Source organism: Cyanistes caeruleus, unplaced genomic scaffold (assembly GCF_971803275.1).
Source record: "Cyanistes caeruleus unplaced genomic scaffold, bCyaCae1.hap1.1 HAP1_SUPER_30, whole genome shotgun sequence".
Classification (NCBI taxonomy): Eukaryota; Metazoa; Chordata; class Aves; order Passeriformes; family Paridae; genus Cyanistes; species Cyanistes caeruleus.
This window is the reverse complement of record NW_028256295.1, coordinates 1,288,796-1,411,057: the sequence shown is the minus strand read 5'-3', so window position 1 is coordinate 1,411,057 and position 122,262 is coordinate 1,288,796. Positions and strand designations below refer to the sequence as shown.

At 48.0% G+C, this 122,262-nt stretch overlaps 3 protein-coding genes and 2 long non-coding RNA genes across 7 annotated transcripts in view; 3 read left to right on the top strand and 2 right to left on the bottom strand.

The window, feature by feature from the left end:
• Positions 1-9,412: 9,412 nt before the first annotated feature.
• LOC147645258 (uncharacterized) lies at positions 9,413-95,583 on the bottom strand. Its single transcript, XM_086874763.1, has 4 exons — positions 95,547-95,583; positions 92,653-93,457; positions 73,524-74,199; positions 9,413-15,408 (listed from the first exon to the last, which is right to left on the bottom strand). The coding sequence occupies exons 1-4, from the start codon at positions 95,581-95,583 to the stop codon at positions 14,815-14,817; spliced, it is 2,112 nt and encodes a 703-aa protein (XP_086730889.1). The 3' UTR covers positions 9,413-14,814.
• Positions 53,749-58,316, bottom strand: LOC147645260 (uncharacterized). Its single transcript, XM_086874867.1, has 9 exons — positions 58,100-58,316; positions 57,672-57,743; positions 57,512-57,583; positions 57,359-57,424; positions 56,800-56,907; positions 56,444-56,515; positions 55,742-55,819; positions 54,552-54,717; positions 53,749-54,021 (listed from the first exon to the last, which is right to left on the bottom strand). The coding sequence occupies exons 1-9, from the start codon at positions 58,194-58,196 to the stop codon at positions 53,901-53,903; spliced, it is 852 nt and encodes a 283-aa protein (XP_086730993.1). The 5' UTR covers positions 58,197-58,316; the 3' UTR covers positions 53,749-53,900.
• LOC147645259 (uncharacterized) lies at positions 84,175-85,436 on the top strand. Its single transcript, XR_015282422.1, has 2 exons — positions 84,175-84,374; positions 84,902-85,436. It is a non-coding gene; the product is annotated as an uncharacterized LOC147645259 (long non-coding RNA).
• Positions 95,584-98,318: 2,735 nt separating the features above from the next.
• Positions 98,319-102,895, top strand: LOC147645257 (uncharacterized). Of its 3 annotated transcripts, XR_015282418.1 has the most exons (6): positions 98,321-98,543; positions 98,900-98,971; positions 99,060-99,131; positions 99,219-100,901; positions 101,928-102,093; positions 102,624-102,895. It is a non-coding gene; the product is annotated as an uncharacterized LOC147645257 (long non-coding RNA). The 3 variants fall into 3 exon arrangements; XR_015282417.1 differs by having other exon boundaries at positions 98,319-98,543; positions 99,060-100,901; XR_015282416.1 differs by having other exon boundaries at positions 98,900-99,131.
• Positions 102,896-120,600: 17,705 nt separating this feature from the next.
• The window catches only part of LOC147645256 (uncharacterized), a 4,007-nt gene continuing 2,345 nt past the window's right edge, over positions 120,601-122,262 (top strand). Inside the window, exon 1 of the mRNA XM_086874842.1 lies at positions 120,601-120,655. The gene's annotated coding sequence lies outside the window, so the exon portion shown is untranslated. The remainder of the gene's footprint in view (positions 120,656-122,262) is intronic.

The window sequence follows — 122,262 nt, the reverse complement described above, 5'->3', positions numbered from 1 at the left end:
AGCTCGGGGGTCTTTCAACAGTTTTGAGGAAATTTATGAAATTGTGTGGGATTTGTCTGCAGTTTGGTGGGATTTTTCTTGAATTTCATAGGATATTGAAAAGATTTTGTGGGAGTTTTGTGGAATTTTTTTGGGATTTTGAGGAGACATGAAAAATTTTGAGGTATTTTCTTAGATTTTGTGGAAATTTGCGGCGATTTGGTGGGATGTTTCTGGAATTTGGTGGGGTTTTGGTAATATTTCAGAATTGTGTGGGATTTTTCTGCAATTTGGTGGGATTTTTCCTGAATTTCATAGGATATTGTGAAGTTTTTCTGGGTGTTTTGTGGAATTTTGAGAGATTTTGAAGAGACATGAAGAATATTGAGGTATTTTCTTAGATTTTGTGCAAATGCGTGGGGAATCGGAGGGATGTGACTGGAATTTGTTGGGGTTTTGAGAAGATTTCTGCAATATTGTGGTATTTTTTTCTGGAATGTTGTGGGATTTTGAGGAGACATGAAGAATTTTGTGAGATTTTTCTTAGATTTTTGTGGGACATTTCGGGGATTTTTTGAGATGTTTCTGGAATTTGCAGGGTTTTGAGAAAATTTAGCTAATTGTGTGGTACTTTTTTCTGGAATGTTGTGGGATTTTGAGGAGACTTGAAGAATTTTGTGGGATTTTTCATAGATGTTGTGGAAATGTGAGGCGATTTTGAGGGATGTCACTGGAATTTGGTGGGGTTTTAGGAAATTTAGGAAATTACGTGGGATTTGTCTGCAGTTTGGTGGGGTTTTTCTTGAATTTCATAGGATATTAAGAAGATTTTGTGGGAGTTTTGTAGAATTTTGAGGGATTTTTAGGCGACATGAAGAATTTTGAGGTATTTTCCTAGATTTTGTGGAAATGTATAGAGAGTTTTTAAGCAGATGGGGGGCACGATATATTAGTAAAAGCCTGTCTGCACAAACCAGCCTCTGTGTTAAGTCGTAATATTTAGGGCCAAAATCCTTGAAACTTGCCTGTGGAAAGTAAAACAACATTCCTGTGTACCAGGATAAGAATGTAAACTTGTGTGTACTAGCCAATAGTAGCTTGCTCTGCCCGTAAACCCTGTAGAACCCTATAAACGGTGTGTTAATAATAGAAATAAACGGCATTCACAATTACTTCTGTGAAGACTGGTGAACAGCTCGGGGGTCTTTCAACATCTGGCGCTCCGACCAGAGACACCCCTGCGGGCAGAGGGGCTTTGGAGTCAGCGGAGTGGATCTGGGCATTAGACGTCGCGGGCTTGGATCGGCACCGGATAGGCAGCCTGAGCGCGGTGAAACGCTGAGCGGTAGGACGTGGAAAGTCAGGCTGCTGGGGGGGCCCAGGAAGGCAAGGGCGTGGTAGAAGGGTCGCAACCTTCCCCCTTGCGGGTGGCCGTCAGCATGGAGGCAGAGTTTGCGGCGGCAGATAAACTGCTTCTCTGCATCCTCGTTAAACGAGGCAATGCAGCCCAGGAAAAGGACCTGGATAAGCTCATTATATGGGCGAAAAATCGTGGGCATTTTGCAGTGCCCTCACTGCTTTTTGCAGTGGAAGAATGGATGGATGTTGGGAATCTGATGTGGGATACGGCAATCACGGGAAAGAGTAAAGACCTAGTAGCCCTTGGTTCAGTTTGGAAACTTGTGTTAAATGCCCTACGGGATATGAAGGCAGAGTCCTCAGTAGCAGCAGCTGCCATAGATGCTATGACGCTGCCCGAGATGGACGCGCCGCAGCCAGCCCCTGCCGAGTCCTCTAGCCATTTGAGTGCATTTTTCGGGGTTGGGCATGTCCGGCCAGCGAAGGGGCTTACCGGGAAGCAGTGTAGCACCGTGTCAGAACTTTTAAAATCCCAGGGGTGCGCCGATGCGGCTCCAGCCGCGCCGGAAGAGGACTCCGCGGACCCGGCCGCGCCGGCAGAGCACTCCACGGCTCCGGCCGCGCTGGCAGAGCCTAAGCCGGAAGTTACTCTGCCGAATGCGGATGTAGAAATGACGGCTCCCCCGGAAGGAGCGGGCGCCAGCTCCAGCCAGGCGGAGCCTGATACGTCAGCAGAAACAAGAGCCGCGAAGTGCAAACCGAAGGTCTACCCTTCGATGCCATCTACCGTTCACTGGGGAGGACCGCAGAATGTCCCTCTCCCCCCCGATGACGACATTTCTATGCATTCTGATGATGGACGGCTTGCAGCGGGAGCAGAGCCAATTGATGACAGCGCAGCGGCAAAAAAGGAGCTACTGGGGTGGCACCATCAAATGGAGCAGCTCGTGCAGCAGCTCCAAGCTCGAATTGAACAAACCCTATGTGTGAATAAGGCACAGCCTCAACAAGAGAAAGCAGCCCTGCAGCAAACACCGAAACAACGAGCAGAGTCAGTTCAACAATTACAGGATATGCTGCGTCCTGAACCATCTGCTCCACCTTTGGAAATACTGTCAACACCGCAACATTGTTCTAGCTCTATCACCATGGAGGAAGAGAACAGAAAACACAGAGCACAGCAGAGGTGGTCCGGCATCATTCGAGATGCAGTTCTGGAGGGAGAATGGCAAGCAGCAGGGACAGTTGCTTCTCCCATTTTGTATGATCAGCAGAATCCACGTTATGAACAGCATGACTGGAAGATCTTGCAGCAAGCCAAAAAGACAGTCACTGAGAATGGCATCAAATCCAAAGCTGCAAACGCTGCATTGGATTGGCTGTTCACCTCTGATGTCAACAGTCCCATAGATAGCCAGAATCTCGCACGTCTGCTTTTAACTCCATCACAGCTTATGGTATGGGAGAAGGAATGGAAGAGGTTAGCAGTTTTAGAAGCCAATCGACCTCGAGATCAAAATGATGTATTGTATGGACTTAACCCTGACATGCTCACCAGTTCAGGAGTTTACAGTCATATGACTGTACAACTAAACTACCCTCTTGCAATGCATCATTTGTCTGCACAGCTCGCTCGTCAAGCCTTTAATGCTGTGCCTGACTCCAAACCTCATCCTTCCTTCACAACAATACGGCAAGGCCTCACAGAACCGTATTCCCATTTTATCGATCGTCTGTCAGCAGCCCTTAAAGCTCAGAATGACATGACTGAAGAGGCAAAACAGAACATGTTCAAACTGTTAGCTTTTGAGAATGCCAACTCGAAGATAAAGCCTGTTCTTGCCACACTCCCAAAGCAAGCAGACGTAGGAGACATGCTAGATATTGCCTTGCGAGTAAATCAAACGCAACAAGGACAGCTAGTAGCCAATGCTGTTGCAGAAGCCATCAAGCCAACCACAAGTCTGATTGCTGCTGCTGTCAGCAAGATGGGAAATAGATGCAAACCCTCCCCCACACCTCCAGGCATCTGTTTTCGATGTGGCGACAGAGGGCACTATTGAAAATTCTGCCTAGCTACTGTGTGGTGTGATCACTGCCAGACAAGCAGGCATGCTACTTCTCTATGTCGCTTTACAAAAAACATGATCAAGTGCCCGAGGAGCCGCCACACGAAGACACAAGTTGCCGGCCCAACTCTATTCAGCAGCTCAAACCACCAGCAACACGGGGAAGCCTGGGAATCGATTTGGCAGCATCAGTAGATGTCACACTCATCGACACCAGTGTCCGCAAAATCCCAACTGGAGTTACAGGACCTGTTTATTCTGCTACCAGTGCACTTGGTGCTTTGTTGATTGGGAGGTCATCTGCTGGAATTGCAGGACTTATTGTTCTCCCAGGAGTCATCGATGCTGATTACATTGGTGAAATCCAAGTGTGTGCCTACACTCTAGCTCCTCCACTTACAATCAAAAAGGGAACAAGAATCGCTCAATTAGTGTTGCTTCAGAAGGTGGCAACCGAGAAAGACATTTTTTGAAGTGCTCCTGAGCGCGGAGCCAAAGGATTTGGGTCAACAGGAGACACAGTGGTGAATCTCATTCAACAAATGAGTCATCGGCCAATAACTGAAATCACCCTGTGCCATGGATCAAAGCAGCAAAAAGTCAAGATGATGCTAGACACAGGAGCTGATGTCACCATCGTCAGCCGAGTCTGGTGGCCAAGAAAATGGCCTCTCCACAGAGTCTTGAGCTCGGTACAAGGTGTAGGAGGATACTCCACGCCGCTGAGAAGTGTACACCCGGTCCAGTTTCAATTTCCTGAAGGACAGACTACCACCTTATGTCCATACGTCATGCCTTTGCCTGGAACCCTTGGAGGGCTCGTTGGCCGAGACGTTCTCAGCCAGCTCGGAGCAACACTAACTCTCCCCAATCAATCGCCTTTTCAGTAGTCGCCACTGCTGACAGGCCGCCAACCCCAAGGATTCAGTGGAGATCTAATGAGCCTGTGTGGGTTGAGCAGTGGCCTCTATCCCAAGAGCGGCTAGCAATTGCGCATGAGCTTGGCAAGGAACAGCTACAAGCAGAGCATATCCAACCATCACTCAGCCCATGGAATACTCCAATTTTTGTCATCCCAAAGAAGTCTGGAAAATGGCGATTGCTGCATGACCTACGCAAGGTAAATGACCAAATGTGGGCAATGGGGGCGTTACAACCAGGGATGCCCTCTCCCACAATGCTGCCACAAGAATGGCATCTTCTAGTCATAGATCTGAAAGATTGTTTCTTCACGATACCCCTGCAGAAAGAAGACACAGTGAGATTTGCCTTCACTTTGCCATCAATCAATAAAGAAAGTCCGTCTCAGAGATTCGAGTGGGTGGTCCTTCCACAAGGGATGAAAAATTCTCCAACAATGAGAAATGCACAACTGTTTGTGCACCGGGCACTGACACCTGTGCGTGCCAAGCTCTCCCAGACAATTATTTATCACTACATGGATGACATCTTGTTTTGTCAACGTGATCCATTCCAAGATGAAGATCTCACATTTATCACCGCCCAGCTCGCAGAAAAAGGCTTGGTGGTTGCCCCAGAAAAAATTCAAAGACAAGCCCCATGGAAGTACCTAGGGTGGATTTTGACATCTTCATCAGTCCACCCACAAAAATTGGAATTAATCACTGAGATCCATACCCTTAATGATGCGCAAAGGCTTGTTGGAGATCTGCAATGGGTACGATCCATTGCTGGTATCCGAAATGATGAGATAGCACCCTTAATGAGCCTTTTGAAAGGTACAGACCCGCAAGCTCCGATTACCCTTTCGGCAGATCAAAAGAGCTGTCTCATTTATCTAGGGAAGAAACTGCTTTCAACACTAGCAGACAGAAGATTGCCAGATGTGCCTTTGGGACTTCTGATTTGTAACCACTCTGTTGCACCATGTGCCATCATATTTCAGTGGCCTGCTTGGCAAAAAGAGAAAGGGGGAGAAGGTCCACCTAAGAGCCGTCGAGGTGCCAAGCAGCCTGCCAAGAAGCCAATGTTAGTGCAATTAGCGAAGAAAGGTGCTGAGCCTTTAGCGATCCTTGAGTGGATTTTCACACCATATACGCCACCAATGAGTATCTGGCAGAGGACAGAAGCAATTGCTTATCTTATCAAGAAGGCAAGAACACGAACTGTGGAAATTAGTGGTGCTGAGCCGGAACATATTAGTCTGCCAATAACAATAGAAAATTTTGAGTGGATGCTGAGACACTCAGAGCCAATTCAATTAGCGTTGCTCAGCTATCCAGGGACTGTACACAACAGACAACCTAGCGACCCACGCCTGCAAATTATCTTAAAACAGAGGTGGTTGCAACAGCCCAAAGTTGTGAAGCAGCCAGTAAAAGGCCTTACAGTGTACATGGACACAGGAAGTCGGCGGAAAAAGGCAGCCTGTACCTGGCAACAAGACTCGAGTTGGAGAAGTAAAACTATAGATGGAGATGCACACGACTCACTGCAGACATTAGAACTTACAGCCGTCGCATGGGCACTGTTTCATTGGCGAGACAGCAAGCTGAACATTGTATCAGATTCACTGTACGTGGTAGGAGTGGTACAACGTATTGAGGACGCTCTCATTAAACCACCAGATAATAAGCGATTGTGTCAACTATTTTTTTCAAATCAAAAGAGCTATAGAGGACAGGAACGAGCCCTGCTGCATCATTCACATCCGCAGTCATCAAACAGAATTAGGTCTCGGAGAAGGTAATGCAAAAGCTGACACGCTTGTCAGTCCTGTTGTAGCAGCACCAAGAGGCTCCTTCGCAGCTGCAAGAGAGAGTCATGCTCTCTTTCATCAAGCCGCAAAAGCCTTGCAGAGACAATTTAACATCAGCTTAACAGATGCACAAGGCATTGTGAAATCCTGTCCACAATGCAGTCAATATGGAACCACTCTAGGCTTAGGCGTTAACCCTAGGGGTCTTCAAGCCTGTGAGATTTGGCAAATGGACATAACACATGTGCCTGAATTTGGTGTACATGTTACAATAGATACCTTTTCGAAAATGGTTTGGGCCACTGCACAAGTAGGAGAAAAAGGCATACATGTAATTCGACATTTGGTAGCATGCTTCGCCATAATGGGGGTTCCGAAGGAAATAAAAACAGACAATGGGCCTGCATATGTAGGAACACGAGTTTCCCAATTCCTACAAAAATGGGGAGTCAAACATGTAACTGGAATTCCCCATGTGTCATCTGGACAAGCCATTGTAGAGAGAGCCCATAGGACCCTAAAAGAGTATTTGGATAAGCAAAAAACACCAGAACAATTAGACCCTACCATTCGATTGCAGCAAGTGTTGTTCACTCTAAATTTCCTCAGTTTAGTTGGGGATTTAGAGCAACCCCCGGTGGTCATTCACAATAGTCAAGTAAAGATGCAAGCTACCCCAGAGCTTAAGTTATATTACAAAAACCCAAAAACAGGTATCTGGGAGGGACCGAGTCCATTGCTATTTAACGGGCGTGGTTACAGTTGTGTTTCCACAGATACTGGACCGTTGTGGGTGCCTGGCCGATGGACCAAACCAGCCACGAAAGACCTGAGGAACAATCAGAATGTTAATGCCCTCAGTCAACCTTTGATCGGCTGTCAGCTGACACCACGAGAACAACAAATGTTTCAGGACTGAACTGTGTCAAACCATAGTCTGTTCGTGAGAAATTCCTGTGAAGACCTGAGAAGAGTGCAGAGACTCTATCTAATTGTGCATGAAAGAAATTTTAGTTGTGTGTTTACCCTTTTTGCAAATTGCTTTCACGCTTAGACTATATATATATCAAAGCACGTGTGTTAGAGTAGATAGATAAGAGTTAAGATAAGAAGTTTTAGTGTGTGTAGCGATTATTATATTAGTATAAGGTATAAGTATTCCCCCCTCAAGAGCTAGCATAAGCATCTTTGAAAGTTCACTTAACGATCAGAGTTTTAGCCGTGAGTTTGCAAACATGACGCCACTTGCATGGGACAAACTGCTTGTGGTAATTATGCTGTGTGTAACCCCAACCAGCTGTCTGCTGACTGATATCCAAAAGCGACAGAACATATGGGTCACCTTAGCACACCTGACTGGTCAAAAATCAATGTGTTTGAGCCTAGCCACACCTGGAGATCCTTTTCGCACCTGTCTCGTGGGAGTCCCTGAATGGGATCCTCCAGCCTTTAAAGGTTTAGTTAGCAACGAGACTCGACTAAATCAATCGATAATGCTGCAGGAGTGCAACTGCACCATCGGCTTCACATCTAGGCAACTTGAAGCCTGCTGGCAAGCGAAAATTATTGAGGTTCTCAATGTTACCATGAGACCCCTGGAAGAGTTAGATTTGCTAGGTTCTACCAATACCTCAGGTGGATGGATGATGTTTGAGCCCCCAACAAAAAATCATCTTGACAAAGCAACACAGCACTGGGCTACAGTCAACCCCATAGTTGATCTCGTTACTGCCACTGAGAGTAAAGCTTTTTACTCGCGATGCAATCTCACAGGACAATTGCCAAAGCGCCTACCTAGTTCCATCTTCCTAGTCTGTGGGGATAGGGCATGGAATGGAATTCCTGCCAGTCCACATGGAGGGCCATGTTATCTTGGGAAACTTTGTTCCACCCAAGCTTACATCAATTGCTGAATGTGGCTGACAAAATGAAAATCAATAGACGGTCCAAGCAAAGCCTAAATGAGTTATAGTGTAATGATGTTAGAAACCCAGACTTTTGGAATCGCGGTATAATCTGGGCAACCTCCTTCTTTATTCCAGGAGCAGCTGCCGCCAAAAGTCTAGCCACCTTAAAAAGGCTCGCTTGCTGGACTAGGAAAGAATTAAATTTAACATCCACAATGCTAAGTGAACTTTCAGCTGATGTGAGTAGTGTACGTCATGCAGTATTACAAAACCGAGCTGCAATTGACTTTTTACTCTTAGCGCAAGAACATGGTTGTGAGGAGTTTGAAGGCATGTGCTGCTTGAATCTTACTGATCATTCAGTTTCCATCCACAAGCAACTACGCCAGCTACAGGATGGGTTGCATGCCCTGAAGGAAGTTAGTAACCCCACTGAGAGTTGGTTCGCCAACTGGGGCATCACTGGGTGGTTGAAGTCTCTTGTGCTAGAGGGGGGACGAATACTATTTATAATGATAATGGTGATAATGCTTGTAGGTTGTATGCTATCTTGTGTTCGTAAAAGTGTAGAACAAGCCGCATCCAAGGCCTGGTTTGTGCAAAAAGGAAACGGGGGAATTATAGAGAGTTCTTTAGCAGATGGGGGGCACGATATATTAGTAAAAGCCTGTCTGCATAAACCAGCCTCTGTGTTAAGTCGTAATATTTAGGGCCAAAATCCTTGAAACTTGCCTGTGGAAAGTAAAACAACATTCCTGTGTACCAGGATAAGAATGTAAACTTGTGTGAACTAGCCAATAGTAGATTGCTCTGCCCGTAAACCCTGTAGAACCCTATAAAAGGTGTGTTAATAATAGAAATAAACGGCATTCACAATTACTTCTGTGAAGACTGGTGAACAGCTCGGGGGTCCTTCAACAATCTGTAGTTACTAAGTTCCCTCCTGCATCTAATAGAGAACAAGGGTTGCTCTTACCCTTCCTTTTACCATTAATGTATTCGTAAAATCATTTTTTATTATCCTTTACAAAAGTTGCCAAATTAAGTTTGAACTGGGCTTTGTCCCCCCTAATGTTTTCCCTACATGCCCTAGCAACACCCCTGAAACACATCTTGAGAGACCTGACCTTCCTTTCAAAGATGATACATCCTCTTTTTATTCTTAAGTTCCTTCAAAACTTCATTGCCCATCCAGGCTGGATGTTTGCCTCATCGACTCATCTTTCAGCACACAGGGACAGACTCTTCCTGTGTCCTCAAGATCTCTGGACTCCTTTGTCTTTAAGGGCTTGTCGTGGTTTTAAACCAGTAACTAAAAAAAATTACTTATTTCTTGCTGTGAGATATGGATTAGAGCAAGAGCAAAACAGGCTTAAAACTTAAAAGGAATAAAGAAAGTTTATTAACAAACTAGAAGAATAAGAACACTAGAATAAACTTCCAGAAAACACTTTTTATCCCCCACTACCCACCATTCCTTTGTTCACATGACAACATAGAGACAAAAACTTTGGAACTTTGGTGTTTAAAACAGTCCCAATTCCTGCTAGAGTCTTTTCATCAGTTTTTGTAGAGAAACAGAAGTTTTCTTCTGCTAATCTATGGAGTTTTCCACAAGAAAGCTATGTCTTGCTATAGTTTTCGATTTTCCTAGTGCCAGCTGCCCTGAAATCTGTCACCAGAGTTTACTCCGCCCATTTCACATCACTCTGAGGTGTGTTATGGGCCATGAGTCTAGGGATGTCATTTTAAGGATGAGTTATTCAAAGGCAAAAGTCTTCTTCATCTCTCTTTGTGAGCTTCACTAGAAAACAGTTTTCTCATTGCCCCCCAAGGCTTCAAATTTTCGCTGCACTTTGTTCCAGCACCTCACTGCATCACAATTACTCTACTTTTTACTCAAAATCTACACTTTGAACACTCTATTCCTCCCTATATACTCTGTCATGAATTAAAGGATTTTTTTCAAGACTATTGTCCATTGCCATAGCCTCAACAGAAAGGTATTTCAGCTCATAAAGCATCTCCTTATTCTCTACCTTTTCTGAAGCTTAATTCTTTTCTTTCCTGTCACTGATAGTTTACAAAGTCTCTTTACATGTTTATGACTCCCTTTTTCTCTCTCTGGATAAAAAGATTAATCTGCAAGTGTCATCTGGGTAATGAAAGGGTTAAAATCTTGCCCAGGCTTTTGTAGGTGGTTCTGTGATCTCTGCTGGAGCAGCGGCTGGAGCCGTCTTCGATAGAAAATTCCTCATGGCTGCTCTGGAGAGTGTGGTCACTGTCTCAGCCCGCCGCAGGTCAAGAGCTTTTTTCCTTTCTTTCCTCGGCAGTCTGTGGTGAATTCAGCCATGGCAAAAACTGCAGCCGAGCCAGGAACCGGCCTGGCCCGGCCAGAGCCAGGGGAAAGCCCCGCAGGCCCCATCTCCCGACCAGGAGACATGGCAGCTCAGCCCAGCCCCCGCCCAGCCGCATGGCCTGGGCAGGGAACGGGAGGCCTGGAGCTCTGTTACCTTTCACAGCCAGAAAACAAAGAGAGACAAGAGTACTCTGGCTTTACATCTTAAGGTAGGGTTCACAAGTTGATCTCACTTTTCAATGGTCAAAACTGCTGTCAATTCCCAGTAATGACCGATAATTGGTCAGGAGAAGGGACTCCTTTCAGTCCCCAGCAACTTCAACTTCCTTAGCTCTCACAACTTAAGGTAAAGTCACCTCATGACATTCCACCCCTTCAACTTGTGAACCCCTACCTAAAAATTATCAATTATATTCAATATACAACTTAAAACAATAAATTGACAGAAAAGAAGAAACAAATATTCACTACTTTCCACCCCTAGACTTTTATTATCACTGCTATATAAACTTAAGACAATCATGCTTTGCTCTTAATTAACCTTTTATCTCACAGTAACACTGTTAATGTAGTGGTCCAGATTTGCTAATTTTGTTTGCCTGCATTCTCCACCAATTAAATGTCGTGGTTTTAAACCAGTAACTAAAAAAAATTATTTATTTCTTGCTGTGAGATATGGATTAGAACAAGAGCAAAACAGGCTTAAATCTTAAAAGGAATAAAGGAAGTTTATTAACAAACTACAATAATAAGAACAGCAGAATAAACTTCCAGAAAACCCTTTTTATTCTCTACTACCCACCATTCCCTTGTTCACATGACAACAGAGACAAAAACTTTGGAACTTTGATGGTTAAAACAGTCCCAATTCCTGCTACAGTCTTTTCACCAGTTTTTTGTAGAGAAACAGAAGTCTCTTTCTGTTAATTTATGGAGTTTCTCACAATAAAACTACTTCTGTTATAGTTTTCTATTGCCCTGATGTCAGCTGCCCAGAAATGCTGCTATCAGAGCTCACTCCTCCCATTTCACATCACTCTGAAGTGTGTATGGGCCATGAGTCTAGGGATGGCATTTTAAGGATGAGTTATTCAAAGGCAAAAGTCTTCTTCATCTGTCTTTGTGAGCTTCACTAGAAAACAGTTTTCTCATTGGCTCTCAAGGCTTCAAATTTTTGCTTCACTGTTTCCAGCACTTCACTATATCACAATCACTCTACTTTTTACTCAAAATTTACACTTTGAACACTCTATTCCTCCCTCTATACTGTCATGGATTAAAGTTCTTTCAGGACTTTATTGTCCATCTCCATAGCTTTAACAGAAAAATATTTCATCTTAATTAAAGCATCTTCTTATTCTCTACCTTTTCTGAAGCTTTTCTTTCCTGTCACTGGTAGTTTATAAAGTCTCTTTTCATGTTGATCACTCTCTTTTTCCCTCTCTGGATAAAAAGATTAATCTGCAAGTCTCATCTGGGTAATGAAAGGGTTAAAATCTTGCCCAGGCTTTTGTAAGTGGTTCTGTGATCTCTGCTGGAGCAGCGGCTGGAGTTGTCTTCGATAGAAGATTCTTCATGGCTGCTCTGGAAAGTGTAGTCACCGCCTCAGCTCGCCGCAGGTTCAGAGCCCCTTTCTTTCTTCACTCGGCAGTCTCTAGTAAATTTAGTCACAGCAAAACCTGCAGCTGAGGCAGAGATTGGCTTGGCCTGGTCAGAGCCCGGGGCAAGCCCCGCAGGCCCCATCTCCTGACCGGGAGACATGGCAGCTCAGCCCAGCCCACACCCAGCCGCATGGCCTGGGCAGGGAACGGGAGGCCTGGAGCTCTGTTACCTTTCACAGCCAGGAAACAAAGAGCCTAAGAGTGCTCTGACTTTACATCTTAAGGTAGGGTTCACAAGTTGATCTCCCTTTTCAATGGTTAAAATTGCTGTCAATTCCCAGTAATGACCAATAATTGGTCAGGAGAAGGGACTCCTTTCAGTCCCCAGCAACTTCAACTTCCTTAGCTCTCAAAACAACCTTAAAGGTAAAGTCACCTCATGACAGGGACTTAGAAAGAAAGTTAGGTTTGGCAAGCCTGGGAAAAGTAGGCTCTGGGAAATGTTAAGCCTTGTGCTTGCTAAAGATCAGGTCAAACTGCACCTGTGTAATCAGTAGATGTTCATGATACAATTGTTAGATATGATTAGATATAATTATTGTTTAAAGAACATGAGGAACAATGTTAGGGGGCTGGGGGGGATCACAAGAAATCCATGCTTGGGTAAAAACAATACATACAATAAAACAATGTAAGTTTAATAATTAATACGTAAGTTATAAAATGATAGAGTATAAAAGATGTTCAACTCAAAATCGGGTCGGGTCAGATTTGGGTATGTGTACCCCTGACACCCAGAGCTCTTTAATAAAGCACCTTCATGTAATCCTTCATGATTATGTGTGTTCCTGAACGCTAACATTTATATAATCAATAATCTCACAGTGCAAAAATATTCTGATAATCCTGTCATTTTGAATCATTTTCTTTCACTGCAATCCTCAAGCGAGGTGCACCTGCCTCGAGCGAAAGTTTGGGTGAGACACCTAACCACTAACAAGTGGCAAGGCCTGTGTGAGCTCATCACCTGGGGTCATGGGTATGCATGCATTTCCACAGATACTGGGATACAGTGGATACCTGCAAGGTGCATTGGCTCTGATGTGCAACACCAAGGGCAGAAAGCAGCCAACAGGTGGCCCTTGGATGATGATCAAGATACCAATGATCATTCAGATGGTCCTTCTACAAGCAGAGAGTGAGCATTCTTCCCTATGACTGTCAGTTCTGAGCAGACTGACGACGTTTTGTTTGCTGTGTGTTAACTAGTTGTATTAGAGTCAACCATCAGTTCTTTGCAAGAAAAACAATACTTATCAAGAATTCGGTAACATGCCAGAAAATCTCCCTGATCATTCTAAATCAGTGTCCATTCAATGTTCTGTTGGTAACTGAAAGGAGACCTCTTGTGCTGTGTTTGTTCTCTTTCCTGCAGGGGCCCAGCAGGAGATTACAAACACTGCTTTTTATTTTTAAAACAAAAAGGGGGAATTATGCATGTTAAATATGAGCACAAACAGGGAGCACAGTGCCTGCAGAAAAGCAGGCTGCATAATTTTCTCAGTGTCGCCTGAGAAATCCTAAGAAGGAATTAAAACAATCCTCAGAGATAGAAGACAGCCTTGCAGGTGCTGTTTGTCAGTTTCTTGCTTTCTTGCGAAAGAAGATCGATGGGTGGTGAACCCCAATGACCAATGATGGTGATGTGTTAGTTCCAATAAGACCAGTAAGAGTTTTACCTTTCTGTACTTTCATGTATCAGTCTATTAAAGAAGATCTGAGGTAATACACCTTAGGCTTTCCTGTACAACTCACAAGAGAGTCTGTGCTGTGCTTCTCGCCGTTCCCAGTAGCGCAACATTTGGCTTTACAAACAAGCTGTGGGTCTGCTGATAAAATGAAACTATCACTGAGAGAGAACAGAAACAATGGGATGGATTCAACTGAAAGATGAAAGAAACACTGGGGAAACACCATCAAATTCCACAATGGTTAAGAATTAAGAAGAGGATTATGCATTGGCGGGGTGGGGGGGGTGGTGCTATCCCAGGCATCAGACGTTCCGGGAAGTCTGTACCTCTCAAGTCCCTCAGCCTATGGGGAAACAGAGAAGGGACATATGGCCGGGAATTAGGATAACAGGGAGGCTGCGCCCTCCAAAAATTGGAGAGACCCCAGGGGAATGCCCCATGGCCTCTCTCTTTATTTGAATGAAGTAAAAGGACTCCCCAGTCTCCTTTTTGGACATAAACCTCCGGTGTTCATGGATTAATTTTCCTGACACTAACAATTAATATGAAGTTCAAAACTCCTAACCTAGGTAATTCAGAATATGAAAAATATGAAAGCTAAAACTTAAGGCATCACACCCTGAGGGACTGTGGAATTGAATAATTCTGGGGTGGGATTGAGTAGCATTCAGTGGCACTGAGTGGTTTTGAGGTGACATTGAAGCCTCTCATCTCTATGAGTGCTAAGAAATGGAGACAACTACACCAAATACCCCCACAAACCCCAAATCCTCCCAAGTATATCCTTGAACCCCAGTTTCCCTTGAAGCTCTAGTAAAAAGAAAGGCTTTAAAGGTCTTGGATGAATTTGTTCATTTTTACCCCGATTTTGTCTATTTTAAAGGGATGAAGATGAATTAAAAGAAAATTAGGACTGAAACAAAAGCACCACCAGCCCAGTGTCTTCCCAATGCAGATCAGTGGAAACAGAGGTCATCAGGGCTCTGCCCAACGTGGGTCCTCTGATGGGGAATGGAGCTGGAGCACCACACGAAGCTCTTTCTGCACTTGGGGCACTCGCAGGGCTTCCCTTACTGGTGCTTCTGTTGGTGTCTGGTCAAGTGAGAGCTCCTGGAGAAGCTCTTCCCACACTGGGGACACTCGTAGGGCCTCTCCCCAGTGTGGATGCGTTTGTGGGTGTTGAGGCTGGAGCTGTGGCTGAAGCTCTTCCCACATTCCCCACACTCATAGGGCCTCTCCCCAGTGTGGATCATCTGGTGGATGGTCAATTGGAACCTCCGGTTGAAGGTCATTGCACACTCCCCACAGTGATAGGGCCGTTTCCCAGTGTGGGTCCTCTGGTGGCAGATGAGGCTGGAGCTGTGGCTGAAGCTCTTCCCACATTCCCCACACTCGTAGGGCCTCTCCCCAGTGTGGATGCGCCGGTGGGTGATGAGGGTGAAGTTTCGCTTGAATCCCTCCCCACAGTCAGGGCAGTGGAAGGGCCTCTCCTCACTGTGAATCCGCTGGTGCTTGAGGAGATGGGAGCTGGTCTGAAATTTCTTCTCACACTCAGGACACTCGTAGGGCCTCTCCCCCGTGTGGATGCGCTGGTGGATGACAAGTTGGGAGTTGAAGCTGAAGCTCTTCCCACACTCCAAGCACTTGTAGCGCTTCTCCCCATCCTGAAGCTGCTCATGGACCACCAGCTCAGAGCCCTGGCTGGATCTCCGGCCGCCTACCCGGCACAGGGTGGGTCTTTCCTCCTCAGAGCACCCTGGGATGAGTTTGGAGCCTCTCCTCCTGTGGGAACTCCATGGCTTTTCCTCCCCGTTGGATTCCTGTGCCGTGGAGCCACTCAAAACAGCCGCTTCCATGAGGTTCTGCTGTGGGGATTTGTCCTCCCTGGTCTCCATCCTCAGCTCCTTGTCTGGGGGAGGAAGGACAAGGAGAGGATGGGATTTGCCTCCGTGCCAGAGGGAAGGGGAAGGAGATCCCCCCAGTGCGTCCCCGGCAGGACGGCGTCGGCAGCGGGGTTGTCCTGCAGCCGGGGGCCATGCTGGGCTGGGAGATGGAGCAGGAGAGAGGGGGAAAGGGGCACTGACTTCCTGCTCACCTGCCTGGGTGTCCTGGAGCATCTTCCTCTTCCTCACAGCCTCCTTCTCCATCCAGCCAAGGTTTGGGAATGGGAAATCCTGGTTTGGGGAAATACAAGGGATGAGGACATTGGATTAAGGGGTTTCCTCTCTCCAAGTCCACCTTTAGAAGTCACTAGGCAGCTGGTGCCCATATAAATCCCCCAAACACCAAAATTCAGTCCTGAAAATGTCTCCCAGGAGTTCCCCAACTCTGGTCTCTCCCCTTTGCTGTTCAGGGGTTCCTCCCTGTCCCAGCTGCTTGGGGTCACGCTTGTACAAGAGGTCCCCCTGTCTGCTCAGTCCCTGCCCTCCCCAGGCTGCTGGGAGTGCCAGGAATCTGAAAAGTTCCCCCTGTTTCCATCTCCCCACTTAGGGATGCTGGACGCCCTTAAGTGCCCCCAAGAGGCATTTTCCACTCAGCTTTGGAGTTCTTCATTCTCCAAACATCTTCCAGGAAAAAACCCAACCCAGGGATCCCCCAGGATATCTGGGCCGAGCTCCCACTCCCCAGGCACCTACAGGATGGGGGTGATGATCTCACAGGTGGGGGCTGTGAATTCAGGAAGTGCTCGACCTCGTGGTTCCTTCTCCTTTCCTTGATCTTCCTTTGTTCCTCCTCTTCCTCCCGTTCCTCCTCCCTATCCCCACCTTCTTCTCCTACTGCCATTTCTTCTTGCTCTCCTTCTTCATCCCTCCTCTTCCATCCCTCCTCCTCCTCCCCCAGGAGCAGTGACACCCTCGGTGCCCCGTTCCCAAACCCCTCACAGCCCACGGCAGGAGCGGGGATGGAGCCGGGACAGGTCGGGATGGGCAGCGCGGGGCTCTCCGCTGCTCCCACCCGCTGGGGACGGGGGGAACCCGGCCCGGGGAAAAGGAGAGGGAAACTGGGAAAACTGGGGGCTGCAGATCCAACCTGGGGCTGGCTGGGAACCCTGGCTGGGGACTGCCAGCCCTTGGGGCTCCTCTGGGGAGATGTGGGACCAGGGAACATAGAGAGGGCTGGGGGATCCCAGGAGTTGCAGCACTGGCAGGGACTGGTTTGTACTGGAATGATACTGGAACCTTACTGGGGCAACTGTGAATCCTTGGGAATGAGCACAAGACGCATGCTGATGGTAGCTGAGATATACTGGGAGTGTCTGTGACCATACTGGGGGGATTGAAATAACACTGGGAACAACGGGAACCATGCTGGGGACAGCTGGGATCCTACTGGGATCACAGTGGGAGCAACTGGGCCGTGCTGGGTAAGACTGGGACCATACTGGCAGCAACTGGGACTGCACTCAGGGTGACTGGGAGTGACTAGGAGCAACTGGGATAGACTGGGCGAGAGACAACAAGTGCAGGTAAATGGCAGCAATGGGAACTACACTGGATAATCCTGGGAACAGCTGTGCCCATGCTGGGGTCATACTGGGATCCTACTGGAACTAGCTGGGATCATACTGGGGGTGACTGCAAAGGGGCTGGCTGGGACTGGAACCATACTGGAGGTGACTGGGAGCAATTGGGCCCATCCTGGGAGTGACAGGGAGTCACTCTGGCCATGACTGGAACCATACTGGGATGATCTGGAAGTGACTGGAACTATACTGGAAGTGTCTGGTACAACAGCTCATACTGGGAGGGACTTCAGTTGTAGTGGGAGTGACTGGGATTATCCTGGAAGTGACTGGAACCATACTGGGAGTGACAATGGCTCCTACAGGGATAGCACTGGGAACCACTGGGATTACAGTGGGTGCGAATGGAACCCGACTGGGGGTTACTGGGAGCTACTGGGCCCATGCTGGGAGGAAAATGTGGACACATTGGGAGCAACTGGAACCATGCTGAGGGGACTGTGACCACAACTGGGATCACAGTGGGAGAAACAGGGAGCCACTGGGAAAGACAGGGATCATTCTGAAGTAACTAAAACCTTACAGGGGCAACTGGGATATACTGGAAGGTCTGCAATCATAGTGGGGTTAATGGATCCACATTGGGAAGAGCTGGGACCACCTTGGGAGAAACTGGGAGTGAGTGGAACCATGCTGAGATGGACTGGGACTATTCTAGGGACAACTGGGATCACACTGGTAGGAATTGGGAAGAATTGCAACTATTCTGGGATCACACTCAACTGGGATCATACTGGGATCACAGTGGGAGCAGCTGGGTCCCTGCTGGCTGAGACTGGGATCCCACTGAGGGTGACTGGAATCATACTGGGATTGACTGGGAGTGGCTGGGAACAACTGGAATCATGCTGAGAGCAACTGGGAGGAGCTGGGAATGACTGGGAGCGTGCTGGGGCTGACTGGGATATACTGGGAGAGACAGGGAGTCCCAGGGATCACACTGGAGGCTACTGGGGTCACACTGGCACTGCCAGGGAGCAACTGGGGGCCACTGGCCTCATACTGGGAGTGACTGGGATTAGACTGGGAGTGACTGGGAGTTCCTGGGATTAGACTGCGAGTATGAAGGAAACTGGAAAATTGGGGAAAAAATGGGGGAAAAAAACAGGATAAATTAAAGGAAAACATCAGGGAAAAACCAGGGAAAAAAACAGAAAAAAAAAATCACGGTGAAATCAAAATAATGGGATAAAAATCATGAAAAAATTGGGAAAAATTTGGGGAAAAACGGAAAAATTTGACAAAAAAATTGAGAAAACCAGGAAAAATTTGGGGAAAAACAAAGAGTAAACTCAAGGAAAAGAAAGTGGAAAAAATTGGGAAAAATCAGGAAAAATGGGGAAAAAATCAGGAAAAAATAGGAAAAGAAGGAAAAATCAGGAAAAAAGGGGAAAAAAATCAGGAAAAAAGCCCGAGAAAATCAGAAGAAAAACTGGGAAAGAACTTGGAAAAATCAGGGAAAAACAGGAAAAAAAAGATAAATAAAATCTAAAAAAAATGGGAAAAAATTGTGAAAAAATTGTGGGAAAATCAGGCAAACAATTAGGGACATTTGAGAAGAAGTTGGGAAAAAGCTAGAAAAAATTTGGGAAAGGAAGAGAGAAAAATCAGAAAAAAATGGGATAGGCATTAAAAAAATTGTGAAAAATCGGGAAAAATCAGGAAAAAATTGGGAAGAAAATTGTAAAAATCAAGGAAAAACCAGAAATGTTTGAGAAAGCTTGCAAAAAAAATCAGGAAAAGCATTGGGAAAAAATTAGAAAAAAATGTGAAAAAAAAGAAAGATCAGGGGAAATCATGGAAAAAGATAAAAAAGTCTGGAAAATATCAGAAAAAAATAATGAAAAAATCAGGAAAAAAAAAGGGGAAAACCAGAAAAAATTTGGAATGAAAAAGGGTAAAATCAGGAAAAAATTTGGGAAAAAATTGGAAAAATTTAAGCAAAGAGAGAGGAAAGAAACCTGGAAAAAATCAGGAAAAATCAGTAAAAAAAATTAGGAAATACATGTAAAAATCAGGGGAAAATTATGAAACAATTGGGGAATAAACAGGAAAAGATTGTGAAAAGAAGAGTGAAATATCAGGAAAAAATGGGGGAAATCAGGAAAAAAAATGGAGGAAAAAATTGGGAAAAAAAAGGTAAAACAAGGGAAAAATGATGAAAATAAACTGGGGGAAAAAACCTTGAAAAATGGAAAAAAATTGGGAAAAAGCCAGAAAATATTTAGGAAATGAACAGGCAAAAATCAGGAAAAATTAGGAAAAAAAATGGGGAAAAATTGGGGCAAATCAGGAAAAAAAATGTGAAAAATATGCGAAAAAAATGGTGAACAATGAGGGAAAAACCAGGAAAAGAAAAAAAGAATAAAACTGGGAAAAAATCAGAAAAATATCAGAAAAAAGAAAAAGAATTGGGGGAAAATCAGGGAAAAAATTGGGAAAAATCAGGGGAAAAATGGGAAAAATCAGGGAAAAATGTGAGAAAAAGTTGGGAAAAAGACAGAAAATTTTGGGAAAAGAAGAGGGAAAAATCAGGAAAATGTGGGAAAAATCCTGGGAAAGTCAGGGAATTTTGAGCAAAAACTGGGAAAAAAAAAAAAGAAAAAATTGGCAAAAGAAAGGAGGGAAAAAATCAGAAAAAAACCAGAAAAAAAACTGGGAAAAAACCAAGAAAAAATAGAAAAAATAAGGAAAAAATGGGGGAAAAAAGAGTGAAAAAATTGGAAAAAATATTAGGGAAAAAATGGGAAAAATCAGGGACAAAGTGAGGAAAAGAAAGAGAAAAATAATCTGGATAAATCAGGAAAAACCAGGGAAAAAATGGGGAAAAAAACTGGGAAAAATCAGGAAAAAAACAGGATGAAATACCCCTATCCCATTTTTCTATGGAATTTTGGGAATTGCCTACCTGGGAGGTTGTAGAAGAATTTCCAGACCTGGGAATCCGGGGAGTGGAGAAAGGTGGAATTGCAGATGAGCTGGTCCAGATTTTCAGGAAGGTTGATGGCCTGGTCCTATTATAGCTTCCAGAATGTTCAGATGAATCCCACGCCTCCTTCCAGCTGGAGATCATGGAAATATCATGGAAAATCATGGGAAAGCTGTGATTCAAATTCATGGAGTTTTGCCCCCAAAACACCCTTTTTTCCTGTCAAAATTTCTATTTTCCCCCCCCCAAAATTTCAAATCTCCCCCCAACAAATTTCAATTTTTGGGATAATTAAATGGGGAAGATAGGGGGAAATGGAGGAAAAATGGGGAAAAGTTGGGAAAAACTAGAAAAAAATGGGGGAAAAGAGAGAAAAACGAAAGGAAAAATGGGGGAAAATCGAGCCAAAATGGGATAAAAATAGGGAAAAAATGAGATAAAAATAGGGAAAAAATAAGATAAAAATAGGGAAAAAATTGGGGAAAATGTGATGGAAATGGAGGAAAAATTGGGAAAAATGGGAGAAAGAAATGGAAGAAAATGGGGATAAAACTGTGGGAAAATGAGATAAAACCAGGATTAAAATGGGGGAAAATAATGGGGGAAACTGGGAGAAAAATGGGAATAAAAATGGTAAAAATGAGGAAAACATGGGGGAAAAAATGGAAGAAAATGGGGAAAATAGGAGACAACATGGGGAAAAAACTGGGAGAAAATGGAGCAAAAAGAGATAAAATGGGGAAATGTGGAATAAATAGATTAAAAAAGGAAAAAAGTGGGAAAAAATAGGAAAGCATGGGGAACGATTTGAGTAAAAATGGAGGAAAAATAAGAAAAAAATCAGAAGAAATGGTAAAAAAGGAGGAAAATGAGATAAAAAAGGGAAAAATTGAGGGGAAAAAAAATGGAAAAAATTGGGGAAAAATAAAAAATAGGATAAAAATGGGGGAAAATGGTATGAAAATGGGATAAAAATTAGAAAAAATTGAGCAAAAATGGGAAAGAAATGGGATAAAAATGTGGGAAAGTTGGATAAAAATGTGGAAAAATGTGATAAAATGGAGACAAATTGTACTCTAATAGGGAATGACTGGGAGTGATTTGGCTTATCGTGGGGCGCACAGGAAACTGGAGCCACACAGGGTGAGCAACTGGGCAATGCTGGGAGCAGCCACTGCCGGCACCGGGAGCCCCGAACCCCTTTCCCGGCCATGCCGGACCCGCATCCCCCCGGCCCCTTTGCCGGGGCTCTGCCGCCACCGCCACCGGGACCCCCCAAAAACACCTCCCGGGGACCCCCGGGGTGCCCCCGAGGGGCATCTGCGGCTCGGCTCTGGAGCCCTGCCATCCCCAAACATCCCCCCCAAAAACCCCAAAGCCAGGGAGCCCCGGGGGATTTGGGGCGAGCTCCCCCTCCCCGGGCACCTGCGGGATGGGGGGCGATGGTCCCGAAGGAGCTGCAGGTGCAGAGAGCGGGGAGCGCAGGTGGAGCCTCCTCTGCCTGCTCCAGCTCTTCCTCCCCCTGCTCCTCCTCTTCCTCCTGCTCTGTCCCTCCTCTTCCTCCTCCTCTGTCCCTCCTCTGTCCCTGTGCGTGGTTCGGAGCCCTCGGGTGAGCGGGGCCGGGCCGGGACACGATGGGAAAGGGCTGGGTCCCCCCCAAACCGAGCTGGGGGCAGCGGAGCTTTGGGGGAACAATGGGAACGGGGCGGGACAGGGGAACAGGGGGAGGTGGGAGCACTGAGGGTCCCCCAGTTCACCCCAGGAGCCCCAAGCCCCGTCCCAGCCCCCCCAGTTCCCCCCGCAGCCCCGGCTGAGGGGGGCTCAGCCCAGGAGCCGCCGTCGTTCGGGGCTCCCCCGAGTGCAGGAACGGGAGAGTTCCCGGCTCGGGGAGGCCCCAGCACAGGAGGGGATCTTGTCCCTCTTCCAGGGCCCTTCAGGGTCTTCAGGCCCCTCTCAAGAGGAGTTTTTCTCTTTTTCAAGTTTTTTGGGGGAGATCCCACCACTACAGGGGTGTTTTTTCCTCCCCATTTTAGGGTGTTTGTGCGGCCGCAGCCCCACAAGCCCCTTTTGAGGGGGGATCATGACGGCTTTAAGTGACATTTTTAGGGGTGTCCCCACCCCAAGCCCCTGTAGGGGATGTTTTGTCCCCCAGGGTGGATTTTGGGGGTTCTCTCTACCATGGCCGCTTTAAGGGCCCCCGGTGTTGTCGGGTCCCACTGTAACTCCTCTTAAAAGGGCAACACCGCTCCCGTTGGTTCCGGCAGTGGAGCCCGGGAGGGGTTGGGGGTCCCGGGAGGGGTTTGGGGGTACCTGGGTGATGCCGATGAAGGCGATGGGGTCCTCATGCTGGGTATAAACCTTTGTGAGGGTTTCCTGGGGGGTTTTCGGAAGTTCTGGGTGTTTTTAGGGCCACGGTGGTATTTGGGGGGTTCTCAAGGGGGTTTACAGGAACCCTGATGGGGGAATTTGGGCGATCTCTGGGGATGAAATTGGGGGTCCCAAGGTTGTTTTGGGGAACCTGCTGGTGATGGAGATGGGGACCCCATGCCAGGTATGTGTCGTGGTTTTAAACCAATAACTAAGAAAATTACTTACTTCTTGCTGTGAGATATGGATTAGAACAAGAGCAAAACAGGCATCCAACTTAAAAGGGAATAAAAAAAAAAAGTTTATTGACAAACTACAATAATAAGAACACCAGAATAAACTTCCAGAAAAACCTCTCCATCCCTTATCTACCCACTATTCCCTTGTTCACATGACAACAGAGACAAAAACTCTGGAACTCTGATAGTTAAAACAGTCCCAATTCTTGCTAGTCTTTTCACCCGTCTTTATAGAGAAACAGAAGTTTCTTCCTGTTAATTTATGGAGTTTCTCACAAGAAAACTATTTTTGTTATAGTTTTCTATTGCCCTAATGTTAGCTGCTCAGAGCTGCTATTATTAGAGTTCACTCCTCCCATTCTCACATCACTCTGAAGTATGTATGGGCCATGCGTCTAGAGATAGCATTTTTAAGGATAAGTTATTCAAAGGCAAAAAAAGTCTTCTTCATCTGTTTCTGTGAGCTTCACCAGAAAACAGTTTTCTCATGGCCTCTCAGGGCTTCAAATCTCTCAACAGTTTTTTCATGGCCTCTCAAGGCTTTTAATCTCCCAGTACTTCACTATACTATAATTACTCTTTACTCAAATTTACACTTTGAACACTATTCCTCTCTAGATCTTATATCATGAATTAAAGGAGTTCTTTTCAGGACTTCATTGTCCATCTCCATAGTTTTAACAGGGAGATATTTCAGCTTAATTAAAGCATCTTCTTAATTCTCTACCTTTCTTGAAGCTTCTTTTCTTTCCTGTCACTGGTAGTTTATAAAGTCTCTTTTCATGTTGATCTCTCTCTTTCTCTCTCTGGATAAAAAGATTAATCCGCAAGTCTCATCTGGGTAATGAAAGAGTTAACATCTTGCCCAGGCTTTTGTAGATGGTTCGGTGATCTCTGCCGAACAGGAGCTGGAGCCGTCTGCGATGGAAGGTTCCTCATGGCTGCTCTGGAGCGTGTGGTCTCTGCTCCAACCCGCTGCAAGTCCAGGGCCTCTCTCCTTCTTCACTGGGCAGTTTCTAGTGAATTAGTTACAGCAAAACCTGCAGCCGAGCCAGAGATCGGCCCGGCCCGGGCCCGAGGAAAACCTTCCCCAGGCCCCCCCATCTCCCGGCCGGGAGACGGGGCAGGCCCGGCCCCATCCCCGCCCGGCCGCATGGCCTGGGCAGGGACGGGAGGCCTGGAGCTCCGCCACCCTCCACAGCCAGAAAACAAAGAGAACCCAGAGAGCTCTGCTTTTACATTTTAAGGTAGGGTTCACAAGTTGATCCCACTTTTCAATGGCCTAAACTGCTGTCAATTCTCAGCAATGACCGATAATTGGTCAGGAGAAAAGACTCCAAGCACTTCCCAGCAACTCCAACTCCCTTAAAAGTAAAGTAACTCCATGACACTGTCACATTCCACCAAATCGCCACAAATTTCCACAACATCTATGAAAAATCCCACAAATTCTTCAATTCTCCTCAAAATCCCACAAAATTCCAGAACATTGAAAAAATATCCCACAAAGTTCCTGCCACATCCCACGAAATCACCACAAATTTCCACAACATCTATGAAAAATACCACAAAATTCTTCAAGTCCCCACAAAATCCCACAAAATTGCAGAATTCTTCTCAAAACCCCACCAAATTCCAGAAACATCCCACCAAATCCCCATGCATTTCCACAAAATCTGAGAAAATACCTCAAAATTCTTCAAGTCTCCTCAAAATCCAACAACATTCCAGAAAAAAATACCACACAATTACATAAATTTTCTGAAAACCCTGCCAAATTCCAGAAACATCTCAAAAAATCCCCTGAATATCCCACAATAATCTAAGAAAAATCACACACCATTCCACAAAATCACACAAAATTTCAAAAATCTTCTCAAAACCCCAACAAATTCCAATCACATCCCACCAAATCCCTACACATTTCCACAAAATCTAAGAAAATACCTCAAAGTTCTTCATGTCTCCTCAAAATTCCAAAAAACTCCCACAAAATCTTTTCAATATCCTACCAAATTCAAGAAAAACCCCACCAAACTACAGACAAATCCCACATAATTTCCTAAATTTCCTCAAAACCACACCAAATTCCAGAAACATCCCAACAAATCGCCACACATTTCCACAAAATCTAAGAAAAATCCCACAAGATTCTTCAAGTCTCCTCAAAATCCCACAACATTCCAGAAAAAAGTACCGCACAATTACCTAAATTTTCTGAAAACCCTGCCAAATTCCAGAAGCATCTCAAAAAATCCCCTGAATAACCCACAATAATCTAAGAAAAATCCCACACAATTCCACAAAATTGCAGAAATCTTCTCAAAACCCCACCAAATTCCAGTCACATCCCACCAAATACCCACACATTTCCACAAAATCTAAGAAAATACCTCAAAATTCTTCACGTCTCCTCAAAATTCCACAAAACTCCCACAAAATCTTTTCAATATCCTACCAAATTCAAGAAAAACCCCACCAAACTGCAGACAAATCCCACACAATTTCATAAATTTCCTCAAAACCCCACCAAATTCCAGTGACATCCCTCAAAATCGCCACACATTTCCACAACATCTAAGAAAAATCCAACAAAATTCTTCAAGTCTCCTCAATATCCAAAAACATTCCAGAAAAAAGTACCACACAATTAGCTAAATTTTCTCAAAACCCTGCAAATTCCAGAAACATCTCAAAAAATCCCCGACATATCCCACAAAAATCTAAGAAAAATCTCACAAAATTCTTCATGTCTCCTCAAAATCCCACAACATTCCAGAAAAAAATACCACAATATTGCAGAAATCTTCTCAAAACCCCAACAAATTCCAGTCACATCCCTCCGATTCCCCACGCATTTGCACAAAATCTAAGAAAATACCTCAATATTCTTCATGTCTCTTCAAAATCTCTCAAAATTCCACAAAACACCCAGAAAATCTTCACAATATCCTATGAAATTCAGGAAAAATCCCACCAAATTCCAGAAAAATCCCACACAATTCTGAAATATTACCAAAACCCCACCAAATTCCAGAAACATCCCACCAAATTGCCGCAAATTTCCACAAAGTCTAAGAAAAATTACACAAAATTTTTCAAGTCTCTTCAAAGTCCAAAAAATACTACAAAACTCAAAAGAATCTATTCATTATCCTATGAAATTAAAGAAAAATTCAAAAAAATGCTGAAAATTCCCACATAATATCCTACAGATTTTCTGAAAACCGCACTAAATTCCAGAAACATCCCACCAAATCGCCACACATTTCCACAAAATCCAAGAAAATCCCACAAAAGTCTTCATTTCTCCTGAAAACCCCACAAAATTCCAGAAAACTCCCAAAAAATCTTTTCAATATCCTACCAAATTCAAGAAAAAGCCCACAAAACTGCAGACAAATCCCACACAATTTCATATATTTCCTCAAAGCCCCACCAAATTCCACAATCATCCCACCAAATCCTCACAAATTTCCACAAAATCTAAGAAAAATTCCACAAAATTCTTCAAGTCTCCTCAAAATCCCACAACATTCAAGAAAAAAATACCACACAATGACCTAAATTTTCTGAAAACCCTGCCAAATTCCAGAAACATCTCAAAAAATCCCCGAAATATCCCACAAAATCTAAGAAAAATTCCACAAAATTCATCATGTCTCCTCAAAATCCCACAACATTCCAGAAAACGCCCACAAAATCTTCACAATATCCTATGAAATTCAAGAGAAATCCCACCAAATTCCAGAAAAATCCCACACAATTCTGAAATATTACCAAAACCCCACCAAATTCCAGAAACATCCCACCAAATCGCCGCAAATTTCCACAAAATCTAAGAAAAATTACACAAAATTTTTCAAGTCTCTTCAAAGTCCAAAAAATACTACAAAACTCAAAAAAATCTATTCATTATCCTATGAAATTAAAGAAAAATTCAAAAAAATGCTGACAATTCCCACATAATATCCTACAGATTTTCTGAAAACCGCACTAAATTCCAGAAACATCCCACCAAATCGCCACACATTTCCACAAAATCGAAGAAAATCCCACAAAAGTCTTCATTTCTCCTGAAAACCCCACAAAATTCCAGAAAACTCCCAAAAAATCTTTTCAATATCCTACCAAATTCAAGAAAAAGCCCACAAAACTGCAGACAAATCCCACACAATTTCATATATTTCCTCAAAGCCCCACCAAATTCCACAATCATCCCACCAAATCCTCACAAATTTCCACAAAATCTAAGAAAAATTCCACAAAATTCTTCAAGTCTCCTCAAAATCCCACAACATTCAAGAAAAAAATACCACACAATGACCTAAATTTTCTGAAAACCCTGCCAAATTCCAGAAACATCTCAAAAAATCCCCGAAATATCCCACAAAATCTAAGAAAAATTCCACAAAATTCATCATGTCTCCTCAAAATCCCACAACATTCCAGAAAAAAATACCACAACATTGCAGAAATCTTCTCAAAACCCTACCAAATTCCAGAAACTTCTCAAAAAATCCCCTGAATATCCCACAATAATCTAAGAAAAATCCCACACAATTCCACAAAATTGCAGAAATCTTCTCAAAACCCCACCAAATTCCAGTCACATCCCACCAAATACCCACACATTTCCACAAAATCTAAGAAAATACCTCAAAATTCTTCATGTCTCCTCAAAATCCCACCAAATCCTGCAAAACTCTCACAAAATCTTCTCAATATCCTATGAAATTCAAGAAAAATCCCACCAAACTGCAGACAAATCCCACATAATTTCCTAAATTTCCTCAAAACCCCACCAAATTCCAGTGACATCCCTCAAAATCGCCACACATTTCCACAAAATCTAAGAAAATCCAACCAAATTCTTCAAGTCTCCTCAAACTCCCACAACATTCCAGAAAATAATACTACAACATTGCAGAAATCTTCTCAAAACACTACCAAATTCCAGATACATCTCTAAAAATCCAATGAATATCCCACAATAATCTAAGAAAAATCCCACACCATTCCACAAAATTGCAGAAATCTTCTCAAAACCCCACCAAATTCCAGTCACATCCCTCCAATTCCCCGCGCATTTGCACAAAATCTAAGAAAATACCTCAAAATTCTTCATGTCTCCTCAAAATCCCACCAAATCCTGCAAAACTCCCACAAAACCTTCTCAATATCCTATGAAATTCAAGAAAAATCCCACCAAACTGCAGACAAATCCCACATAATTTCCTAAATTTCCTCAAAACCCCACCAAATTCCAGAAACATCCCAACAAATCGCCACACATTTCCACAAAATCTTAGAAAATCCAACCAAATTCTTCAAGTCTCCTCAAACTCCCACAACATTCCAGAAAATAATACTACAACATTGCAGAAATCTTCTCAAAACACTACCAAATTCCAGATACATCTCTAAAAATCCAATGAATATCCCACAATAATCTAAGAAAAATCCCACACCATTCCACAAAATTGCAGAAATCTTCTCAAAACCCCACCAAATTCCAGTCACATCCCACCAAATCCCCACACATATCCACAAAATCTAAGAAAATACCTCAAAATTCTTCATGTCTCCTCAAAATTCCACAAAACTCCCACAAAATCTTTTCAATATCCTACCAAATTCAAGAAAAACCCCACCAAACTGCAGACAAATCCCACATAATTTCCTAAATTTCCTCAAAACCCCACCAAATTCCAGTGACATCCCTCAAAATCGCCACACATTTCCACAAAATCTAAGAAAAATGCCACAAAATTCTTCAACTCTCCTCAAAATCCCACAACATTCCAGAAAAAAATACCACAATATTGCAGAAATCTTCTCAAAACCCCAACAAATTCCAGTCACATCCCTCCGATTCCCCACATTTGCACAAAATCTAAGAAAATACCTCAATATTCTTCATGTCTCTTCAAAATCTCTCAAAATTCCACAAAACACCCAGAAAATCTTCACAATATCCTATGAAATTCAGGAAAAATCCCACCAAATTCCAGAAAAATCCCACACAATTCTGAAATATTACCAAAACCCCACCAAATTCCAGAAACATCCCACCAAATTGCCGCAAATTTCCACAAAGTCTAAGAAAAATTACACAAAATTTTTCAAGTCTCTTCAAAGTCCAAAAAATACTACAAAACTCAAAAAAATCTATTCATTATCCTATGAAATTAAAGAAAAATTCAAAAAAATGCTGACAATTCCCACATAATATCCTACAGATTTTCTGAAAACCGCACTAAATTCCAGAAACATCCCACCAAATCGCCACACATTTCCACAAAATCGAAGAAAATCCCACAAAAGTCTTCATTTCTCCTGAAAACCCCACAAAATTCCAGAAAACTCCCAAAAAATCTTTTCAATATCCTACCAAATTCAAGAAAAAGCCCACAAAACTGCAGACAAATCCCACACAATTTCATATATTTCCTCAAAGCCCCACCAAATTCCACAATCATCCCACCAAATCCTCACAAATTTCCACAAAATCTAAGAAAAATTCCACAAAATTCTTCAAGTCTCCTCAAAATCCCACAACATTCAAGAAAAAAATACCACACAATGACCTAAATTTTCTGAAAACCCTGCCAAATTCCAGAAACATCTCAAAAAATCCCCGAAATATCCCACAAAATCTAAGAAAAATTCCACAAAATTCATCATGTCTCCTCAAAATCCCACAACATTCCAGAAAAAAATACCACAACATTGCAGAAATCTTCTCAAAACCCTACCAAATTCCAGAAACTTCTCAAAAAATCCCCTGAATATCCCACAATAATCTAAGAAAAATCCCACACAATTCCACAAAATTGCAGAACTCTTCTCAAAACCCCACCAAATTCCAGTCACATCCCACCAAATACCCACACATTTCCACAAAATCTAAGAAAATACCTCAAAATTCTTCATGTCTCCTCAAAATCCCACCAAATCCTGCAAAACTCTCACAAAATCTTCTCAATATCCTATGAAATTCAAGAAAAATCCCACCAAACTGCAGACAAATCCCACATAATTTCCTAAATTTCCTCAAAACCCCACCAAATTCCAGTGACATCCCTCAAAATCGCCACACATTTCCACAAAATCTAAGAAAATCCAACCAAATTCTTCAAGTCTCCTCAAACTCCCACAACATTCCAGAAAATAATACTACAACATTGCAGAAATCTTCTCAAAACACTACCAAATTCCAGATACATCTCTAAAAATCCAATGAATATCCCACAATAATCTAAGAAAAATCCCACACCATTCCACAAAATTGCAGAAATCTTCTCAAAACCCCACCAAATTCCAGTCACATCCCTCCAATTCCCCGCGCATTTGCACAAAATCTAAGAAAATACCTCAAAATTCTTCATGTCTCCTCAAAATCCCACCAAATCCTGCAAAACTCCCACAAAACCTTCTCAATATCCTATGAAATTCAAGAAAAATCCCACCAAACTGCAGACAAATCCCACATAATTTCCTAAATTTCCTCAAAACCACACCAAATTCCAGAAACATCCCAACAAATCGCCACACATTTCCACAAAATCTTAGAAAATCCAACCAAATTCTTCAAGTCTCCTCAAACTCCCACAACATTCCAGAAAATAATACTACAACATTGCAGAAATCTTCTCAAAACACTACCAAATTCCAGATACATCTCTAAAAATCCAATGAATATCCCACAATAATCTAAGAAAAATCCCACACCATTCCACAAAATTGCAGAAATCTTCTCAAAACCCCACCAAATTCCAGTCACATCCCACCAAATACCCACACATATCCACAAAATCTAAGCAAATACCTCAAAATTCTTCATGTCTCCTCAAAATTCCACAAAACTCCCACAAAATCTTTTCAATATCCTACCAAATTCAAGAAAAACCCCACCAAACTGCAGACAAATCCCACATAATTTCCTAAATTTCCTCAAAACCCCACCAAATTCCAGTGACATCCCTCAAAATCGCCACACATTTCCACAAAATCTAAGAAAAATGCCACAAACTTCTTCAACTCTCCTCAAAATCCCACAACATTCCAGAAAAAAATACCACAATATTGCAGAAATCTTCTCAAAACCCCAACAAATTCCAGTCACATCCCTCCGATTCCCCACGCATTTGCACAAAATCTAAGAAAATACCTCAATATTCTTCATGTCTCTTCAAAATCTCTCAAAATTCCACAAAACACCCAGAAAATCTTCACAATATCCTATGAAATTCAGGAAAAATCCCACCAAATTCCAGAAAAATCCCACACAATTCTGAAATATTACCAAAACCCCACCAAATTCCAGAAACATCCCACCAAATTGCCGCAAATTTCCACAAAGTCTAAGAAAAATTACACAAAATTTTTCAAGTCTCTTCAAAGTCCAAAAAATACTACAAAACTCAAAAAAATCTATTCATTATCCTATGAAATTAAAGAAAAATTCAAAAAAATGCTGAAAATTCCCACATAATATCCTACAGATTTTCTGAAAACCGCACTAAATTCCAGAAACATCCCACCAAATCGCCACACATTTCCACAAAATCTAAGAAAAATGCCACAAAATTCTTCAACTCTCCTCATAATCCCACAACATTCCAGAAAAAAATACCACAATATTGCAGAAATCTTCTCAAAACCCCAACAAATTCCAGTCACATCCCTCCGATTCCCCACGCATTTGCACAAAATCTAAGAAAATACCTCAATATTCTTCATGTCTCTTCAAAATCTCTCAAAATTCCACAAAACACCCAGAAAATCTTCACAATATCCTATGAAATTCAGGAAAAATCCCACCAAATTCCAGAAAAATCCCACACAATTCTGAAATATTACCAAAACCCCACCAAATTCCAGAAACATCCCACCAAATCGCCGCAAATTTCCACAAAATCTAAGAAAAATTACACAAAATTTTTCAAGTCTCTTCAAAGTCCAAAAAATACTACAAAACTCAAAAAAATCTATTCATTATCCTATGAAATTAAAGAAAAATTCAAAAAAATGCTGAAAATTCCCACATAATATCCTACAGATTTTCTGAAAACCGCACTAAATTCCAGAAACATCCCACCAAATCGCCACACATTTCCACAAAATCGAAGAAAATCCCACAAAACTCTTCATTTCTCCTGAAAACCCCACAAAATTCCAGAAAACTCCCAAAAAATCTTTTCAATATCCTACCAAATTCAAGAAAAAGCCCACAAAACTGCAGACAAATCCCACACAATTTCATATATTTCCTCAAAGCCCCACCAAATTCCACAATCATCCCACCAAATCCTCACAAATTTCCACAAAATCTAAGAAAAATTCCACAAAATTCTTCAAGTCTCCTCAAAATCCCACAACATTCAAGAAAAAAATACCACACAATGACCTAAATTTTCTGAAAACCCTGGCAAATTCCAGAAACATCTCAAAAAATCCCCTGAATATCCCACAAAATCTAAGAAACATCCCACAAAATTTTTCATGTCTCCTCAAAATACTACAAAATACCACAACATTGGGAAAAAATCACACAAAATTCCAGAAACATCCCACCAAATCACCACACATTACCACAACATCTAATAAAAATCCCACAATATTCTTCAAGTCTCCTCAAAATCCCACAACATTCCAGAAAACGCCCACAAAATCTTCTCAATATCCTATGAAATTCAAGAAAAATCCCACCAAACTGCGGACAAATCCCACATAATTTCCTAAATTTCCTCAAAACCACACCAAATTCCAGAAACATCCCAACAAATCGCCACACATTTCCACAACGTCTAAGAAAAATCCCACAAAATTCCTCAAGTCTCCTCAAACTCCCACAACATTCCAGAAAAAAGTACCGCACAATGACCTAAATTTTCTGAAAACCCTGCCAAATTCCAGAAACATCTCAAAAAATCCCCGAAATATCCCACAAAATCTAAGAAAAATTCCACAAAATTCTTCATGTCTCCTCAAAATCCCACAACATTCCAGAAAAAAATACCACAACATTGCAGAAATCTTCTCAAAACCCTACCAAATTCCAGAAACTTCTCAAAAAATCCCCTGAATATCCCACAATAATCTAAGAAAAATCCCACACAATTCCACAAAATTGCAGAAATATTCTCAAAACCCCACCAAATTCCAGTCACATCCCACCAAATACCCACACATTTCCACAAAATCTAAGAAAATACCTCAAAATTCTTCATGTCTCCTCAAAATCCCACCAAATCCTGCAAAACTCCCACAAAACCTTCTCAATATCCTATGAAATTCAAGAAAAATCCCACCAAACTGCAGACAAATCCCACATAATTTCCTAAATTTCCTCAAAACCACACCAAATTCCAGAAACATCCCAACAAATCGCCACACATTTCCACAAAATCTAAGAAAATCCAACCAAATTCTTCAAGTCTCCTCAAACTCCCACAACATTCCAGAAAATAATACTACAACATTGCAGAAATCTTGTCAAAACACTACCAAATTCCAGATACATCTCTAAAAATCCAATGAATATCCCACAATAATCTAAGAAAAATCCCACACAATTCCACAAAATTGCAGAAATCTTCTCAAAACCCCACCAAATTCCAGTCACATCCCACCAAATCCCCACACATATCCACAAAATCTAAGCAAATACCTCAAAATTCTTCATGTCTCCTCAAAATTCCACAAAACTCCCACAAAATCTTTTCAATATCCTACCAAATTCAAGAAAAACCCCACCAAACTGCAGACAAATCCCACATAATTTCCTAAATTTCCTCAAAACCCCACCAAATTCCAGTGACATCCCTCAAAATCGCCACACATTTCCACAAAATCTAAGAAAAATGCCACAAAATTCTTCAACTCTCCTCAAAATCCCACAACATTCCAGAAAAAAATACCACAATATTGCAGAAATCTTCTCAAAACCCCAACAAATTCCAGTCACATCCCTCCGATTCCCCACGCATTTGCACAAAATCTAAGAAAATACCTCAATATTCTTCATGTCTCTTCAAAATCTCTCAAAATTCCACAAAACACCCAGAAAATCTTCACAATATCCTATGAAATTCAGGAAAAATCCCACCAAATTCCAGAAAAATCCCACACAATTCTGAAATATTACCAAAACCCCACCAAATTCCAGAAACATCCCACCAAATCGCCGCAAATTTCCACAAAATCTAAGAAAAATTACACAAAATTTTTCAAGTCTCTTCAAAGTCCAAAAAATACTACAAAACTCAAAAAAATCTATTCATTATCCTATGAAATTAAAGAAAAATTCAAAAAAATGCTGAAAATTCCCACATAATATCCTACAGATTTTCTGAAAACCGCACTAAATTCCAGAAACATCCCACCAAATCGCCACACATTTCCACAAAATCGAAGAAAATCCCACAAAACTCTTCATTTCTCCTGAAAACCCCACAAAATTCCAGAAAACTCCCAAAAAATCTTTTCAATATCCTACCAAATTCAAGAAAAAGCCCACAAAACTGCAGACAAATCCCACACAATTTCATATATTTCCTCAAAGCCCCACCAAATTCCACAATCATCCCACCAAATCCTCACATATTTCCACAAAATCTAAGAAAAATTCCACAAAATTCTTCAAGTCTCCTCAAAATCCCACAACATTCAAGAAAAAAATACCACACAATGACCTAAATTTTCTGAAAACCCTGGCAAATTCCAGAAACATCTCAAAAAATCCCCGAAATATCCCACAAAATCTAAGAAAAATTCCACAAAATTCTTCATGTCTCCTCAAAATCCCACAACATTCCAGAAAAAAATACCACAACATTGCAGAAATCTTCTCAAAACCCTACCAAATTACAGAAACTTCTCAAAAAATCCCCTGAATATCCCACAATAATCTAAGAAAAATCCTACACAATTCCACAAAATTGCAGAAATCTTCTCAAAACCCCACCAAATTCCAGTCACATCCCACCAAATACCCACACATTTCCACAAAATCTAAGAAAATACCTCAAAATTCTTCATGTCTCCTCAAAATCCCACCAAATCCTGCAAAACTCTCACAAAATCTTCTCAATATCCTATGAAATTCAAGAAAAATCCCACCAAACTGCAGACAAATCCCACATAATTTCCTAAATTTCCTCAAAACCCCACCAAATTCCAGAAACATCCCAACAAATCGCCACACATTTCCACAAAATCTAAGAAAATCCAACCAAATTCTTCAAGTCTCCTCAAACTCCCACAACATTCCAGAAAATAATACTACAACATTGCAGAAATCTTCTCAAAACACTACCAAATTCCAGATACATCTCTAAAAATCCAATGAATATCCCACAATAATCTAAGAAAAATCCCACACCATTCCACAAAATTGCAGAAATCTTCTCAAAACCCCACCAAATTCCAGTCACATCCCACCAAATACCCACACATATCCACAAAATCTAAGCAAATACCTCAAAATTCTTCATGTCTCCTCAAAATTCCACAAAACTCCCACAAAATCTTTTCAATATCCTACCAAATTCAAGAAAAACCCCACCAAACTGCAGACAAATCCCACATAATTTCCTAAATTTCCTCAAAACCCCACCAAATTCCAGTGACATCCCTCAAAATCGCCACACATTTCCACAAAATCTAAGAAAAATGCCACAAACTTCTTCAACTCTCCTCAAAATCCCACAACATTCCAGAAAAAAATACCACAATATTGCAGAAATCTTCTCAAAACCCCAAAAAATTGCAGTCACATCCCTCCGATTCCCCACGCATTTGCACAAAATCTAAGAAAATACCTCAATATTCTTCATGTCTCTTCAAAATCTCTCAAAATTCCACAAAACACCCAGAAAATCTGCACAATATCCTATGAAATTCAGGAAAAATCCCACCAAATTCCAGAAAAATCCCACACAATTCTGAAATATTACCAAAACCCCACCAAATTCCAGAAACATCCCACCAAATCGCCGCAAATTTCCACAAAATCTAAGAAAAATTACACAAAATTTTTCAAGTCTCTTCAAAGTCCAAAAAATACTACAAAACTCAAAAAAATCTATTCATTATCCTATGAAATTAAAGAAAAATTCAAAAAAATGCTGAAAATTCCCACATAATATCCTACAGATTTTCTGAAAACCGCACTAAATTCCAGAAACATCCCACCAAATCGCCACACATTTCCACAAAATCTAAGAAAATCCCACAAAAGTCTTCATTTCTCCTGAAAACCCAACCAAATTCCAGAAAACTCCCAAAAAATCTTTTCAATATCCTACCAAATTCAAGAAAAATCCCACAAAACTGCAGACAAATCCCACACAATTTCATATATTTCCTCAAAGCCCCACCAAATTCCACAATCATCCCACCAAATCCTCACAAATTTCCACAAAATCTAAGAAAAATCCCACAAAATTTTTCATGTCTCCTCAAAATCCTACAAAATACCACATTGGGAAAAAATCACACAAAATTCCAGAAACATCCCACCAAATCCCCACATATTTCCACAAAATCTAAAAAAAATCCCACAAAAGTCTTCAAGTCTCCTCAAACTCCCACAACATTCTAGAAAAAAACACCACAACATTGCAGAAATCTTCTCAAAATTCCACCAAATTCCAGAAACATCTCAAAAAATCCCCTGAATATCCCACAATAATCTAAGAAAAATCCCACACCATTCCACAAAATTGCAGAAATCTTCTCAAAACCCCACCAAATTCCCGTCACATCCCACCAAATCCCCACACATATCCACAAAATCTAAGAAAATACCTCAAAATTCTTCATGTCTCCTCAAAATCCCACTACATTCCAGAAAACTCCCACAAAATCTTCTCAATATCCTACCAAATTCAAGAAAAATCCCACCAAACTGCAGACAAATCCCACACAATTTCCTAAATTTCCTCAAAACCCCACCAAATTCCAGAAACATCCCACCAAATCTCCACAAATTTCCACAAAATCTAAGAAAATACCTCAAAATTCTTCATGTCGCCTAAAAATCCCACTACATTCCAGAAAAATCCCACAAAATCTTCTCAATATCCTATGAAATTCAAGAAAAATCCCACACAACTTCATAAATTTCCTCAAAACCCCACCAAATTCCAGTCACATCCCACCAAATCGCCCCAAATTTCCACAGCATCTAAGAAAAATCCCACAGAATTCTTCAAGACTCCAAAATATCCCACAACATTCCAGAAAAAAATCCCACCAAATTCCAAAAATCTTCTCAAAACCCCAACAAATTCCAGTCACATCTCACCAAATCCCCACACATATCCACAAAATCTAAGAAAATAACTCAAAATTCTTCATGTCGCCTAAAAATCCCTCAAAATTCTACAAAACTCCTACCAAAATCTTCTCAATATCCTATGAAATTCAAGAAAAATCCCACCAAACTGCAGACAAATCCCACATAATTTCCTAAATTTCCTCAAAACCACACCAAATTCCAGAAACATCCCACCAAATCCTCACAAATTTCCACAAAATCTAAGAAAAATTCCACAAAATTCTTCAAGTCTCCTCAAAATCCCACAACATTCAAGAAGAAAATACCACACAATGACCTAAATTTTCTGAAAACCCTGCCAAATTCCAGAAACATCTCAAAAAATCCCCTGAATATCCCACAAAATCTAAGAAACATCCCACAAAATTTTTCACGTCTCCTCAAAATACTACAAAATACCACAACATTGGGAAAAAATCACACAAAATTCCAGAAACATCCCACCAAATCACCACACATTACCACAACATCTAAGAAAAATCCCACAATATTCTTCAAGTCTCCTCAAAATCCCACAACATTCCAGAAAAAAAATACCACAACATTGCAGAAATGTTCCAAAAAACCTACCAAATTCCAGAAACATCCCATCAAATCGCCACACATTTCCACAAAATCTAAGAAAATACCTCAAAATTCTTCATGTCTCTTCAAAATCCCACAACATTCCAGAAAACGCCCACAAAATCTTCTCAATATCCTATGAAATTCAAGAAAAATCCCACCAAACTGCAGACAAATCCCACATAATTTCCTAAATTTCCTCAAAACCCCACCAAATTCCAGAAACATCCCAACAAATCGCCACAAATTTCCACATCATCTAAGAAAAATCCCACAAAATTCCTCAAGTCTCCTCAAACTCCCACAACATTCCAGAAAATAATACTACAACATTGCAGAAATCTTGTCAAAACACTACCAAATTCCAGATACATCTCTAAAAATCCAATGAATATCCCACAATAATCTAAGAAAAATCCCACACAATTCCACAAAATTGCAGAAATCTTCTCAAAACCCCACCAAATTCCAGTCACATCCCACCAAATCCCCACACATATCCACAAAATCTAAGAAAATACCTCAAAATTCTTCATGTCTCCTCAAAATCCCACTACATTCCAGAAAACTCCCACAAAATCTTTTCAATATCCTACCAAATTCAAGAAAAACCCCACCAAACTGCAGACAAATCCCACATAATTTCCTAAATTTCCTCAAAACCCCACCAAATTCCAGTGACATCCCTCAAAATCGCCACACATTTCCACAAAATCTAAGAAAAATGCCACAAAATTCTTCAACTCTCCTCAAAATCCCACAACATTCCAGAAAAAAATACCACAATATTGCAGAAATCTTCTCAAAACCCCAACAAATTGCAGTCACATCCCTCCGATTCCCCACGCATTTGCACAAAATCTAAGAAAATACCTCAATATTCTTCATGTCTCTTCAAAATCTCTCAAAATTCCACAAAACACCCAGAAAATCTTCACAATATCCTATGAAATTCAGGAAAAATCCCACCAAATTCCAGAAAAATCCCACACAATTCTGAAATATTACCAAAACCCCACCAAATTCCAGAAACATCCCACCAAATCGCCGCAAATTTCCACAAAATCTAAGAAAAATTACACAAAATTTTTCAAGTCTCTTCAAAGTCCAAAAAATACTACAAAACTCAAAAAAATCTATTCATTATCCTATGAAATTAAAGAAAAATTCAAAAAAATGCTGAAAATTCCCACATAATATCCCACAGATTTTCTGAAAACCGCACTAAATTCCAGAAACATCCCACCAAATCGCCACACATTTCCACAAAATCGAAGAAAATCCCACAAAAGTCTTCATTTCTCCTGAAAACCCCACAAAATTCCAGAATACTCCAAAAAAATCTTTTCAATATCCTACCAAATTCAAGAAAAATCCCACAAAACTGCAGACAAATCCCACACAATTTCCTAAATTTCCTCAAAACCCCACCAAATTCCAGAAACATCCCAACAAATCACCACAAATTTCCACAAAATCTAAGAAAATCAAACCAAATTCTTCAAGTCTCCTCAAACTCCCACAACATTCCAGAAAATAATACCACAACATTGCAGAAATCTTCTCAAAACACTACCAAATTCCAGATACTCAAAAAATCCAATGAATATCCCACAATAATCTAAGAAAAATCCCACACAATTCCACAAAATTGCAGAAATCTTCTCAAAACCCCACCAAATTCCAGTCACATCCCACCAAATCCCCACACATATCCACAAAATCTAAGAAAATACCTCAAAATTCTTCATGTCTCCTCAAAATACCACAAAATTCCACAAAACTCCCACAAAATCATCTCAATATCCTATGAAATTCAGGAAAAATCCCACCAAGTTGCAGAAAAATCCCACACAATACCCTACAAATTTTCTCAAAACCCCACCAAATTCCAGTCACATCACAGCAAATCCCCAAACATTTCCACAAAATCTAAGAAAAATTCCACAAAATTTTTCAAGTCTTCTCAAAATCCCTCAAAATTCCACAAAGTTCCCAGAAAATCTTCTCAATATCCTATGAAATTGAAGAAAAATCCCACCAAATTGCAGAAAAATCCCACACAATCCTGAAATATTCCCAAAACCCCATGAAATTCCAGAAACATCCCACCAAATCGCCGCAAATTTCCACATCAAAGAAATATCCCACCAAATTCTTCAGGACTCCTCAAAGTCCCACAAAATACCACAACATTGCAAAAAACCCCGACCAAATTTCAGAAACATCCCACCAAATCACCACAAATTTCCACAACAAATAGAGAAAAATCCCACAAAATTCTTCAAGTCTCTTCAAAATCCCACAACATTTAAGTAAAAAAATCTCACAAAATTGCAAAACTCTTCTCAAAACCCCACCAAATTCCCGTCACATCCCACCAAATCCCCACACATTTCCACAAAATCTAAGAAAATACCTCAAAATTCTTCATGTCTGCTCAAAAACCCACAACATTCCACAAAACTCCCACAAAATCTTCTCAATATCCTATGAAATTCAAGAAAAATCCCACCAAACTGCAGAAATATCACACAAAATCGCCACAAATTTCCACAACATCTGGAGAAAAATCCCACAAAATTCTTCAAGTCCCCACAAAATCCCACAAAATTGCAGAATTCTTCTCAAAACCCCACCAAATTCCAGAAACATCCCACCAAATCCCCATGCATTTCCACAAAATCTGAGAAAACACCTCAAAATTCTTCATGTCTCCTCAAAATCCAACAACATTCCAGAAAAAAATACCCCACAATTACATAAATTTTCTGAAAACCCTGCCAAATTCCAGAATCATCTCAAAAAATCCCCTGAATATCCCACAATAATCTAAGAAAAATCCCACACCATTCCACAAAATCACACAAAATTGCAAAAATCTTCTCAAAACCCCAACAAATTCCAATCACATCCCACCAAATCCCTACACATTTCCACAAAATCTAAGAAAATACCTCAAAATTCTTCATGTCGCCTAAAAATCCCTCAAAATTCTACAAAACTCCTACCAAAATCTTCTCAATATCCTATGAAATTCAAGAAAAACCCCACCAAACTGCAGACAAATCCCACATAATTTCCTAAATTTCCTCAAAACCACACCAAATTCCAGAAACATCCCAACAAATCGCCACACATTTCCACAAAATCTAAAAAAAATCCCACAGAATTCTTCAAGACTCCACAATATCCCACAACATTCCAGAAAAAAATACCACACAATTACCTAAATTTTCTCAAAACCCTGCCAAATTCCAGAAACATCTCAAAAAATCCCCTGAATATCCCACAATAATCTAAGAAAAATCCCAACAAATTCCACAAAATTGCAGAAATCTTCTCAAAACCCCACCCAATTCCAGTCACATCCCACCAAATACCCACACATACCCACAAAATCTAAGAAAATAACTCAAAATTTTTCATGTCTCCTCAAAATCCCCAAAAAATTCCACAAAACTCCCACAAAATCTTTTCAATATCCTATGAAATTGAAGAAAAATCCCACCAAACTGCAGAAAAATCCCACACAATTTCATAAATTTCCTCAAAACCCCACCAAATTCCAGAAACATCCCACCAAATCGCCACAAATTTCCACAAAATCTAAGAAAAATCCCACAAATTCTTCAAGTCTCCTCAAAATCCCACAAAATAACAGAACATAGAAAAAATATCCCACAAAGTTCCTGTCACATCCCACTAAATCCCCACAAATTTCCACCATCTAAAAAAAAATCCCACCAAATTCTTCAAGTCTCTACAAAATCCCACAAAATACCACAACATTGCAAAAAAATCCCACAAAATTGCAGAAAAACCCCACCAAATCACCACAAACTTCCACAAAGTCTCCTCAAAATCCCACAAAATTCTTCAAGTCTCCTCAAAATCCCACAACATTCCAGAAAAAAATACCACCAAATTGCAGAAATCTTCTCAAAACCCCAACAAATTCCAGTCACATTCCTCCAAATCACCACACATTTCCACAAAATCTAAGAAAATTCCACAAAATACTTCAAGTCTCCTCAAAATCCCACAACATTCCAGAAAAAAGTACCACACAATTACCTAAATTTCCTGAAAACCCTGCCAAATTCCAGAAACATCTCAAAAACTCCCCTGAATATCCCACAAAATCTATGAAAAATCCCACACAATTGCACAAAATGCCACAAAATTGCAGAAATTCTTCCCAAAACCCCAACAAATTCGAGAAACATCTCACCAAATCCCTACACATTTCCACAAAATCTAAGAAAATAACTCAAAATTCTTCATGTCTCCTCAAAATCCCTCAAAATACTACAAAACTCCCAGAAAATCTTTTCAATATCCTACAAAATTCAAGAAAAAACCCACTAAACTGCAGAAATTTCATAAATTTCCTCAAAACCCCACCAAATCCCAGAAACATCCCACCAAATCACCACAAATTTCCACAAAATCTAAGAAAAATCCCACAAATTCTTCAAGTCTCCTCAAAATCCCACAAAATTCCAGAACATTGAAAAAATATCCCACAAAGTTCCTGCCACATCCCACGAAATCGCCACAAATTTCCACAACATCTATGAAAAATCCCACAAAATTCTTCAAGTCTCCTCAAAATCCAACAAAATTGCAGAATTCTTCTCAAAACCCCAACAAATTCCAGTCACATCCCACCAAATCCCTACACATATCCACAAAATCTAAGAAAATACCTCAAAATTCTTCATGTGTCCTCAAAATTCCACAACATTCCAGAAAAAAGTACCACACAATTAGCTAAATCTTCTCAAAAACCTGCCAAATTCCAGAAACATCTCAAAAAATCCCCGAAATATCCCACAAAATCTAAGAAAAATCCCACAGAATTCTTCAAGACTCCACAATATCCCACAACATTCCAGAAAAAAATCCCACCAAATTCCAAAAATCTTCTCAAAACCCCACCAAATTCCTGTCACATCCCTCCAAATCCCCACACATTTCCACAAAATCGAAGCAAATACCTCAAAATTCTTCATGTCGCCTCAAAATCCCTCAAAATTCCACTAAACTCCCACAAAATCTTCTCAATATCCTATGAAATTCAGGAAAAATCCCACCAAATTGCAGAAAAATCCCACACAATATCCTACAAATCTCTTCAAAACCCCAACAAATTCCAGTCACATCCCTCCATATCCACACACATTTCCACAAAATCTAAGAAAAATTCCTCAAAACTTTTCAAGTCTTCTCAAAGTCCCACAAAATACCACAAAACAGCACAAAATATTCTCATTATCCCATGAAATTCAAGAAAAATTCAAAAAAATTGCAGAAAAATCCCACATATCTTATAAATTTTCTGAAAACCGAACCAAATTCCTGAAACATCCCACCAAATCACCACTCATTTCCACAAAATCTAAGAAAATACCTCAAAATTCTTCATGTCTCCTCAAAATCCTTCAAAATTCTACAAAACTCCCAGAAAATCTTTTCAATATCCTACCAAATTCAAGAAAAATCCCACCAAACTGCAGACAAATCCCACACAATTTCATAAATTTCCGAAAAACCCCACCAACTTCCAGTCACATCCCACCAAATCGCCACAAATTTCCACATCATCTAAGAAATATTCCACAAAATTCTTCAAGTTTCCTCAAAATCCCACAAAATACCACAACATTGCAAAAAAATCCCACAAAATTCAAGAAACATCCCACCAAATCACCACAAATTTCCACAACATCTAGAGAAAAATCCCACAAAATTCTTCAAGTCTCCTCAAAATCCCACAACATTTCAGACAAAAATCCCACAACATTGCAGAAACCTTCTCAAAACCCCACCCAATTCCCGACACATCCCACCAAATCCCCAAACATTTCCACAAAATCTAAGAAAATACCTCAACATTCTTCATGTCTCCTCAAAATCCCTCCAAATCCTGCAAAACTCCCACAAAATCTTTTCAATATCCTATGAAATTCAAGAAAAATCCCACCAAACTGCAGACAAATCCCACACAATTTCATAAATTTCCTCAAAACCCCACCAAATCCCAGAAACATCCCAACAAATCGCCACAAATTTCCACCAACTAAAAAAAAATCCCACCAAATTCTTCAAGTCTCCACAAAATCCCACAAAATACCACAACATTGCAAAAAAATCCCACAAAATTGCAGAAAAACCCCACCAAATCACCACAAACTTCCACAAAGTCTCCTCAAAATCCCACAAAATTCTTCAAGTCTCCTCAAAATCCCACAACATTCCAGAAAAAAATACCACCAAATTGCAGAAATCTTCTCAAAACCCCAACAAATTCCAGTCACATTCCTCCAAATCACCACACATTTCCACAAAATCTAAGAAAATTCCACAAAATACTTCAAGTCTCCTCAAAATCCCACAACATTCCAGAAAAAAATCCCACACAATTACCTAAATTTCCTGAAAACCCTGCCAAATTGCAGAAACATCTCAAAAACTCCCCTGAATATCCCACAATAATCTAAGAAAAATCCCACACAATTGCACAAAACGCCACAAAATTGCAGAAATTCTTCTCAAAACCCCACCAAATTCTAGTCACATCCCACCAAATACCCACACATATCCACAAAATCTAAGAAAATAACTCAAAATTCTTCATGTCTCCTCAAAATCCCAAAAAAATTCCACAAAACTCCCACAAAATCTTCTCAATATCCTATGAAATTCAAGAAAAATCCCACCAAACTGCAGACAAATCCCACACAATTTCATAAATTTCCTCAAAACCCCACCAAATTCCAGAAACATCCCAACAAATCGCCACAAATTTCCACAACATCTAAGAAAATCCAACCAAATTCTTCAAGTCTCCTCAAACTCCCACAACATTCCAGAAAATAATACCACAACATTGCAGAAATCTTCTCAAAACACTACCAAATTCCAGATACTCAAAAATTCCAATGAATATCCCACAATAATCTAAGAAAAATCCCACAACATTCCATAAAATTGCAGAAATCTTCTCAAAACCCCACCCAATTCCCGTCACACCCCACCAAATGCCCACACATTTCTGCAAAATCTAAGAAAATACCTCAAAATTCTTCATGTCTCCTCAAAATCCCTCAAAATTCCACAAAACTCCCAGAAAATCTTCTCAATATCCTATGAAATTCTGGAAAAATCCCACCAAATTGCAGAAAAATCCCACACAAATCTGAAATATTCCCAAAACCCCACCAAATTCCAGAAACATTCCTCCAAATCGCCACACATTTCCTCAACATCAAAGAAATATCCCACCAAATTCTTCAAGACTCCTCAAAGTCCTACAAAATACCACAACATTGCAAAAAAATCCCACCAAATTCCAGAAACATCCCACCAAATCACCACAAATTTCCACAACATCTAGAGAAAAATCCCACAAAATTCTTCAAGTCTCCTCAAAATCCCACAACATTTCAGACAAAAATCCCACAACATTGCAGAAGCCTTCTCAAAACCCCACCCAATTCCCGACACATCCCACCAAATCCCCAAACATTTCCACAAAATCTAAGAAAATACCTCAAAATTCTTCATGTCTCCTCAAAATCCTTCAAAATTCTACAAAACTCCCAGAAAATCTTTTCAATATCCTATGAAATTCAAGAAAAATCCCACCAAACTTCAGACAAATCCCACACAATTTCATAAATTTCCTCAAAACCCCACCAAATTCCAGAAACATCCCACCAAATCGCCACAAATTTCCACATCATCTAAGAAATATCCCACCAAATCCTTCAAGACTCCCCAAAATCCCACAAAATACCACAACATTGCAAAAAAATCCCACAAAATTCAAGAAACATCCCACCAAATCACCACAAATTTCCACAACATCTAGAGAAAAATCCCACCAAATCCTTCAAGTCACCTCAAAATCCTTCAAAATTCTACAAAACTCCAGGAAAATCTTTTCAATATCCTACCAAATTCAGGAAAAATCCCACCAAACTGCAGACAAATCCCACACAATTTCATAAATTTCCTCAAAACCCCACCAAATCCCAGAAACATCCCAACAAATCGCCACAAATTTCCACAACATCTAAGAAAAATCCCACCAAATTCTTCAAGTTTCCTCAAAATTCCACAAAATACCACAACATTGGGCAAAAAAATCCCACAAAATTGCAGAAACATCCCACCAAATCACCACAAATTTCCACAACATCTAGAGAAAAATACCACAAAATTCTTCAAGACTCCTCAAAATCCCACAACATTCCAGAAAAAAATACCACCAAATTGCAGAAATCTTCTCAAAACCCCAACAAATTCCAGTCACATTCCTCCAAATCACCACACATTTCCACAAAATCTAAGAAAATTACACAAAATACTTCAAGTCTCCTCAAAAGCCCACAATATTCCAGAAAAAAATCCCACACAATTACCTAAATTTCCTGAAAACCCTGCCAAATTCCAGAAACATCTCAAAAACTCCCCTGAATATCCCACAATAATCTAAGAAAAATCCCACACAATTGCACAAAATGCCACAAAATTGCAGAAATTCTTCTCAAAACCCCAACAAATTCCAGTCACATCTCACCAAATCCCTACACATTTCCATAAAATCTAAGAAAATACCGCAAAATTTTCATGTCTCCTCAAAATCCCTCAAAATACTACAAAACTCCCACAAAATCTTTTCAATATCCTACAAAATTCAGGAAAAAATCCACTAAACTGCAGAAATTTCCTAAATTTCCTCCAAACTTCACCAAATCCCAAAAACATCCCACCAAATCACCACAAATTTCCACAAAATCTATGAAAAATCGCACAAATTCTTCAAGAATCCTCAAAATCCCACAAAATTCCAGAACATTGAAAAAATATCCCACAAAGTTCCTGCCACATGCCACAAAATCGCCACAAATTTCCACAACATCTATGAAAATCCCACAAAATTCCACAAAATCCCACAAAATTGCAGAATTCTTCTCAAAACCCCACCAAATTCCAGAAACATCCCACCAAATCCCCATGCATTTCCACAAAATCTGAGAAAATACCTCAAAATTCTTCATGTCTCCTCAAAATCCAACAACATTCCAGAAAAAAATACCACACAATTACATAAATTTTCTGAAAATCCTGCCAAATTCCAGAAACATCTCAAAAAATCCCCGAAATATCCCACAATAATCTAAGAAAAATCCCACACCATTCCACAAAATCACACAAAATTGCAAAAATCTTCTCAAAACCCCAACAAATTCCAGTCACATCCCACCAAATCCCCACACATATCCGCAAAATCGAAGAAAGTACCTCAAAATTCTTCATGTCGCCTCAAAATCCCTCAAAATTCCACTAAACTCCCAGAAAATCTTCTCAGTATCCGAAGAAATTCAGGAAAAATCCCACCTAAGTGCAGAAAAATCCCACACAATATCCTACAAATTTTCTCAAAACCCCACCAAATTCCTGTCACATCCCACCAAATCCCCACACATTTCCACAACATCTAAGAAAAATTCCACAAAACTTTTCAAGTCTTCTCAAAGTCCCACAAAATACCACAAAACTCCACAAAATATTCTCATTATCCCATGAAATTCAAGAAAAATTCAAAAAAATTGCAGAAAAATCCCACATAATATCTTATAAATTTTCTGAAAACCGCACCAAATTCCTGAAACATCCCACCAAATCACCACTCATTTCCACAAAATCTAAGAAAATACCTCAAAATTTTTCATGTCTCCTCAAAATCCCAAAAAAATTCCACAAAACACCCAGAAAATCTTCTCAATATCCTATGAAATTCAAGAAAAATCCCACCAAATTGCAGAAAAATCCCACACAAATCTGAAATATTCCCAAAACCACACCAAATTGCAGAAACATCCCACCAAATCGCCGCAAATTTCCACAAAATCTAAGAAAAATCCCTCAAAATTCTTCAAGTCCCCACAAAATCCCATACAATTTCATAAATTTCCTCAAAACCCCACCCAATTCCCATCACATCCCACCAAATCCCCACGTATTTCCACAAAATCTAAGAAAAATACCTCAAAATTCTTCATGTCTCCTCAAAATACCACAAAATTCCACAACATTCCCACAAAATCATCTCAATATCCTATGAAATTCAGGAAAAATCCCACCAAGTTGCAGAAAAATCCAACACAATATCCTACAAATTTTCTCAAAACCCCACCAAATTCCAGTCACATCACAGCAAATCCCCAAACATTTCCACAAAATCTAAGAAAATACCTCAACATTCTTCATGTCTCCTCAAAATCTCTCAAAATTCCACTAAACTCCCAGAAAATCTTCTCAATAGCCTATGAAATTCAGGAAAAATCCCACCAAATTGCAGAAAAATCCCACAACAATATCCTACAAATCTCTTCAAAACCCCAACAAATTCCAGTCACATCCCTCCATATCCCCACACATTTCCACAAAATCTAAGAAAAATTCCACAAAATTTTTCAAGTCTTCTCAAAATCCCTCAAAATTCCACAAAATTTCCGGAAAATCTTCTCAATATCCTATGAAATTGAAGAAAAATCCCACCAAATTGCAGAAAAATCCCACACAATCCTGAAATATTCCCAAAACCCCAGGAAATTCCAGAAACATCCCACCAAATCGCCACAAATTTCCACAACATCAAAGAAATATCCAACCAAATTCTTCAAGACTCCTCAAAGTCCTACAAAATACCACAACATTGCAAAAAAATCCCACCAAATTCCAGAAACATCCCACCAAATCACCACAAATTTCCACAACATCTAGAGAAAAATCCCACAAAATTCTTCAAGTCTCCTCAAAATCCCACAACATTTCAGACAAAAATCCCACAACATTGCAAAAACCTTCTCAAAACCCCACCAAATTCCCGTCACATCCCACCAAATCCCCACACATTTCCACAAAATCTAAGAAAATACCTCAAAATTCTTCATGTCTCCTCAAAATCCCATAACATTCCAGAAAACACCCACAAAATCTTCTCAATATCCTATGAAATTCAAGAAAAATCCCACCAAACTGCAGAAAAATCCCACACAACTTCATAAATTTCCTCAAAACCCCACCAAATTCCCGTCATATCCCACCAAATCCCCACACATTTCCACAAAATCTAAGAAAAATTCCACAAAATTCTTCAAGTCTCCTCAAAATCCCACAACATTCAAGAAAAAAATACCACACAATGACTTAAATTTTCTGAAAACCCTGCCAAATTCCAGAAACGTCTCAAAAAATCCCCTGAATATCCCACAATAATCTAAGAAAAATCCCACAAATTTTTTCATGTCTCCTCAAAATTCTACAAAATACTACAACATTGGGAAAAATCACACAAAATTCCAGAAACATCCCACCAAATCACCACACATTACCACAACATCTTAGAAAAATCCCACAATATTCTTCATGTCTCCTCAAAATCCCACAACATTCTAGAAAAAAATACCACAACATTGCAGAAATGTTCTAAAAACCCTACCAAATTCCAGAAACATCTCAAAAAATCCCCTGGATATCCCACAATCATCTAAGAAAAATCCCACACAATTGCACAAAATTGCAGAAATCTTCTCAAAACCCCACCAAATTCCAGTCACATCCCACCAAATCCCCACACATATCCACAAAATCTAAGAAAATACCTCAAAATTCTTCATGTCTCCTCAAAATCCCACAACATTCCAGAAAACTCCCACAAAATCTTCTCAATATCCTATGAAATTCAAGAAAAATCCCACCAAACTGCAGACAAATCCCACACAATTTCATAAATTTCCTCAAAACCTCACCAAATTCCAGAGACATCCCACCAAATCGCCTCAAATTTCCACAACATCTAAGAAAAATCCCGCAAAATTATTCTAGTCTCCTCAAAATTATATAAAAATTCCAGAAAACCTTACAAAATTCCACAGAACTCCCACAACATCTTCTCAATATCCGACAAAATTCAAGAAAAATCCCACCAAATTCAAGAAAAATCCCACACGATTCCCTGGATTTCCTCAAAACCACAACAAAGTCCAGAAAGATCCCACCAAATCTCCACAAAATTCCAAGATAGGTTAGAAAAATCCCTCATAATTCTTCAAGTCCCTACAAAATCCTACCAATCTGCAGAAAAATCCCACACAATTCCCTAAATTCCCTCAAAACCCCACCAAATTCCAGAAACATCCCATAAAATCTCCACAAATTTACCCATAATTGCAGAAAAATCCCACAAAATTGCTGAAATCTTCTCAAAACCCTACCAAATTTCAGAAACATTTCCAAAAATCCCCTGAATATCAAAAAAATCTAAGAAAAATCCCCTAAAATTCTCAGAAAATCCCACCAAATTGCAGAAATCTTCTCAAAACCCCAACAAATTCCAGTCATCATCCCACCAAATACCCACACATTTCCACAAACTCTAAGAAAAATACCTCAAAATTCTTCATGTCTCCTCAAAATCCCTCAACATTCCAGAAAACTACCACAAAATCTCCCCAATATCCTGCAAAATTTAAGAAAAATCCCACAAAATTGCAGAAAAATCCCACACAAATCATTAAATGTTCTCAAAACCCTACCAAATTCCAGAAATATCCCACCAAATCTCCACAAAATTCCATAGAATCGAAGAAAAATCCCTCACAATTCTCTAAGTTCCCACAAAATCCCACAAAATTCCAGGAAAAAATCCAATAAAATTGCAGAAATTTTCCCCAAAGCCAAACAAATTCCAGAAACATCCCACAAAACCCACACAAATTTCCACAAAACCTAAGAAATTACCTCAAAATCCTTCATGTCTGCTAAAAATCCCTCAAAATCCCAGAAAACTCCCACAAAATGTCCTCAATATCCTATAAAATCAAGAAAAATCCCACAAAATTCCAGAAAATTCTACAACGGTACAAATAAATCCGAAAAATTCCAGAAACATCCCACCAAATCCTCACAAAATACCACAAAATCTAAGAAAAATCCCACAATTTGGAGCACAGGGACTCCAGAACCTGAGCACGGCTGCTTTGCTGTGCAGGCAAGGAAGGGCTTGGGCTGCTCCACTCCCCTGCTTTGCTTTGGGATCACCATGATTTTGGGGGACAGTGCAGGGGGAAAGGGAGAAAGCATGGGCTTCCCTCACCCATGGGTGGGTTTTTCCCCAGAAGGTAGGGGTTGGGCCTTCCTCAAGCTCCTGACAGACAAAAGATTTTTTACCATTTTTCTGGTTTCCCCTTTTTGTCTGTGACCTATTTTCATTAATTTGTTGTTTGTTTTTCTAAAGGAAGCGTTCCAGGTGGGGTCCAGTCTGGATCAGGAAGTGCTTGGGACCAGCTGTGGCGTGGATGGGCCGTGCCCTTGGAGAAGACTGAGGACATCGTTTGGGACCAGCTTTTCTTGTGGCAGCGGATGGTGTGAGGTGGGTCCTCATCTCCTTGGCATGGCTGGGACAAGAGCTTTTGGGAGATGGCAGCGGGCACAGGAGCATCCCGCTCTGGGCAGCTGCTGAGGGGCTGGATCTGCCGTGGCTGGCTGCAGGCTGGGCACATGTCCTGCCCTCCTGCTCTGCTCCCCAAGGCAGCAGTGATGGGCAGCTTTGGGCCCAGCTCTGAGCACGGCCAGCATGGCCTGGGCACCGCGGCTGGCTGGGACAAGGGGACAGGAGCCTTCAGCTGACGGGCGGTTTCTGCTTTCTCTCCTTGCAGCCGGGCTCTGCGGATGCTGAGGCTGCTCTGGGCTCTGCCAGGGCTCTGCTGGGCTCAGCACCGGGCCGGGATCAGCCAAAGAAGAAACGCTGTGACCTGCAGCAGAGACTTGAGCATTTTGGCAATGCAGCTCAAGTCTGCAGAGTGTCCACCTCCAAGGGAAAACATGACACCCCCAAAAAATTAAACTTGTTCCATGACTTCTGAAATGAAATCCCTCTGGGATGACCCCAAATGACATTTTTTCATTTTGCTCAAGCTGTAGCTCAGCCCTTCTCTGCACAGTTCTGTCCCCACACCTGCCTTTTACTTCCCAACTGCTCCCTCCTTTCCCCCAGTGAGTTCCCAGCCCATCACAATCTCCATCACACTGCAGCCTTCCTTGATGCCCCTCACCACGAGTAAGGCCAAGCCCCAGTCTCAGGGACTCATCCTGTCACTGGCTGAAGAACAGCAATGTTTCAGAAGTCTGGTGGGAGTTTAGTGTCTTTCAGAGCTGCTCTCCAGCCCTCAGGTCTCCTCACTGCTGAGTTCCCACTCCCTTTTCCTCATCCATCAGGATGATCTCTGTGAATCCCCTTGTGATAAATGGAAATGATTTGTGCTAACTAAATTGTAACTGTTTGGAAAGTTATTATTAGAAGCAATCAGGGGAATTGGTGTTACAAGCAGATGTACCCCTTTAAAAATGTTACATGTCAAAATTAAGATAGATTATGTAGTTCTGGGATAAGTAATGTCCCAAGAGAAAATTGACCATGAGATGGACAAAGTTGGAACGACTTTAGGCATAGGGCCTGAAAATTATGAAATGTAAGACTAATTAGTGGAGCACAATGCTTACTTACATAACATAACACTTAGTAAGCATGCACAGCCTTTAAGGTTATCCAGAGGACAACGAGGATGAGTGTAAGCCTTCATCCAAAAGACCACCAAAAGAAGACTGAAGACCCCCTAGCAACAAATGAAGCATGCACCATGACGAATAGTGACGTAAAGTCAAAGAATCAGAAATATGAGAAAACTTAAGAGAAACATTAATGAATATTATAAGCATACAGTATATGAGTTTTGTTTGAATTGCTTTGTTTTGTATGTGAGGTGGGGTGAGAAGTCCTCTCTGTAGCCCGGTCAGTTTTGCTTATGCTTTAATCATACTTAATTACTGGCAAACTATATTCACATACATACATACATACATACATACATATATATATATATATATATATATATATATATGAAGATATTCACTAAATTGTACTCTTTTACTAAATTGTATTCCTTTTATACCAAATTGCTATTCAAATTACTAAACTGAATTCTTTTACTAAATTTTATTCTTGTATTCAATTCACTAAATAGTATAATTTTTTCCCTTGTTATTTAATTGCTATTAACTCAGTCGATCTAGTTGTCTGATTTTAATTTCATTTACAACAGCACCAAGAAGAAAAGGGTCTTACTGAGAGCAAGCAAACTTAATCCTCTGCCAGGACACAAATTTAGAGGGCAAAAAATTAAAAAAACCCACAGCATCAGCCACACTTCTTAGTGAGAAGGGTTGGAACTCTCTGCCCTCAACACTTGCCCAGCAGGTTTACAAAGGGAACTGGGATCTAAGCTGTGCCCTCTGAAGCAACAGAGCCAGCCTCCCTTCAGGGTGAGAAGCCACAGCCTCAGTTATAGCCCTGGGTGCCTCCTGTGCCCCAGAGAATGGCTGTGGTTGTAAATGTGTGTTTGGCTGCAGCACAGGGCCAGGGTGAAGCTCGGCAGCCTCATCAGAGCCCACGGCCGTGGCCCTTCCCTGCTGTGGCCCTCACCTGGCCCGGCCCGGCCTGAGCAGCCTGGACTGGCCTCAAGGGATGGGCTCTGCCTGCCCGCTGTGCCCACAGGCCGGGCCCCAGGGCTCACAAGAGGCTTCCTCCCAGCTTTGCAAAACCTCGGCCAAGAGTGTCCCCTTTGCTGTGCTGAGAAGAATAAAAAACCCTCTCAATTTAACCCTGCTGCACTCCTCATGGGGGATCCCTGCACACCTCAGGAGAGAGCCCAAATTTTCCCTGTGTGCCTCATGAGGTGCAGGCCCAGGTGATGCCACTGAAGGAAATGTGCCCTCACAGCCCAGGGACGCTCAGCATGGGCTCCCCCAGCCCCTCAGGGCCCCACCGCTGGTCACAGCAGCCCCTGCCTGGCTCCTGCCTGCTCACACCGTGGGCACCCCCGGCTGCTCCTGGACATGGAGCTCAGCCAGGGCTGGTGCTGTGTGGGCTTTGCTGGTGGTACCAGCCGGACACTGGGGTGAGAGCTCCATCTCTTTATTAGAACAAAAAGCATGGGCCAACCCCTGCTCTGGTGCACAGGGGCTGCCCAGTTTCAGTCCTGGCAGGGACCAGGGCCAGGGGGCTCAGGGGCAGAGGGTCTCGCATGGGAGGTGGGGGTCTTGGGATGCCCTCAAGATGGGGATGCAGATGTAGCTTGGCACATGGGGACAGATGTGAAGAGCGGGGATGACAGATGCAGCTTCTCAGTGACCAAAGTCTTTCGCCAGTCTTCTGAAGGTGCAGAGGCGCTCCTGTGGAGAGAGGAGGTGGCTGAGGCCCCCAGTTGCCGCTGGCACACAGGGACCCTCCTGCACAGCAGGGCCCAGAGCTGCCAAGGCTCCCCAGCACGGCTGGAGCTGCTGGCACAGCTTGGCCCAGCTGGACAGCTGCCCCTCAAGGCCCTGGAGAGCAGGGGATGGCTCTGGGCAGGGTCCCTGGCCAGGAGCGGGCCCCAGAGCACCTCTGCCTTTCAAGGACAGTCTCGTCCCCGCTCTTTCTCCTGCCCACCTTGCTTTGCCTCTGCCCGCTGCTCCTGGGGCTGCTCTTGGCCAGGCAGCCTCAGTGGCAGCCAGCACTGGCTGCAGCCCCAGCGGGCTCCCCAGGACAAGGCCCAGCAATTAAGAGGCCAATGAAAGCCCTGGGCAGCAGCAGAACTCTCAGCAGAGTGTTTTGGGCAACCAAGGACTAGCCACAAGTCCACAGCAGCCTCACTGGGAATGTCTCCTGACTATGAGCAGCCTTTCAAGAAGCTGTTGGAGGCCGAGATCAGGAAAACACTCACCGTTTTGTCTTCCAGCAATACCAGATTCCGGCACAGCACACCATCATGAAAAGTGCTCCACCAGCCACAATGGCCATTAACTTAATCAAACCATGTGTTCCCTGGTAGAAAACTCTTCTCATGCTTTCCCAGATGTTCTGAGCATGTGCTGTGGTGCCGGCTGCATCTGTGGGAGCAATGGGCAGCGTGAGCCTGTGCTGTGCTCCACGGCTGATCTGGCAGCACGCTGGATAAGGCCAGGACATTCTCTGTTTCCCCCAGAGCTGGGGCCTGCAGGCACCTTGCCACCCCTTGGCACAAGACTGCTCAACCCCCTGAGCTTGAATGCACAATTTCTCTGTGCTGTGCTGGTCTTCTCCAGGCAATACTTGTCAAAGACATGGATAAGGATCAGGAAAATGCCCAGGGTTTTGGAAATGCTCCAGGGCCCTCCCTCTTCCAAACAGACCCTAAACCTGAACTAGCCCAAGACTGGAAATTTTCAGGGGATCTCAGGGTGTGCATGGCCTGTGCTGCAGTTTGGGCTCCCTGTCAGCTGATTCCAAATGCCTTCCTGCAGAGGCTGGGGAGAAGCTGCAGCCAGGCCAGGCTGGGAAACAGCCCTGCAGGGCATGAAAGCAGCAATGAAGCAGTGAGTCTGAAATGGATCCCTTCCTGCTGTGCCAGGCATGGTGTGTCCAGATGTGCAGAGAAAGCCCCCGGCTGCTGAGTCTCAGGAGAAGGCTGAGGGACATGGACCCACCACAGTGTCCCTCCAGATCATTCAGAATTATGTCCAGATATTTGAGTTCCCCCACTGCTACATTACTATCTCCTATAGGTTTGTTCTTCTTCCTCAGGGGAACATAATATAAAGTATTTCCATTTCAGATGAATGGATCCCACAGAACCAGTGCTCAGCCTGTGGGGTCAGCAGGGACACACCACACCCCTGTGATGGGAGCTGGGCTTGCGTGCAGAATCCAGCTCAGGAGCTGGGAAAGTCCTCCCTGCAGACACACTGTGACTCAACAGCCACAGAAGCTTCTCTCATCTCTTCTGTACAGGCAGCACTGTGCCACAGGAGCAGTGAGGGGATCACACAGGACGAGGGCACACACATGCACGGCTCTGTCCTGGCACCTGCAGCGATGCCGCCCTGGCCGAGCCTTGAGCTGGCAGCTCTCCCAGGGGGAAAGGCCTTCACTTACCCTCATAATCTTCCTCATCATCAGGCTCAGTAACTGATATGGACAGGGAATCCAGATCATCCTCATCATCAGGTTCATCTGCAAAGAAAGGCAGGACAGAACAGCTCCCATGACACTGCTGAAGATTCTTCTTCAGGCTGGAGTGGCAGTGAGTGCACCTGGGTGACTGCTGCCCTCCAAGGCACTGCCTCATCTCTGCCTTCCAGTCAGTAGCAGGAGCAGGGAGACCTCGTGCCTGCAGTGGCCCCACACTGGGATGGAAGGAGCCCCTTGCATGGCAGTCAGGGGAGAAAGGACTCCTTGGAGCTGCCAGCAGCTCTGAACTGAGCCCCAGGCAGGGCCAGAGCTTGGCAGCTGGAGCAGGAGCAACTCAGGTTCCCTGGGGCCAGAAATGAGCCACACAAGGCACAGCCCTGGGGCACAGCCCTGAGCCCAGCCCCTTGCCTCTCTGCTCTTTTCCATGGCTGCACAGGGCACACGGAAGGTGACATTGGCATTGCACAGTGGAAGAAGATTGACAGCTAAATGCTCCTTCCTCCCACTGACAGCAATGCTGTGGGATCACTCAGGGCTCCAGAAGAGAGCAGGGCAAGGTTTCCAGAATCCATCAACCTTCAGACTCTTAAGGGAAATGGCATGTGAGTGAGCTCTTGCCACCTTGACACTGATTGTTCTGTGCAGAAAGGGACATTGAGAACTTGCCTCCAACATTCTCCATGGATCTCAAACCATTATGTGTCAGGGCTTTCAGATACTCCATGTCACGATCCCAACCTAGAAGGGAGCACAGATCAGAACCATTCCATGGTGTGCTGGGACCCCCTTCTGCCTTAGGGAACTGGGCACTGCAAGGGGGTCAGGTAAGGCCATGGGAGACAGATGTCAATGGACATGGCCAAAGCTGCAGAGGGGCCTGAGGAAAGCTCTGGACTGGCTCTGGACATTCTCAACACCTTTTCCATGCTCTGTGCAAAATCCCTGAAAGGCAGGCACTGCCAAGCAGCAGAGATGGCAGCTCAAGCCTCAGCAGGGCTCTGGCCCAGAGGCACAGCAATTACCTCCTGGGACTGTGCCTGGCATGGCCTCCCTTCCTGCAGCAGAGGCTGCCCATGAGCCACTGCTTCCTCCGGGAAACGCTGCCTTCAGCACAGCCTTTGGGTTCATCTCTGGAGAAAGGAAGAGCCACAGCTGGATCAGATGGAACCATTCCCCATTGAGGAGATGGCATGTTCAAAAGGCAATATTTGTCAAAGTCATGGATAAGGATCAGGAGAAAGGCCAGGTTATTGGGGCTGGCCAGGGCCCTCCCTCCTCCAAACAGCCCCTACACCTGATCTAGCCCGAGACTGGGAAATTGCAGGGGATCTCAGGGTGTTCATGGCCCATGGTGCAGTTTGGGCTCCCTGTCAGCTGATGCCAAATGCCTTCCTGCTGAGGCTGGGGAGAAGCTGCAGCCAGGCCAGGCTGGGAAACAGCCCTGCAGGCTGTGAAAGCAGCAGAGGGGCAGTGAGGCTGCCATGGATCCCTTCCTGCTGTGCCGGCCACAGCGTGTCCAGATGTGCAGAGAAAGCCCCCGGCTGCTGAGTCTCAGGAGGAGGCTGAGGGACGTGGACCCACCATGGCGTCTCTCCACATCACTCAGCATCTTGTCTCCTGTAGGTTTGTTCCTCCCTCTAGGAGAACCTTAACAGAAAGTATTTCCATTTCAGATGAATGGATCCCACAGAACCAGGGCTCAGCCTGTGGGATCAGCAGGGACACACCACTCACCCCTGTGATGGGAGCTGGGCTTGCGTGCAGCAACCAGAAAAGGAGCTTGAAATGTCCTCGCTGCAGACACACCTGTAACTCAACAGCCACAGCAGCTTCTGTCACCTGCTTCCTGCCAGGGTGTCAGTGTTTATTCCTTGTTGGGACAGTGAGAACGTACCTGCATGGGGCTCCAGAGGCAGAAAATCTTCATGAAGCCAAGCTGCTGGAGAAGCCTTCCTACCACCCTCATCTGGAAGGAAGCACAGATCAGAACCATTCCATGGTGTGCTGGGACCCCCTTCTGCCTTAGGGAACTGGGCACTGCAAAGGGGTCAGGGAAGGTCATGGGAGCCAAATGTCAATGGACATGGCCAAAGCTGCAGAGGGGCCTGGGGAGCTCTGGGCTGGCTCTGGTCACTCTCCACCCTCTTTGCAGGCCCTGTGCAACATCCCTGGAAGGGCAGTGGGACCAGCCCAGGGCCCCTGAGGCCTCTGTCCCTCCCACAGAGAAAACCCTTTCTAAAGTGCTGGGGAAAACCATCCCCAACACTTCCCAGGGAGAAGGGAGCACTGTCCCAGGAAGGGGGACCGAGGCTGCCGGCTCACCTGCTCGCCCTGCTCGCCACGGAGCAGCCTGGGCAGCCCTGTCAGGCAGGGCCACTGCCAGGAGGAGCAGGAGGAGGAGGTGCAGAGCAAAGGCCATGGTGCCTTGCCCACTGCCAGTCCTGCAGCTCTTGCTGCCACCACTGTCCTGACACCGCTGTCCCAATGTCAGCACCGCTGCTGCCGCCGCCGCTGCTGCCACAACAGTCGTGGTCAAGGACTGACTGCTCGGTCCTTGTGGTGCTGGGCAACCACGGGGCTCTGGGACCTCTGTGACCTCAGAGCCTGCTGTCACCTCTGCCTGCTGTCACCCCAGAGCCTTCTGTGACCTCATGGCCTTAGATGTCTGCCCCAAGTGTACTTCCATCTGTACTAGAGGACTGCTCTGACTGTGAATCTTTGACTTCATCAAAGGGTCATTGCTAAACAAAACCTTGGTTTTGCCTGCTGACATTGCTGGACAGGCGGTGTCCCAGGAGATGCTCTTGATGGTTGCCTCTTTTCCTGGGCATGGCACTGGAGGAGGTCCAGGCCCAGGTGATGCCACTGAAGGAAATGTGCCCTCATCCCAGGGATGCTCAACACAGACTCCCCCAGCCCCTTGGGGCCCTGCCTCTGGTCACAGCAGCCCCTGCCTGGCTCCTGCCTGCCCACACCGTGGTCAGCCCTGCCTGCTCCTGGACATGGAGCTCAGCCAGGGCTGGTGCTGTGTGGGCTTTGCTGGTGGTACCAGCCAGACACTGGGGTGAGAGCTCCATCTCTTTATTGGAACAGAAGAGCTGTGCTGGGCCCTGCCCTGGCAGGAGGGACCCATCTTCAGTCCAGGCCACAGAGCAGGGCGGGTCCCTTCAGGGACACAGGGCCTTGCTTTGGGTGGTGGCAGCATCTGCACAGCAGCAAGCTGGTAATGCAGCTGTGACAGGGACATCACGTATGGGCATGGAGATGTGAAATGTGTGGTGCAGGTGTCCCTGAGGGAGGTGTTGGCCTTTCCTGTGAAGCTGCAGAGGGGAACCTGTTGAGAGAGGAGATGGCTGAGGCCCCAGCTGCAGCTGGCACACAGGGACCCTCCTGCACACTGTGAGATTCTCACTGTGCTCAAAGTTTCCCTCTGAAGACTAAGAGCTGAATGTGGATGGGCTTAGCAGCTGATCTGCAGGCCAAACAATTGAGGTAGCAAAAGAAGAAATTGAGAAAATACAAGTTTATCCATAGCAAGGAAGAAAGTAAGGCCGTTAGCATGGAAACCAATAAAAAGGGATATAAGGGGTATTTGCAGTTGTAATAAATGGAATTGGTTCGTGCTAACTAAATTGTAACTGTTATTAAAGTTATTATTAGAAACAATCAAGAATCAGTGTTACAAAGCAGATGTACCCCTTTGCAGATGTTACATGTCAAAACTAAGGTACAGGATGTAGTTTAGAAGATAAATGGTGTCTCAAGACCAAAATCGCCTTGAGATGGACCAAAATTAGAACAAATTTAGGCATTGGGCCTAAAGATGAGTAAACATAAGGCTAATTAATAGACTTACATAACACAATGCTCAGTATGTATGCACAAACCTGTAAGGTTATCCAAAGGACAACAAGGAAGAAGATAAGCCTTCGCCAAAAGACCACCAAAAGAAGACTGAAGACCCCCTAACAACAACTGAGGCATGTGCCGTGAAGAAAAGTGATGTAAAGTCAGAAAAACTTGAAATAGGAGGGAACTTAGAGGAAACATTAAGGAATATGTATAAGGATACAGTATATAAGTTTAGCTTGAAGTGCTTTGTTTTGAACTTGAGGCAGGGTGGGAAGCCTCTGTACCCTGGTCAGTTTTGCTTATGCTTTAATCATACTTAATTACTAGCAGATTATTTATATAAATTTTAATTTTTATTAAACTGTAGTATTTTACTAAACTGTATTCTTTTATAACACATTACTATTCAATTTAGTAAATTGTATTCATTTTTAATTAAACTGCCATTAACCCAAGGGACCTAGTTGTCAAAATTCTAATTTCATTTATAACAATATTTTAACAAAGAAGGCTGTTACAACAACATTGGTATTTACCAAACATGACACAACATGAGCTATATTAACAAAGAAGGCCCCTTACGGTGACAACATTCTACTGTTCAAACTGTAAAACATCTTTGTGTACTGATCAGGAGGTCACGATTTACTCTTTACAATCCTGATGCTGAATGTCTCCTGAGGAGATCTGGTCAGGGAGAAGAATGAGCCCCTTGTGAGCTGCCCCTGTTTGGACAACCTGCTCCTCACCCCGAGCCTCAGCATGTCTAAAATCGCCCACCTGGGACTGACATCCCAAAACATTGAAAACATTTCTCTTTATAATTTTTCTTTATAATTAAAAACTAATTAATTAATAAAAATAAATTTTTAAGTTTATAATACTATTATTCTGAATTTTTATAACCTAATTTTTATATTTATATAAAAGAATTTATACATTTTGCGCAACTAAAAACATTATCGGTCCTTGGTTCCAAGTTCCACAATTCCCTTCATTAATTAATTGGTCACTATTTCTCCCTCTTTATGCTAATTACACATATTTTTAGTCCTTTGATCATCATTTTTATCATTTTCTCAGACAGGGTAAAAGGGGCCACTTTGGGGTCCATGGGGACTTTTCTGAGGAACATTTGGGGCAGTTTTGGGTCGGGGGACGGAACTTAGAGAGAACTTGGGGGTCTGGAGGACACATGGGGAGCCGGGAGGGCATTTGGAGCGGCATTTAGGGATTCTGTGAGACAATTCGGGGTTCGGGGGAGCACCTGGGGGTCCAGGGGGGCACTTGGAGGTCAGGGAGGGGAATCTGGGGGCCCTTCGGGGTCCGGGCGGGCACTTGGGGGGCTGTAACAGGGAATCTCTGGGCCGCGGGGGATGATGGGAGTTGTAGGCGCCGGTATAATGAGGCTTCATGGGCCGCGGAGCATCACGGGAGTTATAGGCGCAGCTCTAATAGGTTCCGGTAAGGCGCGTGGCATGACGGGAGATGAAGTCCCGCCCGGAATAGCGCTCTATGGGCGCCGCGGAGCATGATGGGAGCTGTAGTCCCGGAAGTGGCTCGGAAGGCGCGTTCGGCGGTGTGGGGAAGCGCTTGGAGAAGACTTCTGCGTCCGAGCTGCAGGTGCTCGGGGCGAATGTACACGGCTCGGGAGCACTTGGGGGGAACCTGGGGAGCTGTGACCGGGCTCTTTAGGGCGCGGGGCATGGCAGGAGGTTTGGGCGCGGAACTGTGTTGTGGGATGATGGGAGATGAATTCCCAGCAGTGGCTGGAAGGGGAATCTGTGGGGTCGGGAGCATTCAGGGATCCAGGGACGCTTTGGGGGGCCTCGAACGGGTGCTGAGGGGGCACTCGGGGATCCTGAAGGGTCTGGGGGACACATGGGACATATGGGGGGCGATCCCGGGGTTCTGGGGACTGCAGGGCATATTCCCAGTTCCTCACAACCTGGTCTCAATTGCCCCCTGGAGGCTCCTACTGACTGCCAGTATGATCCCAGTATGATCCCAGTATGATGTCAGTACACAGCCAGTGCAATCTCAGCCACTGCCAGGATGATCCCAGTATAAACCAGTCTCTGCCAGTGCTGCCACTCCTGGGATCCCCCAGCGCTCTCTGTGTTCCCCCCTCCCACATCTCCCCAGAGGAGCCCCAAGGGCTGGCAGTCCCCAGCCAGGGTCCCCAGCCAGCCCCAGGTTGGATCTGCAGCCCCCAATTTTCCCAGTTTCCCTCTCCTTTTCCCCGGGCCGGGTTCCCCCCGTCCCCAGCGGGTGGGAGCAGCGGAGAGCCCCGCGCTGCCCATCCCGACCTGTCCCGGCTCCATCCCCGCTCCTGCCGTGGGCTGTGAGGGGTTTGGGAACGGGGCACCGAGGGTGTCACTGCTCCTGGGGGAGGAGGGGGAGGGATGGAAGAGGAGGGAGGAAGAAGGAGAGAGAGAAGGGATGGAAGTAGGAGAAGGAGGTGGGGTTAGGGAGGAAGAGGAGGAGGAAGGATGGAAGGGGAGGAGAGGGAGGAAGAGGAGGGACAAAGGAGGATCACGGAAAGGAGAAGGAACCACAAGGTTGAGCACTCCTTGAATTCATAGCCCCCTCCTGTGGGATCATCACCCACCATCCCACAGGTGATGGGGGAGTGGGAGCTTTGCCCGGATATCCTGGGGGGGTCCCTGGGTTGGGTTTATTTTGCGGGGGGGGAATGTTTGGAGAATGTGGAACTCCAAAGCTGAGTGGAAAATGCCCCTTGGGGGGACATTGGGGGGTCTCACCATCCCTAAGTGGGGAAATGGAAACAGGGGGAACTTTTTGGATTCCTGGCACTCCCAGCAGCCTGGGGATGGTAGGGACTGAGCAGACAGGTTGTCCCCAGTACAAGCTTGACTCCCAGCAGCTGGGACAGGCGGGAACCCTTGAACCTTCTCTCCTTGAAGACAGGGGAGACTAGAGATGGGGAACTCCTGGGAGGCATTTTCAGAGCTGAATATTGGTGTTTTTTAGAGGTTTTATGGACCCCAGATGTCCGGTGACTTCTAGAGATGAGCTTGGACAGAGGGACCTGCAAACTCAATGTCCTCATCCCTTGTATTTCCTCAAACCAGGATTTCCCATTCCCAAACCTTGGCTGGATGGAGGAGGAGGCTGTGGAGAAGAGGAAGATGCCCCAGGACACCCAGGCAGGTGAGGAGGAAGTCAGTGCCCCTTTCCCCCTCTCTCCTGCTCCATCTCCCAGCCCAGCCTGGCCCCCGGCTGCAGGACAACCCCGCTGCCAGCGCCGTCCTGCCGGGGACGCACTGGGGGGATCTCCTTCCCCTTCCCTCTGGCACGGAGGCAAATCCCATCCTCTCCTTGTCCTTCCTCCCCCAGACAAGGAGCTGAGGATGGAGACCAGGGAGGACAAATCCCCACAGGAGAAGCTCATGGAAGAGGCCGTTCTGAGCAGCTCCACGGCACAGGAATCCAATGGGGAGGAAAATCCCCAGAGATCCCGCAGGAGGAGGGGCTCCAAACGCTGCCTAGGGTGCTCTGAGGAGGAAAGACCCACCCTGTGCCGGGAAGGCGGCCGGAGATCCAGCCGGGGCTCTGAGCTGGTGGTCCATGAGCAGCTTCAGGATGGGGAGAAGCCCTACAAGTGCTTGGAGTGTGGGAAGAGCTTCAGCCAGAGCAACAGCCTGATCTGTCACCAGATGATCCACACTGGGGAATGGGTCTATGAATGTGAGGAATGTGGGAAGGGCTTCAGCTGGAGCTCCCAACTCATCATCCACCAGCGCATCCACACTGGGGAGAGGCCCTACGAGTGTCCCCAGTGTGGGAAGAGGTTTCAGAGGAGCTCCACTCTCCTCAGGCACCAGCGGATTCACAGAGATGAGAGGCCCTTCTGCTGCCCTGACTGTGGGGAGGGCTTCAAGCAGAACTACACCCTCATCACCCACCGGCGCATCCACACTGGGGAGAGGCCCTATGAGTGTGGGGAATGTGGGAAGAGCTTCAGCCGCAGCTCCAGCCTCAACACCCACAAACGCCTCCACACTGGGGAGACACCCTACGAGTGTCCCCTGTGTGGGAAGAGCTTCACCTGGAGAACTAGCTTGACCCAACACCAACGGCAGCACCAGTAAGGGAAGCTCTGCAAATGCCCCAAAGTACAGGAAGAGCTTTGTGCACTGCTCCAGCTTCATCCCCCCTTGGAAAATTCAAGTTTGGCAGAGACATGGTGATCCATGTTCCCTGTGATCCATGCTGGGGAGACACCTGTACCTTTTCCTGCCTATGGCAATGACATGATGTGGGATCAAAGAACATGAGGGTCTGGCCATGGCCCTTTTGTTATATTCAATCCCATCTCAGGTCATTGCCAGGGGCAGGTGTTTGTGGTTAGGTGTCTTTTTTTTTTTTAATTCCGGATTGCCTGTGGAATTTTTACCCATTAGTTGTGGGGACAGCCTAACTGTGGGTAATTGCTGGGTGATTGACAAAAGACAAAGAGCTTGGCCGGGCCCAGGGAGGGAAGGGGGGCAGGAAAAGAGGAGAGCGGGGACAGTTTGGGGGGCTTTCTTCAGCTTCGGAGAAGGACACTTTGGGTGCAGAGATGCTGCGGTGGGGAGAAGGGAATTTCGCCATCACTCACACGGAGCTGCTGCTGCTTCTCCTTCTCCCCTCTTTGTTGGTGGCCTCGCACCCCCTGTCCTGCCGGGACGTGTGGCAGTGCCAGGCACCGCCGTGGAGCTGCTGATCCACCTCAGCCACCGGCCCAGGATCTCAGCTCATCCCTGCTGTTCCAGCTGAGTGTTCCTCAGAGCCCTGCAGGAGCACCGGGACTGCCCGCCCGAGGGGGTTTGTGAAACAAAGCCTCTCCTCCATCCCTTCTCGTCTCAGCCGAGAAAGCTGTCACGGGGCCCCTGGTTCTGTTTTCCTGTTAATGCTGTAGTTATTGTTGTTTGTTTGCCTGGTTATAAATACTAATAAAGAACTGTTATTCCTATCCTCAGATCTCTGCCTGAAAGCCCCTTGATTTCAGAATTATAATAATATAGAGGGAGGGGGTCTACGTTTTCATTCCAGGGGAGGCCCCTGCCCTCCCTGGCAGACACCTGTCTTCCAAAACAAAGACAGATGGGGAGTTTCTCCATCCTCCTTACCCTTGTGGGGCCAGCAGTGCTCTTGGTTCCTCATGCTCTTTTTGTGGGGCCTTTTGTGTCTGTGCCCCTCCAACTTAGCGGGACAGGGGATATTTGCTGCCCCCTTTCTGCTTCTGGGAAGCCTGTGCGGGCTCTTTGTCCCTCTCTGATTTGGGGGTTGCCAGTGTTGTCACCATCCTGGCAGCCCCCGGCCGCTCTATGCCCTCTGCCAGGCCACGGGTGTTCTCTGTCCCCTTGCAATTTGTGGGGCTGGCAGAGGCACAATTCCCCTCCTCTTTGGGGGGGCTGGCAGTCTCCTCTTCCCCCTCTGACTTGGGGGATGCTCTGGGCTACATCCATCTCTTACTTTGGGTTGCCAGGTATTTATCTCCCTTCAGTTTGGGGGGCCTGGGGATAGTCTCCATCCTCCTCCAGTTTTGAGGGGCCTAGGAGTAGTCTCTGTCTCCCACCGATTTGGGGGGACTGGTGCAGGCTCCACCCCCCTCTGATTTTGAGGGACAACCTGGAGGAAAGGCACCAAAATCTTGACAAAGGCTGAGGGGAACGCTCTGATTACCCCTTTTGCTAAGAGGTTCCCTTAGCTGAAGTTGCTAACCAGGACAAAACTTCCAGGCCCGCAGTGGGTTTTGGGTTGTTTTATTTCCTGGGCCCTCAGTCCTGCGTGGGACACGGGAACTGGGTGCTGCAGAGGCTGCGGCAAGGCATCAGAAATGCCCGCCCAACACCCAAGGGTGGTTGAAGATCTGCTCCAGCACCGGCCGGTCCATGGGGTGCTTGGACAAACTCCAGCAGATCAGATGTTGGCACTCTGGGGAGAGAAGGCAGAAAGCGGCGCTCACTTGCAGAAGGCTCCTGCCCAGCTGCTCCCGGCGCCTGCAGAAGCCGGGCCACGCTGCGTGTGCTGGGAGCTGCCCTTGGCGGGAGAGCGGCACGGCAGGACAAGCGTCCCCTCCTTCAGCCAAGCGTGCCACACCCAGCCTGCCACGGGCCACCTGCTGCAGCCGGCCCTTGAGGGCACATGGACGTTCCGTGGAGCTGCAGGAGGGCCGGGCTGGGCTGCGCGGTGCCACCTGCCAAAGCCTGCCTGCTTCAGGCCGCGTACCAACCTGGAGAGACCTCCTGCGGGAAGAAGAGCTGCCCCAACACGATGTCACGCTCGTTCTCGAAGGGCAGGAACCCGCACACCATCTCCAACAGCAGCACGCCCAGGGACCAGATGGTCGCCCCATTGCCGTGGTAGCAGCGCAGGCCGATCCACTCGGGCGGGCAGTACGTGCGTGTTCCTAGGGGAGACGGGCGGCGCTGCTCAGGCGCAGGCTGCTGGCTTCCAGAACCTGGCGCCAGCCTCCTGCCAGAGGCAGGGACTGCAGCTGTGGCCACAACTTCCCCCCAAGGCCTGCCTGCCTCCCCCTGACAATGGGCCAAAGCCAAGAATCCATTCTGCAAGGCTGAGAACGCCAGCGGAGCAGCCCAAGGCCTTGTGGGCCTGCCAAGCCGAGGAGCCGGGGCCCGGCTTTTGCAGCCCCTTTCTGTCGGCAGGGCCGGCAGCCGGCTCCTGGGGCACAGCACCTGCCCCGTGCCACAGGGCAGCCGGCAGCCGGCTGAATGCCGCACCCCACGGCCCAGGAGGGAATGGGGCTGTGCAGTGCCTGGCACTGGGAGCAGGGCCCGTGCTCTGGGCTCACCGGCAAACTGTGCAAAGGCCCTCTCCTGGAGGAAGGTGCCGCAACCGAAGTCGATCAGCTTCAGGTCCCCAGTGTCTGGGTTGACGAGGAGGTTCTCTGGCTTGATGTCCCTGTGCAGGACGCCACAAGCCGTGCAGTGCCATACGGCCTCTCTTAGGGATGGAGCCTGTTAGAGATAGCGGAGGCTCCTGGCACCATGGACGTTCTCTGACCGCCTGAGCTTCTTGCACGGATGGCGGGTCTTCTCTGCTGTGCCATCCTTGCAAGGCTTGAGGCTCTCCCAAGGATGGTCAATCTTGCTGAGAGCATCCTCCTGAAGGGATGGCAGCTTCTGGAGAAGCTGGGCGAGCCACAGCAGGGCAGGTGGCCTCACCTCATCAGCTTCTCCAGTTCTTTCCACCACACCAGCCACATCCCAAAGAAGAGCGGCACAGATGTCCCATTGTGTGCCCAGTGCCGGATCATCACTTCCTGCAGCTCTTGGGCCACTGCCATGCAGGGACCGCAGCTGCAGGAGCTCTCCAGAGGGCTTGTGGGAGCACCTGGCTGCCAGAGAGGGGTCACCCGAAGCCTGGAGAACCTGGGAGCTGCAGGGGCTGCTCGGTTCCTCCATGGGCCTCTGGGCCTAACCCTGGGGCGCTTCCTCGTCTGCCGCCTCCGTGGTTTCCAGTGGCCACCGGCCCAGCAGACAGCCACAGTGGCCCACAGCAGGACAAGGGCAGCCATCAGGACGCCACCGTCACCCATGGCTACGGCACGTCCCATGGCGACTGCACTGGCAGCTGCGGGGGCTGGCCTGGTTTATATAGGGCTGGCGCGGTGATGTCACAGTGCTGTGGCCAGCACAGCTGTGTGACATCACGGCCCTGCATCACCCCAGCGCTCAGCCCCTTTGTGACATCACGGCCCCACCCAATTCAGGGATCACAGCCCTGGCTCATCCCTGAAGATGAACATGGCCTGGAAAAGCCTGGAAATCAGAACCGGAGCTCAGCCCCTTGCAATGAATCCTCCCCTGGAGCAAGTGGCAGCACATCAGGAAGAGTGCTGCTGCCACCTGTGTCAAGCCCCGGCTCCGAGGACTCTGCACTGGCACCAACTTCAAACAACCACTCCCCTGTGCCAGAGAAGATCCCCCAGAGACAAAGGGAGGAGAAGTTCCTCTGTCTCTGGTGAGCTCTCCTGAAATGGCTGGCGAGGACCGCAAGAGTTTTCTCATAGCAGCTCACCAACTTCTGCAGAGCCTCCATTCTAAATAAATCTGGATATTCCAAAGAGCGCTCATGCTTGTCCCACTGCTCTGGTTTTGACTGCCATGGGGTTCCTCTCTTCCCAAGAGCTGGCACGTGCTGGGTTTGGATTCAAGATGGGAATGCTGTGATTCAGTCTGGGGTGGTTTGGTTTCTGCTGAGCAGGGCTTGCCCTCTTCAAGGACTTTGCAGTGTCCCTTGGTACAATGCGTGTTTTCCTCTGGGAAGGGAGGGGTGAGTGTTGAAGACAGAGGCAATAAATGCATTAGAAAACCTGCAATGTGTCTGTGTCCATGTTTGTCAGGTGACCATCCACATCCTGGAAGGGGATGATGTAATTTCTATTTTTTAATTTTTTTTTATTAATGGATTTAACAAGTCAATTTTTATTGTGCCTCACATTTTTGGCCACCTTCATCTCCAGCTGAGCTTTCAGTGCACCAAATTTCTTGCTGCAGTGGCAAGAAGCCTCTCTGTACTCTTCTCCTGACCTTCATTCCTTGTCCTCTACCCATCCCATCCCGCCCCAGGGAGCAGGGACCTTCCTGGGGCAGATCCAGGAGGATATCCAGGACCATCCCTGCCTGAGACGGGTGCCAAGGAGATCCAGGAGGGTTCAGTGTCCAGCTCTAAGTCCTGGGACACCCTGTGCCGTGCTCCCAACAGCCCTGATTTTCAGGAAGGAGCCACAGCAGCCTCCTGGCCATCCATGGATTTTTCTTCCAGGAATTCACTGTGGAGCTTGTTTCTGTTTTCCTGCACTTTCTGAGCTCCTGTCAACATGGCATGGAGGTGGAAGAGGTGGAGAGGAGAAACGTCGGTAATGGGAAGACAGAAGGAAATTGCTGGGAAAAGGAAGACACGCACCCCTAACGGTGGCTGCAGAAAGCACCACACACTCCAGCCTGCCCCAAAACCAGGGAAGCCCTGGCTAAAATCCAAGGAAAACACTGCTGAGGATCCAAGGAATCCGAGCCATGATCTGTGTGGAGAGTGTCCCTGACAGGAGGAACGTGAATGGAACCGAGCGAGGCTGGGGCAGGAGAGTCAGAGCGAGCAGAGAAGGGGGGCCCATCAACATCCTAATTTACTGCTCCAGAGAAAGAAAAATTCCCAGCTTTAATTCCAAGGAGGATAATTTAATATCTCCTTGGCATCTGCAGATCTATGACCTGAATCCAGTCATGAGTTTCCTTCAGGTCTCCACCCTCGGGACCAGTTAAACAGATAGTGCGGTTAAACTCTTTCCCACTTGTTAAATCTGGATCCTCCCATTCCATGAGAGACTTTTAATTGTGCCCCTCACAGAATCCTTCTGGAGCAGAAATCCCAGTGTGAAATGAACGGGGACAGGGAGTGTTGGGTGAAGAACAGACTAATGTGATATGGGAATGGGTCTCACTGGGGATCCAAGCCAGCCGAATTTCACCCAGAAAAAAAAGAGGGATTAAGTTCAAGCCTTGGGAAGCATTTGATTAAGATGTGGCAAAGAGAAAGGGCTTATGGCAGTTAATATGTTAATCGACTCACCCCTTATAAGGTTATGTTTCTAGAATGTTCCTGGTTCTCTCCCCTGATTGGTTGTTATTTGTTGCAGTATTTTGCATATTTCTAACCCCAGTTTGTGGTTGGACCCATGCCCTCAGACTCTGCCCTCAGACCTACCCTGTATATTTAGTAGTATATTTAGTAGTCCTGGTCTTTGCAGTTTGTCCCTATACTGCGCACGGTTTATAGGCGTTGTCCTTATTTTATTTCTCATTAAAGTGTTAATTTTAGGCAGACACAAACTCCATCATACCCTTTCATTTTATTTGCACCTCAATTCCCTGAAGTCAGAGAAACCTAAAGTTTTAAAGGTACTGGTTTTCAATAGGATAACATCCATTTAAATCCCAGTAAGAGGCACAGAGCTGGATTTGAATCCAAGTTCGGATTCAGCATGGGAATGTAGTGGACAGCACACCGATGGTTTCCATGTTGCTGAGCAGGGCTTGTCCTGTCCATGGACTTTGCAATCCCCGACTGGACAATCCATGTCCCATGCTCAGCCAGCAAGGAGGTGACATCATCACCGTTCCCCTCCTCATCCCCGTGTCCTATTTAGACAAGAATCTTCCTTCTCCTCTGCTCCAGAGGGTGCTCGAGTGCCCACAGGGAGCCCCTTCCTCGCTCCCGTGGAACTGGTGAGGGCTGGGGTGACGCAGGGCCGTGATGTCACAAAGGGGTTAAGCTCTGGTGTGATGCAGGGCCGTGATGTCACACAGCTGTGCTGGCCACAGCACTGTGACATCACCACGCCAGCCCTATATAAACCGGGCCAGCCCCTGCAGCTGCCAGTGCAGTCGCCATGGGACGTGCCGTAGCCATGGGTGACGGTGGCGTCCTGATGGCTGCCCTTGTCCTGCTGCTGGCCGCTGTGGCTGTCTGCTGGGCCGGTGGCCACTGGAAACCATGGAGGCGGCAGACGAGGAAGCGCCCCAGGGTTAGGCCCAGAGGCCCATGGAGGAACCGAGCAGCCCCTGAGGCTCCCAGGTTCTCCAGGCCTCGGGCCACCCCTCGCTGGCGGCCAGGTGCTCCCGCAAGCCCTCTGGAGAGCTCCAGCAGCTGCAGTCCCTGCATGGCAGTGGCCCAAGAGCTGCAGGAAGTGATGATCCGGCACTGGGCACGCAATGGGACATCTGTGCCACTCTTCTTTGGGATGTGGCTGGCGTTGTGGAAAGAACAGGAGAAGCTGATAAGGAGAGGCCACCTGCCCTGCTGTGGCTCTCCCAGCTTCTCCAGAAGCCACCATCCCTTCAGGAGGCTGCTCCCAGCAAGATTGGCCATCCTTGGGAGAGCCTCAAGCCTTGCAAGGATGGCACAGCAGAGAAGACCCGCCATCCGTGCAAGAAGCTCAGGCGGTCAGAGAACGTCCATGGTGCCAAGAGCCTCCACTATCTCTGACAGCCTCCATCCCTCGGAGAGGCCGTATGGCACTGCACGGCTTGCGGCGTCCTGCACCGGGACATCAAGCCAGAGAACCTCCTCGTCAACCCAGACACTGGGGACCTGAAGCTGATCGACTTCGGTTGCGGCACCTTCCTCCAGGAGTGGGCCTTTGCACAGTTTGCCGGTGAGCCCAGAGCGCGGGCCCTGCTCCCAGTGCCAGGCACTGCACAGCCCCATTCCCTCCTGGGCCGCGGGGTGCGGCATTCAGCCGGCTGCCGGCTGCCCTGTGGCACGGGGCAGGTGCTGTGCCCCAGGAGCCGGCTGCAGGCCCTGCCGACAGAAAGGGGCTACAAAAGCCGGGCCCTGGGTCCTCGGCTTGGCAGGCCCGCACGGCCTTGGGCTGCTCCGCTGGAGTTCTCACCCTTGAAGAATGGTTTCTTGGCTTTGGCCCATTGTCAGGGGGAGGCAGGAATGCCTTGGGGGGAAGTTGTGGCCACGGCTGCAGCCCCTGCCTCTGGCAGGAGGCTGGCACCAGGCTCTGGAAGGCAGCAGCCTGCGCCTGAGCAGCGCCGCCCGTCTCCCCTAGGAACACGCACGTACTGCCCGCCCGAGTGGATCGGCCTGCGCTGCTACCACGGCGATGGGGCGACCATCTGGTCCCTGGGCGTGCTGCTGTTGGAGATGGTGTGCGGGTTCCTGCCCTTCGAGAACGAGTGTGACACCGTGTTGGGGCAGCTCTTCTTCCCGCAGGAGGTCTCTCCAGGTTGGTACGCAGCCTGAAGCAGGCAGGCTTTGGCAGGTGGCACCGCACAGCCCAGCCCGGCCCTCCCGCAGCTGCGCGGGACGTCCATGTGCCCTCAAGGGCCGGCTGCAGCAGGTGGCCCGTGGCAGGCTGGGCGTGGCACGCTTGGCTGAAGGAGGGGACGCTTGTCCTGCCGTGCTGCTCTCCCGCCAAGGGCAGCTCCCAGCACACGCAGCGTGGCCCGGCTTCTGCAGGCGCCGGGAGCAGCTGGGCAGGAGCCTTCTGCAAGTGAGCGTCGCTTTCTGCCTTCTCTCCCCAGATTGCCAACATCTGATCCGCTGGAGTTTGTCCAAGCACCCCATGGACTGGCCGGTGCTGGAGCAGATCTTCTAGCACCCTTGGGTGTTGGGTGGCCATTTCTGATGCCTTGCCACAGCCTCTGCAGCACCCAGTTCCCGTGTCCCACGCAGGACTGAGGGCCCAGGAAATAAAACAACCCAAAACCCACTGCGGGCTGGGGAGTCTGGTCCTTGTTAGCAACTTCAGCTAAGGGAACCTCTTGGCAAAAGGGGTAATCAGAGTGTTCTCTTCAGCCTTTGTCAAGATTTTGGTGCCTTTCCTCCAGGTTGTCCCTCAAAATCAGAGGGGGGTGGAGCCTGCACCAGTCCCCCCAAATCGGTGGGAGACAGAGACTTCTCCCAGGCCCCTCAAAACTGGAGGAGGATGGAGGCGATCCCCGGGCCCCCCAAACTGAAGGGAGATAAATACCTGGCAACCCAAAATAAGAGATGGATGGAGGCCACAGCAGCACCCAAGTCAGAGGGGGAAGGGGAGACTGCCAGCCCCCCCAAAGAGGAGGGGAATTGTGCCTGTGCCAGCCCCACAAATTGCAAGGGGACAGAGAACACCCCTGGCCTGGCAAAGGGCAAAGAGCAGCCGGGGGCTGCCAGGATGCTGACAACACTGGCACCCCCCAAATCAGAGAGGGACTAAGAGCCCGCACAGGCTTCCCAGAAGCAGAAAGGGGGCAGAAAATATCCACTGTCCCCCTAAGTTGGACGGGCACAGACACAAAAGGCCCCACAAAAAGAGCATGAGGAACCAAGAGCACTGCTGGCCCCACAAGGATGAGGAGGATGGAGAAACTCCCCATCTGTCTTTGTTTTGGAAGACAGGTGTCTGCTAGGGAGGGCAGGGGCCTCCCCTGGAATGAAAATGTAGACCCCCTCCCTATGAATTATTATAATTCTGAAATCAAGGGGCTTTCAGACAGAGATCTGGGGATAGGAATAACAGTTCTTTATTAGTATTTATAACCAGGCAAACAAACAACAATAACTTCAGCATTAACAAGAAAACAGAACCAGGGCCCCTGTGACAACCTTCTCAGCTGAGACGGGAAGGGATGGAGGAGAGGCTTTGTTTCACAAACCCCCTCGGGTGGGCAGTCCCGGTGCTCCTGCAGGGCTCTGAGGAACACTCAGCTGGAACAGCAGGGATGAGCTGAGATCCTGGGCCGGTGGCTGAGGTGGATCAGCAGCTCCGCGGCGGTGCCTGGCACTGCCACACGTCCCGGCAGGACAGGGGGTGCGAGGCCACCAACAAAGAGGGGAGAAGGAGAAGCAGCAGCAGCTCTTTGTGGGTGATGGTGAAATTCTCTTGTGCCCACTGCAGCATCTCTGCACCCAACGTGTCCTTCTCCGAAGCTGAAGAAAGCCCCCCAAACTGTCCCCGCTCTCCTCTTTTCCTGCCCCCCTTCCCTCCCTGGGCCCGGCCAAACTCTTTGTCTTTTGTCAAGCACCCACCAAGTACCCACAGTTAGGCTGTCCCCACAACTAATGGGTAAAAATTCCACGGGCAATCCAGAATTAAAAAAAAAAAGACACCTAACCCCCAACACCTGCCCCTGGCAATGACCTGAGATGGGATTGAATATAACAAAAGGGCCATGGCCAGACCCTCACGTTCTTTGATCCCACATCATGTCATTGCCATAGGCAGGAAAAGGTACAGGTGTCTCCCCAGCATGGATCAAAGGGACATGGATCACCAGGTCTCTGCCAACCTTGAATTTTCCAAGGGGGGATGAAGCTGGAGCAGTGCACAAAGCTCTTCATGTACTTTGGGGCATTTGCAGAGCTTCCCTTACTGGTGCTGCCGTTGGTGTTGGGTCAAGCTAGATCTCCAGGTGAAGCTCTTCCCACACAGGGGACACTCGTAGGGTGTCTCCCCAGTGTGGAGGCGTTTGTGAGTGTTGAGGCTGGAGCTGTGGCTGAAGCTCTTCCCACATTCCCCACACTCGTAGGGCCTCTCCCCAGTGTGGATGCGCCGGTGGGTGATGAGGTGGGAGTTGTGCTTGAAGCCCTTCCTGCAGTCGGGGCAGCGGAAGGGCCTCTCATCCGTGTGAATCCGCTGGTGCTCGAGGAGATGGGAGCTGGTCTGAAACCTCTTCCCACACTCGGGACACTCATAGGGCCTCTCCCCAGTGTGGATCATCTGGTGGATGGTCAGATGGGACCTCCGGCTGAAGGTCATCCCACATTTCTCACACTCATAGGGCTGTTCCCCGGTGTGGATCCTCTGGTGGCAGATCAGGCTGGAGTTCCGGCTGAAGCTCTTCCCACATTCCCCACACTCATAGGGCCTCTCCCCAGTGTGGATGCGCCGGTGGGTGATGAGGGTGTAGTTCTGCTTGAAGCCCCCCCCACAGTCAGGGCAGCGGAAGGGCCTCTCATCCGTGTGAATCCGCTGCTGCAGGACAACATCGGAGCTGCTCTGAAACCTCTTCCCACACTCGGGACACTCGTAGGGCCTCTCCCCAGTGTGGATGCGCTGGTGGATGATGAGTTGGGAGCTGCAGCTGAAGCCCTTCCCACATTCCCCACACTCGTAGGCCCATTCCCCAGTGTGGATCATCTGGTGACAGAATAGGCGGTTGCTCTGGCTGAAGCTCTTCCCACACTCCAAGCACTTGTAGGGCTTCTCCCCATCCTGAAGCTGCTCATGGACCACCAGCTCAGAGCCCCGGCTGGATCTCCGGCCGCCTTCCCGGCACAGGGTGGGTCTTTCCTCCTCAGAGCACCCTGGGATGGGTTTGGAGCCCCTTCTCCTGCGGGATCTCTGGGGATTTTCCTCCCCATTGGATTCCTGCACTGTGGAGCTGCTCAAAACGGCCTCTTCCACGAGTTTCTGCCGTGGGGATTTGTCCTCCCTGGTCTCCATCCTCAGCTCCTTGTCTGGGGGAGGAAGGACAAGGAGAGGATGGGATTTGCCTCCGTGCCAGAGGGAAGGGGAAGGAGATCCCCCCAGTGTGTCCCTGGCAGGACGGCGTCGGCAGCGGGGCTGTCCTGCAGCCGGGGGCCAGGCTGGGCTGGGAGACGGAGCAGGAGAGAGGGGGAAAGGGGCACTGACTTCCTCCTCACCTGCCTCGGTGTCCTGGGACATCTTCCTCTTCCTCACAGCCTCCTTCTCCATCCAGCCAAGGTTTGGGAATGGGAAATCCTGGTTTGGGGAAATACAAGGGATGAGGACATTGAGTTTGCAGGTCCCTCTGTCCAAGCTCATCTCTAGAAGTCACCGGACATCTGGGGTCCATAAAACCTCCAAAAATCACCAATATTCAGCTCTGAAAATGCCTCCCAGGAGTTCCCCATCTCTAGTCTCCCCTGTCTTCAAGAAGAGAAGGTTCAAGGGTTCCCGCCTGTCCCAGCTGCTGGGAGTCAAGCTTGTACTGGGGACAACCTGTCTGCTCGGTCCCTACCATCCCCAGGCTGCTGGGAGTGCCAGGAATCCAAAAAGTTCCCCCTGTTTCCATTTCCCCACTTAGGGATGGTGAGACCCCCCAATGTCCCCCCAAGTAGGATTTTCCACTCAGCTTTGGAGTTCCACATTCTCCAAACATTCCCCGCCCGCAAAATAAACCCAACCCAGGGACCCCCCCAGGATATCCGGGCAAAGCTCCCACTCCCCCATCACCTGTGGGATGGTGGGTGATGATCCCACAGGAGGGGGCTATGAATTCAAGGAGTGCTCAACCTTGTGGTTCCTTCTCCTTTCCGTGATCCTCCTTTGTCCCTCCTCTTCCTCCCTCTCCTCCCCTTCCATCCTTCCTCCTCCTCTTCCTCCCTAACCCCACCTCCTTCTCCTACTTCCATCCCTTCTCTCTCTCCTTCTTCCTCCCTCCTCCCCCAGGAGCAGTGACACCCTCGGTGCCCCGTTCCCAAACCCCTCACAGCCCACGGCAGGAGTGGGGATGGAGCCAGGACAGGTCGGGATGGGCAGCGCGGGGCTCTCCGCTGCTCCCACCCGCTGGGGACGGGGGGAACCCGGCCCGGGGAAAAGGAGAGGGAAACTGGGAAAATTGGGGGCTGCAGATCCAACCTGGGGCTGGCTGGGGACCCTGGCTGGGGACTGCCAGCCCTTGGGGCTCCTCTGGGGAGATGTGGGACCGGGGAACACAGAGAGGGCTGGGGGATCCCAGGAGTGGCAGCACTGGCAGGGACTGGTTTGTACTGGGATCATCCTGGCAGTGGCTGAGATTGCACTGGCTGTGTACTGACATCATACTGGGATCATACTGGGATCATACTGGGATGATACTGGCAGTCAGTAGGAGCCTCCAGGGGGCAATTGAGACCAGGTTGTCAGGAACTGGGAATATGCCCTGCACTCCCCAGAACCCCGGGATCGCCCCCCATATGTCCCATGTGTCCCCCAGACCCTTCAGGATCCCCGAGTGCCCCCTCAGCGCCCGTTCGAGGCCCCCCAAAGCGTCCCTGGATCCCTGAATGCTCCCGACCCCACAGATTCCCCTTCCAGCCACTGCTGGGAATTCATCTCCCATCATCCCACAACACAGTTCCGCGCCCAAACCTCCTGCCGTGCCCCGCGCCCTAAAGAGCCCGGTCACAGCTCCCCAGGTTCCCCCCAAATGCTCCCGAGCCGTGTACATTCGCCCAGAGCACCTGCAGCTCGGACGCAGAAGTGTTCTCCAAGCGCTTTCCCACACCGCCGAACGCGCCTTCGGAGCCACTTCCGGGACTACAGCTCCCATCATGCTCCGCGGCCCCCATAGAGCGCTATTCCAGCCGGGACTGCATCTCCCGTCATGCCCCGCGCCTTACCGGAACCTATTGGCGCTGAGCCTCCAACTCCCGTGATGCTCCGCGGCTCCATTAAGCCTCATTATACCAGCGCCTACAACTCCCATCATCCCCCGCGACCCAGAGATTCCCTGTTATAGCCCCCCAAGTGCCCACCCGGACCCCGAAGGGCCCCCAGATTCCCCTCCCTGACCTCCAAGTGCCCCCCTGGACCCCCAAGTGCTCCCCCTGACCCCGAATTGTCCCACAGAATCCCCAAGTGCCCCTCCAAGTGCCAACCCGGCTCCCCCAAGTGTCCTCCAGACCCCCAGGTTGTCTCTAAATTCCCTCCCCAGACCCAAAACTGCCCCAGATGTTCCTCAGAAAAATCTCCATGGACCCCAAACTTGCTCCTTTTACCCTGTCTGAGGAGATTTTAATAATGATAATCTAAGGATTAAAAATATGTGTAATTAGCATAAAGAGGGAGAAATAGTGGTTAATTAATTTATGAAAGGAATTTTGGTATTTAGAAACAAAGACCAATAAAGTTTTTAGTTGCTAAAAATGTATAAATTCTTTCATATAAATATAAAAATTAGGTTATAAAAATACAGAATTATTATAAAAAGTAAAATTTTATTTTTATTAATGAATCAGATTTTAATGATAAAGAAAAGTTGATAAATGTTCTCAATGCTTTGGGATGTCAGTCCCAGGTGGGCGATGTCAGACATGCTGAGGCTCGGGGTGAGGAGCAGGTTGTCCAAACAGGGACAGCCCAGAAGGAGCTCATTCTTCTCTGTGACCAGACTTCCTCAGGAGACATTCAGCATTAGGATCACTTGGGGAATGCTTCTGTCACCTCTTCTCTCAACTAGAAAATAAAAAAATACACCCTTGATTTAAAAAAAATAAAAAAAATTAAAAAAAGTGGTGGATTTTCAAATCTTCCTCCTCAACAGAACTCCAAACTGACTCCAAGCAGATGCACAAACTTTGGACTTGAAGACAATGGAAGGAAGAGAAAGAGCCCCAAGGCTTTCTGTATTTTAATGAACCCCAGGGTGCATTTGGGGCTGAGTCCAGCACCCTCAGGCACTGAGAGAAGGTTGAAGGTGCTGCTCAAGGAGTCAGAAGCAAAACTCCAAGTCCCTTGGAGCATCCCTGGGCCCCACTGACTGCCGGCTCCTGGCACACACAGCCATGGCATGGTCCGGTCTCACGCTGGGACACCTCCTGCACCAAAATTCTACCCTGGCAGAGACTTTTCTTTCTCCTCCCCTCCAGGCTGAACCTGCCAAGCTGCACTTTGGGGAGGTTTCCTTCTCTTGCCACTGCCAAGGAAAGCTGTGTCTCCTGCTGTTCACAGACAGAGAAGGGCTGCTGGGGGATGTGGTGGTTGGAGGCTGCCTGGGGTACAGTGGCCATGAAATCATTGAGTTTTGAAATATTCTGTGAAAGAAGGAGGGGCATCAACAAAACTCCCACACTGGACTTAGGAAGAAGAGACTTCAGCCGATTAAGGATGCAGATTTGGGGAGTACTAAATCAGCTACTGAGTTTTTAAGGGAAAGAGCCTTTTAAAACAAAGGATTCCAGGAAGGATAGACACACTTCAAGAAAAAAGTCTTGAAGGAGCAGGAACAGCCTGTCCCTCTGTGACAGAAAATGAGCTGGTGAGGAAAATGACCGGCCTGGGTGGACAGGGAGCTTTTGGAGGAGCTCAGGGAAAAGATGAGAGTGCATCACCTTTGGACAGAGGGGCGGGCAACTCAGGAAATGTTTAAGGATGTCATTAGGTCATGCAGAAAGAAAAGTAGAGAGGTGAAAGTTCAATTAGAGCTTAACCTGGCTGCTTCTGTGAAGGATAATAAATATGTGTTTATAAATACATGAATGGCAAAAGGAAGGCTATGGACAACCTCCATTCCTTATTGGGGGGGATATGGTTACCAAAGATGAGGAAAAGGCTGAGGTACTTAACCCCTTCTTTGCCTCACTTTTCAACATCAAGACAGGATTTCCTCAGGACAAGTGTTCCCCTGAGCTGGTAGATGGGGACAGGGAGCAGAGCAGCCCCCTGTAATCCAGGAGGAAGCAGTCAGAGACCTGCTGAGCCACTCAGATGCTCACAGGTGGATGGGATGGGATGGGATCCATGCTAGGGGGATGAGGGAGCTGGTGGATGAGCTCCCCAAGCTGCTCTCCATCATTTCTCCTCATCAGTCCTGGCTCACCGGGGAGGTCCCAGAGGACTGGAGGTGCCAGTGTGAGCCCATCCCCAAGAAGGGCTGGCAGGAGGCTCTGGGGAACTGCAGGCCTGTCAGCCTGAGCTCGGTGCCTGGTGAGGTTTTGGAACAGATCCCCTTGAGTGCCATCACACGCCACCTCCAGGATGGCCCAGGGCTCAGACCCAGCCAGCGTGGCTTTAGGAGGGGCAGGTCCTGCCTGACCAACCTGATCTCCTTTTATAACCAGCTGACCCGCCTGGTGGGTGCGGGAAAGGCTCTGGATGTGTCGAGCTGGACTTGAGCAAGGCCTTGGACACGGAGAGCCGCAGCATTCCCTGGAAAAGCTGCAGCCCACGGCTTGGACAGGAGCACTCTTTGCTGGCTGCAGAACTGGCTGGAGGCCGGGCCCAGAGAGTGGTGGGGATGGTGCTGCATCCAGCTGGTGTCCAGTCCCTGGTGGTGTCCCCAGGGATCTGTGCTGGGCCCAGGCCTGGTTAATATCTTCACTGAGGGTCTGGCTGAGGGGGTCAAGTCCAGCACTCACAAATTGCAGATGACACCAAGCTGGCTGCGAGTGGGGATCTGCTGGAGGGCAGGACAAGGAGACACAGCCTTGAGCTGCACCAGGGCAGGTTTAGGCTGGACAATAGGAAGGAGTTCTTCCCAGAAAGGCTGATTGGGAATTGGAATGGGCTGGCCAGGGGGAGGTGACAGGGTCACTGTCCCTCTCCAGTGGTCTGGGGGAGTGACATCAATCTGTGCTTAATAACTGATTTTGCTTTAAAACAATTGCTTCAAAAATTCTTCCTGTTACACCCTGAGTGTCTGTGCTGGTTTTATATTAGTTGATACTTGGTGAGGAGGGAAGAAGCCACCCACGCAAATGACTTTTTCTAGGAGGGAGCTGCTAAGAGCTTCCTCTGTGCTTAGCAAAACCAACAGCTGGCTGGCTCTGAGAATTGTCAAGGTATTAAACCATTTAAAAGCTGTATCCTCCTGTGTGAAATCCACATTTTAAAGACGGGCAAGCCCCGGAAAGCTCTCTGTTGTTTCCAGCTGTGAAGAGTTAACTGGGTGCTGGTCAGGCCGGCCCTGCTCCAGCCTGGCCTGCACCGAGCCGGGCTCCGCCAGGCCCCGGGAGCGGCTCTGGGCTGGGCCAGGCCCCTTCACCACGGCCCGCGCGGCCCCAGCGGCTGCCGGGCACAGGGAGGGGAAGCCATCGGCCCGCAGCTGGGATTGAAGGGAGCAGGGGCCTGGGACCAGCCATGTGGGCAGAACAGCCACGACTGTTCTGGCCTGGCCCCCTGAGATCTTGGCACAGCCCCAGCGCTGCCTGAAATCCATCACCGTGACTGCTTCGGCCACTGCCCGGCAGAAACCATCATGAGCATCTGCAGGTCTGGGTGAGATATGAACTCTTTCTGTGCACAGATGAGACCTGCAGACCTCGATCCTCCCCTTGGGTGAGAGGAAAGGACAGAGTGGGAGACTAATGCCACAAGTATGGTAGGCTACACCTGTCTTCATGTATCATTGAATTAGAGAAAAACTCTCTCCAGGGCAAATTATGCAACACTTCGCCTCACAATCCATCAGTCTTAATTACAATGAGTGGTAGATCTTAATTACAATCCAATTAGAGCATATCGACGTTGTATGAACGGCAAGAAGAATTTGCTTGTCAACAGATGAATATGTCCCACTCAAGAATGAACAAAATCTGCCTTTACTTGGAAGAAAGTAGACATGGAGCAATGCAGTATTTGGGTTTTATCCAGTGATAAATGGGGCAAGAAGTTGTAGCAACTCACCTGTTTTACAGAACACAAGTACTGATACAGCCAATAGTGCACCCACATTGAAGGGATCTTCAGGACATTCCTTTATTTCTTAACAAGGAATGGGCAGCAAAATGCTGGCGTTTATCTGAGCTGGAAGCCCTGTTCCTCTCCTGTTTCTCCTTGAGCACACTGTTCTCTGCAGACTTCACTGTGCAGCCCATCAATCCTCTCTTGGCCAACAGCTAAATGGCACAACTACCAAAACACAGGTGCCAGCATCATCACCCCAGCATTATTCCAGCACTGCTTTGCTGGTGCACAGCAGCACAGAATGGCTTGGCTTGGAAGGGACATTTAAAGGCCATCTAGTCCAGTGCCCTGCAGAGAGCAGGGACACCTTTAGATCAGGTTGCTCAGAGTATGAGCTTGAATGTCAGCAGGGATGGATGCCCACCTCTCTGGGCAACCTGTGCCAGGGTTTCAAAACCCACAGTGTAAAAAACGTCTTTCTTATGTCTAGTCTGAATCTACCATCTTTTAGATTGAAAACATTCCCCCTCAGTCTTGTCACAATGGGCCCTACTAAAAATTCTGTCCTGTCTTTTTTACAAGCCCCCTTAAAGTACTGAAAGGGAGCAATCAGGTCTCCGTGGAGCCTTCCCTCTTCCAGGCTGAACACCCCCAGCTAGCCCAGCCTGTCTCCAAAGCAGAGGGGCTCCAGCCCTCAGAGCATTTTGTCCCTCCTCTGGACCAGCTCCAACAGGACCATGTCCTTTCTATGCTGGGCACCCAGAGGTGGATGCAGTACTCCAGGTGAGCTCGCAGCAGAGCAGAGGGGTGGTGGAATCACCTCCTTCAAGCTGCTGGGCACCCTCATTTGGGGGCACATGGCTGGCTCATGTCCAGCCTCTCTCCTTGCAGCAGCCACAAGTCCTTCTCAGCAGGGCTGCTCTCCATCCCTTCATCCCCCAGCCTGTGAGATCAGCTGGGCTGGGACCCTGTCATAGCCCTTGGACAGAGCTGCTGGGCAGGATGAGGTCCCTGGTGAAGAAGGCAGATCCCACTCCCCACACAATTCCACCCTGGCCATGAGGTCACAGCAGTCTCTGGGGTGACAGCAGGCTGAGGTGACAGCAGGCTCTGAGGTCACAGAGGTCCCAGAGCCCCGTGGTTGCCCAGCACCACAAGGACCGAGCAGTCAGTCCTTGACCACGACTGTTGTGGCAGCAGCGGCGGTGGCAGCAGCGGTGCTGACATTGGGACAGCGGTGTCAGGACAGTGGTGGCAGCAAGAGCTGCAGGACTGGCAGTGGGCAAGGCACCATGGCCTTTGCTCTGCGCCTCCTCCTCCTGCTCCTCCTGGCAGTGGCCCTGCCTGACAGGGCTGCCCAGGCTGCTCCGTGGCGAGCAGGGCGAGCAGGTGAGCCGGCAGCCTCAGTCCCCCTTCCTGGGACAGTGCTCCCTTCTCCCTGGGAAGTGTTGGGGATGGTTTTCCCCAGGGCTTTAGGGAGGGTTTCCTCTGTGGGAGGGACAGAGGCCTCAGGGGCCCTTGGCTGGTCCCACTGCCCCTCCAAGGATGTTGCACAGGGCCGGCAAAGAGGGTGGAGAGCGACCAGAGCCAGCCCAGAGCTCCCCAGGCCACTCTGCAGCTTTGGCCATGTCCATTGACATCTGGCTCCCACAGCCTTACCCATTCACCTTGCAGTGCCCAGTTCCCTAAAACAGAATGGGATCCCAGCACACCATGGAATGATTCTGATCTGTGCTCCCTTCTAGATTGGGATCGTGACATGGAGTACCTGAAAGCCCTGGCACATAATGGTTTGAGATCCATGGAGAATGTTGGAGGCAAGTTCTCAATGTCCCTTTCTGCACAGAACAATCAGTGTCAAGGTGGCAAGAGCTGACTCACGTGCCATTTCCCTTGAGAGTCTGAAGGTTGATGGATTCTGGAAACCTCGCCCTGCTCCCTTCTGGAGCCCTGAGTGATCCCACAGCATTGCTGTCAGTGGGAAGAAGGAGCGTTTAGCTGTCAATCCTCTTCCCATGTTTAATGCCAGTGTCACCTTCCGTGTGCCCTGTGCAGCCACGGAGAAGAGCAGAGAGGGAAGGGGCCAGGCCCAAGGCTGTGCCCCAGGGCTGTGCCTTGTGTGGCTCATTTCTGGCCCCAGGGAGCCTGAGCTGTTCTGGCTGCTGCTGCCAAGCCCTGGCCCTGCCTGGGGCTCTGTTCATAGCTGCTGGCAGCTCCAGGGAGTTTTTTCTCTCCTGTCTGCCATGCAAGGGACTCCTTCCATCCCAGTGTGAGGCCACTGCAGGCACGTGGTCCCCCTGCTCCTGCTCCTGAGTGGAAGGTGGAGAGGAGGGAGTGCCTTGGAGGGCAGCAGTCACCCAGGTGCACTCACTGCCACTCTGGCCTGAAGGAGAAATGGAACTACTTTCCATTAAGGTCCTCCTAGATGGAAGAACCAAGACACAGAAGACAAGAAATCCCTGGAGGCATCCCAACTTCTGGACAAGATGTTGAGTGATCTGGAGAGACGCCGTGGTGGGTCCATGTCCCTCAGCCTTCTCCTGAGACTCAGCAGCCGGGGGCTTTCTCTGCACATCTGGACACGCTGTGCCCGGCACAGCAGGAAGGGATCCATGTCAGCCTCACTGCCCTGCATGTGTTCATGCCCTGCAGGGCTGTTTCCCAGCCTGGCCTGGCTGCAGCTTCTCCCCAGCCTCTGCAGGAAGGCATTTGGCATCAGCTGACAGGGAGCCCAAACTACACCATGGGTCATAAACAACCTAAGATCCCCTGCAATTTCCCAGTCTTGGGCTAGATCAGGTGTAGGGACTGTTTGGAGGAGGGAGGGCCCTGACCCAGCCCCAATAACCTGGCCTTTCCTCTTGATCCTTATCCATGATTTGACAAGTATTGCCTCCTGAAGATACCACCTGACCTAATGGCGAACAGTTCTATCTTATCCAGCTGTCCCTTTTCCTTTCTCAAGTGCTGGAGGAAATGTCTGTGCAGACAATGACATATGCTAGAGGAAGCAATGTCTCTGTGCCAGCTGCTGATGCAGGAAAGGAGGAGATGCCAGGCCCAGGCACAGGAGGTAATTGCTGTGCTGGGCTCTCCCTTGGCCGGGCTGTGTGCCAGCAACTCTTTCCCCAGGGCTGGCCCTTGCACGGCTGAGCAGCAGCCAAAGCTGGAGGTGCTGCAGCTTCCAGGCCTCTGGAGCTCATTCCCAGCCCTTAGGAAAAGGTACTCGTTCACCAACATCCATCCCCAAGCAGCTGCTCCTGGAGCTGGCCCTAAGCATCCTGAGGCCCAAGACACAGGAGCAGCCCTGAGCAGGAGCCCTGCTGCGATCCCAGGGCCACAGCCAGCCCTGGCTCCCAACTGGGCAGGGGCTGCACTGGCCCCTGACAGGACCTGGCTCTGTCCCCTTTGGCTGGGGGAGCTGTCACAGAGCAGGGAGGGTCAGGGGTGGCAGTGGCTGCTCAGGGATGGGTTTGGCCCGTGTCCCTGGAAGGAGCCACTGCCCAAGCAGCTGCACTGCCCCTGGGCTCTGCTCCCGGCCTTCTGGGCTTTGTTGGGTGTCACAGCCTGTGCCAAGGGGTGCCAAGGTGCCTGCAGGCCCCAGCTCTGGGGGCAACAGAGAATATCCTGGCCGTATCCAGTGTGCTGCCAGCTCAGCAATGGAGCACAGCAGAGGCTCACGCTGCCCATTGCTCCCACAGAAGCGCTTGGCAAGTCAAATATAAATGCTGAGAATGCACCGAGCACCCCAAGAGTGTTCTGCCCGCAGGATGTGCGCAAGTCCTGCATGATAGGCACTGTAGTGACACTGTTCACAGTGCCCCTTTCCATGATTCTCTGCTATGTTGGATTCCGGTGGTGGAAGGACAAGAAACGGTAAGTTGTTGTTCATCCCCACCCTCCAGCTTCTTGAAAGGCTGCTCATAGTCAGGAGACATTCCCAGTGAGGCTGCTGTGGACTTGTGGCTAGTCCTTGGTTGCCCAAAACACTCTGCTGAGAGTTCTGCTGCTGCCCAGGCCTTCCATTGGCCTCTTAATTGCTGGGCCTTGTCCTGGGGAGCCCGCTGGGGCTGCAGCCAGTGCTGGCTGCCACTGAGGCTGCCTGGCCAAGAGCAGCCCCAGGAGCAGCGGGCAGAGGCAAAGCAAGGTGGGCAGGAGAAAGAGCGGGGACGAGATTGCCCTTGACAGGCAGAGGTGCTCTGGGGCCCGCTCCTGGTCAGGGACCCTGCCCAGAGCCATCCCCTGCTCTCCAGGGCCTTGAGGGGCAGCTGTCCAGCTGGGCCAAGCTGTGCCAGCAGCTGCAGCCGTGCTGGGGAGCCTTGGCAGCTCTGGGCCCTGCTGTGCAGGAGGGTCCCTGTGTGCCAGCAGCAGCTGCGGGCCTCAGCCACCTCTTCTCTCCACAGTCGCCCTGCTGCAGCTCCAGCTTCCCGGCCAAGAAGGCGCGACTCTCCCTCGCCCCCAGGGAGCCCAAAGACTGTCCGGTTTGACAGCTCTCAGACGTGGCCTCAGAAGGAGGAATCGTTCCAGAAAGCAGAACACCAGCACTCCGTGCCTCCTCCACGGCCCCCCAGCCCGGCTGTGAAGCAGAAGCCCCCTGAGATCCCCCCACCTCCTCCCCTCCCGAGCCGGCCACCCTGGTCCAGCTAGGACTGAAAGTGGGCCAGTCACGGCAGGGCTTGGGCCACCAACAGCTTGGCCCATCTGCTCTTTGCTGCAAATAACACGTTACCTGTGGGTAACAGCCAGAGGCAGTTTTCCTACTGTTTTACTTTCAACAGGGAAGGGCTGAAGATTCTTCCCATGCCTCGTCTCATCCTTCATTCTTTTGATTTTCATATAGCTAGGTGCTTGCTGAATCTTTTCAAAGAACTTTATTAACACTTCATGTTTTACCCCACCTAGCAAGGGAAAAAAAAAATAAAAAAATTCCTCAATTTAGACTTCATTTTTACTGTGGTTGAGCCTCTCAGATTTTGAGCAATTGATTTTCCATGGTACTTCTTCCCTTTTCCTTCCTATCTACCAAAAGTTCGTCTGGACAGGAAAATCAACAGAATTACTAAGATTCACCTCAAAACCCAGAAGAGAATCTAGCACAAAATATTCTCCCTGTGTACTGCAAAACAAGAAATATTCAGAGGAAAATACTGTGGGAGCTGAGGCTCGTGGAACTCCCAGAATCCTGAGCCTGCAGAGGAGGCAAGCAGCCCTGGCAGTGGCTGAGGGGAATTCTCCTCACAGACTCCTCAGAAAGTGTGTCACTTCAGGAGGGGAAAGCTTTTAAACTTTGCCTTACCTTCCTCCTGTGCTAAAATGTAAGGCTCCTCCTGAGAAAATACTGAGCTACAAACAATTCTCCATTCCTTAACAAAGCTACTCAGGTGCTCGACTTAAAGAGTAAAACTAAATGTGGTCAGAAATTTCCCATCAAAGCCCATTTGCAGAGAAACCCCACCATATGTGAGCAAATATTTATTAGCACGAGTTCACCCTAAAGATTGCTCCTTTTTCATCCCAGAGAGAATATTAGAACCATTTGCTCTTGACAGGACTCCTTGGATGGCCCCCAGACCTGGCTCCTCACCACGCCTTGCCTGGGCTGTTCATGCAGCCGGGTAGCACCACCTGACTTTGCCACCCTGTTCAGACCTTGGGCATGGCTGGTGCCACGGTCCCCTCTGGTGCCACGGTCCCCTCTGGTGCCACCGTCCCCTCTGGTGCCACAGTTCCCTGCTGGCTTGTGGCGTGTCCCTGCTGCTGGAGGAGTCCTGCTCGTGCTGCTGCCGGCGTTCAACAAGGCCGGTGCTGCTCCCCAGCCAAAGAGGGACTAAAGTCACTGCTTTTGGCAGCTCATTGGAACGAGTTCAACACTTCCTCATCTCTATCACAGATAAAAACCCACATACTCCTAAAACCCACATACCAGCAGTATAAAGCCACCTCATCTACAGAGGTGAGGAGGCCTGGGCAAACAGAAGGTCAGCTTTCAAGCACATTTTTAACTTAGTGGAAGCACTCAGCTGTTCACAAGCCTTATTTGTCAAACAGGACTGTGCGATGTTATTCTCTTGCTCGTGTTAAAGAGGAGCCAGGGAGAAATTAGCTAAGAAACCAGAAACATTTGAGGCTCAGGTCTGGCACACAAATAGAGCAGGGTGGCACCTGCCCGCTTTTCCCGCATCCCTTTCCCTGCTGGACAAAGGCGGATGCAGCTCTGCTGGGGGCACCATGGAAAGGGTTCTGATCTGTGCTCCCTTCTAGATTTAGATCAGAACATGGATTATCTGAAAGCCCTGGCACATGGCAGTTTGAGATCCATGGAGAATGCTGGAGGCAAGTTCTCAGTGTCCCTTTCCACATAGAACAATCAGTGTCAATGTGGCAAGGGCTCACTCACATCCATTGCCTCCTGAAGATGTCACCTCCTGTAATGGTTAACAGTTCTATTGTTGTGGTGTGTTTTGTTTGAGTGGTTTCTCCCATTATTCCCCTAAGTCATTGGTTTGCTCCTAGTTTGTATCCTCCTACCCACCTATCAAATCCTGCCTCAAGCCCACCCCTTGTTTTCTCATGTTCCCCGTCTGTCATTACACCCATTTGTCAGTCTTCCCTTAGGCCAGCCTCCTACCTGAGCCACCCCTCTGGAAATCCCCTGATCTCCAATGCCCCATTGGCCCATGTGACCCACTCTGCTCCCCTTGTTTCCCCTGTTGTATTGTTGAATGGAACCTTCCACTCCTCCCACAGCTTCTTCCTATTGGTTAAAATTTTGTACCCTCCCTCTGGCCTCCCCCATATAAAAACCCCCACACAGTTGTGTTCTCAGTCTTCAGTCCCTGGACCCTGCAGTGGAGTAGAAGCCTTTGGAACCCATACTGGAGGTCTCCTCCTCATCCTTGTCTCCACCATGTGCCTACCAATATCCTTGTGCCGTGGAGCATTTGCTCTAAGCCGCACCTTGGGTCACCCCGCTGCCGAGTGTCACGATCCCCTAACACAAGTGGGAGTCGTGAGAGGTTCGTTTGAGCTCAGAGTGCAAAAAGGACCCCAGGGGATTTCAGTTTAAATCACAACAGCAATAATGCACCTTTATTTTAGTGCCAGCAACATGTGTTGTGTGATAGATGAGAGGGGGAGAGAAAGAGGGAGAGAGGGAAAGAGGGAGAGAGGGGTAAAGAGCCAACGTAAAGAGAGAAAAGAGGTGCTTATAGTTACCAACAGACGAGACGGGGTCACCGGTGTCTTCTTCCATGGGGAGATCTCTCTCGAAGAAAGTAACTTGGAAAAGTCACTTTTACAGTCTGTTTCAAAGCAAGGGGCAGCTGGCCAAGAGGTGGGGAAATTCCCAGGCTATTGTGATGAGACCCCTTGCTCTGGGAAGCAGGTGTAAGGTACAGAACAGGCCGCTCCTTACGAGTCCCTGCTCAGCAGCAGGAATGAAGGCAGTGTACCTTGACAGCACAACAAGCACACCTGCAAACCATCACCTGGCAAGCTTCCACCTCAACCGGGCCAGAACCCCTGCACAAATTCCCTTGGGGTCTTCAGGGTCTTGGTCTCTGTTCTTGCAATGGTTGTGAGGCAGATGAGGGAAACTTCAGACTGTCTCTTACACCCTAGTAACCCCAAATGACACCAATGAACCCAAATCACCACAAATAACCCCAAATTACTCTAAAGGACTCCTCTGACCCCACACCTGACCCCAAATGACACTTCTGGCCCCACACCGGACCCCACAGGACACAGACATTTACCCCCTGCTGAGCTCGGTCCTATACAACCCCAAATCCTTCAAAAATCCTCAAAATTTGACCCTGGGAACATCCTGGATGAGCAGGGTCAGTTCCAGTGCAATGAGGCCTTTGTGCCCTTCTCGGCCAGTGGGCACCCCAAAAATCCCATAAATCCTTGGGGTGGGGCCCTAAATCCTTCTGGAATCCCAAAAATCCCCAAATTCCTTTGGGGTGTGGCCCTACATTCTTTTGAAATCCCAAAATTCCTCGGGGTGGGTACTCCTGACCCATTTGGGACCCCCACCCCTGAAACACCCAGACCATTTTTGGACCCCAATCCCAAAGCTCCCAGACCCATTAGGGACCCCCCAGACCCTTTTTGGGGTAGCCCAGACCCTCTTGGGACCCCAGACCCTTTTGGGATCCCATAGCCCCCAAAGTCCCCAGACCCTTTGGAATCCCCTTGGCCCTTTTTGAATCCCCAATCCCTGAAACCCCCAGCCCCTTTTGGAACTCCCAGCCCCCTTTGGGACCCCAGAGCCTCTAGAGACCCCCATCCCTTTGGGACCCCCAGACTCTCTGGAGACCCCCACCCCTTTTGGGACCCCCGACCCTTTGTGGTGGGGCGGTGCTGACGCCCCCTCCCCACAGGGCAGCGGCTGTGCCTGGGGGAGGCGCTGGTGTGGGCAGAGCTGTTCCTGTTCCTGACCTCGCTGCTGCAGCGCCTGCGGCCGCGACCCCCAGCACCCCCCGAGGAGCTGCCCACGGCCCCCCTGGAGAGCGGCTGTGCCAACATCCTGTCCCCCTTCCAGCTCTGCCTGCTGCCCCAATGAGACCCCTCCCAAATTCCAGACTGCTCCCCAAATTCAGGAACTGCCCCGGGACCGGGACCCTTCCTCATGGCTGGAAAATCTCCCCCCAGATCCTCCCCAAATTCCACTCCCAACATCCCCCCCACTTCCAGCTCAGGATTGGGCTCTGATGAGACCCCTCCCCAAATCCCACCCCCAAGATGCCTCCCCATCACTGGAAAATCCTCCTAAATCCACCCCAAACCCTGCCCCAAAATGGGGAATCCTCCCTGAGACCCCCCCCCCAAATTCAGGCCTCCCCAAAATGCCCCTTCTCAATGGGATCAGGACCCATCCCCATCAATGGAAATTCCCCCAAAACCCAAAAAATTCTCCCCAAATCCCCTTTACCAAAATCAGAACCCCCCCCAGGACCCCTGAGATTCCCCCAAAAACCACCAAATTCCTCCCCAAAAATACCAAAATTCCTCACAAATCACCCCAAAAACCCCAAAACCCCCATACTCCCCCCAAAGTCCCAAATCCACCTAAGACTCAAAATCCTACCCCAAAACTCCAAATTTCCTCCCAAACCCAAATTTCCCTTCAAAACCCCAGAATTCATCAAAACCCCCAAAATTTCCCCACCCCCCCAAATTTCCCCCAAAACCACCAAATTTCCCCCCCAAACCCCAATTTCTTTCCCAAAACCCCAAATCCTCTCCCTAAGAACCCCAAAGTTCTCCCTAAAACCCCAAATTTCCTCCACCTACACCCAAATGTTACAAAAAAACCCCTAAAATTTCTGCCCTAAAACCTTGAAATTCCCCCAGGACCCTCAAAGTTTCTCCCCAACACCCCAAATTTCCCCCCAAACCTCCAAATTCCCCCCAAAATCCCAAATTCCACTCCAAAACCTGGGAGACTCCCCTGCAAAAAACAGCAACTCCTCCCCAACCCCCCCCAAAATCGCAACTCTCTCCCCAAAAATCACCATAAAAGTTGAGAACGTAAATTTTTTATTTCATATTTTTCACACCTTGGGATGGGGGGGAAAACACCAGAATTCCTGTGATTTTTCCTGTTTTTTGGGGGAATGGGTGTCTCCCCAAATTTTCTAGCCCCCCCAGGTGACCCCTCCCCAAAATTCCTGCCCCTGAGCCCCCCCAATTAAGTACAAATAAATTAAAAGAGGAAAAAAGAATACAAGGGTGGGGAAAGGTAAAAATAAAGAAAAACAGAAAAAAAAAAAAAAAGAAAAAAAATCCCCTCAACCCAATTTGGGGGGAGGGGGACAAAGGATATATCGAGGGAGGGGTCGAATTCCCAGGAAATAATTGAGGGACACCCCCAAAAAAATTGGGGGAACACCCCCCCCCCAAAATTTCACTTTTAAAAATGCCAAAACCAAAAAAAAAAACTGGCAAAAAAAGGCAAAAAAACCTGAAAAATTTGGGGGAGAACCCCCAAAAAATGCGTAAAAAATGGGGGAACTCCCCCTTGAATCAAAGGGATTTTTGGGAATTTTTTTCCCAGAAGCAGTGGGTTTTTTGGGGGTGGCAGGGGAGGAGAGACCCCCTGCAAATTCCTGGGGGTGTCCCCAAAACACCGTCTGCGGAGGCAGCGGAGGGAACAAAAAGGCCAGTCTAGGGAAGTTAAGGGAATTTTGAGGGATTTGGGTGAATTTTAGGGAATTTTGGGATTTTTAGGTGGTCAAGGGTGGGTCTCGAGTTTGCAGGGTCTTGCATTCCAGGGCTGCAGGATCATGTCCAGGGAGGCCACAGTTGCCAGGAACAGGCATGGGACACCAACGAGATGGGATTCTGCTCAGGAAACCATTTATTCAGCTCAGGAACAAACTCAGATCCAGAGACAGCCCCAAACAGAGGCAGGGAGATGGGTTTGAGAACCAGGGTGGAGTTCAAGGTCAGGGACCACTGGGAACACAGCAAGGGAGAAACCCCAGGGGCCCAAACCCAGTCAGAAATCCCTGGGCTGCCACCCCACGAGGGGTCCAGGGTGGAGTTTCTTCCTGGGCTCACAGGGCCCATCCTCTGAGGCAGAGGGATGGAATTCCCTCTTGCCCACGCCTCTCACTTTAACAATGTTCATTTGAAACTCAATCTTTGCCTCCCTGGGCAGGGGAATCTCACAGAAAAACTCAGTAATGGCCTCCTGCTCCCTTCATCATCCCCAAACTTTGGCTGTCTCATTCCAGACCCCACCCCACCTCCCCAATCCAAACCCCAACCCTGCTGGCCATCAAGACCCCCTTCCCAAGCTCTATTTCCCACATTTCACACCTCCCAAACTCCATCCCACCCATCCTGCCCCACCCAATGCCCATCTCACCCCTCCTGATCTGCATCCCACTTCACCCAGTCCCCTTCCAACCCCATTCCACCTGATGCCTTCAGAAGGCTGGCCTAGAACAGAGGCTGGACAGAGTTAAGAATGAAGTTTATTAAAAGGCCTTAAAGGATACACCTTGGGCAGTACCATAACCTGTACTTGTAGCCAGGGCTACACCCAGGATGGACCAAAAATGGTCACAAAAATGAACAACTGATCACAAAGTCTCACATTTCTAGAAGTTTAGGTCCATCTGCATATTTGGGTTCATTGTCCAGTTACAGCTTCAGATGATGAAGTCCCATCCATCTTGTTTTCTCTCTTCAGTCCACCCTTGTTTATGCTTTTGGGCTTGGAACTTGTAACGACTGTCCTTGGTATCAAGCTAGAAAAGGAATTGTTTTGTCTACCTGTTGTAGTTTAAGGCCTGGCGATCTGAAGATTTCGGGATGTAACGGAAAGTTAGCAAAAACCCCTCTGTTAGGATAGTAAAACCTTCTGTAATTAGCAAATAGCACTCAAGTGTAACGTAAGCAGATGGGAGTAACACAATGACCCTAGGTTATAAAAGGTCAAATTCTCCTGCAATAAACGCCATTGCTTCGCCATCCATCACATTGATGTCTTGTGGGTAGATTGGCCAGGGTGGCCAGGGGGGGAGGCCACGGTGCTGGCTCCTGAATTGGGGTGTTTGCCTTGCTTGGAAAACCTACACTACCTACTCTGTGAAGAGAGCTCAGTGACACCTAATGTGAAGTTCAAAACTACAAACCTAGGCAGTGCAGAACATGAAAGAAATGAAAGCTAAAATTTAAGGCAACACACCCTGAGGGGCTGCGGAATCCAGTCATTTTGGGTGGGATTGAGTAGATTTCAGTGGGACTGAGCGGTTTTGAGGTGACAGATCGAACCCTCTCGTCTCCTTGAGTGCCAAGAAATGGAGACAACTCCACCAAATAACCCCACAACCCCTGAATACTCCCAAGTATCTCCCAGATTCCCTTGAAGCATTGATAAATGTGAGGTTTTAGATGCCTTTGATGAATTTGTAGACTTTTATTCCAATTTTGTCTGTTTTAAAGAGATGAAGATGAATCAAAAGATAGAACCAAACCAGAATGACCACCAGCCCAGTGTGTTGCCAACACCGATCACTGGGAACGTGGGTCATCAGAGCTCTGCCCAACGTGGGTCCTCTGGTGGGGGATGGAGCTGGAGCAGTGCACAAAGCTCTTCCTGCACTTGGGGCACTCGCAGGGCTTCCCTTACCGGTGCCTCTGTTGGTGCTGGGTCAACTTAGAGCTCTGGGTGAAGCTCTTCCCACACTGGGGACACTCATAGGGCCTCTCCCCAGTATGGATGCGCTGGTGGGTGATGAGGTGGGAGTTGTGCTTGAAGCCCTTCCTGCAGTCAGGGCAGCGGAAGGGCCTCTCATCCATGTGAATCCGCTGGTGCAGGAGGAGATGGGAGCTGGTCTGAAACCTCTTCCCACACTCAGGACACTCATAGGGCCTCTCCCCAGTGTGGATCATCTGGTGGATGATCAGCTGGGACCTCCGGCTGTAGGTCATCCCACACTCCCCACACTCATAGGGCCGTTGCCCAGTGTGGATCCTCTGGTGGCAGATCAGGTTGGAGCTCTGTCTGAAACTCTTCCCACATTCCCCACACTCATAGGGCCTCTCCCCAGTGTGGATGCGCCGGTGCCTGATGAGGTGGGAGTTGTGCTTGAAGCCCTCCCCACAGTCAGGACAGCGGAAGGGCTTCTCATCCGTGTGAATCCGCTGGTGTACAAGGAGAGTGGAGCTCCTCTGAAACCTCTTCCCACACTCGGGACACTCGTAGGGCCTCTCCCCAGTGTGGATGCGCTGGTGACGGATGAGGTGGGAGCTGCAGCTGAAGCCCTTCCCACATTCCCCACACTCGTAGGCCCATTCCCCAGTGTGGATCATCTGGTGGCGGATCAGGCTGTTGCTCTGGCTGAAGCTCTTCCCACACTCCAAGCACTTGTAGCGCTTCTCCCCATCCTGAAGCTGCTCATGGACCACCAGCTCAGAGCCCTGGCTGGATCTCTGGCTGCCTTCCCAGCACAGGGTGGGTCTTTCCTCCTCAGAGCACCCTGGGATGGGTTTGGAGCCCCTCCTCCTGTGGGATCTCTGGGGATTTTCCTCCCTGTTGGATTCCTGTGCTGTGGAGCTGCTCAAAATTGCCTCTTCCATGAGCTTCTCCTGTGGGGATTTGTCCTCCCTGGTCTCCATCCTCAGCTCCTGGTCTGGGGGAGGAAGGACAAGGAGAGGATGGGATTTGCCTCCGTGCCAGAGGGAAGGGGAAGGAGATCCCCCCAGTGCGTCCCCGGCAGGACGGCGTCGGCAGCGGGGTTGTCCTGCAGCCGGGGGCCCTGCTGGGCTGGGAGATGAAGCAGGAGAGAGGGGGAAAGGGGCACTGACTTCCTCCTCACCTGCCTAGGTGTCCTGGGGCATCTTCCTCTTCCTCGCAGCCTCCTTCTCCATCCAGCCAAAGTTTGGGAATGGGAAATCCTGGTTTGGGGAAATACAAGGGATGAGGACATTGAGTTTGCAGGTCCCTCTGTCCAAGCTCATCTCTAGAAGTCACCGGACATCTGGGGTCCATAAAACCTCCAAAAAACACCAAGATTCAGCTCTGAAAATGCCTCCCAGGAGTTCCCCATCTCTAGTCTCTCCTGTTTGGGGTTCAAGGGTTCCCGCCTGTCCCAGCTGCTGGGAGTCAAGCTTGTACTGGGGACAACCTGTCTGCTCGGTCCCTACCATCCCCAGGCTGCTGGGAGTGCCAGGAATCCGAAAAGTTCCCCCTGTTTCCATTTCCCCACTTAGGGATGGTGAGACCCCCCAATGTCCCCCCAAGTAGGATTTTTCGCTCAGCTTTGGAGTTCCACATTCTCCAAACATTCCCCCCCCGCAAAATAAACCCAACCCAGGGACCCCCCCAGGATATCCGGGCAAAGCTCCCACTCCCCCATCACCTGTGGGATGGTGGGTGATGATCCCACAGGAGGGGGCTATGAATTCAAGGAGTGCTCAACCTTGTGGTTCCTTCTCCTTTCCGTGATCCTCCTTTGTCCCTCCTCTTCCTCCCTCTCCTCCCCTTCCATCCTTCCTCCTCCTCTTCCTCCTTAACCCCACCTCCTTCTCCTACTTCCATCCCTTCTCTCTCTCCTTCTTCATCCCTCCTCTTCCATCCCTCCTCCTCCTCCCCCAGGAGCAGCGACACCCTCGGTGCCCCGTTCCCAAACCCCTCACAGCCCACGGCAGGAGCGGGGATGGAGCCGGGACAGGTCGGGATGGGCAGCGCAGGGCTCTCCGCTGCTCCCACACGCTGGGGACGGGGGGAACCCGGCCCGGGGAAAAGGAGAGGGAAACTGGGAAAATTGGGGGCTGCAGATCCAACCTGGGGCTGGCTGGGGACCCTGGCTGGGGACTGCCAGCCCTTGGGGCTCCTCTGGGGAGATGTGGGAGGGGGGAACACAGAGAGGGCTGGGGGATCCCAGGAGTGGCAGCACTGGCAGAGACTGGTTTGGACTGGGATCATCCTGGCAGTGGCTGAGATTGCACTGGCTGTGTACTGACATCATACTGGGATCCTACTGGGATCATACTGGGATCAGACTGGCAGTCAGTAGGAGCCTCCAGGGGGCAATTGAGACCAGGTTGTGAGGAACTGGGAATATGCCCTGCACTCCCCAGAACCCCGGGATCGCCCCCCATATGTCCCATGTGTCCCCCAGACCCTTCAGGATCCCCGAGTGCCCCCTCAGCGCCCGTTCGAGGCCCCCCAAAGTGTCCCTGGATCCCTGAATGCTCCCGACCCCACAGATTCCCCTTCCAGCCACTGCTGGGAATTCATCTCCCATCATCCCACAACACAGTTCCGCGCCCAAACCTCCTGCCGTGCCCCGCGCCCTAAAGAGCCCGGTTACAGCTCCGCAGGTTCCCCCCAAGTGCTCCCGAGCCGTGTACATTCGCCCCGAGCACCTGCAGCTCGGACGCAGAAGTCTTCTCCAAGCGCTTCCCCACACCGCCGAACGCGCCTTCTGAGCCGCTTCCGGGACTACAGCTCCCATCATGCTCCGCGGCGCCCATAGAGCGCTATTCCGGGCGGGACTTCATCTCCCGTCATGCCCCGCGACTTACCGGAACCTATTGGCGCTGAGCCTCCAACTCCCGTCATGCTCCGCGGCCCCATTAAACCGTATTATACCGGCGCCTACAACTCCCATCATCCCCCGCGACCCAGAGATTTCCCCATTACAGCCCCCCAAGTGCCCGCCCGGACCCCGAAGGGCCCCCAGATTCCCCTCCATGACCTCCAAGTGCCCCCCTGGACCCCCAAGTGCTCCCCCGAACCCCGAATTGTCTCACAGAATCCATAAATGCCGCTCCAAGTGCCCTCCCGGCTCCCCATGTGTCCTCCAGACCCCCAAGTTCTCTCTAAGTTCCGTCCCCCGACCCAAAACTGCCCCAAATGTTCCTCAGAAAAGTCCCCATGGACCCCAAAGTGGCCCCTTTCACCCTGTCTGAGAAAATGATAAAAATGATGGTCAAAGGACTAAAAATATGTGTAATTAGCATAAAGAGGGAGAAATAGTGACCAATTAATTAATGAAGGGAATTGTGGTACTTGGAACCAAGGACCGATAATGTTTTTAGTTGCGCAAAATGTATCAATTCTTTTATATAAATATAAAAATTAGGTTATAAAAATTCAGAATAATAGTATTATAAACTTAAAAATTTATTTTTATTAATTAATTAGATTTTAATTATAAAGAAAAATTATAAAGAGAAATGTTCTCAATGCTTTGGGATGTCAGTCCCAGCTGGGCGATGTCAGACATGCTGAGGCTCGGGGTGAGGAGCAGGTTGTCCAAACAGGGGCAGCTCACAAGGGGCTCATTCTTCTCCCTGACCAGACCTCCTCAGGAGACATTCAGCATCAGGATTGTAAAGAGTAAATCGTTACCCCCTGATCAGTACACAAAGATGTTTTACAGTTTGAGCAGTAGAATGTTGTCACCGTAAGGGGCCTTCTTTGTTAATATAGCTCATGTTGTGTCATGTTTGGTAAATACCAATGTTGTTGTAACAGCCTTCTTTGTTAAAATATTGTTATAAATGAAATTAGAATTTTGACAACTAGGTCCCTTGGGTTAATGGCAGTTTAATTAAAAATGAATACAATTTACTAAATTGAATAGTAATGTGGTATAAAAGAATACAGTTTAGTAAAATACTACAGTCTAATAAAAATTAAAATGTATATATATAATCTGCTAGTAATTAAGTATGATTAAAGCATAAGCAAAACTGACCAGGGTACAGAGGCTTCCCACCCTGCCTCAAGTTCTAAACAAAGCACTTCAAGCTAAACTTATATACTGTATCCTTATACATATTCCTTAATGTTTCCTCTAAGTTCCCTCCTATTTCAAGTTTTTCTGACTTTACATCACTTTTCTTCACGGCACATGCCTCAGTTGTTGTTAGGGGGGTCTTCAGTCTTCTTTTGGTGGTCTTTTGGCGAAGGCTTCTCTTCTTCCTGATTGTCCTTTGGATAACCTTACAGGTTTGTGCATACATACTGAGCATTGTGTTATGTAAGTCTATTAATTAGCCTTATGTTTACTAATCTTTAGGCCCAGTGCCTAAATTTGTTCTAATTTTGGTCCATCTCAAGGCAGTTTTGGTCTTGAGACACCATTTATCTTCTAAACTACATCCTGTACCTTAATTTTGACATGTAACATCTGCAAAGGGGTACATCTGCTTTGTAACACTGATTCTTGATTGTTTCTAATAAGAACTTTAATAACAGTTACAATTTAGTTAGCACGAGCCAATTCCATTTATTACAACTGCAAATACCCCTTATATCCCTTTTTATTGGTTTCCATGCTAACGGCCTTGCTTTCTTCCTTGCTATGGATAAACTTGTATTTTCTCAACTTCTCCTTTTGCTAACTCAATTGTTTGGCCTGCAGATCAGCTGCTAAGCCCATCCACATTCAGCTCTTAGTCTTCAGAGGGAAACTTTGAGCACAGTGAGAATCTCCCAGTGTGCAGGAGGGTCCCTGTGTGCCAGCTGCAGCTGGGGCCTCAGCCATCTCCTCTCTCAACAGGTTCCCCTCTGCAGCTTCACAGGAAAGGCCAACACCTCCCTCAGGGACACCTGCACCACACATTTCACATCTCCATGCCCATACGTGATGTCCCTGTCACAGCTGCATTACCAGCTTGCTGCTGTGCAGATGCTGCCACCACCCACAGCAAGGCCCTGTGTCCCTGAAGGGACCCGCCCTGCTCTGTGGCCTGGACTGAAGGTGGGTCCCTCCTGCCAGGGCAGGGCCTGACACAGCTCTTCTGTTCCAATAAAGAGATGGAGCTGTCACCCCAGTGTCTGGCTGGTACCACCAGCAAAGCCCACACAGCACCAGCCCTGGCTGAGCTCCATGTCCAGGAGCAGGCAGGGCTGACCACGGTGTGGGCAGGCAGGAGCCAGGCAGGGGCTGCTGTGACCAGAGGCAGGGCCCCAAGGGGCTGGGGGAGTCTGTGTTGAGCATCCCTGGGCTGAGGGCACATTTCCTTCAGTGGCATCAACTGGGCCTGGACCTCCTCCAGTGCCATGCCCAGGAAAAGAGGCAACCATCAAGAGCATCTCCTGGGACACTGCCTGTCCAGCAATGTCAGCAGGCAAAACCAAGGTTTTGTTTAGCAATGACTCTTTGATGAAGTCAAAGATTCACAGTCAGAGCAGTCCTCTAGTACAGATGGGAGTACACTTGGGGCAGACATCTAAGGCCATGAGGTCACAGAAGGCTCTGGGGTGACAGCAGGCTGAGGTGACAGCAGGCTCTGAGGTCACAGAGGTCCCAGAGCCCCGTGGTTGCACAGCACCACAAGGACCGAGCAGTCAGTCCTTGACCACGACTGTTGTGGCAGCAGCGGCGGCGGCAGCAGCGGTGCTGACATTGGGACAGCGGTGTCAGGACAGTGGTGGCAGCAAGAGCTGCAGGACTGGCAGTGGGCAAGGCACCATGGCCTTTGCTCTGCGCCTCCTCCTCCTGCTCCTCCTGGCAGTGGCCCTGCCTGACAGGGCTGCCCAGGCTGCTCCGTGGCGAGCACGGCGAGCAGGTGAGCCGGCAGCCTCAGTACCCTTTCCCAGGACAGTGCTCCCTTCTCCCTGGGAGGTGTTGGGGATGGTTTTCCCCAGGGCTTTAGGGAGGGTTTCCTCTGTGGGAGGGACAGAGGCCTCAGGGGCCCTGGGCTGGTCCCACTGCCCTTCCAGGGATGTTGCACAGGGCCTGCAAAGAGGGTGGAGAGTGACCAGAGCCAGCCCAGAGCTCCCCAGGCCCCTCTGCAGCTTTGGCCATGTCCATTGACATCTGGCTCCCACGGCCTTACCTGACTCCCCTGCAGTGCCCAGTTCCCTAAAACAGAATGGGATCCCAGCACACCATGGAATGGTTCTGATCTGTGCTTCCTTCCAGATGAGGGTTGTAGGAAGGCTTCTTCAGCAGCTTGGCTTCATGAAGATTTTCTGCCTCTGGAGCCCTATGCAGGTATGTTCTCACTGTCCCAACAAGGAATAAACACTGACACCCTGGCAGGAAGCAGGTGACAGAAGCTGCTGTGTCTGTTGAGTTGCAGGTGTGTCTGCAGCGAGGACATTTCAAGCTCCTTTTCTGGTTGCTGCTCACAAGCCCAGCTCCCATCACAGGGGTGAGTGGTGTGTCCCTGCTGATCCCACAGGCTGAGCCCTGGTTCTGTGGGATCCATTCATCTGAAATGGAAATACTTTCTGTTAAGGTCCTCCTATAGGGAGGAACAAACCTACAGGACACAAGATGCTGAGTGATCTGGAGAGACGCCATGGTGGGTCCACGTCCCTCAGCTTTCTCCTGAGACTCAGCAGCCGGGGGCTTTCTCTGCACATCTGGACACACCGTGCCTGGCACAGCAGGAAGGGATCCATGGCAGCCTTGCTGCCCTGCTGCTGCTTTCATGCCCTGCAGGGCTGTTTCCCAGCCTGGCCTGGCTGCAGCTTCTCCCCAGCCTCAGCAGGAAGGCATTTGGCATCAGCTGACAGGGAGCCCAAACTGCACCATGGGCCATGCACACCTTGAGATCCCCTGCAATTTCCTGGTCTCAGGCTGGATCAGGTGTAGGGGCTGTTTGGAGGAGGGAGGACCCTGGCCAGCCCCAATAACCTGGGTGTTTTCCTTGTCCTTATCCATGACTTTGACAAATATTGCCTCTTGAACATGCCACCTCCCCAGTGGGGAATGGTTCCATCTGATCCAGCTGTGGCTCTTCCTTTCTCCAGAGATGAACCCAAAGGCTGTGCTGAAGGCAGCGTTTCCTGGAGGAAGCAGTGGCTCATGGGCAGCCTCTGCTGCAGGAAGGGAGGCCATGCCAGGCACAGTCCCAGGAGGTAATTGCTGTGCCCCAGGGCCTGAGCCCTGCTGAGGCTTGAGCTGTAAATCTCTGCTGCTTGGCAGTGCCTGCCTTTCAGGGATTTTGCGCAGAGCATGGAAAAGGTGTTGAGAATGTCCAGAGCCAGTCCAGAGCTTTCCTCAGGCTCCTCTGCAGCTTTGGCCATGTCCATTGACATCTGGCTCCCATGGCCTTACCTGACCCCCTTGCAGTGCCCAGTTCCCTAAGGCAGAAGGGGATCCCAGCACACCATGGAATGGTTCTGATCTGTGCTCCCTTCTAGATTGGGATCGTGACATGGAGCATCTGGAAGTGCTGGTAAATGGCGGTTTGAAGACCTTGCCAGATGCTGGAGGCAAGTTCTCAATGTCCCTTTCTGCACAGAACAATCAGTGTCAAGGTGGCAAGAGCTCACTCATGTGCCATTTCCCTTGAGAGTCTGAAGGTTGATGGATTCTGGAAACCTCACCCTGCTCCCTTCTGGAGCCCTGAGTGATCCCACAGCATTGCTGTCAGTGGGAGGAAGGAGCATTTAGCTGTCAATCTTCTTCCCATGTGCAATGCCAATGTCACCTTCTGTGTGCCCTGTGCAGCCATGGAAAAGAGCAGAGAGGAAGGGGCCAGGCCCAGGGCTGTGCCCCAGGGCTGTGCCTTGTGTGGCTCATTTCTGGCCCCAGGGAACCTGAGTTGCTCCTGCTCCTGCTGCCAAGCTCTGGCCCTGCCTGGGGCTCAGTTCAGAGCTGCTGGCAGCTCCAGGGAGTCCTTTCTCCCCTGACTGCCATGCAAGGGGCTCCTTCCATCCCATTGTGGGGCCCCTGCAGTCATGTGGTCCCCCTGCTCCTGCTCCTGAGTGGAAGGTGGAGATGAGGGAGTGCCTTGGAGGGCACCAATCACCCAGGTGCACTCACTGCCACTCCAGCATGAAGAAGAATCTTCAGCAGTGTCACAGGAGCTGTTCTGTCCTGCCTTTCTTTGCAGATGAACCTGATGATGAGGATGATCTGGATTCCCCGTCCATATCAGTTACTGAGCCTGATGATGAGGAAGATTATGAGGGTAAGTGAAGGCCTTTCCCCCTGGGAGAGCTGCCAGCTCAAGGCTTGGCCAGGGCGGCATCGCTGCAGGTGCCAGGACAGAGCCGTGCACGTGTGTGCCCTCGTCCTGTGTGATCCTCTCACCGCTCCTGTGGCTCAGTGCTGCCTGTGCAGCAGAGATGAAAGAAGCTTCTGTGGCTGTTGAGTTACAGGTGTGTCTGAAGCAAGGACTTTCCCAGCTCCTGAGCTGGATTCTGCAAGCAAGCCCAGCTCCCATCACAGGGGTGTGGTGTGTCCCTGCTGACCCCACAGGCTGAGCACTGGTTCTGTGGGATCCATTCCTGGGAAATGGAAATACTTTATATTATGTTCCCCTGAGGAAGAAGAACAAACCTATAGGAGATAGTAATGTAGCAATGGGGGAACTCAAATATCTGGACATAATTCTGAATGATCTGGAGGGACACTGTGGTGGGTCCATGTCCCTCAGCCTTCTCCTGAGACTCAGCAGCCGGGGGCTTTCTCTGCACATCTGGACACACCGTGCCTGGCACAGCAGGAAGGGATCCATGGGAGCCTCACTGCCCCACTTCTGCTTTCATGCCCTGCAGAGGTGTTTCCCAGCCCTGGAAGGAGCTGCAGCTTCTCATCAGCCTCTGCAGGAAGGCATTTGGCATCAGCTGACAGGAGCCCAAAGTGCAGCACAGGCCATGCACACCCTGAGATCCCCTGAGATTTCCTGGTATCGGGGTAGTTCAGGTTTAGTGTCTGTTTGGAAGAGGGGTGGCCCTGGAGCATTTCCAAAACCCTGGGCATTTTCCTGATCCTTATCCATGTCTTTGACAAGTATTGCCTGGAGAAGACCAGCACAGCACAGAGAAATTGTGCATTCAAGCTCAGGGGGTTGAGCAGTCTTGTACCAAGGGGTGGCAAGGTGCCTGCAGGCCCCAGCTCTGGGGGAAACAGAGAATGTCCTGGCTGTATCCAGCGTGCTGCCAGCTCAGCCGTGGAGCACAGCAGAGGCTCACGCTGCCCATTGCTCCCACAGATGCAGCTGGCACCACAGCACGTGCTCAGAACATCTGGGAAAGCATGAGAAGAGTTTTCTACCAGGGAACACATGGTTTGATTAAGTTAATGGCCATTGTGGCTGGTGGAGCACTTTTCCTGATGGTGTGCTGTGCCGGAATCTGGTATTGCTGGAAGACAAAACGGTGAGTGTTTTGCTGATCTCGGCCTCCAACAGCTTCTTGAAAGGCTGCTCATAGCCAGGAAACATTCCCAGTGAGGCTGCTGTGGACTTGTGGCTAGTCCTTGGTTGCCCAAAACACTCTGCTGAGAGTTCTGCTGCTGCCCAGGGCTTCCATTGGCCTCTTAATTGCTGGGCCTTGTCCTGGGGAGCCCGCTGGGGCTGCAGCCAGTGCTGGCTGCCACTGAGGCTGCCTGGCCAAGAGCAGCCCCAGGAGCAGCGGGCAGAGGCAAAGCAAGGTGGGCAGGAGAAAGAGCGGGGACGAGATTGTCCTTGACAGGCAGAGGTGCTCTGGGGCCCGCTCCTGGCCAGGGACTCTGCCCAGAGCCATCCCCTGCTCTCCAGGGCCTTGAGGGGCAGCTGTCCAGCTGGGCCAAGCTGTGCCAGCAGCTCCAGCCGTGCTGGGGAGCCTTGGCAGCTCTGGGCCCTGCTGTGCAGGAGGGTCTCTGTGTGCCAGCAGCAGCTGGGGGCCTCAGCCACCTCCTCTCTCCACAGGAGCGCCTCTGCACCTTCAGAAGACTGGCGAAAGACTTTGGTCACTGAGAAGCTGCATCTGTCATCCCCGCTCTTCACATCTGTCCCCATGTGCCAAGCTACATCTGCATCCCCATCTTGAGGGCATCCCAAGACCCCCACCTCCCATGCGAGACCTCTACCCCTGAGCCCCCTGGCCCTGGTCCCTGCCAGGACTGAAACTGGGCAGCCCCTGTGCAGCAGAGCAGGGGTTGGCCCATGTTTTTTGTTCCAATAAAGAGATGGAGCTCTCACCCCAGTGTCCAGCTGGTACCACCAGCAAAGCCCACACAGCACCAGCCCTGGCTGAGCTCCATGTCCAGGAACAGCCAGGGGTGCCCACGGTGTGGGCAGGCAGGAGCCAGGCAGGGGCTGCCGTGACCAGCGGTGGGGCCCTGAGGGGCTGGGGGAGCCCATGCTGAGCGTCCCTGGGCTGTGAGGGCACATTTCCTTCAGTGGCATCACCTGGGCCTGCACCTCATGAGACACACAGGGAAAATTTGGGCTCTCTCCTGAGGTGTGCAGGGATCCCCCATGAGGAGTGCAGCAGGGTTAAATTGAGAGGGTTTTTTACTCTTCTCAGCACAGCAAATGGGACACTCTTGGCCGAGGTTTTGCAAAGCTGGGAGGAAGCCTCTTGTGAGCCCTTGGGCCCGGCCTGTGGGCACAGCGGGCAGGCAGAGCCCATCCCTTGAGGCCAGTCCAGGCTGCTCGGGCCGGGCCGGGCCGGGCCAGGTGAGGGCCACAGCAGGGAAGGGCCGTGGCCGTGGGCTCTGATGAGGCTGCCGAGCTTTACCCTGGCCCTGTGCTGCAGCCAAACACACATTTACAACCACAGCCATTCTCTGGGGCACAGGAGGCACCCAGGGCTATAACTGAGGCTGTGGCTTCTCACCCTGAAGGGAGGCTGGCTCTGTTGGTTCAGAGGGCACAGCTTAGATCCCAGTTCCCTTTGTAAACCTGCTGGGGAAGTGTTGAGGGCAGAGAGTTCCAACCCTTCTCACTAAGAAGTGTGGCTGATGCTGTGGGTTTTTTTAATTTTTTGCCCTCTAAATTTGTGTCCTGGCAGAGGATTAAGTTTGCTTGCTCTCAGTAAGCCCCTTTTCTTCTTGGTGCTGTTGTAAATGAAATTAAAATCAGACAACTAGATCGACTGAGTTAATAGCAATTAAATAACAAGGGAAAAAAATTATACAATTTAGTGAATTGAATACAAGAATAAAATTTAGTAAAAGAATTCAATTTAGTAATTTGAATAACAATTTGGTATAAAAGGAATACAATTTAGTAAAAGAGTACAATTTAGTGAATATCTTCATATATATATATATATATATATATATGTATGTATGTATGTATGTATGTATGTGTGTGAATATAGTTTGCCAGTAATTAAGTATGATTAAAGCATAAGCAAAACTGACCGGGCTACAGAGAGGACTTCTCACCCCACCTCACATACAAAACAAAGCAATTCAAACAAAACTCATATACTGTATGCTTATAATATTCATTAATGTTTCTCTTAAGTTTTCTCATATTTCTGATTCTTTGACTTTACGTCACTATTCGTCATGGTGCATGCTTCATTTGTTGCTAGGGGGTCTTCAGTCTTCTTTTGGTGGTCTTTTGGATGAAGGCTTACATTCATCCTCGTTGTCCTCTGGATAACCTTAAAGGCTGTGCATGCTTACTAAGTGTTGTGTTATGCAAGTAAGCATTGTGCTCCACTAATTAGTCTTACATTTCATAATTTTCAGGCCCTATGCCTAAAGTCGTTCCAACTTTGTCCATCTCATGGTCAATTTTCTCTTGGGACATTACTTATCCCAGAACTACATAATCTATCTTAATTTTGACATGTAACATTTTTAAAGGGGTACATCTGCTTGTAACACCAATTCCCCTGATTGCTTCTAATAATAACTTTCCAAACAGTTACAATTTAGTTAGCACAAATCATTTCCATTTATCACAAGGGGATTCACAGAGCTCATCCTGATGGATGAGGAAAAGGGAGTGGGAACTCAGCAGTGAGGAGACCGGAAGGCTGGAGAGCAGCTCTGAAAGACACTAAACTCCCACCAGACTTCTGAAACATTGCTGTTCTTCAGCCACTGACAGGATGAGTCCCTGAGACTGGGGCTTGGCCTTACTCGTGGTGAGGGGCATCAAGGAAGGCTGCAGTGTGATGGAGATTGTGATGGGCTGGGAACTCACTGGGGGAAAGGAGGGAGCAGTTGTGAAGTAAAAGGCAGGTGTGGGACAGAACTGTTCAGAGAAGGGCTGAGCTACAGCTTGAGCAAGATGAAAAATGTCATTTGGGGTCATCCCAGATGGATTTCATTTCAGAAGTTATGGAACAAGTTTAATTTTTGGGAGGTGTCATGTTTTCCCTTGGAGGTGGACACTCTGCAGACTTGAGCTGCATTGCCAAAATGCTCAAGTCTCTGCTGCAGGTCACAGCGTTTCTTCTTTGGCTGATCCCGGCCCGGTGCTGAGCCCAGCAGAGCCCTGGCAGAGCCCAGAGCAGCCTCAGCATCCGCAGAGCCCGGCTGCAAGGAGAGAAAGCAGAAACCGCCCGTCAGCTGAAGGCTCCTGTCCCCTTGTCCCAGCCAGCCGCGGTGCCCAGGCCATGCTGGCCGTGCTCAGAGCTGGGCCCAAAGCTGCCCATCACTGCTGCCTTGGGGAGCAGAGCAGGAGGGCAGGACATGTGCCCAGCCTGCAGCCAGCCACGGCAGATCCAGCCCCTCAGCAGCTGCCCAGAGCGGGATGCTCCTGTGCCCGCTGCCATCTCCCAAAAGCTCTTGTCCCAGCCATGCCAAGGAGATGAGGACCCACCTCACACCATCCGCTGCCACAAGAAAAGCTGGTCCCAAACGATGTCCTCAGTCTTCTCCAAGGGCACGGCCCATCCACGCCACAGCTGGTCCCAAGCACTTCCTGATCCAGACTAGACCCCATCTAGAACGCTTCCTTTAGAAAAACAAACAACAAATTAATGAAAATAGGTTACAGACAAAAAGGGGAAACCAGAAAAATGGTAAAAAATCTTATGTCTGACAGGAGCTTGAGGAAGGCCCAACCCCTACATTCTGGGGAAAAACCCACCCATGGGTGAGGAAAGCCCATGCTTTCTCCCTTTCCCCCTGCACTGTCCCCCAAAATCACGGTGATCCCAAAGCAAAGCAGGGGAGTGGAGCAGCCCAAGCCCTTCCTTGCCTGCACAGCAAAGCAGCCGTGCTCAGGTTCTGGAGTCCCACCTGTGCTCCTGCCATGGGGGTTTGTTTGTGTCGGGCTGGCTGCCCCAGCCCCAGCCCGGGGCACGGTGGGTGCTGGGGGCTGTTGGCAGGGCCAGGATCCCACTCCCATTTCGTAACCACCCCAGCCCACGTCCCCAGCCCTGCCAAAAACCAGCTGGGCAGCCACTGAGGAATCAGTTGCATCTGCCCCAGCAAAGGGGAAACCTTTGGTTCCCGGCCAATGCACAAATCTGGGAGCATCCCCCTGGGTCTGGACTTACCTGAAAATTCCCTGTGGAGCCTGGCTTTGAAGAAGGTGCCAGAATCAAAGTCCATCATCGCCAGCTCCCGCTGGCCAGGTGGAGGAAGAGGTTGTCATCCTTGCTGCTGTCCTCCATGTCTCCAGCAGCAGCAGCAGCAGCCCCACCTGGTACAGCTTCTCCAGGGGCTCCTTCTTCCCTGGGGTGACACCAGGCTGTCAGGGTTCTGCCCAGGGCCCGGCTGTCAGTGAAGCAGGACAAGCAAAACCAGCTCAGATGGTGCCCACCAGTGCTGGGCAGAGCAGCTCAGCTCCAGCACAAGGGCTGTGTGTTCCCATTCAATGACCCCAGTGCAGTGACACAGGCAGGACAAAAAAGCCTGGGTTTCTTTGCTGCTGATTGCCAGGGCATGTGTGGAGCTGTAACTTACCAGGTCCCTGCATCACTGTGCCTGTGGCTCTCTCCCTTCTTCTAGGGCTGATGAATATCCTGCATCCAGGGATCACAGGACAGGTCTTCTAATGAGGGCCTGTCCAAGGAGTTCAGGGATAAACACCACCTGATCAGAATCTGGCAGTCTGGGGAGAGAAACCACAAACCACTGGTCAGTTGGAGAAGGCTCCTGTCTGCTTTGCCCCACTATTCCCGTGCCCAGGCCACGCTGGATGTGCTCAGAGCTGGGCCTAAACTTTCCCATCAATTCTTTGTTTTGGAGGAGAGCAGGAGAGCAGGACATGTGCCACCTCCTCAGCAGCTGCCAGAGCGGGATGCTCACGAGCCCGCTGCTGTCTCCCAACACTGGTGTTCCCCCCGTGCCCAGGGATGAGGATCCACCTTGGGAGAGCCGTTGTGGCAGCGGGAGCTGGCCCCATCTGATGTTCCTGCCCCTCCTGAAAGGGTGCTCCCCGCAGACCATCTCGTGCAGCAGGATGCCCAGGGACCAGACGGTCGCTGCCTCGCCATGGTACCAGCCGAAGTCGTTCCATTCCGGGGGGCTGTATGACGGTGTTCCTATGGAATATGGATGGAGCTCATCAGGGGGATGCTGCTGCTCCCAGAGCCTGGCCCCAGCATCCCTGGGCATGTGGGGACTACCCCAGTGGCACACGGGGTGACCTGCTGCCCTCTCACCAGCACCTGGGACTTGGGTACAAACCCGGGGTTGGAAAAGAAGCCACTGGTGCTGGAAGAGGGCAGCAGAAACCCTGGCAAGGCCCGACCATGACACACAAAGGGAAATACCCACTCAGTGCTGGGGAAAAACCACACCCATATCCTCCCTGCTGGCATTGCCCAAAAAATATTTTGAACCAAGGCAAACCAGGTGAGCAGAGCAGTCCAAGCCTTTTCTCACCTGCACACCAAACCAGCTGGTGCGTAGGTTCTGCCACCCCATCGCTGCTACTCCCACCCACGGGGGTTTTGTCAGGCTGGCTGCCCCAGCCCCAGCCCCAGTCCTGGGCAGAGTGGCAGGCAAAGGCTGCCAGCAGGGATGGAAAATGGGTCCTCACCCAGTTCTGCTCATAAGCAACTTGGCTGAAGACTCAGTCCTCTGACTGGCAGCCAAAGGGAGAATCCCTCCTGCCACACCCAGGCTGGGCCAGGAGATGTTGGGCCAGGAGATGCCAGGACCAGGATCACCACCCCTGTGTGGGCTCACCTGCAAACTGAGTGTAGGCTGTGTCCTGCAGGTAGGTGCCACAGCCGAAGTCGATCAGTTTTGCCTCGCCGGTGTCCAGGTCTACCAAGACGTTCTCAGGTTTGATATCTCGGTGCAGGACCCCGCAGCTGGTGCAGTGCCGCACGGCCGCCAGCACCTGCTGGAACAGCTCCCGCGCCTCTTCCTCGGACAGGAACCTCCGTGCCCGAATGAAACGCCGCAGGTCCTGACACCGCTCCGGGCGCTCCAGCACCATCACGATGGTGTTGGGGAGCTCAAACCATTCCAGCAGCTGCACCACACCGGGGAAGCCTGTGGACACCTTGTCCAGCAGCACTATCTCCAGGGGTGCGCTGGTGCCGTCGGGCTGCGGGAGGAGCACGGTGCCGTCAGTGGGGCTGAGGCCGTGCCAGGGCTCGGGAAGCCCTCAGCCAGCCCGGGATGCTCTGTGCCCTCCGCTGGCCCCACGCCCGCTCTCCCTCCAGGTGTCCTGGCGGCTCCCACCCTGCCGGGCCCCGGCTCATCCCCGCCCGGCACGGCCCGGCTTCTGCCGCTGGCCCCGCTCACTCACCAGCTCGCCCCAGTGCCGGACGCGGTTCCGTGGCACCTTTTTGATGGCCACCTGCAAGCCAAAGGGAACAGCGGATTCAGCTCACCGCCCACCGTGTCCAGCCCCATCCTCCTCCTCCGCCCCCTCCTCCTCCTCCGCCCGCCGCCGGCCCCTCTGCTCACCGGGAGTCCGTCCGAGAGCCGAGTGGCCGCAAAAACTCTGCCAAAGCCGCCGCGCCCCAGCAGTGAACCCACTCGGTAGCGCTGCTGCAGGGCCTGCTGCGCCTTCCCTGGGGAAGAGACGCGGCCGTCAGTGCTCGGCCCGGGGCCAGGAACGGCCCCCGAGCGCTCCCCGAGCTCCCCGGGCCGGGCACCCGCAGGCGTTCCCTCATTGGAACGCGACAGCGGCGGAGCTCGGGCCGGGGAAGCCGCAGCGGAGGCGGCGGCAGCGGCCGCACCGCCTGTGTCCTCCGCGGGCCCCGGGAGGAGCCGGGGCCGGGGCCGGGGCCGGGGCCGGGGCCGGGGCCGGGGCCGGGGCCGGGGCCGGGGCCGGGGTCGGGCCAGGCGGAGCCAGAGGGCAGCGATGCCGCCCCAGCCCCTGGCACTGATGCCCGCCCAGCACAGCCAGAGCCAGGCGAAGAGGAGACCTCGGCGGGATGGGCGGGGACGGGGACGGGGCCGGAGCCGGGGGCGGGCTGGGGGCATGGCCCGGGTGGGCACGGGGAGAGGGAAACTGGAAGAGGAGGGGGCACTGGGAAAGGGAGACGGGGAGAAGATGAGGGACAGTGGGAGAGGGAGAGGAGACACAGAAAATTGGTAAAATCGCTTCTTTCGCTGCTGCTGCCGCCGCTGCCGCTGCAACTGAAGCACCGGGGCCGTTTGTCCCCGTGTCCGTTTGTCCGTTGCCCGCTCGGCCCCGCCCCGAGCCCCGCGCTCCCCGGGCAGCCCCTGAGCCTGGCCAAACACGGCAACTTTGCCCTGCTGAGCCAAGAGCCAGAGTCTGGACTCCTGCACAGGGGCACAGCAATGCCCTTGGCTGCTGCTGTGCCTTGTCCCTGCTGAGGGTCAGACACCGTCTGAGCACATTCCCTGAATGCAGAATTTGTACCTGAGCCGAGCACTGCACTTGTGTCTCCAGCATTGCTTTCCAAGGAAAACAGGGCAAGGCAAACTGGCTATAGCTCAGGGTATTTTACAGGGTCTAAAACTTGCCAAGTCTCAGATCTTAGAGGTGAGAGCCATTTGGAATGAATGGGATGGAGAAACAGCGCAAGATGGAAAAGGGAAAAATAAAAATAGAGAATAGAGAGAAAAATAAATAGAGAAAAATAGAGAAAAACATATTGTTTGTTTCTTTGGATTTTATTTTCATTTCTTAAAAAAGCTGTTTCCATTTTCCCAGAATCTTCTCCCCAGTCCCGTCTGTTCTTTCCAAAAACCTGTCCTGGAGAACAAGGCACAGCTCCTGTCACAAGATGTGCCCCCAGCTGCAGCTTCTCTTGGCTCCCCACACTGTGAGTGCAGCACAACTCTTGCAGCAAAGCAGGACAAATATTTGAAGAACTTGACAACTTGTTCTTTCTTTTCCTTGTGCACAGGGGAGTTGTGCCATTGGTGAGGTTTTCATTGTTCCTCTTCTACCCAAAGAAAACATGATGGGCTGCCAGGAGTTGTTGGGGAATACAAGCCTGGCTGAATGTGGAGAAAGAATCTCCAGAGCCTGCAGCCAGCAGTGGAGAGCTCATCATTCCAACAGCCCCCTGGACATCTGGAAAGTGATCTGGAACATGAAGATGGGCTGACAGAGGGAGTTTGTTTCTGTGTTCAGTTGAGATGATTCTACATCTCTTGCAGTGGGAGAAATCAAGAGCACAATCAGGTGATGATAAGCAGCAGAACATGATAAGCTGGACCTGTCAGTGGATGAGGGAAAGAATGTGAAAAGGAGAAATGCAGGGAATGACTTGGTGAACTTTGTGTATAAGAAGGGTCATTTTTTCCTAATAATTCCCAATTCATTCCCTTTGCTTTTATCCTTTTAACAAGGCCAATTGCATCTCAGATTCCCCAGGAAATGGGAACCCTGAGCTTGTGGAGCTGCCTGAAAGGTGCCCTGTTCCTTTTTCTTCTGCTGCTCAGAAGAAACAATGAAGCGAGTTGGGAAGTTCTGGTATTTCTTTCTCCTGGAGGATTTTTTCATTTTATTTGCCACTGCAGAGGCAATTTCTGTGATGGCCTCTGTCAGTTGATTCTATTTCAGCAGCAGCAGCAGCAGCAACAGGGCTGTGTTTGAGCACTGCAAATGTGACCTGTGTGGCTTTAATTCCCCTCGACTTAGTGCTGAGGGACTTGGGAGCATTTTGATCTCTACTGATCATGATGCCTGAAATAAAAATCCTGAGTTCCCTGTGACAAAAGCACAGTGGGTAGCACTGATTGAAAGAGGCAATTGCAGCTGTACTGCTAAAATTCAGGTGGTAAGCAGAAGAGGGGCAAGAGCAGCTGGGATCTACAACTGCCAAGACAAATGTAGATTACATAATTTTGTGGGACTTCTCTGCAATTTTGTGGGATTTTTGAGGAATTTAGTGGAAATTTGAGGATATATTTGTGGGATGTTCCTGGAATTTGGTGGGGTTTTGAGAAGATGGAGGGATTTTTTTTTTACATTTTTTGCAATTTCTTGTGATTTTTTTGAGTTTTATGGGATTTTGCAAAAGGTAAAAAAATTTTGAGGGATTTTTCTTGAATTTTGAAGAAATTTGTGGAGATTTGGTGGGATGTCTCTGGAATTTCGTAGGGTTTTCAGAAGATTTCTGAAATTTTGTGGGATTTACCTTGAATTTTGCGGGATTTTTCTTAGACTTTGTGGAAATTTGTTTAGATATCATGGGATGTTACTGGAATTTTGTGGGATGTTTTTGTAATAATGTGGAATTTTCTGGTATTTTGTGGGATTTTGAGGAGACCTGAAGAATTGGGAGGGATTTTTCTCAGATTTTGTGGCATTTTGTGGAGATCTGCTGGGATGTTTCTGGAATTTGGTCGCGTTTTCAGAACATTTAATGATTTGTATGGTATTTTTCTGCAATTTTGTGGGATTTTTCTTGGATTTTGCAGGGTATTGGGTGATTTTGTGGGAGTTTTGTGGAATTTTGAGGAGACATGAAGGATTTGGAGGTATTTTCTTAGATTTTGTGGAAATTTGTTGCGATTTGGTGGGATGTTTCTGGAATTTGTTGGGGTTTTGAGAAGATTTCTGCAATTTTGTGGGATTTTGTGGAATTGTGTGGGATTTTTCATAGATTTTTTGGGATATTCAGGGGATTTTTTTGAGATGTTTCTGGAATTTGGTTGGGTTTTGAGAAGATTTCTGCAATATTGTGGTATTTTTTTCTGGAATGTTGTGGGATCTTGAGGAGACTTGAAAACTTTGGTGGGATTTTTCTGAGATTTTGTGGAAATTTTTGGTGATTTGGTGGGATGTTTCTGGAATTTTGTGGGTTTTTTTGCAATGTTGTGGTATTTTTGGTATTTTGAGGAGACTTGAAGTATTTTGTGGGATTTTTCTTCAATTTTGTGGAAATTTGAGGGGATTTGGTGGGATGATTCTGGAATTCGGTTGTGTTTTGGGAAGATTTAGGGAATTTTGTGAGATTTTTTTTCTGGAATCTTGAGGGATTTTGAGGAGTCATGAAGAATTTTGAGGTATTTTCTTAGATTTTGTAGGGATTTTCTGGGATGTTTCTGGAATTTGGCAGGTTTTTGAGAAGATTTCTGCAATTTTGTAGGATTTTTCTAGAATTTGGTGGGATTTTGTGGAGATTTGAACAATTGTGAGGGATTTTTCTTGGATTTTGTGGAATTTTGTGGAGGTTTGGTGGGATGTTACTGGAATTTGGTAGGGTTTGGGGAATATTTAGGGAATATTGTGTGATATTTTCCTGGAATCTTGAGGGATTTTGAGGAGACTTGAAAAATTTTCTGGGATTTTTCTGATATTTTGTGGAAATTTGTGGAGATTTGGTGGGATGTTTCTGGAAGTATGTGGGGGTTTTTTGTACTGTTGTGGATTTTTCTGGTATTTTGTGGGATTTTGAGGATACATGAAGAATTGTGAGGGATTTTTCTTAGATTTTTTGGAATTTTGCGGAGGTTTGGTGAGATGTTTCTGGAATTTGGTCGTGATTTCAGAACATTTAATGAATTGTGTGGGATTTTTCTGCAAATTTTTTTTGATTTTTCTTGAATTTTGTAGATTATTGAGGAGATTTTGTGGGAGTTTTGTGGAATTTTGAGGGATTTTGAGGCGACATGAAGGATTTTGAGGTATTTTCTTAGATTTTGTGGGAACTTGTTTAGATTTTCTATGATGTTTCTGGAATTTGTTGGGGTTTTGAGAAGATTTCTGCAATTTTGTGGGATTTTTCTTGAATTTTTTTGGATTTTATGGAGACTTGAAGAATTTTGAGGTATTTTCTTAAATTCTTTGGAAATTTGTGCAGATTTGATGGGATGTTTCTGCAATTTGGTAGTGATTTCAGAAAATTTAGGGAATTGTGTGGGATTTTTCTGCAATTTGTGGGATTTTTTTTGAATTTTGCAGGATATTGAGGAGATTTTGTGAGAGTTTTGTAAAATGTTAAGGGATTTTGAGGAGACATGGAGAATTTTGAGGTATTTTCTTAGATTTTGTGCAAATGTGTGGGGATTTGGTGGGATGTTCCTGGAATTTGGTGGGGTTTTGAGAAGATTTCTGCGATTTTGTGGGATTTAGTGGAATGTGGGATTTTTCTTGATTTTTGTGGGATATTCAGGGGATTTTTTCAGATGTTTCTGGAATTTGGTTGGGTTTTGAGAAGGGTTCTGCAATTTTGTGGTATTTTTTTCTTGAATTTTGTAGGATTTTGAGTCAACTTGAAGAATTTGGTGGGATTTATCTTAGATTTTGTGGAAATTTGTGGCTATTTTGTTGGATGCTTCTGGAATTTGGTAGTGATTTCAGAACATTTAGGGAATCGTGTGGAATTTTTCTGAAATTTTGTGGTATTTTTTGAAAATTAAAATAATTTAGTTGTATTTTTCAGGAATTTTGTGGTATTTTTGTTGAATGTTGTGCAGTTTTCGGGAATTATTGGGATTTTGAGGTTACTTGAAGAATTTTGTGGGATTTTTCTTAGATTTTGTCGAAATTTGTGGCTATTTGGTGAGACGTTTATGGAATTTGGTGGGGTTTTGAGGAAATTTAGGAAATTGTGTGGGATTTTTCTTCAGTTTGGTGGGATTTTTCTTGAATTTTGCTGGATATTGAAATGATTTTGTGGGAGTTTTGTGGAATTTTGAGGGATTTTGAGGAGACATGAAGAATTTTGAGGTACTTTTCTTAGAGTGTGTGGAAATGTGTGGGGATTTGGTGGGATGTTTCTGGAATTTTTTTGGGTTTTGAGAAGATTTCTGCAATTTTGTAGGATTTTTCTGGAATTTTGTGGGATTTTTTGAAAATTTAAATAATTTTGTAAGATATATTTTTGGAATTTTGTGGTATTTTTTTGAATTGTATCAAATTTTTGTGGAATTTAGTGGAAATCAGAGGAGATTTGGTGGGATGTTTCTAGAATTTAGTGGGGGTTTGAGAAGATTTAGGGAATTTTGTGGGATTTTTCTTAGATTTTGTGGGATTTTTCTTAGATTTTCTGAGATTTTTCTTAGATTTTGTGGGAATTTATGGAGATTTTAAGAGACGTTTCTGGAATTAGTTTGGGTTTTTAGAAGATTTAGGCAATTTTGGGAAATTTTTCTGGAATTTTGTGGGATCTTTCTTGGTTTTTGTGGGATATTGAGAAGATTTCTAAAATGTTTCTGGAATTTTGAGGGATTTTGATGAGACTAGAAGAATTTGGTGAGGGATTTTTCTTAGAATTTGTGGAATTCTTTGGAGATTTTGTACGATTTCCCTGGAATTTTCTGGAATTTTGAGAAAATTGAAAGAATTCTGTGGGATTTTTCTGCAATTTTGTCGGATTTTTCTTGAATTTTTCAGGCTATTGAGGAGATTTTATGGGAGATTTTTGTGGAATTTTGTGGGATTTTGAGGAGACATGAAGAAGTTTGAGGTATTTTCTTAGATTTTGTGGAAATTTGTTTAGATTTTCTGGGATGTTTCTGGAATTTGGTGGTCTTTTGGGAAGATTTCTGCAATTTTGTGGAATTCTTTTTGAATTTGGTGGCATTTTGTGGAGACTTGAAGAATTATGAGGGATTTTTCTTAGCTTCTTTGGAATTTTGTGGAGATTTGGTGGGATGTTTCAGGAATTTGGTAGGGTTTTGGGAAGATTTAGGGAATTTTGTGAGATTTTTTTCTGGAATCTTGAGGGATTTTGAGGAGACTTGAAGAATTTTGTGGGATTTTTCTGCAATTTTGTGGAAATTAGTGGGGATTTTGAGGGATGTTTCTGCAATTTGGTAAAGTTTTGAGAAGATTTAGGGAATTTTTGAGGATTTTTCTACAATTTTGTGGGGATTTTTCTAGAATTTTATGGGATTTTGAGAAAATTTAAATAATTTTCTGGTTTTTTTCTTGAATTTATGGGATTGCTTTGGAATTTTCTGGATTTTTTTTTGAATTTTGAGGGGTTTTGTGAAGACTTGAAGGATTTTGTGGGATTTGTCTTAGATTTTGTTGAAATTTGTGGGTATTTTGTGGGATGTTTCTGGAATTTGATAGGGTTTTGCGAAGATTTAGGGAATTCTTTGAGATTTTTTTGAATATTTTGGATTTTTTCTTTTTTTTGGAATTTTATAAGATTTTGAGAACATTTGGGGCAATTTTTATGAAGATTTTGATGAATCAAATAGAAAAATAAAAGGGTAAAACTACTGAAATTTTGGTAAACAAAGGTTAAAAGCAAAACCATCCAAAGGGACCTGAATTCCGCGCTAAATGCGCATGGTTTGGCCTAACATCAGCCAAATGGGGTTAAAATCATCCCAAGGGGTCCAAATGCAACCAAAAGGGCATAAAAATGCCCAAACTGGTATAAAACCCACTCCAAATGGCCTAAAATCACCCTTGGATCTCCCAAATGGGTGCAAGATCCACCCTGAAAGTCGCTGGTTTTGCCTCAAATCACCCAAAGGGCCCGAGCATCCCCCAGCCTGGCCTGAAACGCCCAAAAGGGACCTGAAATCACCCAAAAAGGGCTCGGTTCGAGCGGCACCGGGACTGGGAGTGAGACCGAGATCGAGACTGAGACCGAGACTGAGACCGGGCCTGAGACTGGGACTGAATCTGGCACCGGCACCGAGACCGGCACCGCTCCGGGACCGGGACTGAGACCGGGACCGGCACCGCTCTGGGATTGAGATCGACACCGGGACCGGAATCGGCTCCGGGAGTGCCCCGGGACTGCTCCGAGACTGAGAGCGAGGCCAGCACAGGGACTGGGATCAACACCAGGAGTGATCCGAGACCGAGACTGAGACCAGAACCGGGATCAGCACCGGGATCACTCCAGGACCAGCACTGGGATCAGCACCAGGATCACTCCTGGAGCAGCACTGGGATCAGCACTGGGATCACTCCAGGACCAGCACTGGGATCAGCACCGGGATCACTCCAGGACCAGCATTGGGATCAGCACCGGGATCACTCCTGGAGCAGCACTGGGATCAGCACCGGGATCACTCCAGGACCAGCACTGGGATCAGCTCCGGGATCACTCCAGGACCAGCACTGGGATCAGCTCCGGGATCACTCCAGGACCAGCACTGGGATCAGCACCGGGATCGCTCCTGGAGCAGCACTGGGATCAGCACTGGGATCACTCCTGGAGCAGCACTGGGATCAGAACTGGGATCACTCCAGGACCAGCACTGGGATCAGCACCGGGATTGCTCCAGGACCAGCATTGGGATCAGCACTGGGATCACTCCTGGAGCAGCACTGACACTGGGACAGGAACTGCTCGGAAGCCAAGACTGAGACCAGGACTGAAACCAGCACTGGCACCGGCACTGAGACCGGCACCGCTCCGGGACCGAGACCGGGACTGAGAGTGAGATGGAGACAAAGACTGGGACTGGGAGCGCTCTGGGACCGACACTGGGACCACCACAGCTCCGGGACAGAGATCGACACCGGGACCGGAATCAGCTCTGGGATCGCTCTGGGACCACCGCGTTCACTCCGGGCAGTTTTGGCCGTGCCCCCGGGCGAGACTGGGGAGGGCTGGGAGGGATTGGGAAAGAACTGGGAGGGAACTGGGAGGGAGCCCTGGGCAAGGCGGGACCGCCTTGGTTCGCATCGTTCCGGTGCAGCCATCCCGGTCCATGTGGTCCCGGTCCATGTGATCCCAATCTCTGGTGCTGATCCATACGGTCCCAGTCTGTGCAATCCCAGTCTGTGCAATCCCAGCCCATGGATCCCAGTCTGTGTGATCCTGCATGGCACACACTCCAAGAGTCTGGAATTCCAGTTGCCAGCAAGGAAAAGATGTTCCTGCCCTTGAAGGCAAAGCTCTTGAGAAGGGGCCGAGAGCCAAGTGCAGCAAGATCTTACAGTGACATTTCCCTGCCAGCCCCCAGAACTTCACCCATGCTTGTTGTAGCTCCTGGATTGGGAATTAAATCAGGGCAGGGTCTCTGGTGGGAGCTGCCCTGGTGCAGAGAGACGCTGATGTTAGCGTTCAGGAACACACATAATCACAGATTGATTATATGCAGGTGCTTGATTGAAGCACATGGGAACTAGGGGTATCAGCAACCCAAATCTAGCTCCATCATCTTTGTCCAAAGTGCACATATTTATACAATTTCAGCTGGAGCAGTAATCACTGTAACAACCTTATCAATATTGCTTCATTAATATTGCTTGATGAGCTTTATCAATATTGCTTCATGAGAGTTAGCTCATCCTTGTAAGAACATGTACGAATCTTATCTCTGGGTGGGTATCTTGGAATCCCCAAGTACCAGTTCCCGTTACTGTAAACATTTCAGCTTGCTAGACCATCCCCAATACCAGACATTCTTGTGGCTTACTTTTACATGGTTTTAAGAAACATTTTCAGAAACATTTAACCCCAGAGTAACAAGGCTTTCACTGCTGTGGTGTCACAGAGAGTGGAACACTGGGGCTGTCACTGCTGTGGTGTGTGATAGATTGACATTTAAGAAAAAAAGACAAACAGCTAAAGAAGTTAAGGTTGCTGGAGGGTGATGGGAGTTTATTCTCCTGGCCTATAACTGGTCATTTCCAAGAACTGACAGTAGTTTTGACCATTGAAATGTGACATCAACCTGTGAACATCACCCTTTAAATCTTAAGCCTGGGAATTTATCTTTCTCTTTGGTTTCTGGCTTTTGAAGAGGTAACAGGGCTCTGGTTCATCCTCTTCCCCCACAAACAGGACAAGGCCGCGGGGGGAGCGGGGCTGGCCGGAGTTCTGCGGTTCCTGGCGGGGGATGGAGACTGTGAAGTGACAGGAGCCCCGTCCCAGAGGGAAGTACTCCCATCTGTCCTACTGGTCTGGCCTTAATGTAAATCTTTGAGTTGATCAAAGGGTCATTGCTAAACAAAACCTTGGTTTTGCCTGCTGACATTGCTGGTCAGGCAGTGTCCCAGGAGATGCTCTTGATGGTTGCCTCTTTTCCTGGGCATGGCACTGGAGGAGGTCCAGGCCCAGGTGATGCCACTGAAGGAAATGTGCCCTCAGCCCAGGGACGCTCAACACAGACTCCCCCAGCCCCTTGGGGCCCTGCCTCTGGTCACAGCAGCCCCTGCCTGGCTCCTGCCTGCCCACACCGTGGTCAGCCCTGCCTGCTCCGGGACATGGGGCTCAGCCAGGGCTCGTGCTGTGTGGGCTTTGCTGGTGGTACCAGCCGGACACTGGGGTGAGAGCTCCATCTCTTTATTGGAACAGAAGAGCTGTGCTGGGCCCTGCCCTGGCAGGAGGGACCCACCTTCAGTCCAGGCCACAGAGCAGGGCGGGTCCCTTCAGGGACACAGGGCCTTGCTTTGGGTGGTGGCAGCATCTGCACAGCAGCAAGCTGGTAATGCAGCTGTGACAGGGACATCACATATGGGCATGGAGATGTGAAATGTGTGGTGCAGGTGTCCTTGAGGGAGGTGTTGGCCTTTCCTGTGAAGCTGCAGAGGGGAACCTGTTGAGAGAGGAGATGGCTGAGGCCCCAGCTGCAGCTGGCACACAGGGACCCTCTTGCACACTGCGAGATTCTCACTGTGCTCAAAGTTTCCCTCTGAAGACTAAGAGCTGAATGTGGATGGGCTTAGCAGCTGATCTGCAGGCCAAACAATTGAGGTAGCAAAAGAAGAAATTGAGAAAATACAAGTTTATCCATAACAAGGAGGAAAGCAAGGCCATTTGCATGGAAACCAATAAAAAGGGATATAAGGGGTATTTGCAGTTGTAATAAATGGAATTGTTTCCTGCTAACTAAATTGTAACTGTTATTAAAGTTCTTATTAGAAACAATCAAGAATCAGTGTTACAAAGCAGATGTACCCCTTTGCAGATGTTACATGTCAAAATTAAGGTACAGGATGTAGTTTAGAAGATAAATGGTGTCTCAAGACCAAAACTGCCTTGAGATGGACCAAAATTAGAACAAATTTAGGCATTGGGCCTAAAGATTAGTAAACATAAGGCTAATTAATAGACTTACATAACACAATGCTCAGTATGTATGCACAAACCTGTAAGGTTATCCAAAGGACAACAAGGAAGAAGAGAAGCCTTCGCCAAAAGACCACCAAAAGAAGACTGAAGACCCCCTAACAACAAGTGAGGCATGTGCCGTGAAGAAAAGTGATGTAAAGTCAGAAAAACTTGAAATAGGAGGGAACTTAGAGGAAACATTAAGGAATATGTATAAGCATACAGTATATAAGTTTAGCTTGAAGTGCTTTGTTTTGAACTTGAGGCAGGGTGGGAAGCCTCTGTACCCTGGTCGGTTTTGCTTATGCTTTAATCATACTTAATTACTAGCAGATTATATATATATACATTTTAATTTTTATTAGACTGTAGTATTTTACTAAACTGTATTCTTTTATACGACATTACTATTCAATTTAGTAAATTGTATTCATTTTTAATTAAACTGCCGTTAACCCAAGGGACCTAGTTGTCAAAATTCTAATTTCATTTATAACAATATTTTAACAAAGAAGGCTGTTACAACAACATTGGTATTTACCAAACATGACACAACATGAGCTATATTAACAAAGAAGGCCCCTTACGGTGACAACATCCTACTGTTCAAACTGTAAAACATCTTTGTGTACTGATCAGGAGGTCACGATTTACTCTTTACAATCCTGATGCTGAATGTCTCCTGAGGAGGTCTGGTCAGGGAGAAGAATGAGCCCCTTGTGGGCTGCCCCTGTTTGGACAACCTGCTCCTCACCCTGAGCCTCAGCATGTCTGACATCGCCCACCTGGGACTGACATCCCAAAACATTGAAAACATTTCTCATTATAATTTTTCTTTATAATTAAAATCTAATTAATTAATAAAAATAATTTTTTAAGTTTATAATACTATTATTCTGAATTTTTATAACCTAATTTTTATATTTATATAAAAGAATTGATACATTTTGCGCAACTAAAAACATTATCGGTCCTTGGTTCCAAGTACCACAATTCCCTTCATTAATTAATTGACCACTATTTCTCCCTCTTTATGCTAATTACACATATTTTTAGTCCTTTGATCATCATTTTTATCATTTTCTCAGACAGGTAAAAGGGGCCACTTTGGGGTCCATGGGGACTTTTCTGAGGAACATTTGGGGCAGTTTTGGGTCGGGGGACAGAACTTAGAGAGAACTTGGGGGTCTGGAGGACACATGGGGAGCCGGGAGGGCACTTGGAGCGGCATTTAGGGATTCTGTGAGACAATTCGGGGTTCGGGGGAGCACTTGGGGGTCCAGGGGGGCACTTGGAGGTCAGGGAGGGGAATCTGGGGGCCCTTCGGGGTCCGGGCGGGCACTTGGGGGGCTGTGACAGGGAATCTCTGGGTCGCGGGGGATGATGGGAGTTGTAGGCGCCGGTATAATGAGGCTTCATGGGCCGCGGAGCATCACGGGAGTTATAGGCGCAGCTTCAATGGGTTCCGGTACGGCGCGGGGCATGACGGGAGATGAAGTCCCGCCCGGAATAGCGCTCTATGGGTGCCGCGGAGCATGATGGGAGCTGTAGTCCCGGAAGCGGCTCGGAAGGCGCGTTCGGCGGTGTGGGGAAGCGCTTGGAGAAGACTTCTGCGTCCGAGCTGCAGGTGCTCTGGGCGAATGTACACGGCTCGGGAGCACTTGGGGGGAACCTGCGGAGCTGTGACCGGGCTCTTTAGGTCTCGGGGCACGGCAGGAGGTTTGGGCGCGGAACTGTGTTGTGGGATGATGGGAGATGAATTCCCAGCAGTGGCTGGAAGGGGCATCTGTGGGGTCGGGAGCATTCAGGGATCCAGGAACGCTTTGGGGGGCCTCGAACGGGCGCTGAGGGGGCAGTCGGGGATCCTGAAGGGTCTGGGGGACACATGGGACCTATGGGGGGCGATCCCGGGGTTCTGGGGAGTGCAGGGCATATTCCCAGTTCCTCACAACCTGGTCTCAGTTGCCCCCTGGAGACTCCTACTCACTGCCAGTCTGATCCCAGTCTGATCCCAGTATGATGTCAGTACACAGCCAGTGCAATCTCAGCCACTGCCAGGATGATCCCAGTATAAACCAGTCCCTGCCAGTGCTGCCACTCCTTGGATCCCCCAGCGCTCTCTGTGTTCCCCCCTCCCACATCTCCCCAGAGGAGCCCCAAGGGCTGGCAGTCCCCAGCCAGGGTCCCCAGCCAGCCCCAGGTTGGATCTGCAGCCCCCAATTTTCCCAGTTTCCCTCTCCTTTTCCCCGGGCCGGGTTCCCCCCGTCCCCAGCGGGTGGGAGCAGCGGAGAGCCCCGCGCTGCCCATCCCGACCTGTCCCGGCTCCATCCCCGCTCCTGCCGTGGGCTGTGAGGGGTTTGGGAACGGGGCACTGAGGGTGTCACTGCTCCTGGGGGAGGAGGAGGAGGGATGGAAGAGGAGGGATGAAGGAGAGTGAGAAGGGATGGAAGTAGCAGATGGAGCTGGTGTTACGGAGGAGGAGGAGGAGGGATGGAAGAGGAGTAAGAGGAAGAGGAGGGACAAAGGAGAATCAGGGAAAGGAGAAGGAACCATGAGGTTGAGCACTCCCTGAATTCACACCCCCATCCTAGAGGTGACTGGGGAGGGGGAGCTTGGCCCAGATATCTAGGGAGGACCCTGGGTTGAGTTTTTTTGGGGGGATGTTTGGAGAATTAATAGTTCCAAAGCTGAGCGGAAAATGCCCATTGGGGCAACATTGGGGGTTCCCAGTGGCAGCTGCTGGCAGAGGCAGCCTGGAGGAGCAGAGCTCTGTGACCCACAGGACCCCAAAGTGGGGATCCCAGAGAGGGGGATCACCACGATTCATGGAACCCTCAACAGCCTGGAGAGCAGCAGAGGGGAGTCCTTTGACCCCCTGCACCCTGAAGCAGAGAATAAAAGGAGAAGCGACACTGGAACCCCAACCCCCCCCTCCCCATCTCTTAGTGTTGAGGTGAATATGGGGAAAATTTTCGGATCCCTGGGAAACCCAGCAGCCCGAGGAGGGCAGGGACCGAGTGGATGGCGGACCCCAAGTACAAGAGTGAAGCCCAGCAGGTGGGACAGGGGGGAACCCCTGAACACCAAAGAGGAAAGACCAGAGATGGGGAACTCCTTGGAGGCATTTTCAGGGCTGACTGGGAGGTTTTTTATGGACTCCAGATGTCCGGTGACTTCTAGAGATGGACTTGGGCAGAAGGAATCTAACCCAAGGTTCTTGTGCATTGTATTCTT

Excerpts from the sequence above, each read along its gene's own strand:
- LOC147645260 (XM_086874867.1), bottom strand. The coding sequence starts at position 58,196 with ATGGCCTTTGCTCTGCACCTCCTCCTCCTGCTCCTCCTGGCAGTGGCC. Across the intron at positions 57,584-57,671 it reads GCCTCTGGAGCCCCATGCAG|GTGTGTCTGCAGCGAGGACA; the intron begins GTACGTTCTCAC and ends GTTGAGTTACAG. Across the intron at positions 54,022-54,551 it reads TATTGCTGGAAGACAAAACG|GAGCGCCTCTGCACCTTCAG; the intron begins GTGAGTGTTTTC and ends CTCTCTCCACAG.
- LOC147645258 (XM_086874763.1), bottom strand. The coding sequence starts at position 95,583 with ATGACGGGAGTTGGAGGCTCAGCGCCAATAGGTTCCG. Across the intron at positions 93,458-95,546 it reads CTCAGCGCCAATAGGTTCCG|GCAGCCAGAGATCCAGCCAG; the intron begins GTAAGTCGCGGG and ends TGTGCTGGGAAG. Across the intron at positions 15,409-73,523 it reads CCCAACACCAACGGCAGCAC|GATGGGGAGAAGCGCTACAA; the intron begins CAGTAAGGGAAG and ends GAGCAGCTTCAG.